The sequence below is a fragment of the Dipodomys merriami genome, unplaced genomic scaffold, assembly GCF_024711535.1.
Source record: "Dipodomys merriami isolate MVZ:Mamm:240054 unplaced genomic scaffold, mDipMer1.0.p SCAF_77, whole genome shotgun sequence".
Taxonomy (NCBI): domain Eukaryota; kingdom Metazoa; phylum Chordata; class Mammalia; order Rodentia; family Heteromyidae; genus Dipodomys; species Dipodomys merriami.
In genome coordinates, this window is record NW_027206368.1 from 1,484,785 (window position 1) to 1,617,962 (window position 133,178).

Sequence of the window (133,178 nt, forward strand, 5' to 3'; positions counted from 1 at the left end):
TTAGGCTTAGGTTTAGAGTTAGGGTTATTGTTATGGTTAGTGTTAAGTTGAGGGTAGGGGTGAGGGTGCAGATTAGGTTTAGGGTTAGGGTGAGGTTTAGATTTAGGGTTTGGGTTAGTTTGAGTGTTAAGATTAGGGTTAGGGTGAGCTTTAGGATGAGGTTTAGGATTAGGATTAGGGTTAGGTTGAGGAGTTGGGTGAGAGTTAGGGTGAGGTTTAGGGTTAGGGATAGGGTTAGGTTTATGATTAGGGTTAGAGTGAGGGTGAGTGTGAGGGTTAGGGTTAGGTTTAGGCTTAGGGTTAGGGTTTGGCTTAGGGTTAGGGTGAGGGCTAGGGTTAGGGTTAGGTTTGTGATTAGGGTTAGTGTTTCGTTTAGGGTTAGGTTTACGGTTAGGGTTAGGGTTACAGTGAAGGTTTGTGTTAGGGTTAGGTTTCGGATTAGGATTAGGCTGAGGGTGAGGTTGGTGGTGAAGAGTAGGTAAGGGTTAGGGTTAGGGTTAGGTTTAGAGTTACGGTTAGGGTTATTGTTAGTGTTATGGTAAGGGTTAAGTTTGCAGTCAGGGTGAAGCTGAGGGTGAGGGTTATGGTTAGTGTTAGGGTTAGGGTTAGGATTAGTATTAGTCTTATTTTTGGGTTTGGGTTATAGTTACAGTGAGATTGACGGTGAGGGTGAGGGTGAGGGTTAGGGTGAGGTTTATGGTGAGGATTAGGGTTAGAGTTAGGGTTAGGTTGAGGGTAAGTTTTAGGGTTAGAGTTAGGGTTAGGGGGAGGGTTAGGATGAGGGTTAAGGTTAGGTTTAGTGTTAGGGTTAGGGTGAGAGTGAGGGTTAGTTTGACGTTTAGGGATAGGGTTAGGCTTAGGGTTAGGTTTAGGGTGACGGTGAGTGTGAGGGTTAGGGTTAGGGTGAGGCTTAGGCTTAGGGTAAGGCTGAGGGTGAGTTTGGGGCTTAGGATTAGGGTTAGGGTGATGGTTAGTGTTAGGGTTAGGGTTAATGTTAAGGTTAGGGTTAGAGTTACAGTGAGCGTGAGGGTGCTGGTGAGGGTTAGGGCTTGGGTGAGGTTTAGGGTTAGGGTTAGGATGAGGGTGAGGTTTAGGTTTAGAGTTAGGTTTAGGGGAGGGTTAGGGTGAGGTTTACGGTTAACTTTAATGTTAGGGTTATGGTGAGGCTAAGGATTAGAGTTAGGGTCATTGTTAGGTTAAGGTTTATGTTTATGGTTACTGTGAGGGTGTGGGTTAAAGTTAGGGTTAGGGTGAGGTTTAGGGTTTGGGTTAGGGTTAGAGTTATGTTTAGGGTGAGCGTGAGATTTAAGGTGAGTGTCAGGGTTAGGTTGAGGGTTAGGGTTAGGGTTAGTGTTAGGTTTAGGGTTAGGGTGAGAGTTAGGGGGAGGGATAGTGTTAGGGTTAGAGTTAGGATTAGGGTTAGGGTGAGAGTGAGTGTGTGGGTTAGGGTTAGATTTAGGTTTAGGCTTAGGTTTAGGCTGAGGGTGAGTGTGTGTGTTAGGGTTATGTTTAGGGTTAGGCTTAGGGTTAGGCTGAGGGTGAGTTTGAGGGTGAGCAAGTTATGGTTAGGGTGAGGGTTAGACTTAGGGTTAGGATGAGGTTTAGAGTTAGGGTTAGGGTTAGTGTGAGGGCTAGGGTGAGGGTAAGGGTTAGTGTTAGGGTTAAGGTGTGGTTTAGGGTTATGGTTAGGGTTAGGGTTCGGGTCAGGGTGACCTTTAGTGTTAGAGTTAGGGTTAGGATGAAGCTGAGGGTGTGGGTTAGGGTTAGGGTTAATGTTAGGGTTAGGGTTAAGGTGAGGGTTAGGGTGAGGTTGAGGGTTATTGTTAGGCTTAGGATTAGGGTTAGTGTTAGGGTCAGTGTGAACGTTAGTGTTAGGGTTAGGCTTAGGCTTAGTCTTAGGCTGAGGGTGAAGTTGAGGGTGAGGGTTAGGGTTAGGGTAAGTGTTAGGGTTAGTTTTAGGGTGAGAGTTAGTGTTAATTAAGTTTAGGTTTAGGGTAAGGGTTAGGGTAAGGGTTACTGTGAGGGTGAGGGTTAGGGTATAGGTTGAGGATTACGGTCAGGCTTAGGGTTAGGGTGAGCATGAGGGTTAGGGTTAGGGTGAGGGTGAGGGTTAGAATTAGATTTAGGTTAAGGGTTACGGTTAGGTTGAGGATTATTGTTAGGGTTAGGGTTAGGGTGAGGATTAGGGTTAGGTTTAGGGTGAGGGTTATGATGAGGATTAGGGTTAGGTTTATGGTGAGGGTTATTGTTAATATTATGGTTAGTGTTAAGTTTGCTGTGAGGGTATGGCTGACAGTGAGGTTTATGTTTAGGTTTAAAGTTAGGGTTAGGGTTAGGCTTAGGCTTAGGGTTAGGCTGAGGGTGATTGTGGGGGTGAGGATTAGGGTTAGGTTTAGGTTTAGGTTTAGGGTTAGGGTTATTGTTAGTGTTATGGTTAGGGTTAAGTTTGCGGTGAGGTTGAGGCTGAGGGTGACGATTATGTTTAGGGTTTGGGTTAGAGTTAGGGTTATTGTTAGGTTTAGGGTTAGATTTACAGTGAGGTTGAAGGTGAGTGTGAGGGTTCGGGTTAGGGTTAGTGTAAGGGTGAGGGTGAGGTTTAGGGTTAGACTTAGTGTTAGGAAGGGGTTAGGGTGAGGTTTAGGGCTAGGGTTAGTGTTAGGGTAAGGGTGAGGGAGAGGGTTAGGTTGAGGTTTAAGGATAGTGTTAGGTTTAGGATTAGGGTTAGGGTGACGATGAGTGTGAGGTTTAGGGTGAGGGTTAGGCTTAGGCTTAGGGGTAGGCTGAGGGTGAGGGTGGGCATTGGGATTAGGGTTAGGGTGATGGTTAGTTTTAGGGTTAGGTTGAGGGTTAGGATGTGGGTTAGTGTTAGGATTAGGGTTAGGGTGAGGGCTAGGGTGAGGGTGAGGGTTAGGGTAAGGCTTAGGCTTAGGCTTATGGTTAGGCTGAGGGTGAGGGTGTGGTTGAGTGTTAGGGTTAGGGTGATGTTTAGGTTTATGGTTAGGGTGAGGGTTATGATGAGGTTTAGGGTTAGGTTGAGGGTTACGGTGAGGATGATGGTAAGGGTAAAGGAGAGGTTTATGCTGAGGGTGAGGTTTTCGTTAAGGTTGAGGTTTAGGGTTAGTTTTAGGGTTAGGGTAAGTGTTAGGGTTAGGGTGAGGGTGAGGGTTAGATTGAGGATAAGGGTTAGGGTTAGTGTGAGGTTTAGGATGAGGATGAGGGTTAGGATTATGGTGAGGGTGAGGTTTAGAATTACGGTTAGGTTGAGGGCTAGGGTGAGTGTGAGGGTGAGGGTTAGGTTTAGGGTTAGGGTGAGGTTTAGGTTTTGGGTTAGTGTTAGAGTTAGATTTAGGGAGAGGGTGAGGTTTAGGGTTAGAGTTAGGGATAGGGTAAGGGTTAGGGTGAGGATGATGGTAAGGGTAATGGTGAGGTTTAGGCTGAGGTTGAGGGTTAAGATAAGCGTGAGTATTAAGGTTAGGTTTAGGGTTAGGGTAAGGGTTAGGGTTAGGTTAGGGTTAGGGTTAGTGTTAGGTGCTGGTTAGATTGAGGATTAGTGTTAGGGTTAGTGAGAGGCTTAGGGTGAGGATGAGGGTTAGGGTTAGGCTGAGGGTGAGGGTGAGATTTAGGGTTAGGGTGAGGGCTAGGGTGAGGGTGAGGGTTATGGTTAGTGTTAGGGTTAGGGTGAGGTTTAGGATTAGGGTGAGGGTTAGGGTTAGTGTGAGGGTGAGTGTTAGGTTTAGGGTTAGTGCTAGGGTGTTTGTAAGTGTTATGGTGAGGGTTAGGGTTAGGGTGAGGGTTATGTTTAGGGTGAGGGTTAGGGTTAGGTTTAGTGTGAGGGTGAGGTTTAGGGTTAGATATAGGGTTAGGGGGAGGGTTAGTGTTAGGGTTAGTGTTACGGTGAGGGTGAGGGTGAGGTTTAGGTTGAGGTTTAGGGTTAGGGTTGGGGTTATGGTTAGGTTTAAGTTTAGGGTGAGGGGTAAGATGACGTTTAGGCTTAGGGGGGAGGGTTACGGTTAGGGTTAGGTTGAGGTTGAGGGTAAGTGTCATGATGAGCGTTAGGGTGAGGGTGAGGTTTAGGGTTAGAGTTAGGGTTAGGTTGAGGTTTAGATTGAGGGTTACGGTTAGAGTTAGTGTTAGGGATAGTGTTAGGGTGATCGTTAGGGGGTGGGTTAGGGTTAGGGATAGGGTTAGGATTAGGTTTAGGGTGAGTGTGATTGTGTGTGTTAGGGTTAGGTTTATGGTTAGGCTTAGGGTTAGGCTGAGGGTGATGTTGAGAGATAAGTGCTAGGGTTAAGGTGCGGGTTATGGTTAGGTTAAGTTGAGGGTTAGGATGAGGATTAGGGTTAGGATTAGGGTTAGGGAGAGGCCTAGGGTGATGGTGAAGTTTAGGGTTAGGGTTAGGTTGATGGTGAGATTTAGGTTTAGAATTAGGGTTATGGTGAGGCTGAGGGTGAGAGTAAAGGTTAGGTTTAGTGGTAGGGTTAGGGTTAAGGTGAGGTTTAGGGTGAGTGTGAGGGTTAGGATTAGGATTAGGCTTAGGTTTAGGATGAAGGTGAGGGATAGTGTAAGGGTTAGTGTTAGGGTTCGAGTTAGGGTTCGAGTTAAGTTTAGGGTTAGGGTGAGGGTTAGGGTAAGGATTACGGTGAGGGTGAGGGTTAGGGTTAGGCTTAGTGTTAGCGTGAGGTTTAGGATGAGGGTTAGGGTTAGGATTAGGGTTAGGGTGAGGGCTAGGGTGAGGGTGAGGTTTAGGTTTAGGGTTAGGGTTAGGGTTAGGGTAAGGGTGAGGTTTAGGGTTAGAGATAGGGTTAGTGTGAGGCTGATTGTGATTGTTAGAGTTAGGGTTAGTGTTTGGGTTAGGGTTAGGGTGAGGAATAGGGTGAGGGTGAGGGTTAGGTTTAGTGTTAGGATTAGGATTAGGGTAATAGTTAGGGTGAGTGTGAGGGTTAGGATGGTGAGGGTGAGGGTGAAAGTTAGGGCTAGGTTGAGACTGAGGGTTCAGGTTAGGGTGAGAGTTAGGGTTCCGGGTAAGTTTAGGGTTAGGATGAGGGTTAGGGTGAGTGTTACAGTGAGCTTGAGGGTTAGGGTTAGTTTGAGGGTTAGGGTTAGGGTTAGGTTTAGGGTTAGGGTGAGGATTAGTGTTAGGGTTAGGTTAAGGATTAGGATTAGAATTAGGGTTAGAATTAGGGTGAGGGTGAGGGCTAAGGTGAGGGTGAGTTTACTGTTAGTGTTAGGGTGAGGTTTAGGTTTAGGGTTAGGGTTAGGGTGAGGGTTTGGATGAGGTTTAGGGTTACGGTGAGGGTGAGAGTTAGGGTTTGGGTGACGGTAAGGGTAAAGATGAGGGTTAGGCTGAAGGTGAGTGTTAGGATTAGGGTTAGGGTTAGGGTTAGGTTAGGTTTAGGGTTAGGATTAGTGTTATTGTTAAGTTTATGGTTAGACTTACGGTGAGGGTGTGGGTGAGGGTCAGGTTGAAGTTTAGGGTGAGGTTTAGGGTTAGGGTTAGGGTTAGGTTGAAGTTTAGGGTGAGGTTTAGGGTTAGGGTTAGGTTGATGGTGAGGTTTAGGGTTAGATTTAGGGTTAGCGGTAGGGTTAGTTCGTGGGTTAGAGTTAGGGTTAGTGTTAGTGTTAGGGTTAAGGTTAGGGTGAAGGTTAGGTTGAGGTTAAGGGTTAGGGTTTGGGATAGGGTATGCTTAGGGTTAGCGTGAGGGTTAGTGTAAGTTTTAGGTTTATTTTTAGGCTTAGGCTTAGGGTTAGGCTGGAGGTGAGCGTGGGGCTGAGGATTAGGTTTAGTGTGATGGTTAGGGTTAGGGTTAGGGTGAGGTTTAGGGTTTGGGTTAGGGTTAGAGTTAGGTTTAGTTTGAGGGTGAGGTTTAGTGTTAGAGTTACGGTTAGGGTGAGGGTTAGGTTGAGGTTTAGGGTTAGGGTTAGTGTTAGGGTTAAGGTTAGGGTGAGAGTTAGTGGGAGCGTTAGGGTTAGGGATAGGGTTAGTATTGGGGTTAGGATGATTGTCAGTGTGTGCGTTAGGGTTAGGTTTAGGTTTAGGCTTAGGGTTAGGCTGAGGTTGAGGTTCATGGTGAGAGTTAGGGTTAGAGTTAGGGTTAGGGGGAGGGGGAGGTTTAGGTTTAGAGTTAGGGTTAGGGTGAGGCTGAGGTTGAGGGTTAGGTTTAGTGTTAGTGTTAGTGTTAGGGTTAGGGTTAAGGTGATGGTTAGGGTAAGGGTGCAAATTAGGGTTAGGTTTAGGATTTGGATTAGGATTAGACTTAGGGTGAGTGGGAGGGTTAGGGTTAGGCTTAGGCTTGGCTTAGGCTGAGGGTGAGGGTGAGCGTGAGGGTTAGGGTTAGCTTGAGGGTTAGGGTTAGGGTTAGGGTGAGGTTTGGGTTAGGGTTAAGTTTAGGGTTAGGGTGAGGGTTAGGGTGAGGGTTTCGGTGAGGGTGAGGGTTAGGGTTAGGTTGAGCGTTAGCATTAGGGTTAGGGTTAGGGTGATGGTTATTTTTAGAGTTAGTGTTAGGGTGAGGGTTAGGACGAGGGTTAGGGTTAGGATTAGAGTTAGGGTGAGGGCTTGGGTGAGGGTGAGGTTTAGGGTTAGGGTTGGGGTGAGGTTTACCGTTAGGGTTAGGGTTAGGTTTAGGGTGAGGGTGAGGGTGAGGTTTAGGGTTAGAGTTAGGGTTAGAGTGAGGCTGATTGTGATTGTTAGGGTTAGGTTTAGTGTTAGACTTACGGTTAGGGTTAGGGTTAGGGTTAGGGTGAGGGTGAGGGTTAGCATTAGGTTTAGGATTAGAATTAGGGAAAGGGTTAGGGTGTGTTTGAAGGTTAGGTATAGGTTTAGGGTTGGGGTTAGGGATAGGCTGAGGGTGAGGGTGACGGTGAGGGTTAGGGTTGGGGTGAGTTTTAGGCTTAGGGTTAGGGTGAGAGTTTGGGTTCGAGTTAAGTTTATGGTTAGGGTGAGGTTTAGGGTTAGGGTTACGGTGAGCGTGAGGGTTAGGGTTAGGTTCAGGGTTAGAGTTAGGGTTAGGGTTAGGGTTAGGGTGCTGGTTAGTGTTAGGTTTAGGGTAAGGGTTAGGAGGATAATTAGGTTTAGGATTAGAGTTAGGGTGAGGGTGTATGTTAGGATTAGGTTTAGGGTTAGGGTTAGGGTTAGAGTTAGAATTAAGTTGAGGGTGAGGGTTAGGGTTAGGTTTAGGTTGAGTTTTAGGTTTAGGGGTAGGATTAGGGTTAGGGAGAGGGTGAGGTTTATGGTTAGATTTAGGGTTAGGAGGAGGGTTAGTTCGGGCTTTACCGTTAGTGTTAGTGTTAGGGTTAAGGTTAGTGTGAGTGATAGGTTGAGGTTTAGGGGTAGGGGTAGGGGTAGGGTTAGGATTAGGGTTAGGGTGAGGGTGAGGGTGAGGGTTAGGGTTAGGGTGAGGCTTAGTCTTAGCGTTAGGCTGAGGGCGAGTGTGGGTGTTAGGATTAGGTTTAGGGAGAGGGCTAGGGAGAGAGTGAGGTTTCGTATAAGGGTTAGGCTTTGGCTTAGGGTTAGGCTGAGCGTGGGGTTGAGGGTGAGGTTTAGGGTTAGGGTGATGGTTAGGTTTACAGTTAGGGTGAGGGGAAGGTTGATGTTTAGGATTAGGGGGAAGGTTAGGGTGAGAATGATGGTAAGGGTAAAGGTGAGGTTTAGGCTGAAGGTGAGATTTAAGTTAAGGGTGACGATTAGGGTTAGGTTTAGTGTTAGGGTAAGGGTAAGGGTTAGGAGTAGGTTGAGGGTTAGATTGAGGATTAGGGTTAGGGTTAGGGTGAGGTTTAGGATTAGGGTGAGGGTTAGGGTTAGTGTGAGGGTTAGTGTCAGGTTTAAGGTTAGTGTTCGGGGTAGGGTAAATGTTAGGGTGAGGGTTGGGGTTAGGGTGAGTGTAATGGTTAAGTTGAGGGTTAGGGTTAGGGTTATTGTTAGGGTTAGGGTTAGGGTTATGGTTATGCTGAGGGTGAGGGTGAGGGTTAGGGTTAGGGTTAGGGTGAGGTTTAGTGTTAGGGTTAGGGTGAGAGTTAGATTTAGGGTGAGGATGAGGTTTAGGGATAGTGTTAGGGTTAGGGTGAGGGTTAGTGTGAGTGTTAGGGTTAGAGTAAGGGTTAGGGTGGGGTGACCATAAGGGTAAACGTGAGGGTTAGGCTGAGGATAAGGGTTATGGTCGGATGATTTTTAGGTTTAGGGGGAGGGTTTGGGTTATGGGAAGGATGTGAGTGAGGGTTAGATTGAGGATTAGTGTCATTGTTAGTGTGTGGTTTAGGGTGATGGTGAGGGTTAGGGTTAAGGTGAGGGCTAGGGTGAGGGTGAGGTTTAGGTTTAGGTTTAGGCTGAGGTTTAGGGTTAGGGTGATGGTTCTGGTTAGTGTGAGGTTTAGTGATAGGGTTAGGGTTAGTGTTAGGGTGAGGGTAAGTGTTAGGGTGAGGGTTAGGTTTAGGATGAGAGTTATGGATAGGTTGAGGGTTAGGGTTACGGTTAGGGTTATTTTTAGGCTTAGGGTTAGGTTTACGGTTACAGTAAGGGTGAGGGTAGTAGTTAGGTTTAGGGTTAGGGTGAGGTTTAGGTTTAGGGTTAGGATTAGAGCTAGGGTAAGGTTGAAGTTGAGGTTTACTTTTAGAGTTAGGGTTAGTGTTAGGGTTAAGGTTAGGATGAGGGTTAGGGTTAGGGTTAAGCTTAGGCTTAGGCTTAGGCGTAGGGCGAGTATGAGGGTGAGGGTTAGGGTTAGGGTTAGGGTGAGGGTTAGGATTAGGGTTAGGGTGAGGGTGAGGATAAGGTTTAGCATTAGGATTAGTGTTAGGGTGAGGGCTAGGCTGAGGGTTAGGGAGATGGTTAAGCTTATGGATAGGGTTAGGTTTAGGATTAGGGTTAGGGTGAGGGTGAGTGTGAGTGTTGGGGTTAGGCTTAGGGTTAGGCTTATGGTTCGGTTGAGGGTTAGGGTGTGGTTTAGGGTTAGGGTTTGGGTTAGAGTGAGGGTGAGGCTGAGGATTTATGTTATGTTTAGGGTTATGTTTAGGGTTAGGGTTAGGCTTAGGCTTAGGGTTAGGGTTAGGGTGAGGTTTAGGGTTAGATATAGGATTAGGGGGAGGGTTAGGGTAAGGGTTAGGCACAGGATTAGGGTGAGAGTGAGGGTTAGGTTGAGTTTTAGGGTTAGGGATAAGGTTAGGGTTAGTGTGAGGGTTAGTGTTCGGGTTAGTGTTAGAGTTACAGTGAGGGTGAGGTTGCGGGTCAGGTTTAGGGTTAGAGTTAGGGTGGGGTATACGGTTAGGGTTAGGGTTAAGTTGAGGGTGAAGGTGAGGTTTAGGGTTAGATTTAGGGTTAGTGATAGTTTGAGGGTTAGGTTTAGGGTTAGGGTGAGGTTTATGGTGAGGGTGAGGTTTAGGGTTAGAGTTAGGTTTATGTTGAGGGTTAGGGTTAGGGTTAGTGTTAGGGTTAGTGTTAGGGTGAGAGTTAGGGCGAGGGTTAGTTTTAGGCTTAGGATTAGGTTTAAGGGGAGGGTGAGTGTGTGTGTTAGATTTAGGATTAGGGTTAGGGTAAGGGCTAGGGTGAGGGTGAGAGTTAGGGTAAAGGTTAGGCTCAGGCTTTTAGGGTTAGGCTGAGCGTGAGGTTGAAGTGAGGGTTAGGGTTAGGGTGATGGTTAGGTTTACCGTTAGGTGAGGGTTAGGCTGAGTTTTAGGGTTAGGGGGAAGATTAGGGTGAGAATGATGGTAAGGGTAAATGTGAGGTTTAGGCTGAGGGTGAGGGTTAAGGTAAAGGTGAGGGTTAGGGTTAGGAGAAGTGTGTGGGTGAGGGTTAGATTGAAGATTTGTGTTAGGGTGCATGTGAGGTTTAGGGTGAGGATGAGGATTAGGGTTAGGGTGAGGACTAGCATGAGGGTGAGGTTTAAGTTTAGGTTTAGGTTGAGGTTTAGGGTTAGGATGATGGTAAGGGTTAGTTTGAGCGTTAGTGTTAGGGTTAGGGTTAGTGATAGGGTTAGGTTTAGTGTTAGGGTGAGGGTAAGTGTTAGGGTGAGGGTTAGGGTTAGGGTGAGGGTTATGTTTAGGTTGCGGGTTAGGGTTAGGGTTAGTGTTAGGGTTAGAGTTAGGGTAAGTGTGAGAGTGAGATTTACGGTTAGAGTTAGGGTTAGTGTTAGGGTTAGGGTTAGGGTGAGGGTTAGGGTTAGGATTAGGCTTAGGCTTAGGCTTAGGCCGAGCATGTGGGTGAGGGTTAGGGTTAGGGTTAGGGTGATTGTTAGGGTTAGGTTAAGAGTTACAGGTTGAAGATGAGGTTGAGGGTTAAGGTTAGTGTGACCTTTAGGTTGAGGTTTAGGGTTACGGTTAGGGTTAGGGGTAGGTTGAGAGTGAGGTTTAGGGTTGGGGTTAGTGTTATGGTGAGGGTGAGAGTTAGCTTGAGGTTTAGGGATAGGGATAGGTTTAGGATTAGGGTTAGGGTGAGGGTGAGTGTGAGGGTAAGGGTGAGGGTTAGGGTGAGGGTATGTGTTAGGGTGAGGGTTTGGGTTAGGGTGTGGGTTATGGTTAGGGTTAAGTTTAGGATTAGGTTTAGGGTGAGTTTGAGTATGAGGGTTAGGGTGAGGGTTAGGGTGAGGGTAAGTATTAGGGTTAGAGTGTGGGTTAGGGTGAGGGTGAGGTTTGGGGTTAGAATTAGGGTTAGGATGAGGTTGAGGTTGAGGGTAAGGTTGAGGGTTAGGTTTAGGTTTAGGGTTATGGTGAGAGTTAGGGTGAGGGTTAGGGTTAGAGTTAGGATTATGGTTAGGGTTAGGGTTAGTGTTAGGGTGATGGTGAGGTTTAGGTTTAGAATTAGAGTTAAGGTGAGGTTGAGGGTGAGTGTGAGGGTTAGGGTTAGGGGTAGGATATGGATTCGGGTTAGGGTTACGGTGAGTGTGAGGGTTAGGGTTAGGGTTAAGGTTAGCCTTAGGTTTAGGCTCAGGGAGATTGTGAGGGTGAAGCTTAGGGTTAGTTTGAGGGTTAGGATTAGGGTTAGGTTGAGGTTTATTGTTAGGTTTACTGTTAGATTTAGGGTTAGGTTGAGGGTGAGGTTTAGGGGTAGGGTTATGGTTCGGTTAAGTTTAGGGTTAGGGTGAGGGTTAGGGTAAGAGTTATGGTGAGAGTAAGGATTAGGGTTAGGTTGAGGGTTAGGGTTAGGGTTAGGGTGAGGGTGAGGGTTAGGGTTAGTTTTAGAGTTAGGGTTAGGTTGAGGGTTAGGTTGAGGTTGAGGGTTAGGCTTAGGGTTACGATTAGGATTAAGGTAAGGGTTAGGGTGAGTGACATTAGGGTTAGGGTTAGGGTTAAGCTTAGCGTTAGGCTGAGGGTGAAGGTGAGGGTGAGGGTGAGGGTTCAGGCGAGGGTTACGGTTAGGGTTAGGGTGAGAGTTAGTGTTTGGTTAAGTTTAGGGTTAGGGTGAGGGTTAGGGTTAGGGTTATGGTGAGAGTGAGGGTTAGGATTAGTGTTAGGATTAGTGTTATTGTTACTGTTAAGGTTAGAGTTATGGTGAGGGGCAGGGTGAGGGTGAGTGTGAGGGTTAGGGTTAGGGTGAAGTTTACGTTTAGGGTTAGGATTAGGGTTAGGGTGTGGGTGAGGTTTACAGTTAGATTTAGGGTTCATTGGAGGGTTAGGTCGAGGGTTAGGGTTAGGGTGAGTGTTAGGGATATGGTTAGGGTGAGGTTTAGTTTGAGGTTTAGTGTTAGGGTTAGGGTTAGGTTTAGGATTAGGGTTAGGGTGAGGGTGAGTGTGAGGGTTAGGGCAAGGCTTAGGCTTAGGGATAGGCTGAGGGTGAGGGTGGGGGTGAGGATTTGGGTCGGGTGATGGTTAGGGTTAGTGTTCGGGTGAGTGTTAGGATGAGGGTTAGGGTTAGGATTAGGGTTAGGGTGAGGGCTAGGGTGAGGGTGAGGGTTAGGGTAAGTGTTAGGCTTAGGCTTTGGGGTAGGCTGAGCGTGAGGTTGAGGGTAAGGGTTAGGGTTAGGGTAAGGGTGAGGTTTAGTGTTAGGGTTAGTGTGGGGGTGACGGTAAGGGTAAAGGTGAGGGTTAGGCAGAGCGTGAGGGTTACGGTAAGGGTGAGGGTTAATGTTATGGTGAGGGTTAGGATTAGAGTTATGTTGAGGGTGAGGGTTACATTGAGGATTAGTGTTAGGGTTAGTGTGAGGTTTAGGGTGAGGATGAGAGTTAGGGTTAGGGTGAGGGCTAGGGTGTGGGTGAGGTTTAGGGTTAGTGTTAGGGTGAGGTTTAGGGTTAAGATGATGATTAGGGTTAGTGTGAGGGTTAGTGTTAGGGTTAGGTTTAGTGTAAGGGTGAGGGTAAGTGTTAGGGTGAGGGTTAGGGTTAGGGTGAGGTTTATGTACAGGGTGAGTGTTAGGGTTAGGGTTAGGGTTATTTTTAGCGTTAGGGTTAGGATTACGGTTACTGTGAGGGTGAGGGTGAGTGTTAGGGGTAGGGTTCGGATGAGGTTTAGGGATAGGATTAGAGTTAGGGTTAGGGTCACGGTGAGGTTCAGCGTTAGAGTTAGGGTTAGGGTGAGGCTGAAGTTGAGGGTTAGGGTTAGGATTAATGTTAGGGTTAGGCTTAAGTTGAGGGTTAGTTTGAGGGTGAGGGTTAGGTTTAGGTTTAGGATTCGGATTAGGGTTAGGGTTAGGGTGAGTGTGAGTGTTAGGGTTGGGGTTAGTCTTAGGGTTAGGCTGAGGGTGAGGGTGAGGGGTAGGGTGAGGGTGAGGGTGAGGGTAAGGGTTAGAGTTATGGGGAGGGTTAGGATGAGGGTTAGGGTTAGGATTAGGGTTAGGGTGAGGGCTAGGGTGAGGGTGAGGCTTAGGGTTAGGGTTAGTGTGAGGTTTAGTGTTAGGTTAGGGTTAGGGTGAGGGTGAGGGTGAGGGTTAAGGATAGGGTTAGGATTAGGATTAGGGTAAGGGATAGAGTGAGTGTGAGGGCTAGGCTTAGGGTTAGGTTTAGGCTTAAGTTTATGCTGAGGGTTAGGGTGAGGGTGAGGGCTTGGTTGAGCGTGAGGTTTAGGGTTAGGGTTAAGCTTAGACTTAGGGTTAGGCTGAGGCTGAGGGTGAGTTTGAGGGTTATGGTTAGGGTTATGGTTGGGGTTACACTTAGGATGAGGGTTAGGATGAGGATTAGTTTTAGGGTGAGGGTTAGGTTGAGCGTGACGGTAAGGGTTAAGGTGAGGGTTAGGCTGAGGGTGAGGGTTACGGTCAGGGTGAGTCTTAGGGTTATGGTGAGTGTGAAGTTTAGTTTGAGTATTAGTGTTAGGGTTAATGTGAGGTTTAGGTTGAGGATGAGAGTTAAGGTTAGGTTGAGGGATAAGTTGAGGCTGAGGGTTAGGTTTAGGGTGAGGTTTAGGGTTAGGGTGAGACTTAGGGTTAGTGTGAGGGTTAATGTTAGGGTTAGGGTTAGGGTTAGGGTGAGGGTAATTGTTAGGGTGAGGTTTATGGTTAGGGTGAAGGTTATGTTTAGGATGAGGGTTAGGGTTAGGGTTAGGGTTATTGTTAGGGTTAGGCTTAAAGTTATGCTGAGGGTGAGGGTGAGGGTTAGGGTTAGGGTTTGGGTTAGGTTGAGAGTTAGGGTTCAGGTTAAGTTTAAGTTTAGGGTGAGGTAGGGTTAGGGTTACCTTGAGCGTGAGGGTTAGGGTTAGGTTGAGGGTTATTGTTAGGGTTAGGGTTAGAGTGAGGTTAGGGTTAGAGTTAGGGGTAGTGTTAGGATCAGGGTAGGTGTTAGGGTGAGGGTTTTGGTTAGGGTGAGGGTTATGGTTAGGTTGAGGGTTAGGATTAGGATTAGGGTTATTGTTAGGGTTAGGTTTAGTGTTACGTTTACAGTGAGGGTGTGGGTGAGGTTTAGGGTTAGGGTGATGTTTAATGTTTGGGTTCGGGTTAGAGTTAGGGTGAGGGTGAGGTTTAGAGTTAGATTTAGGGTTAGGGTGAGGGTTAGATTGAGGGTTAGGTTTAGGTTTAGGCTTAATGTTAGGCTGAGGGCGAGGTTGGGGGTGAAGGTTAGGGTTAGGGTGAGGGTTATGTTAACGGTTAGGGGGAGGGTTAAGATGAGGGTTAGGGTTAGGATTGGGGTTAGGGTGAGAGCTAGGGTGAGGTTGAGGTGTAGGGTTAGGGTTAGGGTGAGGGTTAGGGTTAGGGTGAGAGTTAGGGTTCGGGTTAAGTTTAGGGTTTGGTTGAGGGTTAGGATAAGGGTTACGGTGAGGGTGAGGGTTAGGGTTAGGTTGAGGGTTAGGGTTAGGATTAGGGTTAGGGTGAGGGTGAGGGTGAGGGTTAGGGTTAGTGTTAGGATGAGGATTAGGTTTAGGATTAGGGTTAGGGTGAGGGCTAGTGTGAGGGTGAGGTTTAGGGTTACGGTTAGGGTGAGGTTTAGGGTTAGGGTTATGATTAGGGTTAGGCTGAGGGTGAGGGTTACGGTAAGGGTGAGGTTTAGGGTTAGGGTGAGGGTTAGGTTAAGGGTTAGGGTGAGGGTGAGGGTTAGATTGAGGATTAGTGTTAGGGTTAGCGTGAGGTTTAGGGTGAGGATGAGGGTTAGGCTTAGGTTGAGGGCTAGTGTGAGGGTGAGCTTTAGGGTTAGTGTTAGGGTGAGGTTTAGGGTTAGGGTGATGATTAGGGTTAGTGTGAACGTTAGTGTTAGCGTTAAGGTTAGTGTTAGCGTGAGGGTAAATATTAGTGTGTGGGTTAGGTTTAGGGTTAGGGTTAGGTTGACCTTTATGTTTAGGGTTAGGGTTAGAGTTATGCTTAGGTTGAGGGTGAGATTTAGGGTTAGAGTTAGGGTTAGTGTTAGGGTTAGGGATACGGTGTGGGTTAGGATTAGGGTTAGGCTTAGGCTTAGGCTTTGGCTTAGGCCAAGCATGAGGGGGAGTGTTAGGGTTGGGGTTAGGGTGAGGGTTAGGGTTAGGTTTAGGGTGTTGGCTAGTGTGAGGATTCGGTTGAGGGTTTGTGTTAGGGATAGGGTTAGGTTTAGGATTTGGGTTAAGGTGAGATTGAGTGTGAGATTTGGGGTTAGGGTTAGGGTTAGGATTAGGGTTAGTGTGAAGATTAGATTTAGGATTTGGGTTAGGGTTATGTTTAGGGTTAGGGTTATTGTTAGGGTTAGGGTTAGGGTTAGGGTTACAGGGAGGTTTAGGGTTAGGGTTAGGGATAGGCTTAGGATTAGACTGAGTGTGAGGGTGGGGGTGAGGATTAGGGTTAGAGTTAGGGTTAGGGTTAGGGTTATTGTTAGTGTTATGGTTAGGGTTAAGTTTGCAGTGAGGGTGAGGCTGAGGATGAGGGTTATGGTTAGGGTTAGGGTTAGGGTTAGGGTTAGTGTTATTGTTAGGGATAGGGTTAGAGTTACGGTGAGGTTGAGATTGAGGGTGAGGTTTAGGGTTAGATTGAGATTTAGGGTTAGGGTTAAGGTTAGGGTGAGGGTGACTTTATGATTAAAGTTAGGGTTTGGGGATGGGTTTGGGTGAAGTTTAGAGTTAGGGTTAGTGTTAGGGTTAGAGTGAGGTTGAGGGATAGGTTGAGGTTTAGAGAAAGGGTTAGGTTTAGGATTAGGGTTAGGGTGAGAGTAAGTGTGAGGGTTAGTGTGAGGGTTAGGTTTAGTCTTAGGGTTAGGCTAATGGTGAGGGTGGGGTGAGGATTACCATTAGGGTGATGGTTAGGGTTATGGTTAGTGTTATTTTTAGGGTTAGGGTTAGAGTTCCGGTGAGGGTGAGGTTGTGGTTGAGTGTTAGGATTACGGTGGGGTTTATGGTGAGGGTTTGGGTTAGGTTGAGGGTGAGATTTAGCGTTACAGATAGGGTTATGGGGAGGGTTAGTGTTAGGTTTAGGGTTTGGGTGAGGGCTAGGGTGAGGGTGAGGTTTAGCTTAGGGTTAGGGTGAGGTTTAGGGTTAGGGTTAGGGTGAGGGTGAGATTTAGAGTTAGGGTTAGCGTGAGGCTGAGGTTGAGGGTTAGGGATAGGTTTAGTGTTAGAGTTAAGTTTAGGTTGAGGGTTAGGTTGAGGTTGAGGGTTAGGTTTAGGGTTACAATTAGGATTATGGTAAGGGTTAGGGTGAGTATGACAGTTAGGGTTAGGGTTAGGCTTAGGCTTAGGGTTAGGCTGAGGGTGAGGGTGAGGGTTAGTGTGAGGGTTACGATTATGGTGAGGGTTAGGGTTAGGGTTAGGGTGAGAGTTAGGGTTCGGTTAAGTTCAGGGTTAGGGTCAGGGATAGGGTTAGGGTTACGGTGAGCGTGAGGATTAGGGTTAGTTTGAGGTTTAGGGTTAGGGTTAGGGTGATGGTTAATGTTAGGATTAGGGTGAGGGTTAGGATGAGGATTAGGTTTAGAATTAGGGTTAGAGTGAGGGCTAGGTTGAGGGTCAGTGTTATGGTTAGTGTTAGATTAAGTTTTAGGGTTAGGTTGAGAGTTAGGTTGAGAATTAGGCTTACAGTGAGTGTGAGGGTTAGGGTTAGGGTGAGGGTTAGTGTTAGTGTTAGGGTTAGGGTTAGAATTAAGTTTAGGGTGAGGGTGAGTGTTAGGATTAAGGTTAGTGTTAGGGTTAGGTTTAGGGTTAGGATTAGTGTTATTGTTAGGGTTAGATTTAGAATTATGGTGATGGTGAAGCTGAGGGTGAGGGTGAGGATTAGGGTTAGGGTTAGGGTGAGGTTTAGGGTTAGATTTAGGATTAGAGTTAGGGTGAGGGTGAAGTTTAGCATTAGATTTAGGGTTAGTTAGAGGGTTAGGTTGAGGATTAGGGTTAGTGTTAGTGTTAGGGTTAAGTTTAGGGTGAGGGTTACGTTGAGGTTTAGGTTTATGTTTAGGGTTATGCTTAGGAATAGGTTTAGTGTGAGTGTGAGTGTGAGGGTTAGGGTTAATCTTAGGCTTAGGCTTAGGGTTAGGCTGAGTTTGAGGTTTTGGGTGTGGATTAGGGTTAGGGTTAATCTTAGGCTTAGGCTTAGGGTTAGGCTGAGCGTGAGGTTGAGGGTGAGGGTTAGGGTTAGTGTGATGGTTAGGTTTACTGTTAGGGTGAGGGTTAGGATGAGATTTAGAATTACGGTGAGGATGATCGTAAAGGTAAAGGTGAGTTTTAGGCTGAGGGTTATGGTAAAGATAAGTGTGAGTGTTAGTGTTAGGTTTAGGGTTAGGGTAAGAGTTAGGGTAAGTGTTAGGGTGAGCGTTAGATTGAGGATTAGGGTTAGGTTAGGTTTATTGTTAGGGTCAGGGTTAGGGTTATGGTTACAGTGAGGGTGAGGGTGAGGGTTAGGGTTAGGGTTAGGGTAAGGTTTAGTGTTAGGGTTAGGGTTAGAGTTACTGTTAGTGTGAATGTGAGTTTTAGGTGTAGAGTTAGAGTGAGGGTGCGGGTTAGGGTTAGGGTTAGGGTTAGGGTGCGGGTTCGTGTGTGGGTAACGGTAAGGGTAAAGGTGAGGGTTAGGCTGAGGATGAGGGTTACGGTAAGAGTGAGTGTTAGGGTTAGGTGGAGGGTTAGTGTTAGGGTTAGGGTGAGGGTGAGGGTTAGATTGAGGATTAGTATCAGGGTTAGTGTGAGGTTTAGGGTGAGGATGAGGGTTAGGGTTAGGGTGAGGTCTACAGTGAGGGTGAGGGTTAGGGTTAGTGTTAGGGTGAGGTTTAGGGTTAGGGTGATGGTTAGGGTTAGTGTGAGCCTTAGTGTTATTGTTAGGGTTAGTGTTAGGATGAGGGTAAGTGGTAGGTTGAGGGTGAGGGTAAGGGTGAGTGTAATGGTTAGGGTGAGGGTTAGGGTTAGGTTTAGGTTTATTGTTAGGGGTAGGGTTAGGGTTAGAGTTAGGGAATGGGTGAATTTGAGATTTAGGGTTAGACTTAGAGTTAGTGTTTGGGTTAGGGTTAGGGTGAGGTTTAGGGATACGGTTATGTTTAGGATTATTCTTAGGCTTAGGCTTAGTCCGAGCATGAGGTTGAAGGTTAGAGTTAGGGTTAGGGTGAGGGTTAGGGTTAGGGTTAGAGTGAGGTTTAGGATGAGGTTTAGTGTTAGGAGTATGGTTAGGGTGAAGGCTAGGGTGAGGGTAAGAGTGAGGGTTAGGGTTAGGGAATAGGTTAGGTTTAGGATTAGGGTTAGTGTGAGGGTGTTTGTGAGGGTTAGGGTTAGGGTTAGGGTTAGGCTTAGAGGTAGGGTGAGGGTTAGGGTGTGGGTTAGTGTTAGGGTTTGGGTTAGGGTGAGGGTGAGGCTGAGGATTAGGGTTACTTTTAAGGTTAGTGTTAGGGTTAGGTTTAGTGTTATGTTTAGGGTTATGTTTAGGCTTAGGGTTAGGGTTAGGGTGAGGTTTAGGGTTAGTTATAGGGTTAGGGGGAGGGTTAGCGTAAGGCTTAGTCATAGGGTTAGTGTTAGGGTTAGGGTGATGGTGAGGGTTAGGTTGAGGTTTAGGGTTAGGGTTAAGGTTACGGTTAGTTTGAGGGTTAGTGTTAGGGTTACAGTTAGTGTTAGGGTGAGGGTAAGTGTTAAGGTGAGTGTTTGGCTTAGGGTGAGGGTTATGGTTAAGGTGAGGGTTAGGATTAGGGTTAGGGTTATTGTTAGGTTTAGGTTTAGGGTTAGGGTTACTGTGAGGGTGAGGTTGAGGGTTAGAGTTATGGTTAGGGTGAAGTTTAGGGTTTGGGTTAGGGTTAATGTGAGGGTTAGGGTGAGGTTGTGGTTTAGTGATAGATTTAGGTTTAAGGTGAGGGTTAGGTTGAGGTTTAGGGTTAGGGTGTTAATGTTAGGGTTAGGGTGAGCGTTAAGGGGAGGGTTAGGGTTAGGGTGATGTTTAGGGTTAGTGTTAGGGTTAGGGTGTGGGTGAGGTTTAGTGATAGAATTAGGGTTAGGGTGAGGCTGAGGGTGAGAGTTAGTGTTAGTGTTAGCATTAGGGTGAGGGTTAGGTTTAGGGATAGGGTTAGGATTAGGATTAGGGTTAGGGTTACGGTGAGTGTGAGGGTAAGGGTTAGGGTTAGTTTAGGACTTAGGTTTAGGCTGAGGGTGAGGGTGAGGGTGAGGGTTAGGTTTAGGGTGAGGGTTAAGTTTAGGGTTAGGGTGAGTTTTAGTGTTAGGGTTAGGGTTAGAGTTAGGGTTAGGGTGAGCATGAGGTTCAGGGGTAGATTTAGGTTTGGGGTTAGGGTTATTTTTAGGTTTAGGGTTAGGGTTAGTATAGAGTTAGGGTTACAGTTAGGGTTAGGGTGAGCGTGAGGTTTACGGTTAGAGTTAGGTTTAGTGTTAGGTTTAGGGGTAGGGTGAGGGTTAGGGTTAGGATTAGGCTTAGGCTTAGGCTTAGGCTTAGGCCGAGCATGAGGGTGAGGGTTAGGTTTAGGATTAGGGTGAGTATTAGGATGAGGTTTAGTGTTAGGATTAGGATTAGGTTGAGGGCTAGGGTGAGGGTTATGGTGAGGGTTAGGTTTAGGCATAGGGTTCGGGTTAGGATTAGGGTTAGGGTTAGGGTTAAGGTGAGGTGTAAGGTTAGGGTTAGGGTTACATTTAGGCTTCGGGTTAGGCTGAGTGTGAGGGTGGAGGTGAGGTTAGAGTTAGTATTAGGATTAGGGTTAGAGTAATTTTTTGTGTTATGGTTAGGGTTAAATTTGCAGTGAGGGTGAGGCTGCGGGTGAGGGTTATGGTTAGAGTTATGGTTAGGTTTAGGGTTAGTGTTATTCTTAGGGTTAGGTTTAGAGTTAAGGTGAGGGTGAGGGTTAGGGTTGGGTTGAGGTTTAGGGTTAGGGTTAGTGTGAGAGATAGGGTTCGGTTAAGTTTAGGGTTAGCGAGAGGGTTAGGGTTAGGGTTAAGGTGAGCGTGAGGGTTAGGATTATGTTTAGCATTAGGGTTATTTTTAATGTTAGGGTTAGAGTTATGGTGAGGGTGAGTGTGAGGGTGAGGGTTAGGCTTAGAGTTGGGGTGAGGTTTCGGATTAGGGTTAGGATTAGGGTTAGGGTGAGAGTGAGGTTTAGGGTTAGATTTAGGGTTAGTTGGAGGATTAGGTCGAGGGTTAGGGTTAGGGTTAGTGTTCGGGATAAGGTTAGGGTGAGGGTTAGGTTGAGGTTTAGTGTTAGGGTTAGGGTTAGGTTTAGGATTAGGGTTAGGGTGAGGGTGAGGGTGAGGGTTAGGGTTAGGTTTAGGATTAGGGTTAGGTTTACTCTTAGGGTTAGGCTGAGGGTGAGGGTGGGGATGAGGAGTAGGGTTAGGGTGTTCGTTAGTGTTAGGGTTAGGGTGAGGGTTAGGGTTAGGATTAGGGTTAGGGTGAGGGCTAGGGTGAGGGTGAGGGTTAGGGTAAAGGTTAGGGTTAGGCTTAGGCTTAGCGTTAGGCTGTGCATGAGGTTGAGGGTGAGGGTTATGGTTAGGGTTAGTGTGAGGTTTAGTGTTAGGGTTAGTGTGGAGGAGATGGTAAGGGTAAAGGTGATGTTTAGGTGGAGGGTAAGGGTTACGGAAAGGGTGAGGGTTAATGTTAGAGTGAGGGTTAGGGTTAGGGTTAGGGTTAGGGTTAGGATGAGGTTTAGGTTTAGATTTAGTGTTAGGGTGAGGCAGAAGTTGAGAGTTACGGTTAAGATGAATGTTAGGTTTAGGCTTAAGGTGAGGGTTAGGTTGAGGGTGAGGGTTAGGTTTAGGGTTAGGATTAGCATTAGGGTTAGTGTTACGGTGAGTGTGAGGGTTAGGGTTAGGCTTAGGGTTAGGCTGAGGGTGAGGGTGAGGGTGAGGTTGAGAGTTAGTGTGCGGGTTAGGGTTAGGGTTATGGGGAGGATTAGGATTAGGTTTAGGGTTAGGATTAGGGTTATTGTGAGGGCTAGGGTGAGGGTGAGGTTTAGGGTTAGGGTTAGGGTGAGGTTTAGGTTTAGTGTTAGGGTTGGGGTGAGGTTGAGGTTTAGGGTTAGATTTAGGGTTAAGTTGAGGCTGAGGGTGCAGGGTAGGTTTAGGCTTAGTTTTAGGATTAGGGTAAGGGATAGGTTGAGTGTGAGGTTTAAGTTTAGGTTTAGGGTTAGGCTTAGCGTTATGCTGAGGTTGAGGGTTAGGGTGACGGTTAGCTTTAGGGTTAGGGTAAGTGCTAGGATGAGGTTTAGGGTTAAGATTAGGGTTAGGGTGAGGGCTAGTGTGAGAGTTATGGTTAGGGTTAGGTTTAGGCATAGGGTTAGGTTTAGGATTAGGGTTAGGTTGAGGGTGAGTGTGAGGGTTAGGGTTAGGGTTAGGCTTAGGGATAGGGTTAGGTTTAGGATTAGGGTTAGGGTTACAGTGACGGTGAGGGTTATGGTTAGAGTTAAGGCTAAGCTTATTGTTAGTGTTATGGTTAGGGTTAAGTTTGTGGTGAGGGTAAGGCTTAGGGTGAGGGTTATGGTTATGTTTAGGGTTAGGGTTAGGGTTAGAGTTACAGTGAGGTTAAGGGTGAGGGTGAGGTTTAGGGCTAGTGTGACCTTTAGGTTGAGGTTTAGGGTTAGGGTTAGGGGTAGGTTGAAGGTGAGGTTTAGGGTTAGAGTTAGGTTAGGGGGAATGTTAGGGTGAGGTTTAGGGTTAGGGTTAGTGTTAGGGTGAGGGTGAGGGTTAGGTTGAGGTTTAGGGATAGGGTTAGGTTTATGATTAGGTTTAGGGTGAGGGTGAGTGTGAGGTTTAGGGTGAGGGTTAGGGTGACGGTAAGTGTTAGGGTGAGGGTTTGTTTTAGGGTGCGGGTTATTATTAGGGTGAGGGTTTGGATTAGGGTTAGGGTGAGTTTTAGGATTTGAGTAAGTGTTAGAGTGAGGGTGAGGGTTAGGGTGTGGTTTAGGGTTAGAGTTAGGGTTCTGGTGAGGGTTAGGTTGAGGTTTATAGTTAGTGTTAGGGTTAGGGTTACGGTGAGAGTTAGGGGTGGGTTAGGGTTTATGGTTAGGCTTAGCGTTAGGGTTAGGGTGAGGGTGAAGTTTAGGTTTAGCATTAGGGTTAGGGTGAGGCTGAGGGTGAAGGTGAGGAATCAGGTTAGGGTTAGGATTTGGATTAGGGTTAGGGTTAGGGTGAGTGTGAGGGTTAGGGTTAGGGTTAGGTTTAGCCTTAGGTTTAGGCTGAGGGTGAGGGTGAGGTTTAGGGTTAGTTTGAGGGTTAGGGTTATAGTTAGGTGTGGTTTAGTGTTAGGGTTATTGTTAGGGTTAGGGTTATGTTGAGGATGAGGATTAGATTGAGGATTAGTGTTAGGGTTAGTGTGAGGTTTAGGGTGAGGATGAGAGTTAGGTTTAGGGTGAGGGCTAGGGTGAGGGTAAGGATTAGGGTTAGTGTTAGGGTGGGGTTTAGGGTTAAGGTGATGATTAGGGTTAGTGTGAGGGTTAGTGTTAGCATGAGGGTAAGTGTTAGGGTGAGGGTTAGGGTTAGCATTATTGTTAGCGTTAGGGTTAAGGTTACGTTTACTGTGAGGGTGAGGGTGACAGTTAGGGTTATGGTTCAGATGAGGTTTAGGGACAGGGTTAGGGTTAGGTTTAGGGTGAGGGTTAAGGTTAGGATTAGGGTGAGTTTTAGTGTTTGGGTTAGGGTTAGAGTTAGGGTTAGGGTGAGCATGAGGTTCAGGCGTAGATTTAGGGTTGGGGTTAGGGTTATTTTTAGGGTTAGAGTTAGGGTTAGTGTTAGGGTTAGGGGTAGGGTGAGGTTTAGGTTTAGCATTAGGCTTAGGCTTAGGCTTAGGCCAAGCATGAGGGTGAAGGTTAGGTATAGGGTTAGTGTGAGAGTTAGGATGAGGTTTAGGGTTAGGATTAGGGTTAGGTTGAGGGCTAGGGTGAGAGTTATGGTGAGGGTTAGGTTTAGGCATAGGGTTAGGTTTAGGATTAGGGTTAGGGTTAGGGTTGTGGTGAGGTTTAGGGTTAGGGTTAGGGTTAGGGTTACATTTAATCTTCGGGTTAATTGAGGGTGAGGGTGGGGGTGAGGTTAGAGTTACTATTAGGGTTAGGGTTAGGGTTATTTTTAGTGTTATGGTTAGGGTTAAATTTGCAGTGAGGGGGAGGCTACGGGTGAGGGTTATGGTTAGAGTTATGGTCAGGTTTAGGGTTAGTGTTATTCTTAGGGGTATGTTTAGATTTAAGGTGAGGGTGAGGGTTAGGGTTGGCGTGAGGTTTAGGGTTAGGGTTAGGGTGAGATTTAGGGTTCGGTTAAGTTTAAGGTTAGCGTGAGGATTAGGGTTAGGGTTAAGGTGAGCATGAGGGTTAGGATTATGGTTAGGATTAGTGTTATTGTTACTGTTAGGGTTAGAGTTATGGTGAGGGTGAGGGTGAGGGTTAGGCTTAGAGTTTGGGTGAGGTTTAGGGTTAGGGTTAGGATTAGGGTTAGGCTGAGAGTGAGGTTTAGAGATAGATTTAGGGTTAGTTGGAGGATTAGGTCGAGGGTTAGGGTTAGGGTTAGTGTTTGGGATAAGGTTAGGTTGAGGGTTAGGTTGAGGTTTAGTGTTAGGGTTAGGTTTAGGATTAGGGTTAGCGTGAGGGTGAGTGTGAGTGTTAGGTTTAGGCTTACGCTTAGGGTTGAGGGTGAGGGTGGGGGTAAGAATTAGGGTAGGGTGATCATTAGGGTTAGGGTTAGGGTGAGGGTTAGGGTTAGGATTAGGGTTAGGGTGATTGCTAGGGTGAGGGTGAGGGTTAGGGTAAGGGTTAGGCTTAGGGTTAGCGTTAGGCTGAGCATGAGGTTGAGTGTGAGGGTTATGGTTAGGGTTAGGGTGAGCTTTAGTGTTAGGGTTATTGTGGAGGAGATGGTAAGGGTAAAGGTGATGGTTAGGTGGAGGGTGAGGGTTACAGTAAGGGTGAGGGTTAATGTTAGGGTGAGGGTTAGGGTGAGGGTTATTGTGAGGGTGAGGGTTAGATTGAGATTTAGTGTTAGGGTTAGTGTGAGGTTTAGGGTGAGGATGAGAGTTAGGGTTAGGGTGAGGGCTAGGGTGAGGGTAAGGTTTAGGGTAAGTGTTAGGGTGAGGTTTAGGGTTAAGGTGATGATTAGGGTTAGTGTGAGTGTTAGTGTTAGGGTTAGGGTTACTGTTAGGGTGAGGGTAAATGTTAGGGTGAGGGTTAGGGTTAGGGTTAGGTTTATTGTTAGCATTAGGGTTAGGGTTAAGGTTACTGTGAGGGTGAGGGTGAGGGTTAGGGTTATGGTTCGGATGAGGTTTAGGGTTAGGGTAAAGGTTAGGGTTAGGGTGAGGGTGAGGTTTAGGGTTAGATTTAGGGTTAGGGTGAGGCAGAAGTTGAGGGTTATGGTTAGGATTAATGTTAGGGTTAGGCTTAAGTTGAGGGTTAGGTTGAGGGTGAGGGTTAAGTTTAGGGTTAGGATTAGGATTAGGGTTAGGGTTAGGGTTAGTGTGAGGGTTAGGGTTAGTGTTAGGCTTAGGGATAGGCTGAGGGTGAGGGTGAGGGTGAGCGTTAGGGTGAGTGTTATGGTTAGGGTTATGGGGAGGGTTAGAGTTAGGGTTATGTTGAGGCTGAGGGAGCGGGGTAGGGTTAGGGTTAGTTTTAGGATTAGGGTAAGGGATAGGGTGAGTGTGAGGGTTAAGTTTAGGGTTAGGGTTAGGCTTAGGGTTATGCTGAGGTTGAGGGTGAATGTGAGGGTTAGGGTTACGGTGAGGGTGAGGGTTAGGTTTAGGGTTAGGGTGAGTGCTAGGATGAGGTTTAATGTTAGGATTAGGTTTAGGGTGAGGGTTAGTCTGAGGGTTATGGTGAGTTTTAGGTTTATGCATAGGGTTAGGTTTAGGATTAGCGTTAGGTTGAGGGTGAGTGTGAGAGTTAGGGTTAGTGTTAGGCTTAGGGATAGGGTTAGGTTTAGGATTAGGGTTAGGATTAGGGTTACGGTGAGTGTTACAGTTAGGGTTAGGGCTAGGGTTATTGTTAGTGTGATGGTTAGGGTTAAGTTTGTGGTGAGGGTAAGTCTTAGGGTGAGGGTAAGAGTTATGTTTAGGGTTAGGGTTAGGGTTAGGTTTAGTGTTATTGTTAGGTTTAGGGTTAGAGTTACAGTGAGTTTGAGGGTGATGGTGAGGATTAGGGTTAGTGTGACCTGTAGGTTGAGGTGTAGGGTTAGGGTTAGGGGTATGTTGAGGGTGAGGTTTAGGGTTAGAGTTAGGTTTAGGGGGAGTATTAGGGTGAGGTTTAGGGTTAGGGTTAGTGTTAGGGTGAGGGTGAGGGTTAGGTTGAGGTTTAGGGTTAAGGTTAGATTTAGGATTATGTTTAGGGTGAAGGTGAATGTGAGGTTTAGGGTGAGGGTTAGGGTGATGGTAAGTGTTAGGGTGAGGGTTAGGGTGAGTTTTAGGATTTGAGTGTTAGAGTGAGGGTGAGGGTGAGGGTGAGGTTTAGGGTTAGAGTTAGGGTTCTGGTGAGGGTTAGGTTGAGGTTTAGGGTTAGTGTTAGGGTTAGGGTCACGGTGAGAGTTAGGGGGAGGGTTAGGTTTATGGTTAGGGTTAGCATTAGTGTTAGGGTGAGGGTGAAGTTTAGGTTTAGAATTAGGGTTAAGGTGAGGCTGAGGGTGAAGGTGAGGATTAGGGTTAGGGTTAGGATTTGGATTATGGTTAGGGTTAGGGTGAGTATGAGGGTTAGTTTTATGGTTAGGTTTAGCCTTAGGTTTAGGCTGAGGGTAAGAGTGGGAGTTAGGGTTAGTTTGACGGTTAGGGTTAGGGTGAGGTTTAGTGTTAGGGTTAGGGTTAGGGTTATGGTGAGGTTGAGGTTTAGATTGAGGATTAGTGTTAGGGTTAGTGTGAGGCTTAGGGTGCGGATGAGATTTAGGCTTATAGTAAGGGCTAGGGTGAGGGTAAGTTTTAGGGTTAGTGTTAGGGTGAGGTTTAGGGTTAAGGTGATGATTAGGGTTATTGTGAGTGTTAGTGTTAGGGTGAGGGTAAGTGTTTGGGTGAGGGTTAGGTTTAGGGTTATTGATAGCTTTAGGGTTAGGGTTACAGTTACTGTGAGGGTGAGGCTCACCCTCACGGTTAGGGTTATGGTTTGGATGAGGTTTAGGGATAGGTTAAGGGTTAGGGTTAGGGTGAGGTTTAGGTTTAGTGTTAATGTTAGGGTGAGGGTGAGGTTTAGGGTTAGAGTTAGGGTTAAGTTGCGGCTGAGAGTGCCGGGTAGGGTTAGTGTTAGTTTTAGGATTAGGGTAAGGGATAGGGTGAGTGTGAGGGTTAAGTTTAGGGTTAGGGTTAGGCTTAGGGTTATGCAGAGGTTGAGGGTGAATGTGAGGGTTAGGGTTAGGGTGAGGGTGAGGGTTAGGTTCAGGGTTAGCGTGAGTGCTAGGATGAGGTTTAGTGTTAGGATTAGGTTTAGGGTGAGGGTTAGTCTGAGGGTTATGGTGAGTTTTAGGTGTAGGTATAGGGTTCGGTTTAGGATTAGCGTTAGGTTGAGGGTGAGTGTGAGAGTTAGGGTTAGGATTAGGCTTAGGGATAGCGTTAGGTTTTGGATTAGGGTTAGGGTTAGGGTTACGGTGAGTGTTACAGTTAGGGTTAGGGCTAGGGTTATTGTTAGTGTTATGGTTAGGGTTAAGTTTGTGGTGAGGATGAGGCTTAGGGTGAGGTTAAGGTTATGTTTAGGGTTAGGGTTAGGCTTAGGTATAGTGTTATTGTTAGGTTTAGGGTTAGAGTTACAGTGAGTTTGAGGGTGATGGTGAGGGTTAGGGTTAGTGTGACCTTTAGGTTGAGGTGTAGGGTTAGGGGTAAGTTGAGGGTGAGGTTTAGGGTTAGATTTAGGGTTAGGGGGAGTGTTAGGGTGAGGTTTAGGGTTAGGGTTAGTGTTAGGGTGAGGGTGAGGGTTATGTTGAGGTTAGGGATAGGGTTAGATTTAGGATTAGGTTTAGGGTGAGGGTGAGTGTGAGGTTTAGGGTGAGGGTTAGGGTGATGGTAAGTGTTAGGGTGAGGGTTTGGTTTAGGGTGAGGGTTATGGTTAGGGTGATGTTTTGGATTAGGGTTAGGGTGAGTTTTAGGATTTGGGTAAGTGTTAGAGTGAGGGTGAGGGTGAGGGTGAGGTTTAGGGTTAGAGTTAGGGTTCTGGTGAGGGTTAGGTTGAGATTTAGGGTTAGTGTTAGGGTTAGAGTTACAGTGAGAGTTTGAGGGAGGGTAAGGGTTAGGGTTAGGGTTATGGTTAGTGTTAGCGTTAGGGTTAGGGTGAGGGTGAAGTTTAGGTTTAGAATTAGGGTTAGGGTGAGGTTGAGGGTGAAGGTGAGGATTAGGGTTAAGGTTAGGATTTGGATTATGGTTATGGTTAGGGTGGGTGTGAGGGTTAGGATTAGGGTTAGGGTTAGCCTTAGGTTTAGGTTGAGGGTGAGGGTGAGGGTGAGGGTTAGGGTAACTTTGAGGGTTAGGGTTAGGGTTAGGGTGAGGTTTAGTGTTAGGTTTAGTGTTATGGTGAGAGTGAGGATTAGATTGAGGATTATTGTTAGGGTTAGTGTGAGGTTTAGGGTGAGGATGAGATTTAGGGTTATGGTGAGGGCTAGGGTGAAGGTAAGGTTTAGGGATGGTGTTAGGGTGAGGTTTAGGGTTAAGGTGATGATTAGGGTTAGTGTGAGGGTTAGTGTTAGGGTGAGGGTAAGTGTTATAATGAGGGTAAGTGTTAGGGTAAGTTTAGGGTTAGGGTTTCGGTTACTGTGAGGGTGAGGGTTAGGGTTATGGTTCGGATGAGGTTTAGGGATAGTGTTAGTGTTAGGTTTAGGGTGAGGTTTAGGATTAGGGTTAGGGTTAGGGTTAGGGTGAGGGTGAAGTTTAGGTTTAGAATTAGGGTTAGGGTGAGGCTGAGGGTGAAGGTGAGGATTAGGGTTAGGGTTAGGATTTGGATTAGGGTTAGGTTTAGGGTGAGTGTGAGGGTTAGTTTTAGGGTTAGGTTTAGCCTTAGGTTTAGGCTGAGGGTGAGAGTGAGGGTTAGGGTTAGTTTGAGGGTTAGGGTTAGGGTGAGGTTTAGTGTTAGTGTTAGGGTTAGGGTTATGGTGAGGTTGAGGTTTAGATTGAGGATTAGTGTTAGGGTTAGTGTGAGGCTTAGGGTGAGGATGAGAGTTAGGTTTAGGGTGAGGGCTAGAGTGAGGATAAGTTTTAGGGTTAGTGTTAGGGTGAGGTTTAGGGTTAAGGTGATGATTAGGGTTAGTGTGAGGGTTAGTGTTAGGCTGAGGGTAAGTGTTAGGGTGAGGTTTTGGGTTAGGGTTATTGTTAGCATTAGGGTTGGGGTTACAGTTACTGTAAGGGTGAGTGTGAGGGTTAGGGTTATGGTTTGGATGAGGTTTAGGGATAGGTTTAGGGTTAGGTTTAGGGTGAGGTTTAGGGTTAGGGTTAGGGTTAGGGTGAGGCAGAAGTTGAGGGTTAGGGTTAGGATTAATGTTAGGGTTAGGCTTAAGGTGAGGGTTAGGTTGAGGGTGAGGGTTAGGTTTAGGGTTAGGATTAAGATTTGGGTTAGGGTTAGGGTGAGTGTGAGGGTTAGGGTTAGGGTTAGGCTTAGGCTTAGGCTGAGGGTGAGGGTTCGGGTTCGGGTTCGGGTGAGTGTTAGGGTTAGGGTTATGTGGAGACTTAGGATTAGGTTTAGCGTTTTGATTAGGGTTAGGGTGAGGGCTAGGGTGAGGGTGAGGTTTAGGGTTAGGGTTAGGGTGAGGTTTAGGTTTAGTGTTAATGTTAGGGTGAGGGTGAGGTTTAGGGTTAGAGTTAGAGTTAAGTTGAGGCTGAGGGTGCGGGGTAGGGTTAGTTTTAGTTTTAGGATTAGGGTAAGGATAGGGTGAGTGTGAGGGTTAAGTTTAGGGTTAGAGTTAGGCTTAGGTTTATGCTGAAGTTGAGGGTGAATGTGAGGGTTAGGGTTAGGGTCAGGGTGAGGGTTAGGTTTAGGGTTAGCGTGAGTGCTAGGATGAGGTTTAGGGTTAGGATTAGGGTTAGGGTGAGGGTTAGTCTGAGGGTTATGGCGAGTTTTAGGTTAAGGCCTAGGGTTAGGTTTAGGATTAGCGTAAGGTTGAGGGTGAGTGTGAGAGTTAGGGTTAGGATTAGGCTTAGGGATAGGGTTAGGTTTAGGATTAGGGTTAGGGTTAGAGTTATGGTGAGTGTTACAGTTAGGTTTAGGGCTAGGGTTATTGTTAGTGTTATGGTTATGGTTAAGTTTGTGGTGAGGATGAGCCTTAGGTTGAGGGTAAGGGTTATGTTTAAGGTTAGGGTTAGGGTTAGGTTTAGTGTTATTGTTAGGTTTATGGTTAGAGTTACAGTGAGTTTGAGGGTGACGGTGAGGGTTATGGTTAGTGTGACCTTTATGTTGAGGTGTAGGGTTAGGGTTTGGGGTAGGTTGAGGGTGAGGTTTAGTTTTAGAGTTAGGGTTAGGGGGAGTGTTAGGGTGAGGTTTAGGGTTAGGGTTAGTGTTAGGGTGAGGGTGAGGGTTAGGTTGAGGTTTAGGGATAGGGTTAGATTTAGGATTAGGGTTAGGGTGAGGGTGAGTGTGAAGTTTAGGGTGAGGGTTAGGGTGATGGTAAGTGTTAGGATGAGCGTTTGGTTTAGGGTGAGGGTTATGTTTATGGTGAGGGTTTGGATTAGGGTTAGGGTGAGTTTTAGGATTTGGGTAAGTGTTAGAGTGAGGATGAGGGTGAGGTGAGGTTTAGGGTTAGAGTTAGGGTTCTGGTGAGGGTTAGGTTGAGGTTTAGGGTTAGAGTTAGGGTTAGGGTTACAGTGAGAGTTAGAGGGAGGTTAAGGTTTAGGGTTAGGGTTATGGTTAGTGTTAGCATTAGGGTTAGGGTGAGGGTGAATTTTAGGTTTAGAATTAGGGTTAGGGTGAGGCTGAGGGTGAAGGTGAGGATTAGGGTTAGGGTTAGGATTTGGATTAGGTTTAGGGTTAGGGTGAGTGTGAGGGTTAGGGTTAAGGTTCGGGTTAGCCTTAGGTTTAGGCTGAGGGTGAGGGTGAGGGTGAAGTTTAGGGTTAATTTGAGGGTTAGGGTTAGGGTTAGGGTGAGGTTTAGTGTTAGGGTTAGGGTTAGGTTTAGGGTTATGGTGAGGGTAAGGATTAGATTGAGGATTATTGTTAGGGTTAGTGTGAGGTTTAGGGTGAGGATGAGAGTTAGGGTTAGGGTGAGGCCTAAAGTGAAGGTAAGGTTTAGGGATAGTGTTAGGGTGAGGTTTAGGGTTAAGGTGATGATTAGGGTTAGTGTGAGGGTTAGTGTAAGGGGAGGGTAAGTGTTATGATGAGGGTACCTGTTAGGGTGAGGGTTTAGGTTAGGGTTACAGTTACTGTGAGGGTGAGGTGAGGGTTAGTGTTATGGGTCGGATGAGGTTTAGGGATAGGGTTAGGGTTAGGGTTAGGGTTAGGTTTCGGGTTAGAGTTAGGGTTAGAGTGAGGCAGAAGTTGAGGGTTAGGGTTAGGATTAAGGTGAGCATTAGGTTGAGGGTGAGGGTTAGGTTTAGGGTTAGGATTAGGATTAGCGTTAGGGTTAGGGTGAGTGTGAGGGTTAGGCTTAGGGTTAGGCTGAGGGTGAGGGTGAGGGTGAGGATGAGGGTGAGGATGAGGATTAGGTGAGGTTTAGGGTTAGGGTTATGGGGAGGGTTAGGTTTAGGTTTAGGGTGAGGGCTAGTGTGTGGGTAAGGTTTACTGTTAGGGTTAGGGTGAGGTTTAGGTTTAGTGTTAGGGTTAGGGTGAGGGTGAGGTTTTGGGTTAGAGTTAGGGTTAAGTTGAGGCTGAGGGTGCAGGGTAGGGTTAGGGTTAGGTTTAGGATTAGGGTAAAGGATAGGGTGATTGTGAGGGTTAAGTTTAGGTTTAGGGATAGGCTTAGGGTTATGTTGAGGTTGAGGGTGAGGCTGAGGTTTAGGGTTAGGGTGAGGTTGAGGATTAGGTTTAGGGTTAGGGTAAGTGCTAGGATGAGTTTTAAGGTTAGGATTAGGGTTAGGGTGAGGGCCAGTGTAAGGGTTATGGTGAGGGTTAGGTTTAGGCTAGCGTTGGTTTAGAATTAGGGTTAGGTTGAGGGTGAGTGTGAGGGTTAGGGTTAGGGTTAGGCTTAGGGATAGGGTTAGGTTTAGGATTAGGTTTAGGGTTAGGGTTATGGTGAGGGTTATGGTTACAATTAGGGCTATGGTTATTGTTAGTGTTATGGTTAGGGTTAAGTTTGTGGTGAGGGAAAGGCTTAGGGTGAGTTTTATGGTTATGTTTACAGTTAGTTTTAGGGTTAGAGTTACAGTGAGTTTGAGGGTGAAGTTGAGGTTTAGAGTTAGTGTGACCTTTAGGTTGAGGTTTAGGTTTAGGGTTAGGGGTAGGTTGAGGGTGAGGTTTAGGGTTAGGGGGAGTATTAGGGTGAGGTTTAGGGTTAGGGTTAGTGTTAGGGTGAGGGTGAGGGTTAGGTTGAGGTTTAAGGTGAGGGTTAGGGTGATGGTAATTGTTAGGGTGAGGGTTTGGTTTAGGGTGAGGTTTATGGTTAGGGTGATGGTTTAGATTAGGGTTAGGCTGATTTTTACGATTTGGGTAAGTGTTAGAGTGAGGGTTAGGGTGAGGGTGAGGTTTAGGTTTAGAGTTAGGGTTCTGGTGAGGGTTAGGTTGAGGTTTAGGGTTAGTGTTAGTGTTAGTGTTACGGTGAGAGTTAGGGGGAGGGTTAGGGTTATGGTTATGGTTAGTGTTAGCGTTAGGGTTAGGGTGAGGGTGAGGTTTAGGTTTAGATTTAGGGTTAGGGTGAGGCTGAGGGTGAAGGTGAGGAATAGGTTTCGGGTTAGGATTTGGATTAGGGTTAGGGTTAGGGTGAGTGTGAGCGTTAGGGTTAGGTTTAGGGCTAGCCTTAGGTTTAGGCTGAGGGTGAGGGTGAGGGTGAGTGTTAGGGTTCGTTTGAGGGTTAGGGTTAGGTTTAGGGTGAGGTTTAGTGTTAGGGTTAGGGTTAGATTTAGCGTTAGGGTGAGGCTGAGGTTTAGGTGTAGAGTTAGGGTTAGGCTGAGGATTAGGGTGAGTGTTAGGGTTAAGGTGAGTGTGAGGGTTAGGTTTAGGGTGGGAGTTAGGGTTCGGTTAAGTTTAGGGTTAGAGTGAGGGTTAGGGTAAGTGTTACGGTGAGCGTGAGGGTTATTGTTAGGTTGAGGGTTAGGGTTAGGTTTAGGGTGAGGGTTAGTGTTAGGGTTAGTGTTAGAGTTAGGGTTAGGTTGAGTGTTAGGTTGATGTTGAGGGTTAGGCTTATGATTACGATTAGGATTAGGGTAAGGGTTAGGGTGAGTGTGACTTTTAGGGTTACGGTTAGGGTTAGTCTTAGGCTGTGGGTGAGGGTGAGGGTGAGGGTTAGGGTTAGTGTGAGGGTTATGGTTAGTGTTAGGGTTCGGTTAAGTTTAGGGTTAGAGTGAGGGTTAGGTTTAGGGTTAGGGTTAGGGTTAGGGTTAGGGTGATGTTTAGGATTAGGGTTAGAATTAGTGTTCTTATTGAGGTTAGGGTTAGGGTTATGGAGAGGGTGAGGGTGAGGGTGAAGTTGAGGGTTAGGGTTAGTGTTAGGGTGAGTTTAGGGTTAGGATTAGGGTTATGGTGAGGGTGAGGTTTAAAGTTAGATTTAGGGTTAGTTGGAGTGTTAGGTCGAGGGTTAGGGTTAGGGTTATTGTTAGGGATAAGTTTTGGGTGACGGTTAGGTTGAGGTTTAGTGTTAGGGTTAGGGTTAGGTTTAGGATTAGCTTTAGGCTGAGCGTGAGGGTGGGGGTGAGGATTAGGGTTAGGGTGATGGTTAGGGTTAGGGTTAAGGTGAGGGTTAGGATTAGGATTAGGGTTAGGGTGATTGCTAGGGTGAGGGTCAGAGTTAGGTTAAGTGTTAGGCTTAGGGATAGGTTTAGGCTGAGCGTGAGTTTGAGGGTGAGGGTTAGGGTTAGGTTGATGGTTAGGTTTACGGTTTGGGTGAGGGTTAGGATGAGGTTTAGGGTTAGGGTGAGGATGATGGTAAGAGTAAAGTTGAGGGTTAAGCTGAGCGTGACGGTTAAGATAGGGGTGAGGTTTAGGGTTAGGTATAGGGTTAGGGTGAGGGTTAGATTGGGGATTAGGGTTAGAGTTAGGGTTAGTGTGAGGTTTAGGGTGAGGATGAGTGTTAGGGTTAGGGTGAGGTTCTAGGGTTAGAATTAGGTTTAGGGTGAGGTCTAGGGTGAGGGTGAGGGTTAGAGTTAGGGTTTGGGTTAGGATGAGGTTTAGCATTAGGGTGATGGTTAGGTTTAGTGTTAGGGTTAGTGTTAGGGTTAGGGTTAGTGTTATGGTTAGGGTAAGTGTTAGGGTGATGGATAGGGTTAGGGTGAGGGTTATGGTTAGTGTGAGGGTTAGATTGGGGATTAGGCTTAGAGATAGGGTTAGTGTGAGTTTTATGATGAGGATGAGTGTTAGGTTTATGGTGAGGGTTAGGGTTAGGGTTAGGGTTAGGGTTAAGGTTAGGGTGAGGGTTAGGTTGAAGTTTAGGGTTAGGGTTATTGTTAGGGTTAGGATTAGGGTTAGGGTGAGGTGAGTGTGAGGGTTAGGGTTAGGGTTTGGCTTAGGCTTAGGGTTAGGCTGAGGGTGAAGTTGAGTGTGAGGGTTAGGGACAGGGTTAGGGTGAGGTTTAGTGTTAGGGTAAGGGTTAGAGTTAGGGTTAGGGTGATGATGAGGTTTAGGGGTAGATTTAGGGTTAGGGTGAGGGTGAGGGTTAGGGTAAGGGTTGCGGTGCGGGTGACAGTAAGGGTAAAGATGAGGGTTAAGCTGAGGGTGAGGGTTACGGTAAGGGTGAGGGTTAGGGTTAGGGTTAGGGTTTGGGTTAGGGTTAGGGTTAGGGTGAGGGTTAGATTGAGGTTTAGTGTGAGGTTTAGGGTGAGGATGAGGGTTAGGTTTAGGGTGAGGGCTAGGGTGAGGGTGAGGGTTAGGGTTAGTGTTAGGGTGAGTTTAAGGTTTAGGGTGATGGTTAGGGTTAGTGTGAGCGTTAGTGTTAGCGTTAGGGTTAGTGTTAGGGTGAGGGTATATGTTAGGGTGAGGGTTAATTTTAGGGTTAGGTTTAGGTTTAGGGTCAGAGTTAGAGTTGGGCTTAGTGTGAGTGTGACATTTAGGGTTAGATTTAGGGTTAGTGTTAGGGTTAGGGATAGGGTGACGTTTAGGGTTAGGGTTAGGCTTAGGGTTAGGATTAAGCTTAGGTGGAGCATGAGGAAGAGGGTTAGGGTTTGGGTTAGGGTGAGGGTTAGGGTTAGGTTTAGGGTGAGGGCTAGTATGAGGGTTAGGTTTAGGGTTAGGGTTAGTGATACGGTTAGGTTTAGGATTTGGGTTAGGGTGAGAGTGAGTGTGAGGGTTAGGGTTAAGGATAGGTTTAGGCTTATGGTTGGGGTGAGGATTAGGGTTAGGGTTTGGGTTAGGCTTAGGTTTAGGGTCAGTGTTAGTGTTAGTTTTAGTGTTACTGTTAGGTTTACAGGGAGGGTTAGGGTTAGGGTTAGGCTTAGGGTTAGGCTGAGGGTTAGGGTGGGGGTGAGGATTAGGGATAGGGTTACTGTTAGGGTGAGGATTATTTTTAGTGTTATGGTTAGGGTTAAGTTTGCAGTGAGGGTGAGGCTGAGAGTGAGGGTTAGGGTTAGGATTAGAGTTAGTGTTATTGTTAAGGATAGGGTTAGAGTTATGGTGAAGTTGAGGATGAGCGTGAGGGTTAGGGTTAGGTAATGTTTAGGGTAGATTTAGGGTTAGGTTTAGGGTGAGGGTGAGGTTTAGGGTTAGAGTTATGGTTTGCTGGAAAGTTAGGGTGAGGTTTAGGGTTTGGGTTATTGTTAGGGATAGGGTGAGGGTGAGGGTTTGGTTGAGGTTTAGGGATAGGGTTATGTTTAGGATTAGGATTAGGGTGAGCGTGAGTGTGAAGGTTAGCGTGAGGGTTAGGTTTAGGCTTAGCATTAGGCTGAGGGTGAGGGTGGGGGTGAGGATTAGTGTTATTGTTATTGTTAGGGTTAGGGTTAGAGTTACGGTGAGGGTAAGGGTGCGGGTGAGGGTTAGGGTAGGGTTAGGGTGGGGTTTAGTGTTAGGGTTAGGGTTAGGGTTAGGGTGAGGGCGAGGTTTAGGGTTAGATATAGGCTTAGGGTTAGTGTGAGGGTTATGGTTAGGGTTTGGTTTAGGGTGAGGTTGAGGCTGAGGATTAGGGTTAGGTTTAGGGTTAGCGTTAGGGTTAGGGTTAGGGTTAGGGTTAGGGTGAGGTTTAGGGTTAGGGTTAGGGTTACGTTTAGGCTTCGGGTTAGGCTGAATGTGAGGGTGTGGGTGAGGTTAGAGTTAGGATTAGGGTTAGAGTTAGGGTTATTGTTAGTGTTATGGTTAGGGTTAAATTTACAGTGAGGGTGAGGCTGTGGGTGAGGGTTAATGTTACGGTTATGGTTTGGTTTAGGGTTAGTGTTATTCTTAGGGTTAGGGTTAGAGTTACAGTGAGGTTGAGGGTGATGGTGAGGGTTAGGGTGAGGTTTAGGGTGAGGTTTAGGATTAGGTTTAGGGTTAGGGTTAGGGTGAGGATGAGGTTTAGGCTTAGAGTTAGGGTTTGGGTGAGGGTTAGGTTGAGTTTTAGGTTTAGTGTTAGGGTTAGGGTTATGGTGAGAATTAGGGGGAGGGCTGGTATAGGGTTAGGGTTATGGTTAGTGTTAGTGTTAGGGTTAGTGTGAGGGTGAAGTTCAGCGTTAGAATTAGGGTTAGGGTGAGGCTGAGGGTGAGGGTTAAGATTTGGATTAGGGTTAGGGTTAGGGTGAGTGTGAGGGTTAGGTTAGGGTTAGGGTTAGCCTTAGGTTTAGGCTGAGGGTGAGGGTGAGCGTGAGGGTTAGGGTTAGTTTGAGGGTTAGGGTTAAGGTTAGGATGAGGTTTAGTGTTATGGTTAGTGTTAGATTTAGGGTTAGGGTGAGGGTGAGGTTTAGGGGTAGAGTTAGGGTTAGGATGAGGGTTAGGGTGAGTGTTAGGTTTAGGGTTAGGTTTAGATTTAGCTTTAGAGTTAGAGTGAGGGTGAAGTTTAGGTTTAGAATTAGGTTTAGGTTGAGGCTGAGGGTGAAGGTGAAGATTAGGTTTAGGGTTATTATTGGGATTAGTTTTAGGGTTAGGGTGAGTGTGAGGGTTAGGTTTAGGGTTAGTGTTAGCCTTAGGTGAGGGTGAGAATGAGGGTTAGGGTTAGTTTGAGGGTTAGGGTATAGGGTTAGGGTGAGGGTTAGTGTTAGGGTTAGGTTGTGCGTTAGGTTGAGGTTGAAGGTTAGGCTTAGGTTTACTATTAGGATTAGGGTAAGTTTTAGTGTGAGTGTAATGGTTAGGGTTAGGGTTATGGTGAGGTTTAGGTTTAGGGTTATGGTTAGGGTGAGGGTGAAGTTTAGGGTTAGAGTTAGGGTTAAGTTGACGCTGAGGGTGCAGGGTAGGGTTAGGCTTAGCATTAGGATTAGGGTAAGGGATAGGGTGAGTGTGAGGTTTAGGGTGACGGTTAGGGTGATAGGGTTTTGCTGATGTTTAGGGTGAGGGTGAGGGTTAGTATTAGGGTGAGGGTGAGGGTTTGTATTAGGGTTAGGTTGAGTGCTAGGATGAGGTTACGGTTAGGATTAGTGTTAGGGTTAGGGTGAGGGCTAGTGTGAGGGTTATGATGAGGATTAGGTTTAGGCATAGGGTTAGGTTTAGGATTAGGGTTAGGTTGAGGGTGAGTGGGAGGGTTAGGGTTAGGCTTAGGCTTAGGGATAGGGTTAGGTTAAGGATCAGGGTTAGGGTTAGGGTTACTTTGAGGGTTACTGTTATGGTTAGGGCTAGGGTTATTGTTAGTGTTATGGTTAGGGTTAAGTTTGTGGTGAGGGTGAGGCTTAGGGTGAGGGTTATGGTTATGTTTAGGTTTATGGTTAGGGTTAGAGTTACAGTGAGGTTGAGGGTGAGGGTGAGGTTTAGGGTTAGTGTGACCTTTTGGTTGCGATTTATGGTTAGGTTTAGGGGGAGGTTGAGGCTGAGGTTTTGGATTAGAGTTAGGGTTAGTGGGAGTATTAGGGTGAGGTTTAGGGTTGGGATTAGTGTTAGGGTGAGGGTGAGGGTTAGGTTGAAGTTTAGGGATAGGGTTATTTTTAGGATTAGGGTTAGGGTGAGGGTGAGTGTGAGGTTTAGGGTGACGGTTAAGTTGATGATTAGTGTTAGGGTGAGGGTTTGGTTTAGGGTGAGGGTTATGGTTAGGGTGAGGGTTTGGATTAGGGTTAGGGTGAGTTTTAGGTTTTGGGTAAGTAGGTTTTGGGTTAGGTTTAGGGTTAGGGTTAGGGTGAGGGTTAGATTGGGGATTAGCGTTAGAGTTAGGGTTAGTGTGAGGTTTAGGGTGAGGATGAGTGTTAGGGTTAGGGTGAGGGTTAGCGTTAGAATTATGTTTAGGGTGAGGTCTAGGGTGATTGTGAGGGTTAGAGTTAGGGTTAGGGTTAGGATGAGTTTTAGGATTAGGGTGATGGTTAGGGTTAGTGTTAGGGTTAGGGTTAGTGTTAGGGTGAGGGTAAGTGTTAGGGTGATGGGTAGGGTTAGAGTGAGGGTTATGGTTAGTGTGAGGGGTAGATTGGTGATTAGGCTTAGAGTTAGGGTTAGTGTGAGTTTTATGGTGAGGATGAGGGTTAGGGTTATGGTGAGGGTTAGGGTTAGGGTTAGTGTTAGGGTTAAGTTTAGGGTGAGGTTTAGTGTTAGGGTGACGTTTAGGGTTAGGATTAAGGTTAGGATGAGTGTGAGTGTGAGGGTTAGGTTTAGGGTTAGGTTTAGGTTTAGGGTTAGGCTGACAATGAGGGTGAGGGTGAGGGTTAGAGTTCGGGTGAGGGTGAGGGTTAGGGTTTGGTTTAGGGTAAGGGCTAGTGTGAGGTTTAGGTTGAGGGTTAGTGTTAGGGATACGGTTAGGTTTAGGATTTGGGTTAGGGTGAGAGTGAGTGTGAGGTTTATGGTTAGGGGTTAGGGTTAGGCTTAGGTTTAGGGAGAGGATTAGGGTTAGGGTTTGGGTAACGGTTGGGTTTAGGGTCAGGGTGGGGGTGAGGATTAGGGTTAGGTTTAGGGTTAAGGTTAGGGTTATTTTTAGTGTTATGTTTAGGGTTAAGTTTGCAGTGAGGGTGAGGATGAGGGTGAGGATTATGGTTAGGGATAGGGTTAGGTTAATATTAGGGTTAGTATTAATGTTAGGGTTAGGGTTAGACTTATGGTATGGGTGAGGGTGAGGGTGAGGGTTAGGGTTAGGTTTAGGGTGAGGTTTAGAGTTAGGGTTAGGATTAGGGATAGGGATGAGGGAGACTTTTAGGGTTAAAGTTGGGTTGAGGGGGAGGGTAAGGGTGAGGATTAGAGTTAGGGCTAGTGTTAGGGTTAGTGTTAGGTTTAGGGTTAGTGTAAGATTGAGGTTTAGGGTTATGCTTAGGTTTAGGGTTATGATTAGGGTTAGGGTGAGTGTGAGGGTTAGGGTTAGGATTAGGCTAAGGCTAAGGTTTAGGCTGAGGGTGAGGGTGGGTGTGAGGATTAGGCTTAGGGTGATGGTTAGCCTTATGGTTAGGGTGAGAGTTAGGATGAAGGTTAGGGTTAGGATTAGGATTAGGGTGAGGGCTAGGGTGAGGGGAGGTTTAAAGTTAGGGTTAGGCTTAGGCATACTTTTAGGCTGATGGTGATGGTGAGGGTGAGGGTTAGGGTTATGGTGATGGATAGGGTTAGGGTTCCGGTTAGGGTGATCGTGTCAGTAAGAGTAAAGTTGAGGGTTGGGCTAAGGGTGAGGGTTACTTTAAGGGTGAGGGTTAGTGTTACGTTGAGGGTTATGATAAGGGTTAGGGTTAGGGTTAGGGTTAGATTGGGGATTAGGGTTAGGGTAATTGTGAGGCTTAGGGTGTGGATGAGGGTTAGGGTTAGAATTAGGGTTTGGGTGAGTTCTAGCGTGAGAGTAAGGGATAGGGTTAGGGTTAAGTTTATGGTGAGGTTTAGAGTGAGGGGTAAGTTTAGGTTTAGGGTGAGGGTTAGGTTTAGTATGAGGGTTATGGTTAGGGTGAGGGTGAGGGTGAGGGTAAGGGTTATGGTGAGGGTTACAGTGAGGGTTAGGGTTAGGGTTAGGATTTGGGATAGGGTTAGGTATAGGCTGAGGTTGAGGGTGAGGGAGACGGTGAGGTTTAGGGTTAGGGTTATGTTTAGGGTGAGGTCTAGGGTGAGGGTGAGGGTTAGGGTGAAGGTGAGGGTGATGGTGAGGGTATTGGTTAGGTAATGGTTAGGGTTAGGGTGAGGATTAGTTGAGGGTTAGGGTAAGGGTGAGGTTGAGATTTAGGGTGTCGGTGAGAGTTAGGGTTAGGGTGAGGGTTAGGGTGATGGTGATGTTTAGGGTTAGGTAGAAGGTTAGGGTTAGGGTTAGGTGAGGGTTAGTGTTAGGGTTAGGGTTAGGGTGAGGGTTAGGATTAGGTTTAGGGTTAGGGTGAGGTTTAGGGTGAGGGTGAGGGTTAAGTTTAGGGTTAGGTTTGTGGTGTGGGTAAGTGATAGCATGAGGGTTCGGCTGAGTGTTTGACTTAGCATTACGGTTAGGGTGAGGGTTAGGTTGAGGATTAGGATGAGTTTTAGGGTTAGGGTGAGGGTTAGCGTTAGGCTTAGCGTGAAGGCGACAGTGAGAGTGACAGGGTTAGAGTTACGGTGAGGGTTCGGTTAATGTGAGGTTTAGGGTGAGGATGAGGTTAAGTGTTAGGATGAGGGTTAGGATGAGGGTGAGGGTTAGGGTTAGGGTTTGGGTTAGGGTGTGGGTTAGGGTGATGGTTAGGGTTAGGGTTATTCTTAGGGTTAGGGTGAGGGTTAGGCTGAGGGTTAGGTTTAGGATTAGGGTGAGGTTTAGGGTCAGGATTAGGGTGAGGGTGAGGGTTAATGTTCGGGTGAGGGTTAGGGTTGTTATTAGGGTTACGGTCAGATTTAGGGTGATGGTCAGGTTTAGGGTGAGGGTTAGGGTAAGGGTTAGAGTTAGGGTTAAGTTCAGGGTTAGGGTAAGGGGTAGGGTTACGGTTAGGGTGAGTGTTAGGTTTAGTGTGAGTTTTAGGTTAGGGTTAGGGTTAGGATTAGTGTGAGGGTTAGAATTAGCTGACCGTCAGGGTGAGGGTGAGGTTTAGGGTTAGGAATAGTGATAGGATTAGTGTAAAGCTGAGGGTGAGGGTGAGGTTTAGGGTTAGGGTTAGGGTGAGGGCTTGGGTGAGGTTTAGGGTAAAGTTGAGGGTGAGAGTGATGGTAAGGGTAAAGGTGAGGGTTAGGCTGAGGGTGAGGGTTAAGATAAGGTGAGGGTTAGGGTTAGGGTGAGGGTTAGATTGAGGATTAGGTTTAGGGTTAGTGTGAGGTTTATTGTGAGGTTCAGGGTTAGGGTTTGGTTGAGGGTTAGGGTTAGAATTAGGGTTAGGTTGAGGGCCAGTGTGAGAGTGAGGTTTAGGTTAGGTTTAGGGTTAAGGTTAGGGTGAGGTTTAGGGGTACTGTGAGGGTTAGGATTAGTGTGATGGTTAGTGTTAGAGTTAGGGTTACTTTTAGGGTGAGGGTAAGTGTTAAGGTGAGGGTTTGGGTTAGGGTGAGGGTTATGTTTAGGGTGAGGGTTAGCGCTAGGGTTAGGGTTATTGTTAGGGTTAGGATTATGATTAGGGTTAGCATGAGGGTGAGTGTGTGGTTTAGGGTTAGGTTTAGGTTTAGGCTTAAAGTTAAGCTGAGGGTGAGGTTGAGGCTGAGGGTTAGGGTTAGGGTTAGTGTTAGGTTTAGGGTGAGGGTGAGGGTTAGGTTTAGGGTGAGTTTTAGGGTTAGGGCTTGGATTAGGATTAGTGTTAGTGTGAGGGTGAGTGTGAGTGTTAGGGTTAGGGTTAGGCTGAGGCTTAGGCTTAGGTTTAGGCTGAGGGTGAGGGTGGGAGTTAAGGTGAGGGTGAGGGTGAGCTTTAAGGTTAGAGTTAGGGTTAGTGTGAGAGTTAGTGTTAGGATTGGTGTTAGGGTAAGAGTTAGGGTGAGGGTTAGGGTGAGGGTTATGGTTAGGGATAGGGTTAGATTTAGGATTAGGGTTAGGGTGAGTGTGAGTGTGAGGGTTAATGTTAGGGTGAGGGTTAGGCTGAGGGTGAGGTTGAGGGTTAGGATTAGGGTGAGGGTTAGAGTTAGTTTTAGGGTGAGGGTTAGGATGAGGTATAGGGTTAGGTTGAGAGCTAGGGTGAGGGTTAAGATTAGAGTTAGGTTTAGGGTGAGGTTTAAGTTTTGGGTTAGGTTTAGGGTTTGGGTCAGGGTTACGGTTAGGGTTACGGTGAGGGTGAGGGTTAGGGTTAGGTTGAGGGTTAGGGTTAGAGTTAGGTTAGGGTGAGGTTTGTGGTTAGGGTTAGGGTGACGGTTACCGATGAGGGTTATGGTTAGGATTAGGGTTATGTTGCTTGCTAGGGTGAGGGTGAGGGTTAGGGTTAGTGTTAGGTTTGGGTTAGGGTAGGCTGAGGGTGAGAGTGGGGGTTAGGAATAGGTTTTGGGTGATGGTTAGGGTTAGGGTTAGGGTGAGAGTGAGGATGAGAGTAAGGGTTAGGATTAGGTTTAGGGTGAGGGCTAGGGTGAAGGTGAGGGTTATGGTTAGGCTTAGGCTTAGGCTTAGGTTTAGCTTGAGGGTGAGGGTGAGGGTGAGGGATAGGGTTAGGGTGATGGATAGGGTTAGGTTTAGGCTGAGTGCTAGGATGAGGGTTAGGGTTGGGGTGAGGCTTAGGGTGAGCATGACGGTAACAGTAAAGGTGAGGTTTAGGCTGAGGGTGAGTGTTCCCCTAAGGGTGAGTGTTAGGATTAGGGTGAGGGTTAGTGTAAGGGTTAGGGTGAGGGTTAGGGTGAGGGTGAGGGTTAGATTGAGGAGTAGGGTTATGGTTAGTGTGAGGTTTAGGGTGAGGATCATTGTTAGAGTTAGGGTGAGGGTTATGTTTAGAATTAGGGTTAGGGAGAGGGCTAGTGTGAGGGTTAGGATTAGGATTAGGGTTATGGTGAGGGTGTGGGTTAGGGTTAGGGTGTGGTTTAGGATTAGGGTGAGAGTTACTGTTACTGTGAGTGTTAGTGTTAGAGTTAGGGTTAGGGTAAGGGTGAGGGTAAGTGTTAGGGTGAGGGTTAGGGTTAGGGTGAATGTTATTGTTATGGTGAGGTTTAGGGTTAGGTTTAGGGTTATTGTTAGGTTTAGGGTTAAGTTTACAGTGAGGGTGAGTATGAGGGTTAGTGTTAGGGTGAGGATTAGGGTTAGGGTTAGGGTTTGAGTTAGGGTTAGGGTGAGTGTGAGGTTTAGGGTTAGAGAGGGTTAGGGTGAGGGTTAGGTTGAGGTTTAGGGTTAGGGTTAGTTTTAGGTTTAGGGTTAGGTTGAGGGTTAGTGTGAAGGGAAGGGTTAGGTTTATGTTTAGGACTAGGGTTAGGGTGAGGGTGAGTGTGTGGGTTAGGTTTAGGGTTAGGTTTAGGCTTAGGGTTAGGCTGAGGTAGAGGTTAAGTGTGAGGGTTAGGGTTAGGGTGCTGGTTAGGGTTAGGGTTAGGGTTAGAGTTAGCCTTAAGGTGAGGTTTAGTGTTAGGGTTAGAGTTTGGGTGAGGGATAGGGTTAGAGTTATGGTGAGGCTTACGGTTAGGCTTAGGATTAGGCTTAGGTTTAGGCTGAGTGGGAAGGTGGGGTTAAGGATTAGGGTAAGGGTTAGGTTTAGCGTTATTGTTAGTGTTATGTTTAGGGTAAAGTTTGTGGTGAGGGTGAGGCTGAGGGTGAGGGTTATGGTTATGGTTATAGTTAGGGTTAGGGTAAGTGTTATTGTTACGGTTAGAGTTAGAGTTACGGTGAAGTTGAGGTTGAGGGTGAGGGTAAGGTTTATGGTGAGGTTTAGGGTTAGGTTTAGTGTTAGGGTTAGGGTGAGGGTGAGGTTTAGGGTTAAAGTTAGGGTTAGCTGGAGGGTTAGGGTGAGGTTTAGGGTTAGGTTTAGCGTTGGGGTTAGGGTGAGGGTGAGGGTTAGTATGAGGTTTAGAGATATGTTTAGGGTTAGGATTAGGGTTAGGGTGAGGGTGAGTGTAAGGGTTAGGGTGAGGGTTAGGCTTAGGCTTAGTGTTATGCTGAGGGTGAGTGTGGGTGTGAGGATTAGGGTTAGGGTGATGGTTAGCATTAGGGTTACTGTTTTTGTTAGGGTCAGGGTTAGAATACCGGTGAGGGTGAGGGTGGGATTTAGGGTTAAGGTTAGGGTTAGGTTTAGGGTGAGGGTGAGGTTTAGGGTTAGATATAGGGTTAGGGGGAGGGTTAGGGTGAGTGTTAGTGTGAGGGTTAGTGTTAGGGTTAGGGTGAGAGTGAGGGTTAGTTTGAGTTTTTGGGTTAGGGTTAGGGTTAGTGTGAGGGTTAGTGTTAGGGTTAGGATTAGTGTTAGCGTCAGGGTAAGTGTTAGGGTGAGGGTTTGGGTCAGGGTGCGGGTTATGATTAGGGTAAGGGTTATGGTTAGGGTTAGGGTGAGGTTTAGGTTTTGGGTTAGGGTTAGAGTTAGGTTTAGGGTGAGGGTGAGGTTTTGGGATAGAATTAGGGTTAGGGTGAGGGTTAGGTTGAGGGTTGGTGTTAGGGTTAGGGTTAGGGTGAGGTTTAGGGTTTGGGTTAGGCTTAGAGTTAAGTTTAGGGTGAGGGTGAGGTTTTGGGTTAGAGTTAGTTTTAGGGTGAGGGTTATGTTGAGGGTTAGTGTTAGGGTTCGTGTTAGGGTTAGGTTTACAGTGAGAGTTAGGGGGAGAGTTAGCTTTAGCGTTAGGGTTAGGGTGAGGGTGAGTGTGGGTGTTAGGGTTAGGTTTAGGGTTAGGCTTAGGGTTAGGTTGAGGGTGAGGCTGAGGGTGTGGTTGAAGGATTACGATGAGGGTTATGTTTAGGGTTAAGTTTAGGGTTAGGGTGAGGGTTAGCATAAGGGCTTTGATGAGGCTGAGGGTTAGCATTAGGTTGAGGGTTAGGGTTAGGGTTAGGGTTAGGGAGAGGGTTCTAATGAGGATTAAGGTTGGGAATAGGGTTAGGGTGAGGGCTAGGGAGAGGGTGGGCATTAGGGTTATTGTTAGGTTGATGTTTAGGATTAGTTAGCGTTAGGGTGAGTGTTAGCATTACGGTGAGGGTGTGGGTTAGGGTTAAGGTGAGGGTTGGGGTTAGGACTAGGGTTAGGGTGAGGTTGAGGGCTAGGATTAGGGGTTAGGGGTAGGGTTAGGGTTAGAATTACAGTGAGGGTGAGGGTGAGATTCAGGTTTAGAGTTAAGGTTAGGGTGAGGATTAGTTTGAAGGCAGGTTCAGGGTTAGTGTTAGGGTTAGGGTTAGGGTGAGGGTTAAGTTGAGGTTTATTGTTAGGGTTAGGGTTAGAGTTAGTATTAAGGTTAGGGTCAGGGTGAGTGTGAGGTTTAGGGTTCGAGTTAGGCTTAGGCTGAGGGTGAGGATGGGGGTGAGGATTAGTGTTAGGGTGATGGTTAGGATTAGGGTTAGGTTGAGGGGTAGGATGAGGGTTAGGGTTAGGTTGAGGGTTAGGGTGAGGGTTATAGTAAGTGTAAAGGTGAGGGTTAGGCTGAAGGTGAGGGTTAAGATAAGTGTGAGGGTTAGGGTTAGGGTTAGGCTTAGGGTAAGGGTTCGGGTTAAGGTTAGGGTGAGGGTTAGATTGAGGATTAGGGTTAGGGTTAGTGTGAGGATTAGGGTGAGGATGAGGATTAGGGTGAGGGTGAGGGTGAGGGTTAGAATTAGGGTTAGGGTGAGGTCTAGGGTGAGGGTGAGGTTTAGGGTTAGGTTTAGGGTAAGGGTGAGGTTTAGGATTAGGGTAAGGGTTAGGGTTAGTGTGATGGTTAGCGATAGTGTGAGGGTTAGTGTTAGGGTGAGGGTTAGTGTTAGGGTGTGGGTTATGGTTAGGGTGAGGTTTAGGGTTAGGGTTAGAGTTATTGTTACAGTTAGGGTTAGGGTTATGTTTACGGTGAGGGTAAGGGTGAGGGTTAGGTTTGGGGTTAGGATGAGGTTTAGGTTTAGGGTTAGGGTTAGAGTTAGGGTTAGTGTGACGGTGAGGTTTAGGGTTGGAGTTAGGGTTAGTTTTAGGATTAGGTTTAGGGTGAGCATTAGTGTGAGGGTTAGGGTTAGGCTTAAGCTTAGGCTTAGGTTTAGGCTTAGGCCTAGCATGAGGGTGAGGGTTAGGGTTAGGGTTAGGGTGAGGGTTAGGGTGAGGGTAAGGCTGAGGTTTAGGTTTAGGATTAGAGTTAGGGTGAGTGCTAGTGTGAGCATACTGTGAGGGTGAGGGTTAGGTTTAGGATTAGGTGTAGGTTGAGGGTCAGTGTGAGGGTTAGTGTTAGGGTTAGGCTTAGGCTTAGGCTTAGGGTTAGTGTGAGGGTTAAGGTTAGGCTTTGGTTTTGGGGGAGGGGGAGGTTTAGTGTTAGGGTTAGGGTGAGGGTGAGGGTGAGGGTTAGGGTTAGTGTGAGTGATAGGGTTACGGTGAGGGTTATGGTTAGGGTGAGGTTTAGGGTTAGGATTAGGGTTATTGTTACCATTAGGTTTAGGGTTACGGTTACGGTGAGGGTAAGGGTGAGGGTTAGGGTTGAGGTTAGGATGAGGTTTAGGTTTAGGATTAGAGTTAAGGTGAGTGGTAGTGTGAGCGTTACTGTGAGGGTTAGGGTTAGGTTTAGGATTAGGTGTAGGTTGAGGGTCAGTGTGAGGGTTAGTGTTAGGGTTAGGCTTAGGCTTAGGCTTAGGCTTATGCCAAGCATGAGGGTGAGGATTAGGGTTAGGGTTAGGGTGAGGGTTAAGGTTAGGGTAAGGGTGAGTGTTAGGATGAGGTTTAGGGTAAGGATTAGTTTTAGGGTGAGAGCTAGGATGAGGGTAAGGGTGAAGGTTAGGTTTAGGGATAGGGTTAGGTTTAGGATTAGGGTTAGGTTGAGGGTGAGGCTGAGGATTAGGGTTAGGTTTAGGATTAGGTTTAGAGTTAGGGTTAGGCTGAGGGTGAGGTTGGGGGTGAAGATTAGGTTTAGGGTTTGGGTTAAAATCAGGGTTATTTTTAATGTTGTGTTTTGGGTTTAGTTTGTGGTGAGGGTGAGCCTGAGGTTGAGGGTTATGGTTAGGGTTAAGCTTAGTCTTAGGGTTAGGTTGAGGGTGAGGGTGGAGGTGAGGAATAGGTTTTGGGTGATAGTTAGGGTGAGTGTTAGGATAAGGCTTAGCGTTAGGATTAGGTTTAGGGAGAGGGCTAGTGTGAGGGTGAGGGTTAGGGTTAGGCTTAGGCTTAGGCTTAGGGTTAGGCTTAGGGTGAGGGTGAGGGTGAGGTTTTGGGTTAGGGTGATGGATAGCGTTAGGGTTAGGCTGAGTGTTAGGATGAGGGTTAGGGTTAGGGTGAGGGTTAGGGTGAGTGTGACGGTAAGAATAAAGGTGAGGGTTAGGCTGAGGGTGAGTGTTCCCCTAAGGGTGAGAGTTAGGATTAGGGTAAGTGTTAGGGTGAGGGTTAGGGTAAGGGTTAGGGTTAGTGTTAGGGTTAGAGTTAGGGTGAGGGTTAGGAGGAGGGTGAGGGTTAGGGTTAGGGTTAGGATTAGGATTAGGGTTAGTGTTAGGGTGAATGCTTAGGTTGGGCTTAGGGATAGGGTTAGGCTTAGCGTTAACCTGAGGGTGAGGGTTACATTTAGGATTCGAGTTAGGGTTAGCGTTTGGGTGAGAGTTAGGGTTTGTGTTAATTTCAGGGTTAGGGTGAGGGTTAGTGTTAGGGTTACAGTGAGTGTTAGGGTTAGGGTTAGGGTGAGAGTCAGGTTTAGGATTAGGGTTAGGGTTAGGGTTATTGTTAGTGTTATGGTTAAGGTTAAGTTTACGGTTAGGGTGAGGCTCACGGTGAGGGTTAGGGTTAGGGTTAGGGTGAGGTTTAGGGTTAGGGTTAGAGTTACGGTTAGGGTGAGGGTTTAATTTAGGGTTAGGTTTAGGGTGAGGGTTTGGGTTAGTGTTATTTTTAGGGTTAGGGTTAGAGTTACGGTGAGGGTGAGGGTTGGGTTTAGATTTACGGTGAGGGTTAGGGTGAGGGTGAGGTTTAGTGTTAGAGTTAGTGTTAGGGGGAGGGTTAGGGGGAGGGTTAGGTTTAGGGTTATTGTTAGGGTTAGGGTGAGGGTTAGGTTGAGGTTTAGGGTTAGTGTTAGGGTTGGATTTAGGATTAGGGTTATGGTGAGGATGAGTGTGAGGTTTAGGGTTAGGATTAGGCTTAGGCTTAGTGTTAGGCTGAGGGTGAGGGTGGGTTTGAGGATTAGGTTAAGGGTGATGGTTAGGCTTAGGTTTAGGTTTAGGGTTAGGGTTAGGGTTAGGGTTAGGATTAGGGTTAGGTTGATGTCTAGTTTGAGGGTGAAGGTTACGGTTAGGGAGAGGGTTAGGCTTATGTTTAGAGTTAGGGTTAGAGTTAGGGTTAGGGTGAGAGTGAGGTTTAGGGTTAGAGTTAACTTTTGTGTTAGGGTTAGGGTTAGTGTGAGCATTACTGTGAGGGTTAAGGTTAGGCTTAAGCTTAGGCTTAGGGTTAGGCTTAGGCCGAGCATGAGGGTGAGGGTTAGGGTTAGGGTTAGGATTAGAGTTAGGGTAAGGGTGAGTGTGTGTGTTAGGGTTAGGATTAGGGTTAGGCTTAGGTTTAGGCTGAGGGTGAGGTTGAAGGTGAGGGTTAGGGTTAGGGTTAGTGTTAGGGTTAGGTTTAGGGTTACGGTGAGGATTAGGGTTAGGGTTAGGATTAGGATTAGGGTTAGGTTTAGGGTTAGTGTGAGGGCTAGGGTTAGGTTTGGGTTAGGCTTAAGGTTAGGCTGAGGGTGAGGATGAGGGTGAGGTTTAGGGTTAGGGTGAGGCTTAGGGTTAGGGTTAGGGTGAGGTTTAGTGTTAGGGTAAGGGTTAGAGTTAGGGTTCGTGTTAGTGTTTGGGTTAGGGTGATGGGGGAGGGCTAGGGTTAGGGTTAAGTTTAGGGTTAGGTTTAGCGGTAGGGTTAGGGTGAGGGTGAAGTTTAGGGTTAGAATTAGGGTTAAGGTGAGGCTGAGGGTTCGGGTTCGGGTTAGGGTGTGGGTTAGTGTTAGGCTTAGGGTTACTGTGAGGGTGAGAGTGAGGGTGAGGGTTAGGGTTAGGGTTAGGATTAGTATTAGGGTTAGGGTTTGGGTGAGTGTGAGGGTTAGTGTTAGGGTTAGGGTTAGGGTTAGGTTTAGGGTTAGTATTAGGGTTAGGTTTAGGGTTAGGGTGAGGGTTAGGTTGAGGGTTAGGATTAGGATTAGGCTTAGGTTTAGGGTTAGTGTGAGGGTTATGGTTAGGGTTAGGGTTAGGCTTAAGTTTAGGCTGAGGGTGAGGGTGAGGGTGAGGTTTAGGGTTAGGGTGAGGCTTAGGGTTAGGGTTAGGGTGAGGTTTAGTGTTAGGGTAAGGGTTAGAGTTAGGGTTAGTGTTAGTGTTAGGGTTAGGGTGATAGTTAAGGGGAGGGCTAGGGTTAGGGTTAAGGTTAGGGTTAGGTTTAGCGGTAGGATTAGGGTGAGTGTGAAGTTTAGGTTTAGAATTAGGGTTAAGGTGAGGCTGAGGGTGAGGGTTAGGGTTAGGTTTGGGGTTAGTGTTAGGTTTAGGGTTAGGGTGAGGTTTATGGTTAGTGTGAGGGTTAGGTTTAGGGTTAGGATTAGGATTAGGGTTAGGGTTAGTGTGAGTGTGAGGGTTAGTGTTAGGGTTAGGGTTAGCCTTAGGTTTATGCTGAGGGAGTGATTGAGTATGCGGTTTAGGTTTAGAGTTATGGTTAGTGTTAGGTTTAGGGTTAGGGTGAGGGTCAGGTTTACAGTTATGCTTGGGCTTAGGCTTAGGCATAGGCTGAGCATGAGTGTGAGGGTTAGGGTTAGGGTGAGGGTTAGGGTGGGGGTGACCGTAAGGGTCAACGTGAGGGTTAGGCTGAGGTTGAAGGTTACTGTAAGGGTCAGGGTTAGGGTTAGGGTGAGGTTTCGGTTTCGGGGTAGAGTGAGGGTGAGGGTTAGATTGAGGATTAGTGTTAGGGTTATGGTGAGGTTTAGGGGGAAGATGGGGGTTAGGGATAGGGTGAGGGTGAAGGTTAGGTTTAGGTTTAGGTTTAGGGTTAGTTTGATGGTTAGCTTAGTGTGAGGGTCAGTGTTAGTGTTAGGGTTTGTGTTAGGGTGAGGGTAAGTGTTAGGGTGTGGGTTAGGGTTAGGGTGAGGGTTAAGGTGAGGGTGAGGGTGAAGGTTAGGTTTAGGGTTAGGATGAGGTTTAGGTTTAGGTTTAGGGTTAGAGTTAGGGTTATGGTGAGAGTGAGGTTTAGGTTTAGAGTTAGGGTTAGTGTTAAGGTTAGGTTTAGGGTGAGTGTCAGGTGTAAGGTTAGCCTTAGGCTAAGGCTTAGGCTTAGGCCGAGCATGACGGTGAGGGTTAGGGTTAGGGTTAGGGTGACTTTTAGGATGAGGTTTAGGGTTCGGATTAGGGTTAGGGTGAGGGCTATTGTGAGGGTTACGGTGAGGGTTATGTTTAGGGATATGGTTAGGTTTAGGATTAGGGTTAGGGTAGATTGAGTGTGAAGGTTAGGGTTAGGGTTAGGGTTAGGCTTAGGGTTAGGGTGAGTGTTCGGGTTAGGGTTTGTGTTAGGGTGAGGGTGAAGCTTAGGATTAGTGTTAGGTTTAGTGTTAGGGTTAGGTTTAGGTTTAGGGTTAGGTATACGGTGAGGGTTAGGCTTAGGGTTAGGCTGAGGATGAGGGTGGGGGTGAGAATTAGGGTTAGGTTTAGGGTTAGGGTTATTGTTAGTGTTATGGTTAGGGTTAAGATTGCGGTGAGGGTGAGGTTGAGGTTGAGGGATATGGTTAGGGTTAGGGTTAGTGTTAGGGTTAGGGTTTGTGTTATAGTTAGGGGTAGGGTTACAGTTAAGGTGAGGTGGAGGTTGAAGGTGAGGGTGAGGATTAGGCTTAGGGTGCGGTTTAGGGTGAGGTTTAAGTTTAGGGTTGGGGTTAGGGTGAGGGTGAGGTTTAGGTTTAGAGTCAGGGTTTGGGGGAGGGTTAGGATGAGGTTTAGGGTTAGGGTTAGTTTTATTGTTAGGGTGAGGGTGAGTTTTAGGTTTAGGGTTAGGGTGAGGCTTAGGGTTAGTGTCAGGGTGATGTTTAGGGTTAGAGTTAGGATTAGGGTAAGGCTGTGGGTGTGGGTTAGGTTTAGGGTTAATGTTAGGGTTATTGTTAAGTTGAGGGTTAGGGTGAGGGTGAGGGTTAGGGTTAGTGTCAGCATTATGATTAGGGTTAGGGTTATGGTGAGTGTGAGGTTTAGGGTTAGGTTTAGGCTTAGGCTGAGGGTGAGGGTTAGTGTTAGGGTGAAAGTTAATGTTAGGGTTAGGGGGAGGGTTAGGATGAGGGTTAGGGTTAGGGGGAGGTCTAGGTTGAGGGTGAGGTTTATGCTTAGGTTTAGGGTGACGTTTAGGGATAGGGTTAGGGTGAGGATGAGATTTAGGGTTAGAGTTAGGTTTAGTGTTAGGGTTAGGGTTAAGGTGAGGGATAGGGTGAGGGTGAGGGTTAGGGTTAAGTTTAGGAATAGAATTAGGGTTACAGTTAGGGAGAGTGTGAGGGTTAGTGTTAGGGTTAGGCTTAGGCTTAGGCTTCGACTGAGGCTGAGGGTGAGGGTGAGTGTTAGGCTTAGGGTGAGGGTTAGCGTTAGCGTTAGGGTGAGAGTTAGGGTTTGGGTTAAGTTTAGGGTTAGGATGAGGGGTAGGGTAAAGGTTTCAGTGAGGTTGAGTTTTAGGGTTAGGGTGAGGGTTAGGTTGAGGGTTAGGGTTAGGATTAGGGTGAGGGTGAGGGCTAGGTTGAGGATGAGGTTTAGGGTTAGGGTTAGGGTTAAGGTTAGGGTGAGGTTTAGGGTTAGGGTTAGGGTTAGGGTTATGGTGAAAGTGATTTTTATGGTTAGAGTTAGGGTAAGGGTGAGGCTGATTGTGAGGGTTTGGGTTAGGGTTATTGTTAGATTTATTATTAGGGTGAGGGTGAGGGTGAGGCTTAGGATTAGGCTGAGGGTTAGGGTTAGGGTTAGGGTGAGAGTTAGGGTTCCAGTTAAGTTTGGGTTTAGGGTGAGGGTTAGGGTTACGGTGAGAGTGACGGTTATGATTAGGTTGAGGGTTAGGGTTAGGGTTAGGGCTAGGGTTAGGGTGAGGGTTAGATTTAGGGTTAGGGTGAGGTTTAGGATGAGGATTAATGTTAGGATTAGGGTTAGGCTGAGGGCTAGGGTGAGGGTGAGGGTTAGGGTTAGGTTGAGTTTTAGAGTTAGTGTTAGGTTTATGGTTAGGGTGAGTGTGAGGTTTAGGGTTAGAGTTAAGGTTAGTGTTTGTGTTACTGTTAGGTGAGTGTTAGGGTTAGGCTTAAGCTTAGGCTTAGGCCTAGGCCTAGCATGAAAGTGAGGCTTAAAGTTAGGGTTAGGGTGAGGGTTTGGGTTAGGGTGAGGGTTAGGTTGAGGTTTAGGGTTAGGATTAGGGTTAGGGTGAGCACTAGGGTGAGGGTTAGTGTGAGGGTTAGGGTTAGGGATAGGGTTAGGTTTAGGATTAATTTAGGTTGAGGGTGAGTGTGAGGTTTAGGGTTTGGTTTAGAGTTAGGCTTAGGGATTGGGTCAGGTTAGGGTTAGGGTTTGATTTAGGGTGAGGGTGAGGGTTACGGTTAGGGTGAGGGTGTTGGTGAGGGTGAGGGTTAGGGTTAGAGTTAGAGTGAGTGTTAGGGTTAGGGTGAGGCTTATGGTTAAGGTGAGGGTTAGGGTTAGGTTTAGGCTTAAGCTTAGTCTTAGGGTAAGGCTGAGGTTTAGGGTGAGGGTGAGTGTGAGGGTTTGGGTTTGGGTTAGGTTTAGGCTTAGGGATAGGCTGAGGGAGAGGGTGAGGGTGAGGGTTAGGGTTAGGGTGGGGGTGAGGTTTAGGGTTAGAGTTTGACTTAAGGTTAGGGTTAGTGTGAGGGTTACTGTTGGATTAGTTTTAGGTTTAGGTTTAGTTTGAGTTTTAGGGTGAGGTTTAGGTTAGGGATAGGGTTCGTTTTAGGTTAGGGTTTGGGTGAGGGTGAGTGTGAGGGTTAGGGTTCGGGTTAGGGTTAGAGGTAGGCTTAGGGTTAGGCTGAGAGTGAGGGTGAGGGTTAGGGTTAGGGTGAGGGTTAGGGTTAGGTTTAGGGTGATGGTTATAATGGGGTTAGGTTTAGGATTAGGGTTAGTGTGAGGGCTATAATGAGGGTGAGGTTTAGGGTTAGGGTTAAGTTTAGGTATAGGTTGAGAGTTAGGAGTAGGGCTTGGTTTAGGGTGAGAGTTAGGGTTAGGGTTAGTGTGAGGGTTAGCACAAGGGTTACGGTTAGGATTAGGGTTAGGATGAGGGCTAGGGTGAGGGTGAGGGTTAGGTTTAGGGTTAGGGTGAGGTTTAGGGTTAGGGTTATGGTGAGGGTTAGGGTTAGGTTTAGTTTGAGGGTGAGAATTAGGTTTAGGTTCAGGGTGAGGGTTAAGGTTAGGTTTAGGGTGAGGGTTAGGATGAGGTTTAGGGTTACAAGTAGGGTTAGGATGAGGGCTAGGGTGATTGTGAGGGTTAGTGTTAGGGTTAGGGTGAGGTTTAGGGTTAATGTTAGGGTTAGGCTTAGGGTGAGGGTTAAGGTTCGGGTTTGGGTGAGGGTGAGGGTTAGGTTTGGGGTGAGGGTTAGGGTGAGGACTAAGGTCAGGGTGAGGATTAGGTTTAGGGTTAGGTTTACGGTGAGGGTTAGGTTGAGTTTTAGGTTTAGGGTTAGGGTTAGGGTTAGGATTAGGGTTAGGGTGAGGGTGAGTGTGAGGGTTAGGGTTAGGCTTAGGCTTAGGTTTAGGCTGAGGTGTGAGGGTGGGGATGAGGATTAGGTTTAGAGTGCTGGTTTAGTTTATGGTTAGGTTTAGGGTTAGGATGAGGGTTAGGGTTAGGATAAGAGTTAGAGTGAGGGCTACAATGACTGTGAGGTTTAGGGATAGGTTTAGGCTTAGGCTTAGGGTTATGCTGAGGCTGAAGGTGAGCCAAGGGTTAGGGTTAGGGTGATGGTTAGGGTTACGGTTAGGGTGAGGGTTAGGATGAGGGTTAGGGTTAGGGTGAGGGTTAGGATGAGGGTGACTATAAGAGTAAAGGTGAGGGTTCGGCTGAGGTTGAGGGTTATGGTAAGGGTGAGGGTCGGGTAAGAATTTAGGGTGAGGGTGAGGGTTAAATTGAGGATTAGTGTTAGGGTTAGTGTGAGGTTTAGGGTGAGGATGAAGGTTAGGCTTAGGGTGAGGGCTAAGGTGAAGTTGAGGTTTAGGGTTAGGGATAGGGTGAGGTTTAGGTTTAGGGTGATGGTTAGCATTATTGTGAGGGTTAGTGATAGGGTTAGTGTTAGTGTTAGGGTGAGGGTAAGTGTTAGGATAAGGTTTAGGTTTAGGGTGAGGTTTAGGATTAGGGTTAGGTTCAGGGTTAAGGTGAGGGTGAAGTTTAGGTTTAGAGTTAGATTTATGGTGAGGGTTAGGTTAAGGTTAGGGTTACTGTTAGGGTAAGGGTTAGGGTGAGGTTTAGTGTGTGGCTGAGGGTTCGTGATAGGGTTAGGATTAGGATTAGTGTTAAGGTGAGGGTGAGTGTGAGGGTTAAGGTTAGGGTTAGGATTAGAGTTAGGGTGAGTGTTAGGGTTAGGGTGAGGGTTAGGGTTAATGTTAGGATTAGGCTGAGGTTTAGTTTGAGGGTGAGGGTTAGGATTAGTGTTAGGGTTAGGTTTAGGGTTAGGGGAGGGTTAGTATGAGGGTTAGGGTTAGGATTGAGGTTAGGGGGAGGGCTAGGGTGAGGGTGAAGTTTAGGTTTAGGGTTAGGGTGAAGTTCAGGTTTAAGGATAGGATTAGGGTCAGGGTAAGTGTGAAGGTGAGATTTAGGGTTAGAGTTAGGGTTAGGGTGAGGCTGAGGGTGAGGGTTATGGTTAGGGTTAGTGTTAGGGTTAAGGTTAAGGTGAGGGTTAGGGTGAGGGTGAGGGTTAGGGTTAGGTTTAGGATTAGGTTTAAAGTTAGGGTGAGTGTGAGGGTTAGGGTTAGGTTTAGGCTTAGGCTTAGGCTGAGGCTGAGGGTGAGGGTTAGGGTTAGAGTTTTTGTGAGGGGTAGGGTTAGGGTTAGGGTGAGAGTTAGGGGGAGGAATATGGTTAGGATTAGAATTAATGATAGGGTGAGTGTGAGTGTGTAGGTTAGGGTTAGGTTTAGGGTTAGGCTTAGGGTTAGGATGAGGGTGAGTGTGTGTGTTAGGGTTAGGGTTAGGCTGAGGGTCAGGTTGATGGTGAGATAGGGTTAGGGTGAGGGTTAGGCTTAGGATTATGGAGAGGTTTAGGATGAGGTTTATGGTTAGGATTAAGGTTAGGTTGAGGGCTAGGCTGAGAGTGAGTTTGAGTTTTAGGTTTACAGTGAGGTGTAGGGTTAAGGTTAGGGTTAGGGAGAGGGTCAGGATGACGTTTAGGGTTAGCGTTAGGTTTAGGGTGAATCTGAGGGTGTGGGTTAGGTTTGGGGTTAATGTTAGGGTTAAGGTTAAGGTGAGGGTTAGGGTGAGGGTGAAGGTTAGGGTTAGGGTTAGGATTAGGTTTAGTGTTAGGGTGAGTGTGAGGGTTAGGGTTAGGGTTAGGCTTAGGCTTAGGCTGAGGCTGAGTGTGAGGGTGGGGGTGAGAGTTAGGGTTAGGTTGAGGGTGAGTGTTTGGATTAGGGTTAGTGTTAGGGTTAAGTTTAGGTTTAGGGTTAGGAATAGTGTTATTGTTAGGGTTAGGTTTAGAGTTACAGTAAGGGTGAGAGTGAGGGTTCGGGTTAGTGTTCGGGTTAGGGTTAGGGTGAGGGTTATGGATAGGGTGAATGTTAGGGTTAGGGTTAAGGTTATTGGTAGGATTAGGATTAGGTTTAAAGTTACGGTGAGGGTGAGAGTCAGGGTTAGGGTTAGGGTTAGGGTGAGGGTTAGGGTGAGGGTTAGGTTTAGGGTTAGGGTTACGCTTAGGCCGAGCATGAGGGTGAGGGTTAGTGTGAGGGTTAGGGTTAGGGGTAGGGTGAGGGTTAGGATGAGGTTCAGGGTTAGGGTTAGGTTTAGGTTTATGGTTAGGGTTAGGGTAGGTTTAGGGTTAGGGTTAGGGTTAGGGTGAGTGTTAGGGTTAGGGTTTGGGTTAGGGTGAGGGTGAGGGTGATGATTAGGGTTAGGGTTAGGGTTAGGGTAAGGTTTAGGGTAATGGTTAGGTTTAGGGTTAGGTTACAGTGAGTGTTAGGGTTAGGGTTAGTTTTAGGGTTATTGTTATTTTTATGGTTAGGGTTAAGTTTGTGGTGAGGGTGAGGCTGAGTGTGAGGTTTATGGTTAGGGTTAGTGTTAGAGGTAGTGTTAGTGTGAGGTTTAGGGTGAGGGTTAGGGCTAGGGTTAGGATTAGGAATAGGGTTAAGGTGAGGGTGAGTTTGAGGATTAGGTTTAGGGTTAGGCTTAGGATTAGAGTTAGGGTGAGGGTCAGGGTGAGGGTTCGGTTTAGGTTGTGGGTTTGGGTTAGGGTTAGAGTGAGGTTTAGGTTTAGGGTTAGGCTTAGGCTTAGAGTTAGGGTATGGACTAGCGTGAGGGTGAGGGTTAGGGTTAGGATGAGGGTTAGGGTGAGATTTATGGTTAGGGTTAATGTTAGGGTTCGGCTTAGTGTTAGGCGGAGGGCTAGGGTGAAGTTGAGTGTTAGGGTTAGGGTGTGGTAGAAGTTACAGTTAGCGTTAGGGTGAGAGTTAGTGTGAGGTTTAGGGTAAGGGTTAGTGTTATGGTTAGGGGTAGGGTGAAGGTGAATGTGAGGCTTAAGTTGTCTTAGGCTAAGGCTTAGGCTTAGGCCGAGCATAAGTGTGAGGGTCAGGGTTAGGGTGTTAGGATTAATGTGAGACTGAGGGTGAGGTTTAGGGTTAAGATTAGGGTTAGGTTGAGGGCTAGAGTGAGGGTGAGGGTTAGTGTTAGCATTAGGGTGAGGTTAGGGTTAGGGTTAGGGTTAGGATTAGGATGAAGGATAGGGTGAGGGTTAGGGTTAATTTTAGGATTAGGGTGATGTTAAGTGTTATTGTGAGTATTAGGGTTAGGTTGAGGTTTAGGGTGACGGTGAGGGTTAGGGTTAGGGTTAGGCTGAAGGTGAAGGTGAGGTTTAGGGTTAGTGTTTGGGTTAGAGTGAGGATGAGGGTTAGGGTGAGGAGTACGGTTAGGGTAAGAGTGAGGGTGAGGGTTAGGTTTAGCTTTAGGGTTGGGTTAGGGTCAGGCTGAGGATGAGTGTGAGGGTTAGGGTTAGTTTTAGGATGATGGTTAGGGTTAGTGTTAGGGTGAGGGTGAGGGTGAGGTTTAGGGTTAGGATATTTGTTAGGCTGAGGGTGAGGGTGAGAGTGAGTGCTAGGGTTGTGGTTAGGGTGAGGATTAGGGTTAGTGTGATTTTTAGGGTGAGGGTGACTGTAACGGTTAGGGTGATGATTAGGGTGAAGTAAGGGTTATGGTTAGTGTTAGTGTTAGGGTTAGGGTTAGGGTTAGGGAGAGGTTTAGGGTTATGATTAGGTTGTGGGTAAGTGTTAGAGTGAGGGTTAGGATGAAGGTTAGGGTTAGTTTTAGGGTTAGAGTCAGGGTTATGGTTATGTTGAGGGTAAGGATTAGGGTGCGGTTTAGGGTGAGGGTGATGGTTAGGGTTAGGATGAGGGTTAGGGTTAGTGTGAGGGTTAGAGTTAGGGTTAGGGTTAGGTTGAGGGTAAGGCTTAGGGTTAGGTTTAGGGTGACCTTGAGGGTTAGTGTGAGGGTTATTGTTTGGTTTAGCGTAAGGTTTATGGTGAGGTCTAATGTGAGGTTGAGGGTTTTGTTGAGGGTGACGGTGAGGGTGAGCGTTTCGGTTAGGTAAGGGTTAAGGTTAGGGTTAGGGGGAGGATTAGGGGGAGGATCAGGGATAGGATGAAGTTTAGGGTTAGAGTGATGGTTAGAGTTAGTGTGAGGTTTAGGGTGAGGGTTAGGATTAGGGTGAGGTTTAGGGTTCGGTTTGCATTAGGGTTAGGGTGAGGGATAGCGTGTTTTTGACGATTAGGTGTAGGTTTAGAGTTAGTGTTAGGGTGATGGTTAGGGTTAGGGTTAGGGTTAGGATGAGGGTTAGGGTAAGGGGTAGGGTTAGGGTTAGGGTGAATAGTAGGATTAGGGTGACGTTTAGAGTAAGGGTAAGGGTTAGGGTTAGGGTGAAGTTAAGAATTAGGGTGAGGGTGAGGGTTAGTGTTAGGTTTAGGATGATGGTGAGGGTGAGGGTTAGGGTTAGGGGAATGGTTAGCTTTTGGTTTAGTTTGAGGATTAGGGTGAGGTTTTGGGTTAGGGTGACCGTTCGGTTTAGGCTGAGTGTTAGGTTTAGGGTTAGGGTAAGGCTTAGGGTTAGTGTGATGTTTAAGGTGAGGGTGAGGCTGAGGGTGAGGGTTCGGGGTCTCGTGAGGGTTAGGGTTTGGGTGAGGGTTAGGGTTAGGGTGAGGGTTATGTTGAGGTTGAAGTTTAGGGTGAGCATGAGGGGTAGGGGTAGGGTTAGGTTAAGTTTTAGGTTTAGGGTTAGTGTTAGGTGAGTGTTACAGGGAGGGATAGGGTTAGGGTGAGAGTTAGGATTACTGTGTGGGTTAGGGTTATGGTTAGGGTGAGGGTAAGGATTAGGGTTAGGTTTAGTGTGAGGGTGAGGATTAGGGTTAGGGTTAGGGATATGGGGAGGGTGAGGGTGAGGGTTAGGGTTAGGTTTAGGGTTAAGTTTAGGGTGAGGGTTTCGGTGAGCGTTAGGTTTAGGGCAAGGGTGAGGGTAAGGTTTAAAGTGAGGGTTAGAGTGAGGGTGAGGGATAGGGTTAGGATTATTGTGAGTAATAGGGTGAGGGTTAGTGTTAGCGTGAGTGTGAGTGTTTGGATGAGCGTTTTGGTTAGTGTTAGGGTTAGTGTGAGGGTTAGGGTGAGGGTGATGGTTAGGGTTAGGGTTAGTGGTGAGGGTGAGGGTTAGGGTTACGTTTAGGATTAGGGATAGGGAGAGGATTAGTGTTATGATTTGGGTGAGGGTTAGGCTGAGGGATAGGGTTAAGGTTAGATTTAGTGTGAGGATTCGTGTTAGGGTTAGGGTTAGGGTTAAGGTGAGGGTAAGGGTTAGGGTGAGGGTGAAGTTTAGGGTTAGCATTAGCGATAGGGTGAGGGTTAGGGTGTGGGTAAGGGTTTGGGTAATGGTTAGGGTGAGGGTGAGGGTGAAGTTTTAGGGTTATGGTTTTTGTTAGGCTGAGGTTGAGGGTGAGGGTGAGTGTTAGGGTTGGGGTGAGGGTGAGGGTTAGGGTTAGTGTGATTGTTAGGGTGAGGGTGACTGTATCGGTTAGGGTGATGATTCGGGTGAAGTGAGGGTTAGGGTTAGGGATAGGGTTAGGGTGAGGGTTTGGGTTAGGGTGAGGGTTAGGTTTCACGTGAGGGTTAGTGTTAGCTTTAGGTTTAGGATGAGGGTTAGGGTTGGTGAGAGGGTTAGCGTGAGGGTGAGGGTTAGGATTAGCGTTAGGGTTAGGATGAGGGTGAGGGTTAGGGTTAGGTTAGGCTGAGGGTGAGGGTGAGGGTGAGGGTTAGAGTTGGTGTTTGTGTTAGTGCTAGTGTTAGGGTTAGGGTGAGGGTTACGCTGAGGGTTAGATTTTGGGTAAGTGTTAGAGTGAAGTTTAGAATGAGGGTGAGGTTAGGATTAGGGTGAGGGTAAGGGTTAGTGTGAGGGTTAGGGTGAGATTGAGGTTTAGTGTAAGCATAAGGGTTAGGGTGAGAGATAGGGATAGGGTTAGGTTTAGGGTTAGGGTGAGGGTGAGGTTTAGGGTGAGGCTGAGGATGAGGTTGAGGGTTAGGATTAGTGTTAGGGTGAGGGTGTGGGTGAGGGTTAGGGTTAGGATTAGTGTTAGCGTTAGGGTTAGGCTGAGGGTGAGTTTGAGGGTGAAGGTGAGGGTTAGGTTTAGGTTTAAGGTGAGAGTTAGGGTTAGTGTGAGGGTTAGGGTGAGCGGGAAGGTTAGGGTTACGGTTAGGGTGAGTGTTAGTGTGAGGGTTAGTGTTAGGGTTAGAGTTAGGTTAAGGTTAGGTTTAGGTTTAGGGTTAGGGTTAGGGTTATGTTCTGGGTAAGTGTTAGAGTGAGGGTTAAGATGAGGGTTAGGGTTATTTTGAGGGTTAGATTTAGGGTTAGGTTAGGGTGAGGGTAAGGTTTAGGGTGAGATTTAGTGTGAGGCTGAGGGCTAGGGTTAGGATGAGGTTTAGGGTTAGTGTTAGGGTTAGAGTTAGGGTTAGGGTTAGGGTAAGTTTAAGGCTTAGGGTTAGGTTTAGGGTGATGGTGAGGGTTAGTGTGAGGGTTATTGTTAGGTTTAGGGTAAGGTTTATCGTGAGGTCTAATGTGAGGTTGAGGGTTAGGGTGAGGGTGAGGTTGAGGGTGAGGGTTTCGGTTAGGTAAGGTTTAAGGTGAGAATTAGGGGGAGGGTCAGGGATAAGATGAAGTTTAGGTTTAGAGTGATGGTTAGGGTGAGAGTTAGGAGAGGTTTAGGGTTAGGGTTATGGTTAGGGTGAGGTTTAGGGTTGTGGTTTGCATTAGGGTTAGGGTGAGGTTTAGGTTTGAGGGTTGGGGTAGGGTTAGGGTTAGTGTTAGGGTGAGGGTTAGGGTTAGGGTTAGGATGAGGGTTAGGGTAAGGGGTAGCATTAGGATTAGGGTGAATGTTAGGATTAGGGTGATGGTTAGAGTAAGGGTAAGGGTTAGCGTTAGGGTGAGGTTAAGGATTAGGGTGAGGGTGAGGGTTAGTGTTAAGTTTAGGGTGATGGTGAGGGTGAGGGTTAGGGTTAGGGTAATGTTTAGCGTTAGGGTTAGTTTGAGGATTAGGGTGAGGTTTTGGGTTAGGGTGACCGTTCGGTTTAGGCTGAGTGTTAGGTTTAGGGTTAGGGTGAGGCTAAGGGTTCGTGTGATGTTTAGGGTGAGGGTGAGGCTGAGGGTGATGTTTCTGGTTCTCGTGAGGATTAGGGTTTTGGTGAGGGTTAGGGTTAGGGTGAGGGTGATGGTGAGGTTGAAGTTTTGGGTGAGCATGAGGGTTAGGTTTAGGGTTAGGGTGAGGTTTAGGTTTAGGGTTAGTGTTAGGTGAGGGTTACAGGGAGGGATAGGGTTAGGGTTAGGGTGAGAGTTAGGATTACTGTGTGGGTTAGGGTTATGGTTAGGGTGAGGGTAAGGATTAGGGTTAGGTTTAGTGTGAGGGTGAGGATTAGGGTTTGGGTTAGGGTTATGGGGAGGGTTAGGGTGAGTGTTAGGTTTAGGTTTAGGGTTAAGTTTAGGGTGAGGGTTACGGTGAGGTTTACGGTTAGGGCAAGGGTGAGGGTAAGGTTTAGAATGAGGGTTAGAGTGAGGGTGAGGGTTAGGGTTAGGGTTAGGGTGAGGGATAGGGTGAGGTTAGGGTTAGGTTTAGGGTGAGGGTTAGGGTGAGGGTAAGTGTTCGGGGGAGGTTTAGGGTGAGGATGAGTGTTAGGGTTAGGATGAGGGTTAGGGGTAGGGTGAGGGTTGGAGTTAGGGTGAGGGTTACTTTGAGGGTTTTTGTTAGTGTTAGGGTTAGGTCTAGGGTGTGGTTTAGGGTGAGTGTGAGGGTTAGTGTTAGGGTAAGTGTTACGGTTTGGGTGAGGGTTAGTGTGAGGTTTAGGGTTAGGGTTAGACTAAGTATTAGGGTGAGGGTTAGGATGAGAGTTAGGGTGAGGGTTAGGGTGAGGGTAAGAGTTCGGGTGAGGGTTAAGGTTAGGTTGAGGGTTAGTGTTAGGGTTAAGATGAGGTTTAGTGTGAGGGTGAGGATTAGGGTGAGGGTTAGGGTTAGGGTGAGGTTAGGGTGAGGGTTTTGGTTAGTGTTAGGGTTAGGGTTAGGGTGTGGGTTAGGGTGAGGGTGAGGCTTAGTGTTAGGGTAGGGGTTAGGGTTAAATGAGGGTTAGGGTTAGATTGAGGGTTAGAGTGAGGGCTAAGGTGAGGGTGAGGGTGAGGTTAGGGTTAGGGTGGGAATTGGGGTTAGGGATAGGGTTAGGGTTAGGGTAAAATTTACAGTGAGGGTTAGGGTTTGGGTTAGGGTGAATGTTAGGGTTAGGGGTAAAGTGAGGGATAGGTTTAGTGTGAGGCTTAGAGTTAGGTTTAGTGTTAGGGTTAACGTGAGGGTAAGTGTTATTGTGAGTGTTAGGGTGAGGGTGAGGTTTAAGGTAAGTGTGAGGTTTAGGGTGAGGTTTAGTGTTAGAAGTAGGTTTAGGGTTAGGTTGAGGTTTAGTGTGAGGGTTATGGTTAATGTCAGGGTTAGGGTTAGGTTGAGGGTTAGGGTTAGGATTAGGGTGAGGATTAGAATGAGGGTGAGGGTTAGGATAAGGGTGAGGCTTAGGGTGAGTGTGACGGTTAGGGTTAGGCTTAGGGATATTGTGAGGTTTAGGGTTAGGTTTAGGTTTAGGGTTAGGGAAAAGTTTACGGTGAGGGTTAGGGTTAGGTTTAGGGTTAGGGTTAGGGTGAATTTTAGGGTTAGGGGTAGGCTGAGAGATAGGTTTTTTGTGAGGTTTAGGGTCAGGATTAGAGTTAGGATTAAGGTCAGGGTAATTGTTAGGGTGAGGCTTAGGGTGAGGGTGAGGGTTAGGGTTAGCATTAGTGTTAGGGTGAGGGTTATGCTGAGGGTTAGGGTTAGGTTTAGGCTTAGGGGTTGGGTTAGGGTGATGGTGAGGGTTAGGGATAATGTTAGGGTTAGTTTGAGAATTAGGGTGAAGTTTAGGGTTAATGTTAGGGATGGGGTTAGGGTGAGGGTTAGGGTTAGGGTTAATGTGAGGGTTAGAGTAGGAGTTAGGGTTTGGTTTAGGGTGAGGTAAGTGTTAAGGTGAGGGTTAGGGTGAGGGTGATTGATAGGGTTAGTATAAGGTTTAGGGTGAGGATGAGCTTTACGATTAGCATTAGGGTTAGGGGAAGGTCTATGGTGAGGATTAGGGTTAGTGTTAAGGTGAGGGTGAGTTTGAGGGTTAGGGTGACAGTGAGAGATAGCGTTAGGGTTAGGGATAGAGTGAGGGTTAGGGTGAGGGTTAGGGTGAGGGTGAGGGTTAGGGTGTGGGTGAGGTTGAGGGTGAGGTTTTCGCTTACATAAATTTGAGGGTTAGGTTTAGGTTTAGGGTTAGGTTTAGGGTTAGGGTGAGGGTCAATATTAGGGTTGGGGATAGGATGAGTATTAGCGTGAGGGTTTGGTTAAGGTTTGGGTGAGGGTTAGGATTTGTGTGAGGGTTAGGTTAAGGGTTAGACTTAGGGTTGGGATGAAGGTAAGTGTGAGGGTGAGGTTTAGGGTGAGGGTGAGGTTTAGGGTTAGGGTTAGGGTTAAGGTGTGAGGGTGAGGGTTGGGGTTCGGGTTAGGGTGAATGTTAGGGTTAGGTTTAGGGTTAGGGTGTGGGTGAGTGTGAGTGTGAGGGTTAGGGTTAGAGTTACGGTGAGGGTTAGGGTTAGGATTATGGTTAGGGTTAGGGTTAGGTTGAGGATGAGGGTGAGGGTGAGAATGAGGATTTGGGTGAGGGTTAGGTTTAGAGTTAGGGATAGGATGAGGATTAGGGTAAGGGGTAGGGTTAGGTTTAGGGTGAGGGTTAGGGATAGTGTGAGGTTTAGGTTAAGGTTTAGGTTTAGAGTTAGGAGGAGGTTAAGGGTTAGGGTGAGAGTTAGGGTGAGGGTAAGGGTTAGGTTTAGGGTTAGGGTTGGAGTGAGGGTTAGGGTGAGTGTTATAGGGTTAAGGTTAGTGTGAGGGTTAGGGTGAGGGCTAGTGTTAGGGATAGGGTGAGGGTTAGGGTGAGTGTAAGAGTTCAGGTGAGGGTTAGGGTGAGGGTGAGAGTTAGGGTTAGGGTTAGGGTGAAGGGTAGGTTGAGGGGTAGGATTAGGGTTAGGGTTAGGGTGAGGTTTAGTCTGAGGGTTTTGTTTAGTTGTATGGTTAGTTTTAGGGTGAGGGTTAGGTTGAGGGTAAGGGTTTGGGTTAGGTTAAGTGTTAGGTTTAGGTTGAGGGTTGGGGTTAGGTTGAGGGTTATGGTGAGGGCTAGGGTGAGGGTGAGGGTTAGGGTTAGCGTTAGGGATAAGGTGATGTTTAGGGTTAGGGATAGGTTTAGGGTTAGGGTAAGGGTTAAGCTGAGGGTTAGGGTGAAGGTTAGTGTTAGGGTAGGGAGAATGTTTAGTGTTAGAGTGAGATGTAGGTTTCGTGTGAGGGGTAGAGTTAGGTTTAGCGTTTGAGATAAGGTAAGGGTAAATGTTAGGGTGAGTGTTAGGGTGAGGGTGAGGATTAGGGTGAGCATTAGGGTTAGGGTCAGAGTTAGGTTTAGCTTTAGGTTTAGGGTGAGTGTTAGGGTTAGTGTGAGAGTTAGGGTGAGGTTGAGGGTAAGGGTTAAGGTGAGGGTAGGTTGAGGTTGAGAGTTAGTTTATGGGTGAGCTTTAGGTTGAGGGTTATGGTTAGGGTTAGGGTTAGTATTAGGTTGACGGATAGGGTGAGGGATAGGGTTAATACTAGGGTTAAGGTTAGGGTTAGGGTTAGTGTTAGGGTGAGGGTTAGGGTTAGGGTTAGGGTTAGGATGAGGGTTAGGGTAAGGGGTGGGTTTAGGGTTAGGGTGAATGTTAGGATTAGAGTGACGGTTAGGGTTAGGGTAAGGGTTAGGGTTAGCGTGAGGTTAAGGATTAGGGTGAGGGTGAATGTTATTGTTAGGTTTAGGGTGATGGTGAGGGTGAGGGTTAATGTTAGGGTGAGGGTGAGGCTGAGATTGAGGGTTAGGGTTAGTGTAATGGTTAGCGTTAGGGTTAGTTTGAGGTTTAGGATGAGTTTTTGTGTTAGGGTGACCTTTAGGTTTAGGCTGAGTGTTAGGTTTAGGGTTAGGGTGAGGGTTAAGGTTAGTGTGATGTTTAGGGTGAGGGTGAGGCTGAGGGTGAGGGTGAGGGTTCATGTGAGGGTTAGGGTTTAGGTGATGGTTAGGGTTAGGGTTAGGGTGATGTTGAGGTTGAGGGTTAGGTTGAGCATGAGGGGTAGGGTTAGGCTAAGGGTGAGGTTTTATTTTAGGGTTAGTGTTAGGTGAGGGTTACAGGGAGGGATAAGTTTAGGGTTAGGGTGAGAGTTAGGATTACTGTGTGGGTTAGGATTATGGTTAGGGTGAGATTAAGGATTAGGGTTAGGTTTAGGTTGAGGGTGAGGATTAGGGTTAGGGTTATGGGGAGGGTTAGGGTGAGGTTTAGGGTTAGGTTTAGGCTTAAGTTATGGGTGAGGGTTATGGTGACCGTTAGCATTATGGCTAGGGTGAGGGTAAGGTTTAGAGTGAGGGTTAGAGTGAGGGTGAGGGTTAGGGTTAGGGTTAGGGTGAGTGATAGGGTAGGGTTAGGGTTATATTTAGGGTGAGGGTTAGGGTGAGGGTAAGTGTTCTGATGAGGTTTAGGGTGAGGATGAGTGTTAGGGTTAGGTTTAGGGGTAGGGGTAGGGTGAAGGTTAGAGTTAGTGTGAGAATTAATGTCAGGATTTTGGTTAGTGTTAGGGTTAGGTCTAGGGTGAGGTTTAGGGTGAGGGTGAGGGTTAGTGTTAGGGTAAGTGTTACGGTTTGGGTGAGGGTTAGGGTGAGGGTTAGGGTTAGCGTTAGGTTTAGGATAAGGATTACGGTGAGGGTTAGGATGAGAGATAGCGTGAGGGTTAGGGTGAGCGTAAGAATTCGGGTGAGGGTTAGTGTTAGGGTTAACGTGAGGTTAAGGATTAGGGTGAGGGTTAGAGTGAGGGTTAGGGTAAGTTTGAGGTTTAGGGTGAAGGTTAGGGACAGGGATATGGTTAGGGTTAGGTTGAGGTTTAGTGTGAGGGTTAGGGTTAATGTTAGGGTTAGGGTTAGGGTGAGGGTTAGATTTGGATTAGGGTGAGGATTAGAGTGAGGGTGAGAGTTAGGATGAGGGTTAGGCTTAGGGTGAGGGTGATGGTTAGGGTTAGGGTTAGGGATATTTTGAGGTTTAGGGTTAGGTTTAGGTTTAGGGTTAGGGAAAAGTTTACGGTGAGGGTTAGGGTGAGGGTTAGGGATAGGGTTAGGGTGAATGTTAGGGTTAGGGGTAGGCTGAGGGATATGTTTTTGAAGTTTAGGGTCAGGATTAGGGTTAGGGTTAAGGTTAGGGTAAGTGTTAGGGTGATGCTTAGGGTGAGGGTGAGGGTTAGGGTTAGCATTAGTGTTAGGGTGAGTGTTATGGTGAGTGCAAGGGTTAGGACTAGGGTGAGGGTAAAGTTTAGAATGAGGGTTAGAGTAAGAGTGAGTGTTAGGGTTAGGGTTAGGGTGAGGGATAGTGTGAAGGTTAGGGTTAAGGTGAGGGTGAGGGTTAGGTTGCGGGTTTTGGTTAGTGTTAGGACTAGTGTGAGGGTTAGGGTGAGGATGATGGTTAAGGTTAGGGTTAGTGTTAGGGTGAGGTCTAGGGTGAGGGTGAGGGTTAGGGTTAGGGTAAGGGTTAGGGATAAGGAGAGGATTAGTGTTATGATTTGGGTGAGGGTTAGGGTTAGGGTGAGGGTGAGGTTTAGGTTTAGGGTTTTTGTTAGGCTGAGGGTGAGGGTGAGGGTGAGTGTTAGGGTTGGGGTTAGGGTGAGGGTTATTGTTAGTGTGATTGTTAGGGTGAGGGTGACTGTAACGGTTAGGGTGATGATTAGGGTAAAGTGAGGATTAGGGTTAGGGATAGGGTTAGTTTGAGGGTTTGGGTTAGGGTGAGGGTTAGGTTTCATGTGAGGGTTAGGGTTAGGTTTAGGATGAGGCTTAGGGTTGGTGAGAGGGTGGGGGTGAGGGTGAGGGTTAGGGTGAGCGTTAGGTTTAGGATGAGGGTGAGGAATAGTGTTAGTTTAGGCTGAGGGTGAGGGTGAGGGTGAGGTTTAGGGTTGGTGTTAGTGTTAGTGTTAGGGTGAGGGTTAGCGTGAGCGTTAGGTTTTGGGTAAGTGTTAGAGTGAGGGTTAGAATGAGGGTGAGGTTAGGGTTAGGGTGAGGGTAAGGGTTAGTGTGAGGGTTAGGGTGAGGGTGAGGGTTAGGGTTAGCATTAGGATTAGGGTGAGCGATAGGGATAGGGTTAGGGTTAGGGTGAGGGTGAAGGTGAGGGTTAGGGTGAGGCTGAGGGTGAGGTTGAGGGTTAGGTTTAGGGTTAGGGTGAGGGTGAGGGTGTGGGTGAGGGTTAGGGTTAGGATTAGTGTTAGCTTTAGGGTTAGGCTGAGGGTGAGCTTGAGGGTGAAGGTGAGGGTTAGGTTTAGGTTTAAGGTGAGGGTTAGGGTTAGTGTGAGGGTTAGGGTGATGGGGAGGTTTAGGGTTAGAGTTAGACTGAGTGTTAGTGTGAGGGTTAGGGTTAGTGTTAGGGTTAGGTTTAGGGTTAGGGTTAGGGTTAGGGTTAGGGTTAAGGTTAGGGTTAGGGCTAGGTTGTGGGTAAGTGTTAGAGTTAGGGTTAGGATGAGGGTAGGGTTAGTTTGAGGGTTAGATTTAGGGTGAGGTTTAGGGTGAGGGTAAGGATTAGGGTGAGGTTTAATGTGAGGGTGAGGGTTATGGTTAGGATGAGGGTTAGGGTTAGTGTGAGGATTAGAGTTAGGGTTAGGGTTAGGGTAAGGTTAAGGCTTAGGGTTAGGTTTAGGGTGACGGTGAGTGTTATTGTTGGGTTTATGGTTAGGTTTATGGTGAGGTCTAATGTGATGTTGAGGGTTAGGGTGAGTTTGAGAGTTTCAGTTAGCTAAGGGTTAAGATTAGGGTTAGGGTGAGGATTAGGGTGATTGTCAGGGATAGGATGAAGTTTAGGGTTAGAGTGATGGTTAGGGTTCATGTGAGGTTTAGGGTTAGGGTTAGGGTGAGGTTTAGGGTTCGGGTTTGCATTAGGGTTAGGATGAGGGTTAGGGTGTTTTTCAGGGTTAGGGTAGGGGTAGGGTTAGTGTTAGGGTGAGGGTTAGGGTTAGGGTTAGGGTTAGGATGAGTGTTAGGGTAAGTGGTAGGGATAGGTTTAGGGTGAATGGTAGGATTAGGGTGACGGTTAGGTAAGGGTAAGTGTTAGGGTTAGGGTGAGGTTAAGGATTAGGGTGAGGGTGAGGGTTAGTGTTATGTTTAGTGTGATGGTGAGGGTGAGGGTTAGGCTTAGTTTGAGGGATAGGATGAGGGTTTTGTTTAGTGTTAGGGTTAGCGTGCGGTTTAGGGTTAGTGTGAGGGTTAGGGTGAGGGTGAGGATGAGGGTAAGGGTTAGGGTGAGGGTGATGGCGAGGGTTAAAGTTCGGGTTAGGGCTAGTGTGAGGGTTACGGTGAGGGTTAGGGTTAATGTTATGATTAGTGTGAAGGTTAGGTTTATGGTGAGGGCGAGGATGAGGTTGAGGGATAGGGTGAGGATCAGGGAGAGTGTGAGGGTTTCGGTTATGTAAGGGTTAGGGTTAGGGTTAGAGTGAAGATTAGGGTGAGGTTTAGGGTTAGGATGAAGGTTAGGTTTAGGGTGAGCATTAGAGTTAGGGTTATGTATAGGGTGAGGCTTAGGGTGAGGGTGAGGTTTAGGGTTAGGTTGAGGTTTAAGTTTAGTGTGAGGGTTAGGATTAGAGTTAGGGTGAGGGTAAGGTTTAGGGTGAGGTTTAGGGTGAGGGTGATTGTTACGGGTAGCTTTAGCTTTAGGGTGAGGGTGAGGTTTCGGTTTTGCATTAGGTTTAGTTTGAGGGTTATGGTGAGGTTTAGGGTTAAGTTTAGGGTAAGGGTGAGTGTTAGGGTTAGGGTTATGATGAGTGTAACTGTTAGGGTGAGGTTTAGGGTTAGGTTTAGGTTTAGGGTTAGGGTGAGGGTTAGGGTTATGGTTAAGGTTATGGTGAGGGTTAAGGTGAGGGTTTGGGTTAGGGTGAGGGTGAGGGTGAGGGTTAGGGTTAGCCTTAGGTTGAGTGTGAGGGTTGGATTTAATGTGAGGTATAGGTGAGGGTGCAGTTAAGGGTTAATGTGAGGTTGAGGGTGAAGATTAGGTTTGGCGTTAGGGGTAGATGTAGGGTTAGTGTGAGGTTTAGGGTTAGTATTAGGGTTAGGGTTAGGATTAGGCTGAGGGTGAGGGTGAGGTTGAGGGTGCAGGTGAGATTTAGGGTTAGGGTTAGGGTTAGAGTTATGGTTAGGTTGAGCGCTAGGATGATGGTGAGGGTTAGGTTTAGCGTTAAGTTTAGGGTGAGGGTTGAGTGTTAGGGTTAGGGTTAATGTGAGGGTGAGGGTTAAGGTTAGGTTGAGGTTTAGGGTTAGGGTGATGTTTAGGGTGAGGGTGAAGGTGAGAGTGAGGGTTCGGGTGAGGGTTAGGGTGAGGGTTATTGTTAGGTTTAAGGATAGGGTGAGCGTAAGGGTAACGATGACAGTTACGGTGAGGGTGAGGGTTAGGGTTACGTTTAGGGTTAGGGTGAGGGTTAGGGTGAGGGTTAGGGTTAGGTTAGGGTGAGAGTTAGGGTGAGGGTTAGGGTAAAGGTTAGGGTTAGGTTTAGGGTTTGGGTTAGGGTTAGGCTTAGGGTGAGGGGAAGGTGTAGGGTGCGGGTTAGAGAGAGGGTAATGGATAGGGTTATGGTGAGGGTAAGGGTTAGGCTGAGGCTTAGGTTGAGAGTGAGCATTTGTGTTAGAAACAGGGTTGAGTTGATGGTGAGGGTTAGCGTTAGGCTGAGGGGTAGTTTTAGGGTTAGGGTGAGGGTTAGGGTTAGGTTTAGGGTTAGGGTTAGTTTTAGGTTTATGGTTAGGATTAGGGTTATGCTGAGGTGAGGTTTAGGGTTAGGTTTAGGGTCAGTTTGAGGGTTAGGTAGAGGGTTAGGGTTAGGGTTAGTTTTAGGTTTAAGGTTAGGGTGAGTGTTAGGTTGAGGTTTAGGGTTAGTGTTAGAGTTAGGGTTAGGATTAGGGTTAGGGTGAGGGGGAGGGTGAGGGTTAGGGTGAGGGTTAGGCTTAGGCTCAGGCTTAGGGTTAGGCTGAGTGTGAGGGTGGGGTTAAGGATTAGAATTAAGGTGATGGTTAGTTTTAGGGTTACAGTGAGGGTTAGGATGAGGGTTATGGTTAGGATTAGGGTTAGGGTGAGGGCTAGGGTGAGGGTGTGGGTTAGGGTACGTTTTAGGCTTAGGCTTAGGTTTAGGCTGAGCCTTTGGTTGAGGATAAGGGTTAGGGTGAGGTTTAGTGTTAGAGTTAGGGTTAGAGTTAGGGTTAGGTTGAGGGTGAGGTTTAGGGGTAGAGTTAGGGTTAGGGTGAGGGTTAGGGTTAAGGTGAGGGTCAGGGTGGGTGTGATGGTAAGCGTAAAGTTGAGGGTTCGGCTGAGGGTGAGGGTTATGGTAAGTGTGAGAGTTAGGGTTAGGGTGAGGTTTAGGGTTAGGGTTAGAGTGAGAGTGAGGGTTAGATTGAGGATAAGTGTTAGGGTTAGTGTGAGGTTTAGGGTGAGGATGAGGGTTAGGGTTAGGCTGAGGGCTAAGGTGAGGTTGAGGTTTAGGGTTAGTGTTAGGGTGAAGTTTAGGGTTAGGGTGATGGTTAGAGTTAGTGTGAGGGTTACTGTTAGGGTTAGGGTTAGTGTTAGGGTGAGGGTTAGGTTTAGGGTGAGGGTTATGTTTAGGGTGAGGGTTAGGGTTAGGGTTAGGTTTATTGTTAGTGTTAGGGTTAGGGATAGGGTTACGGTGAGGGTGAGGGTGAGGTTTCGGGTTAGGGTTAGGATTAGGATTAGGTTTAGTGTTATGGTGAGTGTGTAAGGACGAGGGTTAGTTTTAGGGTGAGATTTAAGGTTAAGGTTAGGGTTCCGTTTAGCATGAGGGTTAGGGTTAGGGTGAGGGTTAGGGTTATGGTTAGGGTTAGGGTGAGGTTAAGTTTAGGGCTAGTGTGAGGGTTCGTGTTGGGGTTAGGGTTAGTGTTAGGGTGAGGATATGTGTTAGGGTCAGGTATTGGGTTAGGGTGAGGTTTATGGTTTGGTTGAGGGTTAAGATTAGGGTTAAGGTAATTGATAGGGTTAGGTTTAGGGTTAAGGTTACGGTGAGGGTGAGGGTGAGGGTTACGGTTATGGTTAGGGTGAGGTTTAGGGTTTGCATTAGGGTTAGAGTTACGTTTTGGGTGGGGATGAGTTTTAGGGTTAGAGTTAGGGTTAGGGTGAGGGTTAGGTTGAGGGTTAGGGTTAGGGTTTGTGTTAGGGTTAGGGTTAGGGTGAGGGTTAGGTTTAGGGTTAGGGTGAGGGTGAGTGTTAGCATTAGGGTTAGGGTTAGGGTTAGGTTTAGGGTTAGGATTAGTGTTATTGTTAGGATTAGGGTTAGAGTTATGGTGAGGGTGAGGTTGAGGGTGAGGGTTAGGTCCAGGGTTGGGGTAAGGGTGAGGTATAGGGTTAGGTTTAGGGTTAGTTGGAGGGTTAGGTCAGGGTTAGGGTTAGGGTTAGTTTTAGGGTTAAGGTTAGGGTGAGGGTTAGGTGGAGGTTTAGGGTTAGTGTTAGAGTTAGTGTTAGGATAAGGTTTAGGGTGAGGGTGAGTGTGAGTGTTAGGTTTAGTGTTAGGCTTAGGCTTAGGGTTAGGCTGAGGGTGAGGGTGGGTGTGAGGCTTAGAGTTAGGGTGATGTTTAGGTTTAGGGTTTGGGTGAGTGTTAGGATGAGGGTTATGGTTAGGATTAGTGTTAGGGTGAGGGCTAGGGTGAGGGTGTGGGTTAGGGTAAGTGTTAGGCTTAGGCTTAGGGTTAGGCTGAGCGTTTGGTTGAGGATAAGTGTTAGGGTTAGAGTTAGGGTGAGGTTTAGTGTTAGTGTTAGGGTTAGAGTTAGGATTAGAGTGAGGGTGTGGTTTAGGGTTTAGGGGTAGGGGTAGGGTGAAGGTTAGGGTTAGGGTCAGGTTTAGGGTGGGGGTAACGGTAAGGGTAAATTTGAGGGTTAGACTGAGGGTGAGGGTTATGTTAAGGGTGAAGGTTAGGGTTAGGGTGAGGGTTAGGGTTAGGTTTAGAGTGAGGGTGAGGGTTAGATTGAGGGTAAGTGTTAGGGTGAGTTTGAGGTTCAGTGTGAGGATGAGGGTTAGGATTAGGGTGAGGGCTAAGTTGAGGTTGAGGTTTAGGGTTAGTGATAGGGTGAGGTTTAGGGTTAGGGTGATGGTTAGGGTTAGTGTGAGGGTTAGTGTTAGGGTTAGGGTTAGTGTTAGGGTGAGGGTATTAGGGTGAACTTAGGGTTATGGTGTGGGTTATGGTTAGGGTGAGGGTTAGGGTTAGGATTAGGTTTATTGTTAGCGTAAGGGTTAGTGTTACGGTTATGGTGAGAGTGAGGGTGAGGGTTAGGGTTAGGGTTAGGATTAGGATTAGGATTAGTGTTAGGGTGAGTGTAAGTGTTAGGATGAGGGTTAGGGTTAGGGTGAGGATTATGGTTAGGGTTAGGGTTAAGTTGAGCATGAAGTTTAGGCTTAGGTTGAGGGTTCGTGTTAGGGTTCTGGTTAGGGTGAGGTTAGGGTTAGGGCTATTTTAAGGGTTAGTGGTGGGGTTAGGGTAAGTGTTATGTTGAGGTTTAGGGTTAGGGTGAGGATTATGGTTAGGGTGAGGTTTAGGGTTATTGTTAGTGTTAGGGTTAGGGTTAGATTTAGTGTTAGGGTGAGGGTGAGGGTGAGATTTAGGGTTAGAGTTAGGGTTAGGGTTAGGGTTAGGGTCCGGGCTAGGCTTAGGCTTAGGCTTAGGCCGAGCATGAGGGTGAGGGTTATGGTTCAGCTTAAGGTGAGGGTTAGGGTTATGATTAGTGTCAGGTTTAGGATGAGGTTTAGGGTTAGGGTGAGATTTAGGATGAGGGTTAGTGTGAGGCTGAGGGTTAGGGTTAGGGTAAGGGTTAGGTTTAGGGTTATGGGGAGGGTTAGGATGAGGGTTAGGATTAGGATTACGGTTAGGGTGAGGGCTAGGGTGAAGGTCAGGTTTAGGGTTAGGGTGAGGTTTAGGGTTAAGATTAGGGTTAGGGTTAGGGTGAGTGTGAAGTTTAGACTTAGGGTTTGGCTGAGGGTGAGGGTGAGTCCCTGTGTCTCTTACTCTAATTAAGCAGCAAAAAGCCACCAGTGGATATGTGGCTCAAGTCGTAGAGTACCAGACATGAACACAAAGACTAAAGGACAGTACCCAAGCTTGAAAACCCAGTACTTCCACCACACACAACCATTAAAAAAAAACAACATCGACAAATAGGAGAAGGGAGTTATTATATTCTCCGCTTATGACATGGCAGCTAAGATACAACAAGTCTATGTGATCTCTCCAAGTCACAAGTAGTGTAGTTGGAAATATGACCACCTGATTGGAAATCTGTATCTTTGCTGGTCTGTTCAGTTTGCACTGGACTTTGAGGATTAGGGTTAGGGTGAGGGTTAGGTTTAGGGTTATGGGGAGTGTTAGGATGATTGTTAGAGTTAGGATTAGGGTTAGGGTGAGAGCTAGGGTGAGGGTGAGGTTTAGGGTTAGGGTTAGGGTTAGGTTGAGGGTGAGTTTTAGGGTTAGAGTTAAGCTTAATGTGAGCCTGACGGTGAGGGTGAGGGTTAGGGTTAGGATTAGGATTAGGGTAAGGGTTAGTGTGACTGTTAGGGTTAGGGTTAGGGTTATGGTTTGGATTAGGCTTAGGGTTACACTGAGGGTGAGGGTGAGGTTGAGGGTGAGGGTAAGGGTTAGCGTGAGAGTTAGGGTAAGGGTTAGTGGGAGGGTTAGGATGAGGGTTAGGGTTAGGATTAGGTTTAGGGTGAGGGCTAGGGTGAGGGTGAGGTTTAGGGTTAGGGTTAGGGTGAGGGTGAGGATTAGGGTTAGAATTAGGGTGAGAGTTAGGATTCGGGTTAAGTTTATGTTTAGGGTGAGGGTTAGGGTAAGGGTTACGGTGAGGGTGAGGTTTAGGGTTAGGTTGAGGCTTAGGGTTAGGATTAGTGTTAGGGAGAGGGTGAGGGTGAGGGTTAGGTTAGTGTTAGGGTGAGGGTTAGGATGAGGGTTAGGATTAGGATTAGAGTGAGGGCTAGGCTGAGGGTGAGGTTTAGGGTTAGGGTTAGGGTCAGGTTTTGGGTTAGGGTTAGGGTTAGGGTGAGGGTGAGGTTTAGGTTTCGATTTAGGGTAAGGGTGAGGCTGAGGTTGAGGTTTAGGATTAGAGTTAGGGTTAGGGTGAGGGTTAAGGTGAGGGTGAGGGTTAGGCTTAGGTTTAGGATTAGGATTAGGGTAATGGTTATGGTGAGTGTGAGGTTTAGCGTTAGGGTTAGGCTTAGGCTTAGGGTTAGGCTGAGGGAGAGTGTGAGGGTGAGGGTTAGCTTTAGGTTGAGGGTTAGGTTTAAGGTTAGCTTGAGAGTTAGGGCTCAGGTTAAGTTTAGGCTTAGGGTGATGGTTAAGGTTAGGTTGAGTGTTAGGGTTAGGGTTAGGGTTAGGATTAGGTTTAGGGTGAGGGTGAGGGTTAGGATGAGGTTTAGGTTTAGGTTTAGGGTGAAGGCTAGGGTGAGGGTTAGGGTTAGGATAGGGTTAGGTTTAGGATTTGGGTTAGGGTGAGGGTGAGTGTGAGGGTTAGGGTTGGGTTAGGCTTAGGGTTTGGGTGAGGGTTAGGGTTAGGGTTTTGGTTAGGGTGAGGGTGAGACTGAGGATTAGGGTTAGGTTTATGTTTTGGTTTAGGGTTATGGTTTGTGTTAGGGTTAAGGTTAGGTTTAGGGTTTCGGTGAGGGTTGGGGTTACGTTTAGGTTTAGGGTTAAGTTATGGTTAGGGTGAGGGAGATGGTGGGGGTGAGGATTAGGGTTAGGGTTAGGGTTAGGGTTAGGGTCATTGTTAGTGTTATGGTTAGAGTTAAGTTTTCAGTGAGCGTGAGGCTGAGGGTGAGGGTTTTGGTTAGGGTTAGGGTTAGGGTTACTGTTATTGTTAGGGTTTGGGTTAGATTTACAATGAGGTTGAGAGTGAGAGTGAATGTTAGTGTTAGGGTGAGGTTTAGGATTAGGGTTAGGGTTAGGGTTACGGTGAGGGTTAGGTTTAGGGTTAGAGTTAGGGTTTGGGGGAGGGTTAGGGTGATGTTAGGGTTAGGGTTAGGGTTAGGGTAGCGTGAGTGTGAGGATTAGTTTGAGGGGTAGGCTAAGACTTAGGGTTAGGCTGAGCATCTGCGTGGGTGTGAGGATTAGGGTTAGGGTGATGGTTAGGGTTAGGGTTAGTGTTATTGTTAGTGTTAGTGTTAGAGTTATGGTGAGGGTGAGGGTGAGAGTGAGGGTTAGGTTTACGGTTAGGGTAGGGTTTAGGGTTAGGGATAAGGTAAGGTTTAGGATGGGGTTTAGGGTTAGGGTTAAGGTTAGGGTGAGGGTGAGGTTTAGGGTTAGATATAAGGTTAGGTGGAGGGGTAGGGTGAGGGTTAGGTATAGGGTTATTGTTAGGGTGAGGGTGAGGCTGAGAGTTAGGTTTAGGGTTAGGGTTAGGGTTAGGTTTAGAGTTACTGTGTGGGTGATGGAGCCAGTGAGTGTGAGGGTTAGGGTTAGGTTTAGGGTTAGGCTTAGCATTAGGCTTAGGGTTAGGCTGAAGTTGAGGGTGAGGATGAGTGTTAGGGTTAGGTTGAGGGTTAGGGTTAGGGTTATGAGGAGGGTTAGGATGAGGGTTAGGGTTAGGATTAGGGTTAGGGTGAGGGCTAGGGTGAGTGTGATGTTTAGGGTTAGGGTTAGCGTGACGTTTAGTGTTAGGGTTAGGGTTTGGGTTAGGGTTAGAGTTACTGTGAGTGTGAGGGTGCGGGTGAGTTTGAGGGTGAGGGTGAGGGTGAGGGTTATGGTTAGGGTGAGGTTTAGGGTTAGTGTTAGGGTGAGAGGTAGGGTTCAGTTTAAGTTTAGGGTTAGGATGTGGTTTAGGGTTAGGGATAAGTTTAGGTTTAGGATTAGGGTTAGGGTGTGGGTGAGTGTGAGGTTTAGGGTTAGGGTTAGACTTAGAGTTAGGGTGCGGTTAGGGTTAAGGTTTGGATTAGGGTGAGGGTGAGGCTGAGAATTATGTTTAGGTTTAGGGTTAGATTTAGGGCTAGGTTTAGGGTTAGGGTTTGTGTTAAGTTTAGGGTTAGGTTTAGGCTTAGATTTAGGGTGAGGGTTAAGGTTAGAGTTAGGCTTAGGATTAGGCTGAGGGTGAAGGTGGGGGTGAGGATTAGTGTTAGGGTTAGGGTTATTGTTAGTGTTATGGTTAGGGTTAAGTTTGCGGTGCGGGTGAGGCTGTGGGTGAGGGTTAGATTTAGGGTTAGGGTTAGTGTTATTGTTAGGGTTAGGTTTAGAGTTACCGTGAGGTTGAGGGTGAGGGTGAAGTTTAGGGTTAGGGTGAGGTTTAGGTTGAGCTTTAGGGTTAGGCTTAGAGTTAGGCTGAGGTTGAGGGTGTGGGTTCAGGTTAGGGTTAGGGTGATGGTTCGGGTTAGGGTTAGTGTTAAGGTTAGAGTTCCAGTGAGGTTGAGGGTGCTGGTGAGGGTTAGGGTTAGGGTTAGGGTGGGGTTCAGGATTAAGTTTAGGGTTAGTGTTAGGGTGAGGTTTAAGTTTAGAATTAGTGTTAGGGTGAGGTCTAGTGTGAGAGTGAGGGTTGGGTTAGGTTAGGGTGAGTTTTAGGATTAGGGCGAGGGTTACGATTAGTGTGAGGGTTAGGGTTAGTGTTAGGGTGAGGGTAAGTGTTAGGGTGAGTGTATGGGTTAGGGTGAGGGCTATGGTTAGGGTGAGGTTTAGGATTAGGGTTATTGTCAGGGTTAGGTTTAGGGTTAAGGTTACGGTGAGAGTGAGGGTGAGGGTTAGGGTTAGTGTTAGGGTGAGGTTTAGGGTTTGGGTTAGGGTGAGTGTTAGGGTTAGGATGAGGGTGAGGTTTAGGGTTAGAGTTAAGGTTAGGGTGATGGTTAGGTTGAGAGTTGGGATTAGTGTTAGGGTTGGGGTTAGGATGAGAGTTAATGGGTGTGTTAGGGTTAGGGTTAGGGTTAGGGATAGGATTAGGTTTAGGGTGAGGGTGATTGTGTGTATTAGGGTTAGGTTTAGGGTTAGGCTTAGGGTTAGGCTGAGGGTGAGGATGAGGGTGAGGGTTAGGTTTAGGGGTAGGGTTAGGATGAGGGTTATGGTTAGTTTTCGGGTTAGGGTAAGGGCTAGGGTGAGGGTGATGTTAAGGGTTAGCGTTAGGGTGAAGTTTAGGGTTAGGGTTAGGGTTAGGTTTAGGGTTAGTGTTAGGTTTAGGGTTAGGGTTAGGGTGAGGGTTAGGCTGAGGCTGAGTGTATGATTAGGGTTAGGATTAGGATTAGGGTTATGGTTTGAGTGAGTGTGAGTGTGAGGGTTAGGGTTATGGTTAGGGTTAGGCTGAGGGTTGGGGTGAGGGTGAGGGTTAGGGTTAGGGTGAGGGTTAGGGTGAGGATTAGGCTTAGGCTTAGGTAGGCTGAGCATGAGGGTGAGGGTTAGGGTTCGGATTAGGATGAGGGTTAGGTTTATGCTTAGTTTCAGGTTTAGGATGAGGTTCAGGGTTAGGGTTAGGGTTAGGGTGAGGGTTAGGGTGAGGGTTAGGGTGAGGGTTAGGGTTAGGGATAGGGTTAGGTTTAGGATTAGGGTTAGGGTGAGGGTGAGTGTGAGGCTTATGGTTAGGTTTAGGTTTAGTCTGAGAGTTATGGTGAGGGATAGGGTTAGGGTTTGGTTTAGGGTGCAGGTGAGGTTGAGCATTAGGGTTAGGTTATGGGTTAAATTTAGGGTTAGGTTTAGGGATAGGGGTAGTGTTAAGGTTAGGGTTAGGGTTAGGGTTAGGCTGAGGGTGACTGTGTGAGTGAGGATTAGAGTTAGGGTTAGGGTTAGGCTTAGGGTTAGGGTTAATGTTAGTGTTATGGTTATGGTTAAGTTTGCGGTGAGGGTGAGGCTGAGGGTGAGGGTTAGGGTTAGGGTTAGTGTGAGGGTGAGTTTTAGGGTTATGGGTAGGGTTAGGATGAGGGTTAGGGTTAGGATTAGGGTCAGGGTGAGGGCTAGGGTGAGGGCGAGGTTTAGGGTTAGGGTTAGGGTGAGGTTTAGTGTTAGGTTTAGGGTTAGGGTGAGGGTGAGGTTTAAGGTTAGAGTTAGGTTTAAGGTGCGGGTGAGGGTGAGGGTTAGGTTTAGGGTTAGGATTACGGTGAGGATTAGGCTTAGGGTTAGGGTTAGGGTTATGATTTGTGTTAGGGTGAAGGCTAGGGTGAGGGAGAGGTTTCGGGTAAGGGTTTGGCTTAGGCTTAGGTTTAAGCTGAGCGTGAGGTTGAGCGTGAGGTTTAGGGTTAGTGTTAGTGTGAGGTTTAGTGTTAGGGTTAGATTTAGAGTTAGGATTAGGGTGAGGGTGAGGTTTAGGGGTAGAGTTAGTGTTTCGTTGAGGTTTAGGCATAGGATAAGGGTTAGGGTGGTGGTGACAGTAAGGGTAAGTTGAGGGTTAGGCTGAGGGTGAGGGTTACAGTAAGGGTGAGGTTTAGGGTTAGGTTGAGGGTTAGGGTTAGGGTTAGGTTGAGGGTGAGGGTTAGATTGAGGATTAGTGTTAGGGTTAGTGTGAGGTTTACTGTGAGGATGAGTGTTAGGTTTAGGGTTATGGCTAGGGTTAGGTTGAGGTTTAGGGTTAGTGTTAGGGTGAGGTTTAGGGTTTTGGTGATGTTTATGGTTATTGTGAGGTTTAGTGTTCGGGTTACGGTTAGTGTTAATGTGAGAGTAAGTGTTAGGGTGAGGGTTAGGTTTAGGGTGAGTGTAATGGTTAGGGTGAGGGTTAGGGTTAAGGTTACTGTGAGGGTGAGGGTTAGGGTTAGGGTTAGGTTTAATATTAGGGTTAGTGTTAGGGTGAGGGTAAGTGTTAGGATGAGGGTTAGGGTTAGGGTGAAGATTATGGTTAGGGTTAGGTTAAGTTGAGCATGAGGATTAGGCTTAGGTTGAGGGTTCGGGTTCGGGTTCTGGTTAGGGTGAGGTTAGGGTTAGTGTTATTGTGAGGGTGAGTGTTAGGGTTAGGGTTAGTGGTAGGGTGAGGGAAAGTGTTAGGGTGAGGTTTAGGGTTCGGGTGATGATTATGGTTAGGGTTAGGGTTAGGGTTATTGTTAGGGTTAGGGTTAGGGTTAGATTTAGTGTTAGGTTGACGGTGAGGGTGAGATTTAGGGTTAGAATTAGGGTAGGTTTTAGGGTTAGGGTTAGTGTGAGGGTTAGGGTTAGGCTTAGGCTTAGGCTTAGGCCGAGCATGAGGGTGAGGGTTAGGGTTCGGGTTAGGTTTCGGGTTAGGGTTTTGATTAGTGACAGGTTTAGGATGAGGTTTAGGGTTAGGGTTAGGGTTATGGTGAGGGTTAGGGTAAGGGTTAGGGTGATGGTTAGTGTTAGGGATAGGGTTAGGTTTAGGATTAGTATTAGGGTGAGGGTGAGTGTGATGCTTATGATTAGGTTTAGGTTTAGGCTGAGAGTTAGGGTGAGGGTTAGGGTTAGGGTTTGGTTTAGGGTGCAGTTGAGGTTGAGGATTAGGGTTAGGTTAAGGGTTAAATTTAGCGTTAGGTTTAGGGATAGGGGTAGTGTTAAGGTTAGGGTTAGGGTTACGGTTAGGCTGAGGGTGACTGTGGGGGTGAGGATTAGAGTTAGGGTTAGGCTTAAGGTTAGGGTTATTTTTAGTGTTATGGTTAGGGTGAAGTTTGCAGTGAGGGTGAGGCTGAGGGTAAGGGTTAGGGTTAGGGTTAGAGTGAGGGTGAGGTTTAGGGTTAGAGTTAGGGTTAGAGTTAGGGTGAGGTTTCGGGTTAGGGTTAGAGTTGTGGTTATGGTGAGGGTGAGGTTTAGGGTTAGAGTTAGGATTACGGTGAGGCTGAGGGTGAGTGTTAGGGATAGGGTTAGTGTTAGGTTTAGGGTTAGGGTTAAGGTGAGGGTTAGGGTGAGGGTGAGGGTTAGGGTTAAATTTAGGATTAGGATTAGCGTTAGGGTTAGGGTGAGTGTGAGTGTTAGGTTTAGGGTTAGTATTAGGGTTAGGCTTAGGGTTTGGCTGAGGGTGAGGGTGAGTCCCTGTGTCTCTTACTCCAATTAAGCAGCAAAAAGCCACCAGTGTATCTGTGGCTCAAGTGGTAGAGTACCAGACATGAACACAAAGACTAAAGGACAGTACCCAAGCTTGAAAACCCAGTACTTCCACCACACACAACCATTAAAACAACAACAACGTCAACAAATAGGAGAAGGGAGTTATTATATTCTCCGCTTATGACATGGCAGCTAAGATACAACAAGTCTATATGATCTCTCCAAATCACAAGTAGTGTAGTTGGAAATATGACCACCTGATTGGAAATCTGTATCTTTGCTGGTCTGTTCAGTTTGCACTGGACTTTGAGGATTAGGGTTAGGGTGAGGGTTAGGGTTAGGGTTATGGGAAGGGTTAGGATGATTGTTAGAGTTAGGATTAGGGTTAGGGTGAGGGCTAGGGTGAGGGTGAGGTTTAGGGTTAGGGTTAGGGTTAGGGTGAGGGTCAGTTTTAGGGTTAGAGTTAGGCTTAATGTGAGGCTGAGGGTGAGGGTGAGGGTTAGGGTTAGGATTAAGTTTAAGATAAGGGTTAGGGTGAGTGTGAGTGTTAGGGTTATGGTTAGGATTAGGCTTAGGGTTACACTGAGGGTAAGGGTGAGGGTGAGGGTAAGGGTTAGGATTAGGGTTAGGGTGAGAGTGAGTGTGTGTGTTAGGGTTTGATTTAGAGTTAGGCTTAGGGTGAGGTTGAGGGTGATGGTTAGGGTTAGGGTGAGGGTTAGGGTAAGGGTTAGGGGGAGGGTTAGGATGAGGGTTAGTGTTAGGATTAGGGTTATGGTGAGGGCTAGGGTGAGGGTGAGGTTTAGGGTTAGGGTGAGTGTTAGGGTTAGGGTTATGGTTAGGGTGAGATTTAGAATTCGGGTTAAGTTTAGGTTTAGGGTGTGTGTTAGGTAAGGGTTACGGTGAGAGTGAGGGTGAGGGCTATGTATAGGTTGAGGCTTAAGGTTATTATTAGGGTTAGGGTGAGGGTGAGGATTAGGGTTAGTTTTAGGGTGAGGGTTAGGATGAGGGTTAGGATTAGGGTTAGGGTGAGGGCTACGATGAGCGTGAAGTTTAGGTTTAGGGTTAGGGTGAGGTTTACAGTTAGGGTTAGGGTTAGAATGAGGGTGAGGTTTAAGCTTAGAGTTAGGTAAGGGTGAGGCTGAGGTTGAGGGTTAGGGTTAGGGTTAGTGTTAATGTAAGGGTTAGGGTGAGGGTTAAGGTGAGGGTGAGGGGTCGGCTTAGGTTTAGGGTTAGGCTTAGGCTTATGATTAGGCTGAGGGAGAGGGTGAGTGTGAGGATTAGCTTTTGGTTGAGGGTTAGGGTTAGGGTTAGCTTAAGATTTAGGGTTCAGGTAAAGTTTAGGGTTAGGGTGAGGTTAGCGTTAGGGTTAGGGTGAGGATTAGGATTAGGGTTAGGGTGAGGGTTAGGATGAGGATTAGGGTTACAATTAGGGTTAGGTTGAGGGCTAGGGTGAGGGTGAGGATTAGGGTTAGTGTTAGGGTAAGGTTTAAGTTTAGGGTTAGGTTTAGGATGAGGGTTAGGATGAGGGTTAGGGTTATGGTGAGGTTGAGGATTAGTGTAAGGGTGAGGGTTAGGGTGAGGTTTAGGGTTAGAGTGAGGTTGAGTATTAGCGTTAGGATTAGGGTTAGGGTGAGGGTGAGTGTTAGCATTAGGGTTAGGGTTAGGGTTAGGTTTAGGGTTAGGATTAGTGTTATTGTTAGGGTTAGGGTTAGAGTTATGGTGAGCATGAGGGTGAGGGTGAGGGTGAGGGTTAGGCTTAGGGTTAGGGTGAGTTTTAGGTTTAGGGTTAGGATTAGGGTTACGGTGAGGGTGAGGTTTATGGTTAGGTTTAGTGTTAGTTGGAGGGTTCGGTCAAATGTTCGGGTGAGGGTTAGTTTTATGGTTAAGGTTAGGGTGAGGTTTAGGTGGAGGTTTAGGTTTTGTGTTAGATTAATGGTTAGGATTAGGGTTAGGGTGAGGGTGAGTGTGAGGGTTAGGGTTAGGCTTAGGTTTAGGATTAGGGTTAGGCTGAGGGTGAGGGTGGGGGTGAGGATTAGGGCTAGGGTGATGGTTAGGGTTAGGGTTAGGGTGAGGGTTAGGATGAGGGTTATGATTAGGATTAGGGTTAGGGTGAGGGCTAGGATGAGGGTGTGGGTTAGGGTAAGTTTTAGGCATAGACATAGGGTTAGGCTGAGCGTTTGGGTGAGGTTAAGGGTTAGGATTAGGGTTAGGGTGAGGTTTTGTGTTAGGGGTAGGTTTAGAGTTAGGGTTAGGGTGTTGGTGAGGTTTAGGGTTAGAGTTAGGGTTAGGTTGAGTGTTATGGTGGGGGTGATGGTAAGGTTAAGGTGAGGGTTAGGCTGAAGTTGAGGTTTATGGTAAGGTTTAGTGTTAGGGTTAGGGTGAGGGTTAGGTTTAGGGTTAGAGTGAGGTTGAGGGTTAGAGTGAGGATAAGTGTTAGGGTTAGTGTGAGGTTTAGGGTGAGAATGACGGTCAGTGTTAGGGTGAGGGCTAAGGTGAGGGTTACGTTTAGGGTTAGTTTTAGGTTGAAGTTTAGGGTTACGGTTAGTGTTAGGGTTAGGGTGAGGGTGAGGTTTAGCGTTAGAGTTAGTGTTATGGTGAGGCTGAGGGTGAGGGTTAGGGTTAGTGTTAGTGTTAGGTTTAGGGTTAGGGTTAAGGTGAGGGTTAGGCTGAGGGTGAGGTTTAGGGTTAGGATTAGGATTAGGATTAGGGTTAGGGTTATGGTGAGTGTGAGGGTTAGGGTTATGGTTAGGGTTTGGCTTAGGGTTAGGTTGAGGTTTAGGGTGAGAATGAGGGTTAGGGTTCGGTGATGGTAAGTGTTAGGGTTTTGGGGAGGGTTAGGATTTGTTTTAGGTTTAGGATTAGGTTTAGGGTGAGGGCTAGGGTGAGGGTCAGGTTTAGGGTTAGGGTTAGGGTGAGGTTTAGGGTTAGGGTTAGGTTTAGGGATAGGGTGAGGGTGCGGTTTAGGGTTAGAGTTAGGGTTAAGGTGAGGCTGATGGTGAGGGTTAGGGTTAAGGTTAGGATTAGGATTAGGATAAGGTTTAGGGTGATTGTGAGTGTTAGGGTTAGGGTTCGGGTTTGGGTTAGGGTTACACTGAGGGTGAGGGTGAGGGTTAGGGTTAGGGTTAGTCTGAGGGTTAGTTTAAGGGATAGGGGCAGGGTTAGGATGAGGGTTAGGGTTAGGATTAGGGTTAGGGTGAGGGCTAGAGTGAGCGTGAGCTTTAGGGTTAGGGTTAGGGTGAAAGTTTGCGTTATGGTTAGGGGAGATTAGGATTCGGGTTAAGTTTAGGGTTAGGGTGAGGGTTAGGGAAGGGTTACTGTGAGGTTGATGGTTAGGGTTAGGTTGAGGTTTAGGGTTAAAATTAGGGTTAGGGTGAGGTTGAGGGTTAGGGTTAGATTGAGGGTTACGGTTAGGATTTGTTTTAGGGTGAGGTCTAGGGTGAGGGTGAGGGTTAGGGTTAGGGTTTAGCTTAGGCTTAGGGTTAAGCTGAGCGTGATGGTGAGTGTGAGGTTTAGGGTTAGGGTTAGTGTGAGGTTTAGTGTTAGGGTTAGGGTTAGAATTAGCGTTAGGGTGAGGGTGAGGTTTAGGAGTAGAGTTAATGTTAGGCTGAGTGTTAGGCTTAGGGTGAGGGTTGGGGTGGGGGTGACACTAAGGTTAAGGTGAGGTTTAGACTGAGGGTGAGGGTTACGGTAAGGGTGAGGGTTAGGGTTAGGTTGAGGGTTAGGGTTAGGGTTAGAGTTAGGGTTAGCTTGAGGGTGAGGTGTAGATTGAGGATTAGTGTTAGGGTTAGTGTGAGGTTTACCATGAGGATGAGTGTTAAGATTAGGGTTAGAGCTAAGGTTAGGTTGAGGTTTAGGGTTAGTGTTAGGGTGAGGTATAGGGTTAGGGTGATGGTTAGGGTTAGTGTGAGGCTTAGTGTTTGGGTTACGGTTAGTTTTAAGGTGAGGGTAAGTGTTAGGGTGAGGGTTAGGTTTAGCGTGTGGGTAATGGTTAGGGAGAGGGTTAGGGTTAAGGTTAGGGTTTTTGTTAGGGTTAGGGTTAGGGTTACGGTTACTGTGACGGTGAAGCTTAAGTTTAGGGTTAGGATTAGGATTAGGGTTCGTGTTAAGGTGAGGGTAAGTGTTAGGGTGAGGCTTAGGGTTATGCTGAGGGTAATAGTTAGGGTGAGGGTCAGGGTTAGGGTGAGGGTTACGTTGAGCGTGAGGTTAGGGTTAGGTTGAGCGTGAGGGTAGGGTTAGGTTGAGGGTTAAGTTTAGGGTTAGGTTTATGGTGAGTTTAGGGTTAGGGTAAGTGTGAGGGTTAGTTTTACGGTTGGGGTTAGTGATAGGGTGAGGGTTAGTGTTAGGGTTAGGGTTAGGGTTAGAGTTAGTGTTAGGGTCAGGGTGAGCTTTAGGGTTAGAGTTAGGGTTAGTGTTAGGGTGAGGGTTAGGTTGAGGGTTAGGGTTAGGCTTAGGTTTAGGCTTAGGCCGAGCATGAGGGTGAGGGTTAGGTTCGGGTTAGGGTTCGGGTTACGGTTATGGTTACTGTCAGGTTTAGGATGAGGTTTAGGGTTAGGGTTAAGGTTAGGGTAAGGGCTAGGTTGAGGGTTAGGGTGAGGTTTAGGGTGAGGGATAGGGTTAGGTTTAGGATTAGGGTTAGGGTGAGTGTGAGTGTGAGGCTTAGGGTTAGGGTTAGGGTTAGGCTTAGAGTTAGGTTGAGGGTTAGGGTTACGGTTTGTATTAGGGTGCAGTTGAGGCTGATGTTTAGGGTTAGGTTTAGGGTTAGATTTAGGGTTAGGTTTAGGGTTACAGTTAGTGTGAGTGTTATGTTGAGGGTTAGGCTTAGGGTTAGGTTTAGGCTTAGGGTTAGGCTGAGGGTGACTGGGGGTGAGGATTAGAGTTAGGTTTAGGGTTAGGCTTAGGGTTAGGGTTATTGTTAGTGTTATGGTTAGGGTTTCGTTTGCAGTGAGGGTGAGGCTGAGGTTAAGTGTGAGGGTTAGGATTAAGTTTAGTGTTATTGTTAGGGTTAGGGCTAGAGTTACCATAACTTTGAGGGTGAGGTTCAAGATTAGGGTTAGGGTGAGTTTTAGGGTTAGGGATAGGGTTAGGATGAGGGTGAGGTTTAGGGTTAGGGTTAGGGTTAGGGTTAGGGTGAGGTTTCGGGTTAGGGTTAGGGTTGGGGTAATGGTGAGGGTGAGCTTTAGGGTTAGAGTTAGGGTTAGGATGAGGCTGAGGGTGAGGTTTAGGGTTAGGGTTAGTGTTAGGTTTAGTGTTAGGGTTAGGGTGAGGGTTAGGGTTAGGGTGAGGGTTAAGGATAAGTTTAGGATTAGGGTTAGGTTTAGGGTGCTTGTGAGGTTTAGGGTTAGGGTTAGGATTAGGTTTAGGCTTAGGGTTTGGCTGAGTGTGAGTGTGAGTGTTAGGGTTAAGGTTAGGATGAGGGTTAGGGTTAGGGATATGGGGAGGTTTAGGATGAGGGTTAGGGTTAGGATTAGGGTTAGGGTGAGGGATAGGGTGAGGGTGAGGTTTAGGGTTAGGGTTAGAGTTGGGGTTATGTTGTGGGTGAGGATTAGGGTTAGAGTTAGGGTTAGATTGAGGCTGAGGGTGAGGGTTAGGGTTAGGGTTAATGTTAGGTTTAGGGTTAGGGTTAGGGTGAGGGTTAGGGTGAGGTGAGGGTTCAGGTTAAGGTTAGGATTAGGGTTAGGGTTAGGGTGAGTGTGAGGTTTAGGGTTCGGGTTAGGATAAGGTTTAGGCTTAGGGTTAGGCTGAGTCATAGGTTGAGTGTGAGTGTTAGGGTTAGGGTGAGGGTTAAGGTAAGGATTAGGGGAAGGGTTAGGATGAGGGTTAGGTTTAGGATTAGGGTTACGGTGAGGGCTAGGATGAGGGTGAGGTTTAGGGTTAGGGTTAAGGTGATTGTTAGGATTAGGGTTATGTTGAGAATTCTGATTCGGTTTAATTTCATGTTTAGGGTGATGGTTAAGGTAAGGGGTACGCTGAGGTTTAGGGTTAGGTTGAGGGTTAGGGTTAGGATTTGTGTTAGGTTGAGGGTTAGGGTTAGTTTTAGGGTGAGGTTTAGTATGAGGGTAAGGATTAGGGTTACGGTGAGGGCTAGGCTGAGGGTGAGGTTTAGGGTTAGTGTTAGGGTGAGGTTTACGGTTAGGGTTAGGGTTAGGTTTAGGGTGAGTGTGAGGTTCAGGGTTAGAGTTAGGGTAAGGGTGAGGCTGAGGTTGAGGGTTAGGGTTAGGTTTAGTTTTAGAGTTAGGGTTAGAGTGAGGTTAAGGTTGAGCGTGAGGGTTAGGCTTAGGGTTAGGATTAGGATTAGGGTAATGGTTAGGGTGAGTGTGAGGTTTAGGGTTAGGGTTAGGCTTAGGCTTATGTTTAGGGTAAGGGAGAGGGTGAAGGTGAGGGTTAGCTTTAGGTTGAGCGTTAGGGTTAGGGTTAGCTTGAGTGTTAGGGTTCAGGTTAAATTTAGGTTTAGTGTTAGGGTTAGGTTTAGGGTTATGGTGAGCGTGAGGGTTAGGGTTAGGTTGAGGGTTAGGGTTAGAGTTAAGATGAGGGTTAGGATTACGGTTAGGGTGAGGGTTAGCATGAGGATTAGGGTTACAATTATGGTTAGGTTGATGGTTAGGTTGAGGGTGAGGATTAGGGTTAGTGTTAGGGTGAGTGTAAGTGTTAGGATGAGGGTTAGATTTAGGGTGATATTTAGGATCAGGGTTAGGGTTACGGTGAGGGTGAAGGTTAGGGTTAGGATGAGGGTTAGGGTTAGGATTAGGGTTAGGTTGAGGGTGAATGTTAGCATTAAGGTTAGGGTTAGGGTTAGGTTTAGGGTTAGGATTAGTATTATTTTTAGGGTTAGGGTTAGAGTTATGGTGAGGGTGAGGGTGAGGATTAGGTTTAGGGTTAGGGTGAGTTTTAGGTTTAGGGTTAGGATTAGAGTTAGGGTGTGGGTGAGGTTTAGGTTTAGGTTTAGGGCTAATTGGAGGGTTAGGTTGAGGATTCGGTTTAGGGTTAGTTTTAGGGTTAAGGTTAGGGTGAGGGTTAGGTTGAGGTTTAGGGTTAATGTTAGAGTTAGGGTTAGGATTAGGGTTAGGGTGAGGGTGAGTGTGAGGGATAGGCTTAGGCTTAGGCTTAGTGTTAGGCTAAGGGTGAGGGCGGGGGTGATTGTTAGGGTTATGGTAATCGTTAGGGTTAGGGTTAGGATGAGGGTTAGGATAAGGGTTAGGTTTAGGATTAGGGTTAGGTGAGGGCTAGGGTGAGGTTTTGGGTTAGGGTAAGTGTTAGGCTTAGACTTAGGGTTAGGGGGAGTGTTTGGTTGAGGATAAGGGTTAGGGATAGGTTTAGGGTGAGGTTTAGTGTTAGGGTTAGGGTTAGAGTTAGGGTTAGGGTGAGGGTGAGGTTTAGGGGTAGAGTTAGGGGTAGGGTTAGGGTTAGGTTTAGGGTCAGGGTGGGGGTGACAGTAAGGGTAAATTTGAGGGTTAGGCTGAGGGTGAGTTGTATAGTAAGGGTGAGGGTTAGGGTTAGGGTGAGGGTTAGGGTTAGGTTTACAGTGAGAGTGAGGGTTAGATTCAGGATAAGTTTTATGGTTACTGTGAGGTTTAGGGTGAGGATGATGGTTAGGGTTAGGGTGAGGGCTAAGGTGAGGGTGAGGTTTAGGGTTAGTGTTAGGGTGAGGTTTAGTGTTAGGGTGATGGTTAGGGTTAGTGTGAGGGTTAGTGTTAGGGTTAGGTTTAGTGTTAGGGTGAAGGTGTTAGGGTGAGCTTAGGGTTATGGTGAGGGTTATGGTTAGGGTGAGGTTTAGGGTTAGGGTTAGGTTTATTGTTAGCGTTAGGGTTAGGGTTACTGTTACGGTGAGGTTGAGGGTGAGGGTTAGGGTTAGGGTTAGGATTAGGATAGGGTTAGTGTTAGGGTGAGTGTAAGTGTTAGGATGAGCGTTAGGTTAAGTTCAGGGTTAGGGTCAAGGTTAGGGTGAGGGTTAGGATTACGGTTAGGTTGAGGATTAGGATGAGGTTTAGGTTTTATGAGTAGGGTTAGCTTGAGGGCTAGTTTGAGGGTGAGGATTAGGGTTAGTGTTAGGGTAACGTTTAAGGTTAGGGTTAGGTTTATGGTGAGGGCTAGGATGAGGGTAAGGGTTACGGTGAAGTTGATGGTTTGGGTTAGGTTGAGGGTTAGGATTAGGGTTAGGGTGAGGGTGAGTGTTAGCATTAAGGTTAGGGTTAGGGTTAGGTTTAGGGTTAGGATTAGTGTTATTGTTAGGGTTCGGGTCAGAGTTATTGTTAGGGTGAGGGTGAGGGTTAGGTTTAGGGTTAGGATGAGGTTTAGTTTTTGGGTTAGGATTAGGGTTAGGGTGAGGGTGAGGTTTAGGGTTAGTTGGACGGTTAGGTCGAGGGTTAGGTTTAGGGTCAGTTTTAGGGTTAAGGTTGGGGTGAGGGTTAGGATGAGGTTTAGGGTTAGTGTTAGAGTTAGGGTTAGGATTAGGGTTAGGGTAAGGGTGAATGTGAGGTTTAGGGTTAGGCTTAGGCTTAGCTTAGGGTTAGGCTGAGGGTGAGGATGGGGGTGAGGATTAGAGTTACGGTGATGGTTAGTGTTAGGGTTAGTGTGAGTGTTAGGATGAGGGTTAGGGTTTGGATTAGGGTTAGGATAAGGGCCAGGGTGAGGGTGTGGTTTAGGGTAAGTGTTAGGCTTACGCTTAGGGTTAGGCTGAGCCTTTGGTTGAGGATAAGGGTTTAGGGTTAGGGTTAGGGTGAGGTTTAGTTTTAGGGTTAGGGTTAGAGTTAGGGTTAGGGTGAGGGTGAGGTTTAGGGGTAGAGTTAGGGTTAGGGTGAGGGTTAGGGTTAGGGTGAGTGTTAGGGTGGGTGTGACGGTAAGGGTAAAGTTGAGGGTTAGGCTGAGGATGAGGGTTATGATAAGGGTGATGGTTAGGGTTATGTTTAGGATGAGGGTTAGGGTGAGGTTTAGGTTTAGGGTGAGGGTTAGGGTGAGGTTTAGGTTTAGGGTGAGGGTTAGGGAGAAGGTGACAGTAAGGGTAAAGTTGAGGTTTAGGGTTAGGGTGAGGGTTAGTGTGAGCATTAGGGTTAGGGTTAGGGTGAGTGTGAGGCTTAGATTGAGGATTCATGTTAGGGTTAGTGTGAGGTTTAGGGTGAGGATGAGTGTTAGGTTTAGGTTGAGGGCTAAGGTCAGGGTGAGGGTGTTCCGGTGAGCTTAGAGTTATGGTGAGGGTTATGTTTAGGGTGAGGGTTAGGGTTAGGTTTAGGGTTATTGTTAGCGTTAGGGTTAGGGTTACGGTTACGGTGAGGGTCAGGGTGAGGGTTAGGGTTAGGGTTAGGATTAGGATTAGTGTTAGTGTTAGGGTGAGTGTAAGTGTTAGTATGAGGGTTAGGGTTAGGGTGAGGTTTATGGTTAGGGTTAGGGTTAGGTTGTGCGTGAGGTTTAGGTTTAGGTTGAGGGTTAGGGTTAGGGTTAGGGTTAGGGTGAGGTTAGGGTTAGGGTTAGTGTGAGGGTTAGGGTTGGAGTTAGGGTTAGTGTTAGGGTGAGGATAAGTGTTAAGTCAGGGTTTGGCTTAGGGTGAGGTTTATGGTTAGGTTGAGGGTTAAGATTAGGGTTAGGGTTATTGATAGTGGTAGGTTTAGGGTTAAGGTTATGGTGAGTGTGAGTGTGAGGGTTACGGTTAAGGTTAGCGTGAGGTTTAGGATTTGCATTAGAGTTAAAGTTAGGTTTTGGGTGGTGGTGCGGTTTAGGGTTAGAGTTAGGGTTAGGGTGAGGGTTAGGTTGAGGGTTAGGGTTATGGTTTGTGTTAGGGTTAGGGTTAGGTTGAGAGTTAATGGGCGTTTTAGGTTTAGGGTTAGGGTTAGTATTAGGGTTAGGGTGAGGGTGAGTGTTAGCATTAGGGTTATGGTTAGGGTTGGTTTTAGAGTTAGGATTACTGTTATTGTTAGGGTTAGGGTTAGAGTTATGGTGAGGGTGAGGGTGAGGGTGAGGGTTAGGTTTAGGGTTAGGGTGAGGGTGAGGTTTAGGGTTAGGTTTAGGTTTAGTTGGAGGGTTAGGTCGAGGGTTAGGGTTAGGGTTAGCTTTAGTGTTAAGATTAGGGTGAGGGTTAGGTTGAGGTTTAGGGTTAGTGTTAGAGTTAGGGTTAGGATTTGGGTTAGGGTGAGGGTGAGTGTGAGGGTTAGGGTTAGGCTTAGGCTTAGCCTTAGGGTTAGGCTGAGGGTGAAGGTGGGGGTGAGGATTAGAGTTAGGGTGATGGTTAGGGTTAGGGTTAGGGTGAGGGTTAGGATGAGGGTTAGTTTTAGGATTAGGGTTAGGTTGAGGGCTAGGGTGAGGGTGTGGTTTAGGGTAAGTGTTAGTCTTAGGCTTAGGGTTAGGCTGAGCGTTTGGTTGAGGATAAGGTTTAGGTTTAGGGTGAGGTTTAGTGTTAGGGTTAGGGTTAGATTTAGGTTTCGAGTGAGGGTGAGGTTTAGGGGTAGAGTTAGGTTTAGGGTGAGGGTTAGGGTGGGGGTTACGGTAAGGGTAAAGTTGAGGGTTAGATTGAGGGTGAGGTATGGAAAGGGTGAGGGTTAGGGTTAGGGTGAGGGTTAGGGTTAGGTTTAGAGTGAGAGTGAGGGTTATATTGAGGATAAGTGTTAGGGTTAGTGTGAGGTTTAGGGTGAGGATGAGGGTTAGGGTTAGGGTGAGGGCTAAGGTGAGGGTCAGGTTTAGGGTTAGTGTTAGGGTGAGGTTTAGTGTTAGGGTGATGGTTAGGGTTAGTGTGAGGGTTAGTGGCAGGGATAGGGTTAGTTTTAGGGTGAGGGTGTTAGGGTGAGCTTAGGGTTATGGTGAAGGTTATGGTTAGGGTGAGGGTTAGGGTCCTGCTTAGGGTTATTGTTAGCATTAGGGTTAGGGTTATAGTTAGGGTGAGCATGAGGGTGAGGGTTAGGATTGGGGATAGGATTAGGATTAGGGTTAGTGTTAGGGTGAGGGTAAGTGTTAGTATGAGGGTTAGGGGTAGGGTGAGGATTATGGTTAGGGTTAGGGTTAAGTTGAGCGTGAGGATTAGGCTTAGGTTGAGATTTCCGTTTAGGGTTGTGGTTAGGGTGAGTTTAGGGTTAGGGTTTTTGTGAGGGTTAGTGTTCCGATTAGGGTTAGTGGTAGGGTGAGGGCAAGTTTTAGGGTGAGTTTTAGGGTTAGAGTTATGATTATGGTTAGGGTGAGGATTATGGTTAGGGTGAGGGTTAGGGTTATTGTTAGGGTTATGGTAGGTTTAGATTTAGGGTTAGGGTGAGTGTGAGGGTGAGATTTAGGGTTAGAGTTAGGGTTAGTGTTAGGGTTAGGGTTAGGGTGAGGGTTAGGGTTAGGCTTAGGCTGAGGTTAAGGCTTAGGCCGAGCATGAGGGTTCGGGTTAGGGTGAGGGTTAGGGTGATGTTTAGGGTTATGATTACTGTCAGGTTTACGATGAGGTTTTGGGTTAGCGTTAAGGTTAGGGTGAGTGTTAGGATGAGTGTTAGGTTGAGGGTTAGGGTTAGGAATAGGGTTAGGTTTAGGATTAGGGTTAGGGTGAGGTTGAGTGTGAGGCTTAGAGTTAGGTTTAGGTTTAGCCTGAGAGTTAGGGTGAGGGTTAGGGTTAGAGTTTGGTTTAGGGTGCAGTTGAGGTTGAGAATTAGGGTTAGGTTAAGGGTTAAATTTAGCGTTAGGTTTAGGGATAGGGTTAGTGTTAAGGTGAGAGATAGGGTTATGGTTAGGCTGAGGGTGACTGTGTGAGTGAGGATTAGAGTTAGGGTTAGGGTTAGGCTTAGGGTTAGGGTTAATGTTAGTGTTATGGTTAGGGTTAAGTTTGAGGTGAGGGTGAGGCTGAGGTTGAGGTTTAGTTTTAAGGTTAGGGTGAGGGTGAGGCTTAGGTTTAGAGTTAGGGTTAGGGTTAGGATTATTTTGAGGATTAGGGATTGATTTGCGGTGAGGTTGAGGGTGAGGGTGAAGGTTAGGGTTATGGTGAGTTTTAGGGTTATGTTTAGGGTTAGGGTGAGGGTGAGGTTTAGGGTTAGAGTTAGGGTTAGGGTGAGGAATCGGGTTAGTTTTAGGGTTGAGGTTATGGTGAGGTTGAGGTTTACGGTTAGAGTTATGCTTAAGGTGAGGCTGAGGGTGAGGGTGAGAGTTAGGGTTAGGATTAGGATTAGGGTAAGGGTTAAGGTGAGTGTGAGGGTTAGGGTTAGAGTTAGTATTAGGCTTAGGGTTACACTGAGGGCGAGGGTGAGTGTGAGGGTAAGGGTTAGGATTAGGATTATCGTGAGGGCTAGGGTTAGGTTGAGGTTTAATGTTAGGGTTAGGGTGAGAGTAAGGGCTAGGTTTAGAGTGAGAGTAGCGTTCGGGTTAAGTTTAGCGTTAGGTTGAGGGTTAGGGTTATGGTTACAGTGAGGTTGAGGGTTAGGGTTAGGTTGAGGTTTAGTGTTAAGATTAGGCTTAGGGTGAGGGTCAGGGTTAGGGTTAGGGTAAGGGTTAAGGTGAGGGTGAGGTTTAGGGTTAGCTTGAGTGTTAGGGTTAGGATTTGTGTTAGGGTGAGGACTAGGGTGAGGGTGAGGGTTAGGTTAAGGTTTTGGCTTAGGCTTAGTGTTAAACTGAGCATGAGGGTGAGGGTTAGAATTAGGGTGAGATTTAGGGTTAGGGTTATGGGGAAGGTCAGGATGAGGGTTAGGGTTAGGATTAGGTTTAGGGTGAGGGCTAGGGTGAGGGTGATGTTTAGGGTGAGATTTAAGGTTAGGGTTAGGTTTAGGGTTCGGGTGAGGGTGAGGTTTAGGGTTAGATTTAGGGTTAAGTTGAGGCTGAGGTTTAGCATTAGGGTTAGGGTTAGGATTAGGATTAGGGTAAGGGTTAGGGTGATTGTGAGGGTTAGGGTTTGGGTGTGTTTTTGGCTTATTGTTACACTGAGGGTGAGGGTGAGGGTGAGGGTTAGGTTTAGGATTAAGGTTAGAGTGAGGGTGAGTGTGTGTGTTAGGGTTAGGTTTAGGGTTAGGCTTAGGTTTAGGCTGACGGTCAGGTTTAGATTGAGGTTTAGGGTTAGTGTGAGTGTTAGGTTAAGGGTTAGGGGGAGGGTTAGGATGAGGGTTAGGGTTAGGATTAGGATTAGGGTGAGGGCTAGGGTGAGGGTGAGTTTTAATGTTAGGGTTAAAGTCAGAGTTAGGGTTAGGGTAAGAGTAAGATTCTGGTTAAGTTTACGGTTAGGGTGAGGGTTAGGGTAAGGGTTACGGTGAGGTTGAGGGTTAGGATTAGGTTCAGGTTTAGGGTTAAGATTAGGGTTAGGGTGAGGGTGAGTGTTCTGCTTAGGGTAAGGTTTACAGTGAGGGTGAGGGTGAGGGTTAGGGTTAGTGTTAGTGTTAGGTTTAGTGTTAGGGCTAGGGTTAGAGTTAGGATTAGGGTGAGGGTGAGGTTTATGTGTAGAGTTAGTGTTAAGGTGAGGGTTAGGCTTAGGGTGAGGGTTAGGTTGGGGGTGACAGTAAGGGTAAGGTGAGGATTAGGCTGAAGGTGAGGGTTACGATATGTGTAAGGTTTAGAGTTAGGGCGAGGGTTAGGTTTAGGGTTAGGGTGAGGGTGAGGGTTAGATTGAGGATTAGTGTTCGGGTTAGTGTGAGGTTTACTGTGAGGATGAGTATTAGGGTTAGGGCTAGGGTTGGGTTGAGGTTTAGGATTAGTGTTAGGGTGAGGTATAGGGTTAGGGTGATAGTTAGGGTTAGTGTGAGGCTTAGTGTTCGGGTTATGGTTAGTGTTAATGTGAGGGTAAGTGTTAGGGTGAGGGTTAGGTTTAGGGTGAGGGTAATGGTTACGGTTAGGGTTAGGGTTAGGGTTAGGGTTTTTGTTAGGGTTAGGGTTAGGATTATGGTTACTGTGAGGGTGAGGGTTAGGGTTAGGTTTAGGGTTAAGGTTAGTGTTAGGGTGAGGGCAAGTTTTAGGGTGAGGGTCAGGGTTAGGTTTAGGGTTACGTTGAGCGTGAGGTTTAGGGTTATGTTGAGGGTTAGTGTTAGGGTTAGGGTTAGGGTGAGGCTAGGGTTAGGGTTATTGTGAGGGTTAGTTTTAGGGTTCAGGTTTGTGTTAGGGTGAGGGTAAGTGTTAGGGTGAGGTTTAGGGTTAGGGTGAGGATTATGTCTAGGGTGAGGGTTAGGGTTATTGTTAGGGTTAGGGTTAGGATTAGAGTTAGGGTTAGGGTGAGGGTGGGGTTTAGGGTTAGAGTTAGGGTTAGTTTTAGGGTTATTGTTAGTGTGAGGGTTAGGGTTATGGTTAGGCTTAGGCTTAGGCTTAGGCCGAGCATGAGGGTGAGGTTTAGGGTTCGGGTTAGTGTGAGGATTAGGGTTATGGTTAGTTTCAGGTATACGATGAGGTTTAGCGTTAGGTTGAGGGCTAGGGTGAGAGTTAAGTTGAGGGTAGGATTAGGGATAGAGTTAGGTTTAGGATTAGGGTTAGGGTGAGGTTGAGTGTGAGGCTTAGTTTTAGGGTTAGCCTTAGGCTTAGAGTTAAGGTGAGGGTTAGGGTTACGGTTTGGGTTAGGGTGCAGGTGAGGCTGAGGATTAGGGTTAGGTTTAGGGTTAGATTTAGGGTTAGGTATAGCGTTAGGATTAGTGTTAGGGTTATTGTTAGGGTTAAGGTGAGGTTTAGGGTTAGGGTTAGGCTTAGGGTTAGGGTTAGGCTGAGCAGGAGGTTGAGGGTGAGGGTTAGCGTTAGGGTGATGGTTAGGTTTTAGGTTAGGGTGATGGTTAGGATGAGGTTTAGGGTTAGGGTGAGGGTTAGGCTGAGGATGATGGTAAGGGTAAAGGTGAGGTTTAGGCTGAGGGTGAGGGTTAAGATAAGTTTGAGGATTAGAGTTACGTTTAGGGCTAGGTTAATGTTTAGGTTTAGGGTTAGGGTGAGGGTTAAATTGACGATTAGTTTTAGGTGAGTGTGAGGTTTAGGGTGAGGATGTGGGTTAGGGTTAGGATGAGGGTAAGGTTTAGAATTAGGGTTAGGGTGAGGGCTAGGGTGAGGGTGAGGGTTGGGGTTAGGGTTAGGGTGAGGTTTAGGATTAGGGTGAGGGTTATGGTTAGTGTGAGGGTTAGTGTTAGGGTTAGGGTTAGTGTTAGGGTGAGGGTAAGTGTTAGCGTGAGGTTTTGGGTTAGGGTGAGCGTAATGGTTAGGGTGAGGTTTAGGGTTATTGTTAGGGTTAGTGTTAGAGTTATGGTTAGGGTGATGGTGAGATTTAGGTTTAGATTTAGGGTTAGGGTTAGGGTTAGGGTTTGGGAGAGTTAGGGTTAGGGTTAGGCTTAGGCTTACGCTTAGGCTTAGGCGGAGCATGAGGGTGAGGATTAGGTTTCGGGTTAAGCTTAGGGTTAAGGTTAGGGTTAGGGCTAGGGTTAGGGTGAGGGCTAGGGTGAGGGTTTGTGTTAGGGTTAGAGTTAGGGTTACTGTGAGGGTTAGGGTTAGGGTTAGGCTTAAGGTTAGGCTGAGGGTTAGGCTGAGGTTGAGGGTGCTGGTTAGGATTAGGGTTAGGTATAGGGTTAGGCTTATGGTTAGGGTTATTGTAAGTGTTATGGTTATGGTTATTGTTGCCCTGAGGGTGAGGCTGAGGGTGAGGGTTAGGGTAAGTGTTAGGGTTAGTGTTATTGTTAGGGTTAGGGTTAGAGTTACGGTGAGGTTGAGGGTGAGAGTGAAGGTTAGGGTAAGGGTAAGGTTTAGGGTTAGGGTCATTGTTAGGGAGAGGTTGAGGTTTAGTGTTAGAGATAGGGTTAGGGTGAGGGTTAGGCTGAGGTTGAGGGTGGGGCTTAGGATTAGGGTTAGGTATAGGGTTAGGTTTAGGGTTACAGTTATTGTAAGTGTTATGATTATGGTTAAGATTGCCGGGAGGGTGAGGCTGAGGGTTAGGGTTAGGGTAAGTGTTAGGGCTAGTGTTATTGTTACGGTTAGGGTTAGAGTTACGGTGAGGTTGAGGGTGAGAGTGAAGGTTAGGGTAAGGGTGAGGTTTAGGGTTAGGGTTATTGTTAGGGAGAGGTTGAGGTTTAGGGTTAGAGTTAGGGTTAGGAGGAGGGTTAGTGTGAAGTTTAGGGTTAGGCTTAGGGTTAGGCTGAGGGTGAGGGTGTGGGTGAGAATTAAGGTTAGGATGATAGTTCACGTTAGGGTTAAGGTGAGGGTGAGATTTAGGCTTAGAGTTAGGGTTTGTGTTAGCGTTAGGGTGAGGGTTAGGGTTAGGGTTAGGCTTAGGCTTAAGCTTAGGCTGAGAATGAGGGTTAGGTTTAGGGTTCGGGTTACGGTGAGGGTTAGGGTTGTGTTTAGTGTCAGGTTTTGGATGAGGTTTAGGGTTAGGGTTAGGGTGAGTTTGAGGGCTAGGGTGAGGGTGAGGGTTAGGGTTAGGATTAGGATTAGGCTTAGAGTTAGGGTGATGATTAGGGTTAGAGTTTGGGTTAGGGTGCAGGTGAGGCTGAGGATTAGGGTTAGGTTTAGGATTAGATTTAGGGTTAGGTTTAGAGTTAGTGTTAGTGTTAGTGTTAGTATTAGGTTAGGGTTAGGCTGAGGGTGAGGTTTAGGGCTAGGGTTAGGGTGAGGGTTAGGGTTAGGGTTAGGGTGAGATTTAGGATTCGGGTTAATTTTATGTTTAGGGTGAGGGTTAGGGTAAGGGTTACAGTGAGGGTGAGGGTTAGCATTAAGGATAGGGTTAGTTTGAGGATTAGGGTTAGGGTGACGGTGAGTGTGAGGGTTAAGGTTAAAGATATTGTTAGGCTGAGAGTTATGGTGAGGGTTAGGGTTAGGGTAAAGGTGAGGCTGAGTATTAGGTTTAGATGTAGGGTTAGGTTGAGGGTTAAGGTTAGTGTTTAGGTTAGGGTTAGGGTTACAGTGAGGGTTATGGTTAGGGTTAGGCTTAGGCTTTGGGTTAGGCTGAGGGTCAGAGTGGGGTGAGGATTAGAGTTAGGGTTAGGGTTAGGCTTAGGGTTAGGTTTATTGTTAGTGTTATGGTTAGGGATTAGTTTGTGGTGAGGCTGAGGCTGAGGGTGAGGGTTAGGGTTATGGTTATGGTTATGGTTAGTGTTATTGTTAGGGTTAGGTTTAGAGTTATGGGGAGGTTGAGGGCGAGGGTGAGTGTTAGGGTTTGGGTGAGGTTTAGGGTTAGGGTTAAGGTTAGGGTGAGGGTGAGGTTGAGGTTTAGGGTTAGAGTTATGCTTAGGGGAGGGTTAGGGTGAAGTTTAGTGTTAGGGTTAGCGTTAAGGTTAGGGTGTGGGTGAGGGTTAGGTTGAGGTTTATGGATAGGGTTAGGTTTAGGACTAGGGTTAGGGTGAGGGTGAGGGTGAGGGTTAGGGTGAGGCTTAGGCTTAGGCTTAGGGTTAGGCTGAGGGTGAGGATGGGGGTGAGGATTAGGGTTATGGTGACAGTTAGAGTTAGGATTAGGGTGAGGGTTCGGATGAGGTTTAGGGTTAGGATTATGGTTAGGCTGAGTGCTAGGGTGAGTGGGAGGGTTAGGGGAAGGTTTAGGCTTAGGCTTAGGGTTAGGCTGAACGTGAGGTTGAGGGTGAAAGTTAGGGATAGTGTGATGGTTAGGTTTACGGTTAAGGTGACGGTTAGGATGAGGTTTAGGATTAGGGTGAGGGTTAGTCTGAGGATGATGGTAAGGGTAAAGGTGAGGTTTAAGCTGAGGGTGAGGCTTAAGATAAGTGTGAGCGTTAGGGTTAGGTTTAGGGCTAGGGTAAGGGTTAGGGTTAGGGTTAGGATGAGGGTTAAATTGAGGATTAGGTTTAGGGTGAGTGTGAGGTTTAGGGTGAGGATGAGGGTTAGGCTTAGGGTGAGGGTAAGGTTTAGAATTAGGGTTAAGGAGAGGGCTAGGGTGAGGGTGAGGGTTGGGGTTAGTGTTAGGGTGAGGTTTAGGATTATGGTGAGGGTTAGGGTTAGTGTGAGGGTTAGTGTTAGGGTTAGGGTTAGTGTTAGGGGGAGGGTAAGTGTTAGGTTGAGTGTTAGGGTTAGGGTGAGCATTATGGTTAGTGTGAGGTTTAGGGTTATTTTTAGGGTTAGGGTTAGGGTTATACTTAGGGTTAGGGTGAGGGTGAGATTTAGGTTTAGAGTTAGGTTTAGGGTTATGTTTAGGGTTAGGGAGGGTTAGGGTTAGGGTTAGGCTTAGGCTTACACTTAGACTTAGGTGGAGCCTGAGGGTGAGGATTAGGTTTAGGGTTAGGCTTAGGGTTTGGGTTAGGGTTAGGGTCAGGGTTAGGATGAGGTTTAGGATTAGGATTATGGTTAGGGTGATGGCTAGGGTGAGGGTTAGGGTGAGGGTTAGGGTTAGGGATAGGGTTAGGTTTAGGATTAGGGTTAGGGTGTGAGTGAGTGTGAGGATTAGGTTTAGGTTTAGGGTAAGACTGAGAGTTAGCCTGACTGTTAACATTAGGGTTTGGGTTAGGGTGAGTGTGAGTCTGAGGATTAGGTTTGGGTTTAGGGTTACATTTAGGGCTAGGTTTAGGGTTAGGGTTTGTTTTAGGGTTAGGGTTAGGGTTACGGAGAGGGTTAGGGTTAGGGTTAGGCTTAGGCTTAGGGTTAGGCTGAGGGTGAGCGTGGGGGTTAGGATTAGGGTTAGGGATAGGGTTAGGCTTAGGGTTAGTGTTATTGTTAGTGTTTGGTTATGGTTTAGTTTGCCGTGAGGGTGAGGCTGAGGGTGACGGTTAGGGTTAGGGTTAGGGCTAGTGTTATTTTTAGGGTTAGGGTTAGAGTTACGGTGAGTTTGAGGGTGAGGGTGAAGTTTATGGTTAGGTTGAGGTTTAGGGTTAGGGTTATTGTTAGGCAGAGGGTGAGGTTTAGTGTTAGAGTTAGGGTTAGGGGGAGGGTTAGGGTGAGGTTTAGGGTTAAGCTTAGGTTTAGGCTGAGGGTGAGGGTGTTGGTGAGGATTAGGGTTAGGGTGATGGTTCGGGTTAGGGTTATAGTGAGGGTTACATTGAGCGTGAGTGTTAGGTTTAGGTTGAGGGTTAGGTTTAGTATTAGACTGAGGTTATGGTTAGTGTTAGTATGAGGGTTAGTGTTAGGGTTAGGGTTAGTGGTAGCGTGAGGGTAAGTTTTAGGGTGAGGTTTAGCTTTAGGGTGAGGATTATGGTTAGGGTGAGGGTTAGGGTTATTGTTAGGGTTAGCGTTAGAGTTAGGGTTAGGTTGAGGGTGAGATTTAGGGTTAGGGTTAGGGTTAGTGTTAGGGTTAGGATGAGGGTTAGGGTTAGGCTTACGCTTAGGCTTAGGCTGAGCATGAGGGTGAGGGTTAGGTTTTGGGTTAAGATGAGGGTTACGGATATGGTTAGTGTCAGGTTTAGGATGAGGATTAGGGTTAGGGTTAGGGTGAGGGCTAGGGTGAGGGATAGGGTGAATGTTAGGGTTAGGGATAGGGTTAGGTTTAGGATTAGGGTTAGGGTGAGGGTAAGTGTGAGGCTTAGGGTTAGGGTTAGGATTACGCTTAGAGTTAGGGTGAGGGTTAGGGTTAGAGTTTGGGTTAGGGTGCAGGTGAGGCTGAGGATTAGGGTTAGGTTTAGGGTTAGATTTAGGGTTAGGTTTTGGTTTAGGGTTAGTGTTAGGGTTAGGGTTTGGTTTAGGTTAGGCTGAGGGTGACTGTGGAGGTGAGGATTAGAATTAGGGTTAGGGTTAGGCTTAGGATTAGGGTTATTGTTAGTGTTAGGGTTAGGGATAAGTGTGTTGTGAGGGTTAGGGTTAGGGTTAGGTTTAGGGTTAGTATTATTGTTAGGTTTAGGGCTAGATTTACGGTGAGGTTGAGGGTGAGGATGAAGGTTAGGGTTAGGGTGAGTTTTAGGGTTAGAGTTAGGGTTAGGGTGAGGGTGAGCATTAAGGTTAGAGTTAGGGTTAGGGTGAGGGTTAGTGTGAGGATTTGGGTTAGGGTTAGGGTGAGGGTGAGGCTTAGGTTGAGGTTAAGAATAGTGTTAAGTTTAGGATTAGAGTTAGGGTGAGTGTGAGTGTGAGGGTTCGGGTGAGGGTTAGGCTTAGGCTTAGTGTTAGGCTGAGGTTGAGGGTTAGGGTGAGGGTGAGGGTTAGGGTGAGGGTTAGGGTTAGGGTGAGGTTTAGGGTTAGGGTTAGGGTTAGGATGAGTTAGTTTTAGGGTTAGGGTTATGATGAGGGTGAGGTTTAGAGTGAGGGTGAGGGCTAGGTTTTGGGTTAGGGTGAGGTGTAGGTTTAGTGTGAGGGTTATGGTTAGGGTTAGATTTAGGGTGAAGTTTAGGGTAATGTTTAGGGTGAGGGTTATGGTGAGAGTGAGGGTTAGGGTTAGGGGTTGGGTTAGGCTTACAGTTAGGGTCAGGCTGAGGGTTAGGTTTAGGGTTAGGGTGAGGGTGAGTGTGAGCGTTAGGGTTAGGATTAGGGTGAGAGATAGGTTTAGGGTGAGGGTTAGGTGTAGGGTGAGGGTGAGGGTGTGGGTGAGGTTGAGGGTTAGGGTTAGTAATAGAGTTAGGGTTAGGGTTAGGCTGAATGTGAGGGTGAGAGTGAGGGTGAGGGTTACTGTTAGGTTGAGGGTTAGGGTTAGTCTGAGGGTTTGTTTGAGTGTGAAATTTTGGCTTAGGGTTAGGATAAGATTGAGAGCTAGGGTGATGTTGAGGGTTAGGGTTAGCATTAGGTTTAGGGTGAGTGTTAGGGTTAGGGTTAGGGTGAGGGTTAGTGTGAGTGGTATCGCTAGGTTTAGGGTGAGAGCTAGGTTTAGTGTGAGGGTTAGGGTTAGGGTTAGAGTTAGGGTGAGGGTAATTGTTAGGGTGAGGTTTAGGGTGAGAGTGAGGGTTAGGGTTATCGTGAGTGTTAAGGTGAGGGTGAGGGTAAGGGTGAGGGTGAGGGTGAGGTTAATGTGAGCGTGAGTGTTAGGGTTAGGGTTAGGGTTATCGTTAGGATGAGGGTGAGGGTGTGGTTTAGGGTTAGGAATAGGATTAGGGTTGGGGTTAGACAGGTTGAGCTTGAACCTGAGGGTTAGGGTTAGGGTGAGGGTTAGGGTTAGCGTTAGGGTTAGGGTGAGGATTTGGGTTAGCTTTAGTGTGAGGGGTAGGTTTAGGTTAAGGGTGACGGTTAGGGTTAGTGTGAGGATTAGGTTGAAGGTGAGGGTTAGGGTGAGGGTGAGGATTACTATGAGGGTTAAGATTAGGTGTAGGGTGAGGGTTAAGGTTAGGGTGATATTTAGGGTGAGGGTGAGGGTTGGGTGAGGGTTCGGGTTCGGGTGAGTGTTCGGGTTAAGTTGTGGGTGAGGGTTAGGTTTAGGGTGAGGGTTGGGTGCCAGTGAGGATTAGGGTGAGGTTGAGGGTTAGGGTTTGGTTTAAGGTGAGGGTTAGAGTGAGGGTTAGGGTTAGGGTGAGGGTTAAGGTGAGTTGTAGGGTTAGGGTTATAGTGAGGGTTAGGGTTATTGTGAGGGTTAGGGTTAGATTTAGGGTTAGGGTTAGTGTGAGGATAACGGTTAGGGTGAGGGTGACGGTTAAGGTTAGCATTAGATTTAGGGTGAGGTTACGGTTAGGGTGAGTGTGAGGGTTAGGATTAGGGATATGGTGAGGGTTAGGTTTAGGCTAACGTTTAGAGTTTGGGTTAGGGTTAAGGTGAGGATGAGGCTGAGGGTTAGGATTAGGTTTAGGCTTAGGGTGAGGGTGATGGTGAGGCTTAGGTTTAGGATTAGAGTTAGGTTTAGGGTTATGCTTAGGTTGAGTTTGAGGGTAAGGTTGAGTTTTAGAGTGAGGGTGAGGGTGAGGGTTAGGGTGAGGTTTAGTGTTAGTGTGAAGATTAGGGTGAGGTTGAGGTTTAGGGTGAGGGTGAGGGTTCGCGTGAGGGTGAAGGTAAGGGTGTGTGTGAGGGTTAGGGTTAGGGTGACGGTTAGGGTGACGGTGAGGGTTAGTGTAAGTGTTAGGTTTAGGGTTATGTTTAGCATTCCAGTGAGGGTTAGGGTTAGGTTTATTGTTAGGGTGAGGGTGAGGGTTAGGGTTAGGATGAGGGTTACGTTTAGGTTAGGGTGAGTGTTAGAGTGAGGGTTAGGGGTAGAGTTATGGTGAGAGTAAGGATTAGGGTGAGGGTGAGGGTGAGAGTGAGGGTTAGGGTTAGCGTTCGCCTGAGGGCTAGGGTTGGGTGAGGGTGAGGGTTAGGGTGAGGGTTAGGTTTAGGGTTAGGGTTAGGTTAAGTGTGAGGGTTAGGGTTAGGTTTAGCGTTAGATTTAGGTTGAGGGTAAGGGTTAGGGTGAGGTTTAGGTTGAGGGTGAGGTGTAGGGTTAGCCTTAGTGTTAGGGCGAGGGTTAAGGTGAAAGTTAGGGTTTGGGTTAGGGTGAGGGTTAGTGTTAGGGTTAGGGTGAGGTTTAGGGATAGGGTGAGGGTTAGGGTTAGGGTTATGGTGAGGGTTAGGTTTAGGATTAGGGTGAGGGTGAGGGTTAGGGTTAGGGTGAGGGTGAGGGTTAGGTTGAGGGTTAGGGTGAGGGTGAGTGTTAGGCTTAGCATAAGGTATATGGTGAGTGTGAGTGTAAGAGGTGAGGGTGATGGTAAGAGTTAGCTTTAAGGTTATTCCGAGGGTGAGGGTGAGGCTGAGGATTAGGGTTAGGGTGAGGGTTAGGTTTACTGTGAGGGTTATGGTTAGGGTTAGCGTTAGGGGGAGGGTGAGGGTAAGGTTTGGCATGAGTGTTAGGGTGGGTGTGAGGTTTAGGGTTAGGGTTAGGGTTAGGTTGAGGTTTATGGTTAGCGTTAGGGTTAGGGTGTGTGTTAGGTTTAGGGATAGGGTTAGGATGAGGGTTAGGTTTAGGGTTAGGTGAGGGTTAGGTTTACTGTGAGGGTTATGGTTAGGGTTAGCGTTAGGGGGAGGGTGAGGGTAAGGTTTGGCATGAGTGTTAGGGTGGGTGTGAGGTTTAGGGTTAGGGTTAGGGTTAGGCTTACGGTTAGGGTGAGGCTGAGGGTTAGGTTTAGGCTGAAGGATAGGGTGACAGTGAGTGTTAGCGTGAGGGTGGGGGTTAGGTTTAGGTTTAGGGTGAGGGTTAGGTTTAGGATGAGTGTTAGGTTGAGGGCTAGGTTTAGGGTTATGGTGAGGGTTAGGGTTAGTTTGAGGGTTAGGGTTAGAATTAGGCTTAGGTTGAGGTTGAGGGTAAGGGTCAGGTTAGGGTTAGGGTGAGGGTTAAGGTTAGGTTTACGGTGAGGGGTGATGGTTAGGATGAGGGTTACGGTTAATATTATGGTTAGGTGGAGGGCTTGCATGAGGGCGAGGGTTAGGGTGTGGGTGAGTGTGAGGGTGAGGGTTTAGGAAGTAAGGGTTAGGTAGTTTGGTTAGGGTTAAGGATAGGGTGAGGTTTAGGGTGAAGTTGAGGGTTAGGGTGAAGGTGAGGGATAGGGTGAAGGTTAGGATTAGGGTTAGGGTGAGGGTGAGGTTTAGGGTGAGGGTTAGGGTGAAAGTGAGGATTAGTGTGAGGTTGAGGGTTAGGGATAGGGTTAGGGTGAGGGTTAGGGTTAGGGTGAGTTGTGGGTTTAGGGTTAGGGTTAGGGTTAGGGTTATTGTGAGGGTTAGGGTTAGAATTAGGGTTAGGGTTAGTGTGAGGGTAATGGTTAGGGTGAGGGTTAGGATGAGGGTGAGGGTTAGGGTTAGTATTAGGTTTAGGGTGAGGGTTAGGGTTATAGTTAGGGTTAGGTTAGGGTGAGGTTGAGGGTTAGGGTGAGGGTGAGGATTAGGGTTAGGATGAGTGTTAGGGTGAGGCTGAGGGTTAGGGTTAGAATTAGGGTTAAGGTGAGGTCTAGGGTTAGGGTGAGGGTTAGGGTTACGGTGAGGGTGAGGTTTAGGGTTAGGGTTACTGTTAGTGTGAGGGTTAGGGTTAGGTCTAGGATGAGGGATAGGTTTAGGGTTAGGGTGAGGGTAAGGATTAGGGTGAGGGTTAGGGTGAGGTTGAGGGTCTGGGTCAGGGTTAGTGTTAGGGTTAGGTTTAGGGTGAGGTTAAAGTGAGGGTTAGGATTAGGGTGAGGGTGAGGGTTAGGTTTGGGGTAAGGGCTTGTGTGAGGGCGACGGTTAAGGTGAGGGTGAGGGTGAGGTTGAGGGTTATGGTCAGGATTAGGGTTAGGGTGAGGGCTTTCATGAGTTCGAGGATTAGGGTGAGGGTGAGGCTGAGGGTTTTGGTAGGTAAGTGTTAGGGTTAGGGATAGGGTGAGGATTAGCGTGAAGTTGAGGATTAGGGTGAGGGTGAGGGTTAGGATGAGGGTGAAGGTTAGGGTGAGGGTGATGGTTAGGGTGAGGGTTATGGTGAGGGCTAGCTTGAGGGTTAGGGTTAGGGTTACGGTGAAGATTACGGTGAGGTTTAGGTTGAGGTTGATGGTTAGGGTTAGTGTGAGCATAAGGATTAGTGTGAGGGTTAGGGTTAGGATTAGGTTTAGGGTGAGTTCTAGGGTGAGGGTTAGGGTTAGGTTTAGGGTTAGTGTGAGGGTTAGAGTGAGGGCTAGGTGTAGGGTTAGGGTAAGTGTAAGGGTTAGGTTGTGGGTTAGGGTGAGCGTGAGGATTATGGTGAGTGTGAGTGTTGTGGTGAGTGTTAGTGTGAGGGTTAGGGTCAGGGTTAGGGTAATGTATTAGGTGAGGCTGACGGTTAGGGTTAGGGTTAGGGTGAGCGTTAATGTGAGGGTGAGGGTTATGGGTAGGATTAGGGTTAGGGTGAGGGCTTGCGTGTGGGCGAGGGTTAGGGTGAGGGTGAGGGTGAGGGTTTCGTTAGGTAAGTGTTAGGGTTAGGGATAGGGTGAGGATTAGGGTCATGTTGAGGGTTAGGGTGAGGGTGAGGGTTAGGGTGAGGGTTAGGAATAGGGTTAGGGTGATTGTTAAGTTTGGGGTGATGTTTAGGTTGAGGGTGAGGGTTGGGTGAGGGTGAGGGTGAAAGTTAGCTGGTGGGTGAGGGTTAGGTTTAGGGTGAGCGTTAGGGTGATAGTGAGTGTTAGGGCGAGGGTGGGGGTTAGGTTTAGGGTTAGGGTGAGGGTTAGTGTTAGTTTGAGTGTTAGGGTGAGCGGTAGGTTTAGGGTTATGGTGTGTGTTAGGGTTAGTGTGATGGTTAGGGTTAGAGTTAGGGTTAGGGTTAGTGTGAGGATAAGGGTTAGGGTGATGGTTAGGGTGAAGGTGAGGGTTAGGGTTAGCGTTAGGTTTAGGGTGAGGGTGAGGGTTAAGGTTAGGGTTAGGGTTAGGGTGAGCTTGAGGGTTACGATTAGGGTTAGGGTGAGGCTTAGGGTTAGGCTAAGTTTTAGGGTTAGGTTTAGGGTTTATGTGAGCATGAGGCTGAGTTTTAGGGTTAGGGTTAGGGTTAGGGTGAGGGTGATGGTGAGGCTTAGGTTTAGGATTAGGGTTAGTTTTAGGGTTAGGCTTAGTGTGAGGGTGAGGGTAAGGGTGAGTTATAGGGTGAGGTTCAGGGCGAGGGTTAGGGTTAGGGTGAGGTTTAGGTTTAGTGTGAAGTTTAGGGTGCGTTTGAAATTTAGGGTGAGGGTTCAGGTTCGGGTGAAGGTGAAGGTGAGGGTGTGGGTGAGGGTTAGGGTTAGTTTGAGGGTAATGGTTAGGGTGAGAGTTAGGATGAGGGTGAGCGTTAGGGTTAGTGTTAGATTTAGGGTGAGGGTTAGGGTTAAGGTTAGGGTTAGGGTTAGGGTGAGTATGAGGGTTAGGATTAGGGATAGGATGAGGGTTAGGTTTAGGCTAAGGTTTAACGTTCGGGTTAGGGTTAAGGTGAGGGTGAGGCTGAGGGTTAAGTTTAGGTTTAGGGTTATGGTGAGGGTAATGGTGAGGCTTAGTTTTAGGATTAGGGTTAGGTTTAGGGTTAAGCTTGGGGTGAATTTGAGGGTAAGGGTGAGTTTTAGGGTGAAGGTGAGGGTGAGGTTTAAGGTGAGGTTTAGTGTTAGTGTGAAGTTTAGGGTGAGGTTGAGGTTTAGGGTGTGGGTGAGGGTTCGGGTGAGGGTGAAGTTAAGGGTGTGTGTGAGGGTTAGGGTTAGGGTGACGGATAGGATGAGGTGGGGGTTAGTTTAAGTGTTAGGTTTAGGGTTAGGTTTAGCGTTCCAGTGAGGGTTAGGGTTAGTGTTAGCGCTAGGGTGAGGGTTAGGGTTAGGGTTAGGGTGAGGATTAGGTTGAGGGTTAGGGTGAGGGTGAGTGTTAGGTTTAGCATTAGGGATATAGTGAGTGTGAGTGTAAGAGGTGAGGGTGAGGGTAAGTCTTAGCGTTAAGGTTAGTCTGAGGGTGAGGGTGAGGCTGAGGTTTAGGTTTAGGGTGACGGTTAGGGTGAGGGTTAGTGTGAGGTGTATGTTTAGGGTCACGGTGAGCATTAGGGTTAGGGTCAGGTTTAGGGTTAGGGTAAGGTTAGGGTGTGTGTTTGGTTTAGGGTTAGGGTTAGGATGAGGGTGAGGGTTAGGTTTAGTGTGAGGGTTATGGTTAGGGTTAGCTTTAGGGTGAGGGTGAGGGTAAATTTTAGGGTGAGTGTTAGTGTGAGAGTGAGGGTTAGGGTTTGGGTTAGGGTTAGGCTTACGTTAAGGTGAGGCTGAGGGTTAGGTTTAGGCTGAAGGATAGGGTGACAGTGAGTGTTAGCGTGAGGGTGGGGGTTAGGTTTAGGGTTATTGTGAGAGTTAGGGTTAGGGTGAGTGTTAGGGTGAGGGGAAGCGTTAGGGTTATTTTGAGGGTTAGGGTTAGTGTGAGGGTTAGGATTAGAATTAGGCTTAGGTTGAGGTTGAGGTTAAGGGTCAGGTTAGGTTGAGGGTGAGGGTTAGGGTTAGGGTTAGGTTTAGAGTGAGGGGTGAGGGTGAGAATGAGGTTTACAGTTAGTATTACGGTTAGGAGGATGGCTTGCTTTAGGGCAAGGGTTATGGTGTGGGTGAGGGTGAGGATGAGGCTTTAGGTAGGTAAGGGTTAGGTAGTTTGCTTAGGGTTAGGGACAGGGTGAGGATTAGGAAGAAGGTGAGGGTTAGGGTGTGGGTGAGGGTTAGGGTGAGGTTTAGGATTAGGGTTAGTGTGAGGGTTAAGGTTATGGTGATGTTTAGGGTGAGGGGGAGGGTTGGGTGAGTGTGAAGGTGAGGGTGAGGGTATGGGTTAGGGTGTTGGTGAGGGTTAGGTTTAGGGTGAGGGTTAGGGTGACAGTGAGGATTAATGTGAGGTTGAGGGTTAGGGTTAGTGTTAGAGTGAGGGTTAGGTTTAGGGTGAGGGTTAGGGTGAGGTGTAGGGTTAGGGTTATGGTGAGGGTTAGGGTTATTGTGAGGGTTAGTGTTAGAGTTAGGGTTAGGGTTAGTGTGAGAGTAATGCTTAGGGTGAGGGTTAGGATGAGGGTGAGGGTTAGGGTTAGTGTTAGGTTTAGGGTGAGGGTGAGGGTTACATTTAGGTTTAGGGTTAGGGTGAGTGTGAGGGTTAGGATTAGGGTTAGGGTGAGTGTTAGGGTTAGGCTAAGGGTTAGGGTTAGGGTTAAGGTGAGGGTGAGGCTGAGGATTAGGATTAGGTTTAAGGTTAGGGTGAGGGTAATGGTGAGGCTTAGGTTTAGGATTAGGGTTAGGTTTAGGGTTAAGCTTAGGGTGAGGGTGAGGGTAAGGGTGAGTTTTAGGGTGAGGGTGAGGGTTAGGGTGAGGTTTAGTGTTAGTGTGAAGTTTAGGGTGTCGTTGAGTTTTAGGGTGAGGGTGAGTGTTCAGTTGAGTGTGAAGGTAAGGGTGTGTGTGAGGGTTAGAGTTAGGGTGACGGTTAGGGTGACGGTGAAGTTTAGTGTAAGTGTTAGGTTTAGCATTACTTTTAGCATTCCCGTGAGGGTTAGGGTTAGGGTTAGCGTTAGGGTGAGGTTTAGGTTTAGTGTTAGGGTGAGGGTTACTTTTCGGGTTAGGGTGAGAATTAGAGAGAGGTTTAGGGTTAGGGTTAGGGTGAGAGTAAGGGTTAGGGTGAGGGTAAGGGTGAGATTGAGGGTTAGGGTTAGCGTTCGGGTGAGGGCTAGGGTTGGGTGAGGGTTAGGGTTAGGGTGAGGGTTAGGGTTAGTGTGAGGATTAGGTTGAAGGTGAGAGTTAGGGTGAGGGTGAGGGTTAGGATGAGGTTTAGGCTTAGTGTTAGGGTGAGGGTTAAGGTTAGGGTGATGTTTAGGGTGAGGGTTCGGTTTGGGTGAGGGTGAGGGTTCGGGTGAGGGTTCTAGTTAAGGTGTGGTTGAGGGTTAGGTTTAGGGTGAGGGTTGGGTGCCAGTGAGGATTAGTGTGAGGTTGATGGTTAGGGTGAGGGTTAGGGTTAGGGTGAGGGTTAGGGTGAGGGGTAGGGTTAGAGCTATGGTGAGGGGTAGGGTTATTTTGAGGATTAGGGTTAGAGTTAGGGCTAGGTTTAGTGTGAGGATAATGGTTACGGTGAGGGTGAGGGTTAAGGTTAGCATTAGGTTTAGGGTGAGGGTAAGGGTTACAGTGAAGGTTAGGGTTAGTTGAATGTGAGGGTTAGGATTAGGGATAGGATGAGAGTTAGGTTTAAGCTAAGGTTTAGAGTTTGGGTTAGGGTTAAGGTGATAGTTGTCTGATGGTTAGAATTAGGTTTAGGGTTAGGGTGAGGATGATGGGGAGGCTTAGGTTTAGGATTAGGGATAGGTTTAGAGTGAGTGTTAGGGTAAGGGTGAGTTTTAGGGTGAGGGCGAGGTTTAGTGTTAGTGTGAAGTTTAGGGTGAGGTTGAGGTTTAGGGTGAGGGTGAGGGTTCAAGTGAGAGTGAAGGTAAGTATGTGTGTGAGGGTTAGGGTTAGGGTGACGGTTAGGATGACGGTGAGGGTTAGTGTAAGTGTTAGTTTTAGGGTTAGGTTTAGCGTTCCAGTGAGGGTTAGGGTTAGGGTTAGCGCTAGTGTGAGGGTTAGGGTGAGGTTTAAGTTTAGGGTTAGGGTGAGAGTTAGAGTGAGGGTTAGGGTGAGGGTTAGGGTGAGAGTAAGGATTAGGGTGAGGGTGAGGGTGGGAGTGAGGGTTAGGGTTAGGTGAGGGTGAGGGTTAGGGTGAGGGTTAGGGTTAGGGTTAGGGTTAGGGTAAGTGTGAGAATTAGGGTTAGGTTTAGCGTTAGATTTAGGGTGAGGGTAAGTGTTAGGGTGAGGTTTAGGTTGAGGGTGAGGTTTAGGGTTAGCATTAGTGTTAGGGTGAGGGTTAAGGTGTTTGTGTTAGGGTGAGGTTGACGGTGAGGTTTAATGTTAGGGTTAGGGTGATTTTTAGGGATAGGGTGAGGGTTAGGGTTAGGGTTAGGTTGTGGGTTAGGTTTAGGGTTAGGGTGAGGGTGAGGGTTAGGGTTATGGTGAGGGTGAGGGTTAGGTTGAGGGTTAGGGTGAGGGTGAGTGTTCGGTTTAACATTAGGGATATGGTGAGTGTGAATATAAGAGGTGAGGTTGAGGGTAAGAGTTAGCGTTAAGGTTAGTCTGAGGGTGAGGGTGAGGCTGTGGTTTAGGGTTAGGATGAGGGTTAGGGTGAGGGTTAGTGTGAGGTGTATGTTAAGGGTCAGGGTGAGGGTTATGGTTAGGGTGAGGTTTAGGGTTAGGGTTAGGGTTAGGATGTGTGTTAGGTTTAGGTTTAGTGTTAGGATGAAGTTGAGGTTTAGGGTTAGGTGAGGGTTAGGTTTACTGTGAGGCTTATGGTTAGGGTTTGCTTTAGGGTGAGGGTGAGGGTAAGGTTTAGGTTGAGGGTTTGGGTGAGCATGAGGGTTAGGCTTAGGGTTAGGGTTAGGCTTACGGTTAGGGTGAGGCTGAGGGTTAGGTTTAGGGTGAAGGATAGGGTGACAGTGAATGTTAGGTTGAGGGTGGGTGTTAGGTTTAGGGTTAGGGTGAGAGGGTTAGGGTGAGTGTTAGGGTGAGGGGTAGGGTTAGGGTTATGTTGAGGGTTAGGGTTAGTGTGAGGGTTAGGGTTAGAATTAGGCTTAGGTTGAGGTTGAGGTTAAGGGTCAGGTTAGGGTGAGGGTGAGGGTTAGGGTTAGGTTTAGAGTGAGGGGTGAGGGTGAGGGTGAGGGTTATGTTTTGTATTACGGCTAGGAGGAGGGCTTGCGTGAGGGCGAGGGTGAGGGTGTGGGTGAGGGTGAGCGTGAGGGTTTATGTAGGTAAGGGTTAGGTAGTTTGTTTAGGGTTAGGGATAGAGTGAGGGTAAGGGTGAGGGTGTCGGTTTGGTAAGGGTTAGGGTTAGGATGAGGGTTAGAGTTAGGGTGATGTTTAGGGTGAGGGTTAAGTTGTGGGTGAGGGTTAGGGTTAGGGAGACTGTTAGGGTGATAGTGAGGGTTACGCTGAGGGTGAGGGTTACGGTTAGTGTTATGTTGATGGTTAGGTTTAGGGTTAGGGTTAGGGTGAGGGTTAGAGTGAGAGGTAGGGTTAGGTTTAGTGTGAGGGTTAGGGTTTGGTTTACTGTGAGGGTTAGGGTCAGGGTTAGTGTTAGGGTTCGAAGTAAGTTTAAGGTTAGTGTTTGGGTTCGAGTTAGGGTTAGTGTGAGAGTTAGGGTCAGGGTTAGGGGTAGGGTTAGGTTGAGGATAATAATTAGTGTGAGGGTTATGGTGAGGGTGAGGGTTAGAGTTAGGGTGAGGGTAAGTGTTAGGATTAGGGGTTGGGTGAGGGCTAGCGTGAGGGTGAGGGTAAGCGTTAGCGTTAATGTTAGGGTTAGGGTGAGGCTTAGGGTCAGGGTTAGTGTTAGGGTTCGGGGTAAGTTTAAGGTTAGAGTTCGTGTTCGAGTTAGGGTTAGTGTGAGAGTTAGGGTCAGGGTTAGGGGTAGGGTTAGGTTGAGGATAATAGTTAGTGTGAGGGTTATGGTGAGGGTGAGGGTTAGAGTTAGGGTGAGGGTAAGTGTTAGGATTAGGGGTTGAGTGAGGGCTAGCGTGAGGGTGAGGGTAAGCGTTAGCGTTAATGTTAGGGTTAGGGTGAGGCTTAGGTTTAGGGTTAGGGTGAGGGATAGGTTTATTGTGAGGTTTATGGGTAGAGTTAGGGTTAGGGTTTGGGTGAGGGTAAGGGTTAGAGTGAGGGTGAGTGTTAGGATTAGGGGTAGTGTGAGGGCCAGGGTCAGGGTGAGGGTTAGGGTTAGGGTTAGGGTGAGGGGTAGGGTTAGGGTTAGGGTGAGGGGTAGGGTTAGGGTTAGGGTGAGGGTTAGGTTTAGGGTTAGGGTGAGGGTTAGGGTTAGGTTAGGATGAGGGTTAGAATGAGGGGTAGGGATAGTGTTAGGGTGAGGTTTAGGGTTAGTGTGAGGGTTAGGGTAAGATTTAGGGTTATGGTGATGATTAGGGTGAGTGTTAAGGTTAGGGTTACGGTTATGGTGAGCATTAGGTTGAGGATTAGGGTTAGGCTTAGGGTTTGGATGAGGGTTAGGGTGAGGCTAAGGCTTAGGCTGAGTGTTAGGGTGAGGCTAAGGGTTAGAGTGAGGTTTATGGTGAGGGTATGTTTAGGGTGAGGGTGAGGGCTAGGTTTAGTGTGATGGTTAGGGTTAGGGTTAGTGTTAGTGTTATGGTGAGGGTAAGGGTTAGGGTGAGAGTGAGGATTAGAATTAGCCTTAGGGTGAGTGTGAGGATAAGGGTGAGTGTTAGGTTTAGGGTTGGGTTTAGGATGGGGGTGAGTGTTAGGTTGAGGGTTAGGGTTAGGGTGAGTGTTAGGGTGTGAGTGAGTGTTAGCGTTATCTTGAGTGTTAGGGTGAGGGTTAGCATGAGGGTTAGTGTTAGGGTTAGGTTTCAGGTTATGTTTAGGGTGCAGGTAAGCTGGAGGGTAAGGGTTAGGGTGAAGTTTAGGGTTAGGATGAGGTTTAGGGTGAGGGTGAGGGTTAGGATTAGGGTTAGGTTGAGGGTTAGTGTTTGGGTAAGAGTTAGTGTTAGGGTGACAATGAGGGTGAGGTTGAGGGTTAGGGTTAGGATTAGGGTTAGGGTTAAGGTTAGCTTGGGGGATAGTGTTAGGTTTATGGTTAGGGTGAGTGTGAGGGTGAGGCTTAGGGTGAGCATGAGACTGAGGGTAAGGTTTAAGTTTAGGGTTAGGGATAGGTTTAGGGTGAGTGTGTGGTTTAGGGTTAGGGTGAGGGTTAGGGTTAGGGTGAGCAAGAATGTTAGGATTAGGGGTAGGGTGAGGGCTAGGTTTAGGGTTACTGTTAGGGTTAGGGTGAGGTTTAGGGTGAGGTGTAGGATTAGGGTTAAGGTGAGTGTTAGTTTTAGCATGATGGTTAGGGTTAGGGTTAGGGCTAGGTTGAGGGTAAGGTTTAGTGTGAGGTTTAGGCTCAGAGTGACGGATAGGTTTTGGGTTAGGGTTAGGGTGAGGGTGAGGGTTAGGGTTAGGGTGAGGGTGAGTGTGAGTGTGAGGTTTAGTGTTAGGTTTAGGTTGAGGGTTAGGGTTCGGGTTAGTGTTAGGATTAGGTTTAGGGTTAGGCTGAGGGTGAGTGTGAGGTTGAGGGTGAGGGTTATAGTGAGGGTAAGTGTTAAGATGAGGGTTAGTTTAAGGGTTAGGGTTAGGCTGAGGGTGAGGGTTCGGGTTCGGATTAGTGTTAGGGTTAGGGTTAGGCTGAGGATGAAGGTGAGGGTGACAGTTAGCATTAGGTTTAGGGTTAGGGTGCGGGTTAGGGTGAGGGTGAGGGTTAGGGTGAGCGTGAGGGTGAGGGTGAGGGTTTCGGTTAGGTAAGGTTAGGGTTAGGCTGAGGGTTAGGGTAAGGGTTAGGGTTAGGGTGATGAGGGCTAGGGTTAGTGTGAGGGTTAAGGTGTGGGTGAGGGTTACGGGTAGGGTGAGTGTTAGGGTAACGGTGAATGTTACGGTGACGGTGAAGGTTAGGGTTAGGTTTAGGGAGAGGGTTAGGATTAGGGTTAGGGTTAGGGTGAGGGGTAGGATTAGGGTTAGGTTTAGATTGAAGTTTAGGGTTAGGGTTAGGGTGAGGGTAAGGTTTAGTGTGAGGGTTAGGGTGAGGGTGAGTGTTATGATTAGTGTTAGGGTGAGGGTGAGGTTTACGGTTAGTGTTAGTGTTAGGGGTTTGGTTAGGCTGAGGGTGAAGGTGAGGGTGAGGATTAGCATTAGGGTGAGGGTTAGGGTTATGGTTAGGGTGAGGGTGAGGGTTATGTTTAGTGTTAGGATTAGAGTTAGGTTTAGGTTTAGGTTGAGGGTGATGGTGAGGGTGAGGGTTAGGGTTAGGGTTAGGGTTAGGGTGAAGGTTAGGTTGAGGCCACGTTTGAGGGTGAAGTTTAGGGTGAGGGTGAGGGCTAGGGTTAGGGTTATTGTTAGCTTGAGGGTTAGCTTGAGGTTTAGGGTTAGGTTTAGGGGATGGGTTATGGTGAGGGTTATTGTTAGGTTGAGGATTAGGGTGCGGTTGTGGATTAGGGTTAGGGTTAGGTTTAGGGTTAGGTTGAGGGTGAGTGTTAGGATTAGGGTTAGGGTGAAGGCTAGGGTGATGTTTAGGGTTACGGTTAGGATAAGTGTGAGGGGTAGTTTTAGGGTTAGGTTGAGGGTTAGGTTTAGTGTGAGCATTAGGGTTAGGTTTAGGGTGAGGGTGAAGGTTAGGGTTAGGGTTAGGGTTAGGTTTAGGATGAGGGTGAGGGTTAGTGTTAGGGTTAGGGTGATGGTTAAGGTGAGGGTTAGGGTGAGGTTTAGGGTTAAGGTTAGGGTTACGGTGAGGGTTAGGCTGAAGCTAAGGTTTAGGGTGATTGTAAGGGTTATAATGAGGGTTAGGGTGAGAATGAGTTTTAGGGTTATCATGAGTGTTAGTGTGAGGGTTAGGGTGAGGGCTAGGGTTAGGGCTAGGGTGAGGTTGAGGTTAGGGTAGGGTGAGGGTGAGGGTGAGGTTGAATGTGAGGGTTAGGTTTAGGGATAGCCTGAGAGTGAGGTTGACGGTTAGGATTAGGGTTAGGTTGATATTTAGGGTGAGGGTGAGTGATAGGTTGAGGGTGAGTGTTAGGGTGACAGTGAGGGCTACGGTGTGGGTGAGCGTTAGGGTTAGGCTGAGGGTGATAGTTAGGGTTAGGGTTAGGGTTTCGGTTAGGGTGAGGGTAGGGTTAGAATTAGGGTGAGGGTTAGGGTTTGTGTGAGGGTTAGCGGTAGGCATAATGATAGGGTGAGGGTTAAGTTGAGTGTTAGTTTTAGGGTGAGGGTTAGGGTGAGGGTTAAGGTTAGGGTTACTGTGAGGGTTAGGGTCAGCGTTAGTGTTAGGGTTAGGGGTAGGTTTAAGGTTACATTGAGGGTTCTGGTTAGCGATAGGTTTAGTGTGAGAGTTACGGTCAGGGTTAGGGTTAGGGTTAGGGTGAGGATAAGAGTTAGGGTGAGGGATAGGGTGAGGGTGAGTGTTAGGGTTAGGGTGAGGGTAAGTGTTAGGATTAGGGCTTGGGTGAGGGCTAGCGTGAGGATGAGGGTAAGGGTTAGGGTTAAGGTGAGGGTTACGGTGAGGGGTAGGTTTAGGGTTATGGTGAGGGTTAGGTTTAGTGTGAGGTTTAGGGTAAGGGTTAGGGGTAGGGTTAGGGTGAGGGTAAGGGTAGAGTGAGGTGATTGTTAGGATTAGGGGTAGTGTGAGGGCCAGGGTGAGGGTGAGGGTTAGGGTTAGGGTGAGGCATAGGGTTAAGGTTAGGGTGAGGGTTAGGGTTAGGGTTAGGGTGAGGGTTAGGGTTAGGTTTAGGATGAGGGTTAGAATGAGGCGTAGCGATAGGGTTAGGGTGAGGTTTAGGGTTAGTGTGAGTGTTAGGGTTAGATTTAGGGTTAGAGTGATGGTTAGTGTGAGGGTTAAAGTTAGGGTTACGGTTAGGGTGAGCATTAGGTTGAGGATGAGGTTTTGGTTTAGTGTTAGGATGAGGGTTAGGGTGTGGGTTAGGGTGAGGTAAGGGTTGGGGTGAGGTTTACAGTGAGGGTAGGTTTAGCGTGAGGGTGAGGTTTAGGTTTATTGTGATGGTTAGGGTTAGGGTTAATGTTAGTGTTATGGTGAGGGTTAGGGTGAGAGTGAGGATTAGGGTTAGCCTTAGGGTGAGTGTGAGGGTAAGGGTGAGGGTTAGGGTTAGGGTTAGGTTTAGGATTAGGATGAGTGTTAGGGTGAGGGTTAGGGTTAGGGTGAGGGTTAGGGTTAAGGTTAGGGTGAGTGTTAGGGTGAGAGTGAGTGTTAGCGTTATCGTAAGGGTTATGGTGAGGGTTAGCGTGAGGGTTAGGGTTAGGGTTAGGTTTCGGGTTAGGGTTAGGGTGAGGTTTAGGGTTAGGATGAGGTTTAGGGAGAGGCTTAGGGTTAGTGTTAGGGTGAGGATTAGGGTGAGGGGTAGGGTTAGGGTGAGGGTGAAGGTTAGGTATAGTGTGAGGGTTAGGGTTAGGGTTAGGGTGAGGGTAAGGTTTAGGGTGAGGGTTAGGGTGAGAGTGAGGGTTAGGGTTAGCCTCAGGGTTAGTGTGAGGGTTAGCATGAGGGTTAGGATTACGGTTAAGGTTAGGTTTAGGATGAGGTTGAGGGTTAGGGTTAGGGTTAGGGTTAGGGTGAGGGTTAGGGTTAGGGTTAGGGTGAGGATGAGGGTTAGGATTAGGGTTAGGGTTAGGGTGAGGGCTAGCGTGAGGGTAATTGTTAGGGTCAGGGTTAGGGTGAGGGTAAGGGTGAGGGTTAGGGTTAGGATTAGCGTTAGGGTGAGATTTAGGGTTAGGGTTAGGGTTAGAGTGAGGGTTAGGGTTGCGATTATTTTAGGGTTAGGGCTAGGTTCAGGGTGAGGGTTAGTGTTAGGGTTAGGGTGAGGTTTAGGGTTAGGGTGAGGGTGAGGGGTAGTGTTAGGGTTCGGGTTCGGTTAGGATGAGGGTTAGGTTTAGGGTGAGGGTTTGGGTTAGGTTTAGGGTGAGGGTGAGGTATAGGATTAGGGTTAGGTTTAGGGTAATTTTTAGGGTTAGAGTTATGGTTACGGTTACTGCTATGATGATGGTGAGAGTGAGGGTGAGGTTTAGGGTTAGGGTTAGGGTGAGTTTTAGGGTTAGGGTTATTCTTAAGGTTATGTTTAGGGTTAGGATTAGGAAGAGGCATAGGGTGATGGGTAGGGGTAGAGTTAGGGTGAGGTTTACGGTTAGTGTGAGGGTTAGGGGTAGGTTTCGATTTACGTTAGTATTAGTGTTAGGGTGAGGGTTAAGTTTAGGCATAGGGTTAGGTTGTGTGTGAGGGTGATGGTTAGCATTAGGATTAGGGTTAGGGTTAGGTGGAGGGTGAGGGTGAGTGTGAGGGTTAGATTTAGGGTGAGTGTGAGGTTTAGGGATAGGGTGAGTGTTAGGGTGAGGGTGAGGGTTTGGGTTAGGGATAGGGTTACGATGAGGGAGAGGGTTAGGGTTAGGGTTAGGGTTAGGGTTATTGTTAGGGTTATGGTTTTGGTTATGGTGAGGGTGAGGGTGATGGTTAGGCTAAGGCATAGGGAGAGGTTTAGGGTTAGGTTTAGGGTTAGGGTGAGGGTGAGGTTTAAGGTTAGAGATAGTGTTAGGGTGAGGGTTAGGGTTAGGGTTAGTGTTAGTGTTAGAGTTAGGGTGAGGGTTACGGTGAGGTATAGGGTTAGGGTAAAGTTTAAGGTTAGGATTAGGACTAGGGTGACGGTGAGTTTGAGGGTTAGGGTTAGGGTTAGGCTTAGTGTTAGGCTGAGGTTGAGGGTGAGTGTGAGGGTTAGGTTTAGGGTGAGGGTGAGGTTTAGGTTTAGGTTTACAGTGAGAGTGAGGGTTAGGGTTAGGGTTAGGGTTGCGGTGAGGGTGAGCGTTAGGGTTTGGGTTAGGTTTCGGGTTAGGGTTAGGGTTATTGTTAGTGTTAGGTTTAGAGTTACGGTTACGGGGAAGTTGAGAGTGAGGTTTAGGGTTAGGGTTAGGGTGAGATTTAGGGTTAGGGTTAGGGTGAGATTTAGGTTTAGGGTTAGGGTGAGATTTAGGGTTAGGGTTAGGGTAAGGATTAGGGTTAGGGTTACAGTGAGGGTGAGGTTTAGGTTTAGGGTTAGGGTGAGGTTTAGGGTTAAGGTTATGGTTAGGATTAGGATGAGGCTTAGGGTGAGGGGTAGGGTTAGGGTTCTGTTGACGGTTAGGGTTATGGTTAGGGTTAGGGTTACAGTTAGTGTGAAGTTGAATGTTAGGATTAGGGTTAGGGTGAGGCCTAGGGTGAGGGTGAGGGTTAGGGTTAGGATTAGGGTTAGGGTGAGTGGTATGGTGAGGGGTATTGTTAGGGTTTGGGTGAGGGTAAATTTTAGTGTGAGGGTTAGGGTTAGGTTGATTGTAAGGTTAAGGTGTGGTTTAGGGTGACAGTGAGGGTGAGGCTTAGGTTTAGGGTTAGGTTTAGGGTTAGGGTGAGGATGAGGGTTAGGGTTATGATTAGGGTTAGGGTTAGGCTGAGGGTGAGGGTGAGGGTAAGAGTTAGGGTGAGGGTTAGTGTGAGGGTAAGGGTTAGGGTGAAGCTGAGGTTTAGCATTAGGTATAGGGTGAGGGTTAGAATTAGGGTTAGGGTGAGGGTGAGGGTGACGGTTAGTATTAAGGTTAGGGAAACTGTTAGGCTGAGTGTGAGTGTGAGGGTTATGGTTATGGTGAGGGTTAGGGTTAGTGTGAGGGTGAGGGTGAGGGTTACGGTTAGGATTAGTGTTACGTTCAGTGTTTAGCTGAGGGTGAGGGTGAGGATGAGGGCTAGGGTTAGGGTGAGGATTAGGCTTAAGGTTACGGTGAGGGTTAGTGTTAGGGTGATGTTTATTGTGAGGGTGAGGGTTAGGGTGAGAGTTAGGGTGAGCGTGAGGTTTAGGGTTAATGTTAGGTTGAGGGTTAGGTTTAGGGTTAGGATGAGGGTTACGAAGAGGGCTAGGTTTAGGGCTAGGGTGAGGGTTAGGCTTTGTGTGAGTGTTAGGGTTAGGTTTAGAGTTAGGGTGATGGTTAAGTGGATGGTTAAGTTGAGGGTTAGGGTGAGGGTTAGCATGAGTGTTAGTGATAGGCTTAGGATTAGGGTGAGGGTGAGGGCAAGGCTAAGGCTTAGGGTGAGGGTTAGGGTGAGGCTAAGGTTTAGGGTGAGGGTTAGGCTGAGGGGTAGGGTTAGGGTTACGGTGAGGGTTAGGTTTAGTGTGATTGTTAGGGTTAGGGTTAGGGTGAGCGTAAGAAAAAGGGTGTGGGTTAGGGTGATAGTGAGGGTTAGGGTTAGCCTTAGTCTTAGAGTGAGGTTTATGGTGAGAGTTAGGGTTAGGGTTAGGGTTACGGTTAGGGTTAGGCTGAGGGTGAGAGTGAGGATGATGGTGAGTGTGAGGGTTAGGGTTTGGGTTAGGCTTAGGCTTAGGATTAGGCCTAGGGTGTGGGTGAGGGTGAGGCTTAGATTTAGGGTGAGTGTTAGGTTTAGGGTTAGGGTGATTGTTAGGGTAAGGATTAGGGTTAGGATTAGGGTTAGGGTGAAGCCTAGGGTGAGGGTGAGTGTTAGGGTTAGGGTTAGGGTGAGGGTTTGGGTTAGCGTTAGGATTACGGTTATTGTTTTGGTTAGGTTTAGGGTTAGTGTTAGGGTTAGGGATATGGTGAGAGTTAAGGTGAGGGTTAGGGTTAGGATTAGTTTTAGGCTGAGGTTGATGTTGAGGGTGAGGGTTAGGGTTAAGGTGAGGTTGAGGTTTAGGGTTAGGTTTACAGTGATGGTGAGGGTTAGGGTTTGGATTAGGGTTAGTGTGAGGGTGTGGGTTAGGATTAGGGTTATTGTTAGGGTTATGGTTAGGGTTACCTTTACGGTGAGGGTGAGGCTCAGGGTGAGGTTTAGGGTTAGGGTTACAGTGAGGTTGAGGGTTAGAGTTAGGGTTAGGGTTTCGTTGCGAGTGAGGGTTAGGGTTTGTGTTAGAGTTAGGGTTAGAGTTAATGTTATTCTTAGGGTTAGGGTTAGAGTTAAGGTTACGGTTAGGTTGACGGTGAGGGTTAGGGTTAGGGTTAGGGTTAGGGTGAAGGCTAGGGTGAGGGTGAGGGTCAGGGTTAGGGTTAGTGTTAGGTTTAGGGTTATTGTTAGGGTTAGGGTTAAAGTTATGGTTACGGTGAAGGTGAGAGTGAGGGTTAGGGTTAGGTTTAGGGTTAGGGTTACGGTTAGGATTAGTTTTAGGGTGAGTGTGAGTGTGGGGGTTAGGGTTAGGGTTATGCTTAGGCTTAGGGTTAGGCTGAGGGTTTGGTGAAGGTGAGGGTTAGGGTTAGGGTGAGGGTTAGGGTTACGATTAGGGTTAGGGTGAGGGCTAGGGTGAGGGTGAGGTTTAGGGTTAAGTATAGTGTTAAGGTTATGGTGAGGGTTACGGTTAGGATGAGTGTTAGGGTTAGAGTTAGATTTAGGGTGAGGGTGAGGGTTAGGATTAGGTTAAGGGTTATGGTTATTGTTAGGGTTATTGATATGGTTACGGTCACGTTGAGGTCGTGGATGAGTGTGAGGGTTAGTGTTAGCTTTAGGGTGAGGTTTAGGGTTAGTGTTATTGTTAAGGTTATGGGTAGGTTTAGGATGAGGCTTAGGGTGAGGGGTAGGTTTAGGTTAGGGTGAGGGTTAGGGTTATTGTGAGGGTTAAGGTTACATTTAGGGTTAGGGTGAGGATTAGGTCCAGGGTTAATGTTAGGGTGAGGGTGAGGTATAAGTTGAGGTTTAGGGTTAGGGTTAGGGATAGGGTGATGTTTAGGGTGAGGTAAGAGTTAGGGCGAGGATTAGGGTTAGGGTGAGTTTTAGAGTGAGGTTGACGGTTAGGGTTAGGGTTAACATTAGGGTAAGGTTAAGCGTTAGGATGAGGGTGAGTGTGAGGGGTATTTTTAGGGTTAGGGTAAGTGTAAGTTTTATTGTGAGGGTTAGGGTTCGGGTTAGGTTATGGGTAAGGGTTAAGGTGAGGTTTAGGGTGACAGTGAGGGTGAGGCTTAGGGTTGGGGTTAGGTTTAGTGTGAGGGTGAGGATGAGGGTTAGGTTTAGGATTAGGTTTAGGGTTAAGCTGAGGGTGAGGGTGAGGTTTTGGGTGAGGGTAAGGGTTAGGGTGAGGAGTAGTGTGAGGGTGATGGTTAGGCTGAGGGTGAGGGGTGAGGGTGAGGGTTAGGATCAGGGTTAGGGTTAGGGTTAGGGTTAAGCTAAGGGTGAGGTTGAGGGTGAGTATGAGGTTTAGGGTTAGGGTTGGGGTTTGGGTTAAGGTTAGGCTGAGGGTTAGGATGACGGATAGGGTTAGGGTTAGGGTGAGGATAAGCAATTAGGGTGAGGTTTAGGGTGAGAGTGAGGGTTAGGGTTATCATGAGCGTTAGGGTGAGTTTTAGGGTGAGGGTTAGGTTTTGGGTTAGGGTGATTGTGAGTGTTAGGGTGATTGTGAGTGTTAGGGTGAGGGTTAGGATGAGGGTGAGGGTGAGGGTGAGGGTGAGGGTGAGGCTTAGGTTTAGGGTTTGGTTTAGGGTGACGGTGTGGTTAAGGGTTAGGGTTAGGATTAGGGTTAGGTTTATGGTGAGGGTGAGGGTAAGGGTTAGGGTGAGGGTTAGTGTTAGTGTGAGTATTAGGCTGAGGGTGAGGTGTGAGGGTGAGTGTTAGGGTTAGGATTAGGTTTAGGGATACTGTTAGACTGAAGGTGAGGGTGAGGTTTAGGGTGATAGTGAAGGTTAGGTTTAGCCTTAATCTTAGTGTGAGGTTTATCGGGAGAGTTAGGGTTAGGGTTAGGGTCACGATTAGGCTGAGGGTGAGGGTTAGGATTAGGTTTAGGGATACTGTTAGGCTGAAGGTGAGGGTGAGGGTTAGGGTTAGTGTGAGGGTTCGCATTAGGGTTAGGGTGAGGGTGAGAACGAGGATTACGGTGAGGGTTAAGTTTAGGGTTATTGTTAAGCTGAGGGTGAGTGTGAGGATGAGGACTAGGGTTAGGTTTAGGGTTAGGCTTAAAGTGAGGATGAGGGTTAGTTTTAGGGTGATGATTTGGGTGAGGGTAAGGGTTAGGGTAAGGGTTATTGTGCGGGTGAGGTTATTGTTTAGGGTTAGGGTTAGGTTGAGGGTTAGGTTTCGGCTTTGTATGAGGGTTAGGATGAGGGCTAGGGTTAGGGTTAAGGTTAGGGTGAGGGTTAGGCTTAGTGTGAGGTTTAGGGTTAGGTTTATGGTTAGGATCATTGTTAGGGTGAGGGTGAGGGTGAGGGTTAGGGTGAGGGTTAGTGATAGTGTTAGAGTTAGGGTGAGGGTGAGGGCAAGGCTAAGGCTTAGGGTGAGGGTTAGGGTGAGGCTTAGGGTTACGGGGAAGGTTAGGGTGAGGGGTAGGGTGAGGGTTTGTGTCAGGGTTAGGGTTTCTGTGAGGGAGAGTGTTAGGGTTAGGGTTAGGGTTAGAGTTTGGGTTATTGTTAGGGTTAGGGTTAGGGTTACAGTGAGGGTGAGGGTGAGGTTGAGTTTTAGGCTAAGAGTTAGGAAGAGGTTTAAGGTTAGTGTTAGAGTTAGGATGAGGGTGTGATTTAGTTTTAGAGATAGGTTTAGGGTGAGGGTTAAGGTGAGGGTTACGGTTAAGGCTAGTGTTAGGGTTAGGGTTAAGGTGACGGTTAGGGTGACGGTTAGGGTTAGGGTTAGTGTTAGGATTAGGGCTAGCGTGAGGGTGAGTTTGAGGGTTAGGTTTAGGGTTAAGTTTAGGCTTAGTGGTAAGCTGAGGTTGATGTTGAAAGTGAGGGTTAAGGGTAGTGTGAGGGTGAGGTTTAGGCTTAGGGTTACAGTGACTGTGAGGGTTAGGTTTAGGGTGAGGGTGAGGGTTAGGATTAGGGTTATGTTTAAGGTTATTTTCGGGTTAGGGTTAGGGTTACCTTTAAGGCGAGGGCGAGGCTGAGGATGAGGTTGAGGGTTAGGGTTAAGGTTATGGTTAGGGTTAAGGTGAGTTTTAGGTTTAGGGTTACAGTGAGGGTTTCTGTTAGGGTTAGGGATAGGGTTATTGTTAGGGTTAAGGTTAGAGTTACGGTTACAGTGAGGTTGAAGTTGTGGATTAGGGATAGGGATAGGGTGAGGTTTAGGTTTAGGGTTAGGGTTAGGGTGAGGTTTAGGGTTATTGTTAGGGTTAGGGTGAGGTTTTGTGTTAGGGTTACAGTGAGGGTTAGGTTTAGGGTTAGGGTTAGGTTGAGGGTGAAGGTTAGGTTTAGGGTTAGGGTTATGGTTATTGTTAGGTGTAGGTTTAGAGTTACGGTAATGGTGAGGGTGAGGGTGAGGTTTAGGGTGAGGTTTTGGGTGAGGTTTAGGGTGAGGTAAGAGTTAGGGTGAGGGTTAGGGTTAGGGTGAGGTTTAGGGTGAGGTTGAGGGTTGTGGTTAGAGTTAACATAAGGGTGAGGGTAAGTGTTGGGGTGAGGGTTAAGGTAAGGGAGAGGTTTAAGTTTAGGGTTAGTGTTAGGGTGAGGGTTAGGGTTAGGGTTAGGTTGAGGATTGGGGGAAGGTTAGGGTTAAGTTCAGGGTTAGGGTTAGGGCTAGGGTTAGTGTTAAGGTTAGTGTGAGGGTGAGTGTTAGGATTAGGGTTAGGGTGAAGTGTAAGTTGAGGGTGAGGTTGAGAGTTAGGGTTAGGGTTAGGGTTATTGTTAGGATTATGGTTAGAGTTAGAGTTACAGTGAGGTTGAGGGTGAGGGTTAGGGTTAGGGTTAGGTTTATGATTAGGTTGAGGGGTAGTGTTAGGGTTAGGGTGAGGGTAAGTTTTAGTGTGAGGGTTATGGTTAGGGTTAGGGTTAGGTTGAGGGTAAGGATTAGGGTGAGGGTTCGGGTCAGAGTGAGGGTGAGGCTTAGGGTTAAGGTTAGGTTTAGGGTGAGGGTGAGGTTGATGGTTAGGGTTAGGATTAGGGTTAGGGTTACACTGAGGGTGAGGGTGAGGATTAGGGTGAGGGTAAGGGTTAGGTTGAGGGTAGGGTTAGGGTTATTGTTAGGGTTAGGGTTAGGGTTATTGTTAGAGTTAGACTTAGAGTTACAGTTATAGGGAGGTTGAGGGTGAGGTTTAGGGTTAGTTTAAGAGTGAGGTTTAGGGTTAGGCTTAGGGTTAGGGTTAGGTTTAGGATTAGGGTTACAGTGAGGGTTAGGTTTAGGGTTATGGTTAGGCTGATGGTGAGGGTGAGGGTTAGGATTAGGGTTAGGTTTAGGGTTATTATTAGGGTTAGGATTAGGGTTACCTTTATGGTAACGGTGAGGCTGAGGGTGAGGTTAGGATTAATGTTATGTTGAGGTTTAGGTTTTGGTTCAGGGCTAGGGTTAGAGTGAGGGTTTGGGTTAGGGTTAGGGTTAATGTGAGGCTGAGGGTTAGCGTTAGGGTTAGGGTTATTTTTAAGGTTAGGGTTAGAGTTACGGTTACTGTGATGGTGAGGGTGAGGGTTAGGGTTAGGGTTACGATGAGGTTTAGAGTGAGGTAAGAGTTAGGGTGAGGTTTAGGTTGAGGTTGAGGTTTAGGGTTAGGGTTAACGTTAGGGTGAGGTTAAAGGTTAGGGTGAGGGTTAGGGTAAGGGTGAGGTTTAAGTTTAGGGTTAGTGTTAGGGTGAGGGTTTGGGTTAAGGTTAGTGTGAGGGTGAGTGTTAGGATTAGGGTAAGGCTGAGGGTGAGGGTGAGGTTGAGGGTTAGGGTAACGGTGAGGGTTAGGCTTAGGGTGATGTTTAGGGTGAGGGTGAGGGTTAAGGTAAGGTTTAGGGTTAGGGTTAGTGGTAGGGTGAGGTTTATGGTGAGGTAAGAGTTAGGGTGAGGGTTAGGTTTAGGGTTAGGGTGAGGTTTAGGGTGAGGTTGAGGGTTAGGGTTAACATTAGGGTGAGGTTAAGGGTTAGGGTGAGGGTTAGGGTGAGGGTGAGGGTTTAGATTACTGTTAAAGTTAGGGTAAGGGTTAGCGTTAGGGTTAGGTTGAGGTTTAGGGGGAAGTTTAGGTTTAGGTTTAGGGTTGGAGTTAGGGTTAAGATTAGTGTGAGGGTGAGTGTTAGGATTAGGGTTAGGGTGAGGGGTAGGTTGAGGGTGAGGGTTAGGTTTAGGTTTAGGGTTAGGGTGAGGGGTTTGTTGATGGGTAGGGTTAGGGTTAGGGTTAGGGTAAGTTTTAGTGTGAGGGTTAGGGTTAGGGTTAGGGTTATGTTGAGGATAAGGGTTAGGTTGAGGGTTAGGGTGAGAGTGAGGGTGAGGCTTAGGGTTAGGGTTAGGTTCCAGGAGAGGGTGAGGATGAGGGTTAGGGTTAGGATTAGGGTTTAGGTTACGCTGAGGGTGAGGGTGAGTGTTAGTTTGCGACTAAGCGTTAAGGTGAGCGTTAGTGTGAGGGAGAGGGTTAGGCTGAGGTTGATGGTTGAGTTTGAGGTTTAGGATTAGTGTTACGGTTAGCGTTAGGCTGAGGCTAGGGTGAGGGTGAGGTTGAGGTTTAGGCTTAGGGTGAGGGTTAGGGTTAAGGTTAGGATCAGTGTTAGTATGTGGGGTAGGGTAAGGTGTAGGGTGAGGGTAAGGGTGAGGATAAGCATTAGGGTTGGGTTTATGGTGAGAGTGAGGGTTAGGGTTATCATGAGTGTTAGGGTGAGTGTTAGGGTGAGGGTTAGGGTTAGGGTTAGAGTTAGGGTGAGTGTGAGTGTTAGGGTTAGGGTTAAGATTAGGTTGAGGGTTAGGGTTAGGGATAGAGGTAGCGTGAGGTTTAGTGTGAGGGTGAGGGTTAGTCTGAGGGTGATGGTTGAGGGTGAGGTTTAGGATTAAGGTTAAGGTTAGGGTTAGGCTGAGGCTGAGGGTTAGGGAGAGGGTGAGGGTAAGGGTAAGTGTGAGGGTGAGGCTTACTGTTAGGGTTAATTTTAGGGTGAGGGTGAGTGTGAGGGTAAGGGTGAAGGTGAGGGTGAGGATTAGGATTAGGGTGAGTGTTAGGGTTAGGGTTAGGGTGAGAGTTTGGGTTACGTTTAGTTTTAGGATGAGGGTTAGGCTGAGGGTTAAGGCTAGGGTTAGGGTGAGGGATAGTGTTAGTGTGAGGGTTATGGATAAGGTTAAGGATAGTGTGAGTATAAGGTTTAGGGTGAGGGTTAGGGTGAGGGTGAGGTTTAGGTTTAGGATTAGGGTGAGGGCTATGGTGAGGCTGAGGGTTAGATTTAGGGTTAGGGTGAGGTTTAGGGTTAGGGTTAGGGTTAGGGTTAGGTTGATGGTTAGGTTTAGTTTGAGGGTTAGGGTTAGGGTGAGGTTAAGGCTAAGGGTGAGGGTTAGGGTGAGAGTGAGGGTTAGGGTTACTCTTAGGTTTAGTGTGAGTTTTCGGGTGAGGGTTAGGGTTAGGTAAACGGTGAGTGTTAGGATTAGGGGTAGGGTGAGCTCTAGGGTGAGGGTGAGGGTTAGGGTTAGGTTTAGGGTGAGGGTTAGGTTCAGGGGTATTTTAAGGGTTAGAGTGAGGGTTAGGTTTAGTGTGAATGTTAGGGTTAGAGTTGGGTTTATGGTGAGGGTAAGCGTTAGGGTGAGGTTTAGGGTGAGAGTGAGGGTTAGGTTAGACTCAGGGTAAGTGTGAGGGTTAGGGTGAGGGTTAGGGTTAGGTTTAGGGTTAAGTTTAGTGTGAAGGTGAGGGTTAGGTTTAGGGTTAGGGTGAGGTTTAGGGTTAGGGTGAGGTTTGGGGTTAGTGTGAGGGTTAGGTTTTTGGCTAGGGTTATGGTTAGGGTTAGGTTTAGGTTGAAGGTAAGCATTAGCGTGAGGTTTAAGGTGCGGTTTATGGTTAGGGTTAGGGTTACGGTGTGTGAGGATCTGGGTTAAGGTTAGGGTGAGGGTTAGGGACAGAGTGAGGTTTAGGAATAAGTTTAGGATTAGGGTGATGGTGAGGGTGACATTTAGGGTTACGGTTAGGTTTAGAGACAAGGTGAGGGTGAGGGTTAGCATTAGCATTAGTTTTAGGGTAAGGGTTAGGTTGAGGGTGAGGGTAAGGGTGAGGGTGAGGGTTAGGTTTAGGGTGAGTGTTCGTGTTAGGGTTCGGGTGAGGGTTTGGGTTAGGTTTAGGGTTCGGATGAGGGTTAGGCTGTGGGGTAGGGTTAGGTTTCGTGTGAGGGTTATGGTTAGGGTGAGGGTTAGGGATAGGGTTAACGTTAGGGTGAGGTTAAGGTTTAGGGTGAGGGTTAGGGTGAGGGTGAGCGTTACGGTTATGGTTAGTGTGAGGCTAGAGTGAGGATGAGGGGTAGGTTTAGATTTAGGGTGAGGTTTAGGTTAGGGTTAGGGTTAAGGATAGGGTAAGGGTGAGGTGTAGCGCTAGGGTTAATGTGAGGGTTAGGTTTAGTTTGAGGGTTAGGGTTAGGGTGAGGGTTGGGGTGAGTTTACGGCTTAGGGTGAGGTTTAGGGTGAGAGTGAGGGTTAGGGTTAGGGTTAGGTTGAGGGTGAGGGTTAGGCTGAAGGTGAGGGGTGAGGGTGAGGGTTAGGATTAGGGTTACTGTTAGGGTAAGGCTGAGGGTGAGGGTGAGGGTTAGCATTAGTGTTAGGGTTAGGGTTAGGTTTGGGGTTAGGGTGAAGCTGAGGACTAGGGTTAGGGTGAGGGTTAGGCTAAAGGTTAGGGTGATGGTTAAGGTGAGGGTGATGTTTAGGGTGAGCAAGAGGGTTAGGGTGAGGGTTAGGAAGCGGGTGAGGTTTAGGGTTAGGGTTAGGTTGAGTATTAGGTTTAGGGATAGGATGAGGGTTAGGATGAGGGCTAGGCTTAGGGTTAGGGTGAGAGTTAGGCTTAGTGTGAGGGTTAGGGTTAGGTTTAGGGTTAGGGTGATGGTTAGGTTGAGGGTTAGGGTGAGGGTTAGTGATAGGGTTAGGGTGAGGGTGAGGGTTTGGGTAAGGCAAAGGCTTAGGGTGAGGGTTAGGGTAAGGCTAAGTGTTAGGGTGAGGTGTAGGGTTAGGGTTAGGGTGATGGTTAGGTTTAGTGTGAGGGTTAGGGTGAGGTTTAGGGATAGGGTTAGGATTAGGGTTAGGTTTAGGGTTGGAGTGAGAGTAAGGTTTAGGGTCAGGGTTAGGTTGAGGGTGAGGGTTAGTGTTAAATTACGGTTAGGGTTAGGTTGAGGGTGATGGTGAGGCTGAGGGTGAGGGTGAGGGTTCAGTTGGGTTTGTGTTAGGGTTAGGGTGAGGGTGATGGTGAGGTTTAGGGTTAGGGTTAGGGTTAAGGTTACGGTGAGGATGAGGTGAGGGTGAGGGTTAGGGTTAGGGTTAGGGTTAGGTTTACGTTTAGGGTTAGGATTAGGGTTAGGGTGAGGGTGAGGGAGAGGGTTAGGGTGAGGGGTAGGGTGAGGTTTATGGGTAGGGTTAGGGTGAGCATTATGGTTAGTGTGAGTGTTAGGGTTAGGGTTAGGGTTAGGTTGAGGGTTAGGGTTACTGTGGAGGTTAGGGCTAGGGTGAGGGTTAGGGTAAGGCATAGGAATAGGTTGAGGGTGAGAGTGAGGGTTAGCATTAGGATTAGGGTTAGGGTGAGGGTGAGGGTGAGGGTAAGGTTGACGGAGAGTGTGAGGGTTAGGGTTAGGGTTAGGCTTAGGTTTAGGGTGAGGGTGAGTGTTCGGGTTAGGGTTAGGTTTAGGGTTAGGCTTATGGTTAGACTGAGGGTGAGGGTGAAGGTGAGGGTTACATTTAGGGTGAGTGTTAGGTTTAGGGTTAGGGTGAGGGTTAGGGTTAGGATTAGGGTTAGGTTTACGGTTCGGGTTAGGGTTATGGTTAGGGTGAGTGTGAGGGTTTGGGTGAGGGTTAGGGTGAGGATTAGGGATAGGGTTAGGTTTAGTGATAGGTTTAGGATTAGGGTTATGGTGAAGGTGAGAATTAGGGTTATGGTTATATTAAGAGCCAGGGTGAGGGTGAGTGTTAGGGTTAGGATTAGGTTTAGGGTAAGGGTTAGGTTGAAGGTGAGGGTGAGGATGAGTGTTAGGGTTAGGGTTAGGCTTAGGTTTAGGGTGAGTGTTAGTGTTAGGGTTAGGGCGAGAGTTTGGGTTAGGTTTAGGATTAGGATGAGGGTTAGGCTGAGCAGTAGGGTTAGGGTTATGGTGAGGGTTAGGGTTACTGTTGGGGTTAGTGTTAGTTTTAAGATTAGGGGGAGGGTAAGGTTCAGAGTGAGGGTTAGGGTGAGGGTGAGGGTTAGGGTTAGGGTTAGTGTGAGGGCTAGGGTGAGACTGAGGATTAGGTTTAGGGTTAGGTTGAGGTTTAGGGTTAGGGTCAGGGATAGGTTGAGAGTTAATTTTAGCCTTAAGGTGCGTGTGAGGGTAAAGGTTGGGGTTAGGGTTAGGGTTAGGTTTAGGATGAGGGTGAGTGTTAGGGTTAGGGTGAGGGTTAGTGTTAGTGTGAGGGTTAGGGTTAGGTTTAGGTTTAGGGTTAGGGTGAGGGTAAGGGTTAGGGTGAATGTTAGGGTTATCAGGAGTATTAGGGTGAGGGTTTGGGTGAGGGTTAGGATTAGGGTTAGGTTGAGGGTGAGGGTTAGGCTGAGTGTGAGGGGTGAGGGTGAGTTTTAGGATTAGGGTTACAGTTAGGGATAGGCTGAGGGTGTGGATGAGTGTGAGGGTGAGTGTTAGCATTAGATTTAGGGTGGAGTTTAGGGTTAGGGTTATTGTGTGGGTGAGTGTGAAGGTTAGGATTAGGGTTAGGGATACTGTTAGGCTGAGGGTGAGGGTGAGGGTTTGGGTTAGGGTGAGGGTGAGGGTGAGGGTGAGGGTTTGGGTGAGGGTTAGCGTTTGGGTGATATTTAGGGTGAGGGTGAGGGTTAGGGTGATGGTTAGGGTGCAGGTGAGGGTTAAGATGAGAACTAGGGTTAGGGTTAGGCTGAGGGTTACGTTTAGTCTGAGGGTTAGGGTTAAGTTTAGGGTTAGGGTGATGGTTAGGGTGAGGGTTATGGTGAGGGTTAGTGATAGGGTTAGGCTGAGGGTGAGGGTTGGAGCAAGGCTAAGGCTTAGGGTGAGGGTTAGGGTAAGGCTAAGGGATAGTGTGAGGGTGAGGGTGAGTGTTAGGGTTAGGGTTAGGGTGAGGTTTGGGGTTAGGGTTAGGGTTAGGGTTAGGAAGAGTGTTAGCATGAGGGGTAGGGTTAGGTTTAGGGTGATGATTAGGTTTAGTATGAGGGTTAGTGTTAGGGTTAAATTTAGGGTTAGGACGAAATTTAGGTTGAGGATTAGGGTTTGGGTTAGGGTTAGGTTGAGGGTGAGGTTTAGGATTAGGGTAAGGGGTAGCATGGAGTTTAGGGTTAGGGTGAGTGTTATGTTTGGGGTAGGGTTAGGTAGAGGTTGAGGGTGAGGGTTAGGGTTAGGGTTAGTGTGAGATTTCGGGTAAGGGTTAGGGTTAGTGTTAGGTTTAGGTTTAAGGTTAGGTTGAGGGATAGGGTTAGGGTGATGGTTAAGGTTAGGGTTAGGGTGAGGGTGAGGGTTAGGATTAGGGTTAGGTTTAGGGTTATTGTTATGGTAACGGTTAAGTTTATGGTTATGATTAGGGTGAGAGTGAGGGTGAGGTTTAGGGTTAGGGTTAGAGTGAAGGTTAGGATTAAGGTTAGGGTCAGGGTTACAATGAGGGGTAGGGTGAGGCGTATGGTTAGGGTTAGGGTTCGGGTTACGTTTAGTGTGAGGGTTATGGTTAGTGTTAGGGTTACGCTTAGGTTGAGGGTTAGGGTTCGGGTGGATGTTAGGGTTAGGGTGAGGGTTAGGGTTAGGCATAGGGTTTGGTTGAGGGTGAGGGTGAGGGTTAGCTTTATCATTAGGGTTAGGGTTAGGCTGAGGGTAAGGGTGAGTTTGAGGGTGAGTATAAGGGTTAGGGTTTGAGTTAGGGTTAGGCTTCGGTTTAGGGTTAGGGTTAGGGTGAGGGGTAGTGTTAGAGTTAGGGTAAGGGTTTGGTTTAGTTTGAGGGTTAGATGTAGGGTGAGGGTTGGGGTGAGTTTAAGGCTTTAGGTGCGGTTTAGGGTGAGAGTGAGGGTTAGGGTTAGCCTTAGGGTGAGTGTGAGGGTAAGGGTGCGGCTTTGGGTTAGGGTTAGATTTAGGATAAGTGTGAGTGTTAGGGTGAGGTTTAGGGTTAGGGTGAGCGTTAGGGTTATTGTCAGGGTTTAGGTTAGGTTTAGGGTTAGGGTTAGGGTGAGGGTAAGGGATAGGGTGAGTGTTAGTATGAGAGTGAGTCAGGGTTATCGTGAGTGTTAGGGTGAGTGTTAACATGAGGGTTAAGGTTGGGGTTAGGTTCAGGGTGAGGATTAGGTTCAGGGTGCGGCGTGAGTGTGACGGTGAGGGTGAGGCTTAGCATTAGGGTAAGGGTGAGGTTTATGTTTAGGGTTAGTGTGAGGGTGAGTGTGAGGGTTAGGATTAAGGTTAGGGATACTGTTAGGCTGAGTGTGAGGGTGAGGGTGAGTGTTAGTGTTAGGGTTAGGGTGAGGGTGAGGGTTAGGGTTAGGGTTAGGGTTAAGGTGAGGGTAAGGGTGAGAATTACAGTTAGGATTAGGGTTGCGTTTAGTGTAAAGCTGAGGGTCAGGGTTTGGGTGAGCGCTAGGGTTAGGGTGAGGGTTAGGCTTAAGGTTAGGGTGGGGGTTAGGGTTAGGGTTAGGTTTCGTTTTAGGATGAGGGTGTGGGTTAGGGTTAGTGTTCCGGTGAGGGATAAGCTTCGCATTAGGGTTAGGGTGAGGTTTAGGGTTAGTGTTAGGTTTGGCTTTAGGATGAGGGTGAGGATTAGGTTCAGGGTTAGGGTGAGGGTTAGGATTAGTGTGAGGGTTAGGGTTAGGGTTAGGGTTAGGGTGAGGGTAAGGTTTAGGTTGAAGGTTAGAGTGAGAATGAGGGTTGGGGTTATCGTGCGTGTTAGGGTGAGGGTTAGAGTGAGTGTTAGGGTAGGGTTACGGTGAGGTTTAGCGGGAGGGTAAGGATTAGGGTGTGGGTTAGGGTTAGTGTGATGTTCAGGGTGAGGGTTAGGTTGAGGGTTAGTGTAAGCATTAGGTTTAGGGTGACGGTAAGAATAAGAGTGAGGGATAGGTTGATATTGAGGGTTAGGTTTAGGCTTAGTCTTAGTGTGAGGTTTATATGGAGCCTTAGGTTTATCGTTAGCGTTAGGCTGAGGGTGAGTGTGAGGGTTAGGGTTAGGGTTAGACTTAGGATCAGGCGCAGGGTGAGGGTGAGGGTTAGGGTTAGGGTTTTCGTGAGGTTTAGGGTTAGGGTTAGGGGTAGGGTTCGGTGAGGGTTTGGGTAAGGGTTAGGTTTATGGTTATTGTTAGGGTTAGGGTTAGATTTACGGTAATGGTGAGGGTGAGCGTGAGGGTTAGGGTTAGGTTTAGGGTGAGGTTGAGGCTGAGGTAAGAGTTAGGGTGAGGGTTAGGATTAGGGTGAGGTTTAGGGTGAGGTTGAGATTTAGGGTTAGAGTTAAGGTTAGGGTGAGGTTTAGTGTTAGGGTGTGGGTTAGGGTAACGGAGAGGTTTAAATTTAGGGTTAGTGTTAGGATGAGGTTTAGGTTTAGGGTTAGGTTGAAGGTTAGGGGGAAGGTTAGGGTTAGGTTTAGGGTTAGGGTTAGGGCTAGGGTTAGGGTTAAGGTTAGTGTGAGGGTGAGTGTTAGGATTAGGGTTAGGATGACGGGTAGGGTGAGATTTAGGGTTAGGCTTAGGGTTAGGGTTATTGTTAAGGTTAGGGTCAGAGTTAGGGTTAAAGTGAGGTTGAGGGTGAGGGTTAGGGTTAGGGTTAGGGTGAGGTTTAGGGTTATGGTTAGGATTAGGGTTAGGTTGAGGGTAGGGTGAGGGGTAGGTTTAGGGTTAGGGTGAGGGTAAGTTTTAGTGTGAAGGTTAGGGTTAGGGTTAGGTTGAGGGTAAGGGTTAGGGTGAGGGTTAGTGTCAGAGTGAGGGTGAGGATTAGGGTTAAGGTTAGGTTTATTGTGAGGTTAAGGTTGAGGGTTAGGGTAGGATTAGGGTTCGGGTTACAATGAGAGTGAGGGTGAGGGTTAGGGTGAGCGTAAGGGTTATTGTGAGGGTTAGTGTGAGGATGAGGAGTGAGGGTGAGGTTTAGGATTAGGGTTAGGGTTAGAGTTAGGCTGAGGGTGAAGGTGAGGGTGAGGTTGAGGTTTAGGGTTAGCGTTAGGGTTAGGGTGAGGGTTAAGGTTAAGGTTAGGATGAGGGTTAGGATTATGGGTAGGGTTAGGGTTAGGGTGAGTGTTAGGGTGAGGATAAGCATTAGGGTGAGGTTTAGGGTGAGAATGAGGGTTAGGGTTATCATGAGCGTTAGGGTGAATTTTAGTGTGAATGTTAGGTTTTGGGTTAGGGTGATTGTGAGTGTTAGGGTTAGGGTGAGGGTTAGGGTGAGGGTGAGGATGAGGGTGAGTGTGAGGGCGAGGCTTTGGGTTAGGATTAGGTTTAGGGTGAGGTTGAGGTTGAAGGTTAGGGCTAGGACTAGGGTTAGGGTTACACTGAGGATGAGGGTGAGGGTTAGGGTGAGGGTAAGGGTTAGGGTGAGGGTTACAGTGATGGTGAGGGTTAGGCTGATTGTGAGGGGTGAGTTTGAGGGTGAGTGTGAGGGTTAGGATTAGGTTTAGGGATACTTTTAGGCTGAGGGTGAGGGTGAGGTTTAGGGTTAGGGTTAGGGTGAGTGTAAGAGTAATAGTGGGGGTTAGGGTGATAGTGAGAGTTAGGTTTAGCCTTAATCTTAGTGTGAGGTTTATGGTGAGAATGAGGGTTAAGGTTACGGCTAGGCTGAGGCTGAGAGTGAGTATGAGGTTTAGGGTTAGGTTTAGGGATAGGGTTAGGGTGAGGGTTAGGGTGAGGGTGAGGGTGAGGGTTAGCATTAGGCTTAGGGTGAGGTTTAGGGTTAGGGTTAGGGTGAGGGTGAGTGTGAGGGTTAGGATTAGGTTTAGGGATACTCTTAAGCTGAGGGTGAGGGTGAGGGTTAGGGTTAGGTTGAGGGTTAGCATTAGGGTTAGGTTGAGGGTGAGGGTGTGTATTATGGTTAGGATTAAGGTTAGGTTTAGTGTTAAGCTGAGGGTGAGGGTGAGGATGAGGGCTAATGTTAGGGTGAGGGTTAGGCTTAAGGTTAGGTTGAGGGTTAGTGTTAGGGTGATGTTTAGGGTGAGCGGGATTGTTAGGGTGGGGGTTAGGCTGCGGGTGTGGTTTAGGGTTAGGGTTAAGTTGAGGGTTAGGTTTAGGCTTCGGATGAAGGTTAGGATGAGGTGTAGGGTTAGGGTTAGGATGAGGGCTAGGGTTAGGGTTAGGGTGAGGGTTAGGCTTAGTGTGAGGGTTAGGGTTAGGCTTAGTGTGAGGGTTAGGGTTAGGGTGAGGGTTAGTGGTAGTGTTAGAGTTAGGGTGAGGGTGAGGTCAAGCCTAAGGCTTAGGGTGAGGGTTAGGGTGAGGCTAAGGGTTATGGGGAGGGTTTGGGTGAGGGGAAGTATTAGGGTCAGGGTGAGGTTTAGGTTTAGTGTGAGGGTTAGGGTAAGGGTTAGGGTGAGGGTAAGAGTAAGAGTGAGGGTTAGGGTGATAGTGACGGTTAGGTTTAGCCTTAGTCTTAGTGTGAGGTTTATGGTGAGCGTTAGGGTTAGGGTTAGGTTTAGGGTTAGGGTTAGGCTGAGGGTGAGTGTGAGGTTTAGGGTTAGGGTTAGGCTTAGGATTAGGCGGATGGTGAGGGTGAGGGTGAGGATTAGATTTAGGGTTAGTGTTAGGTTTAGGGTTAGGGTGAGGGTTAGGGTGAGGATTAGGGTGAGTATTAGGGTTAGGGTGAAGGCTAGGGTGAGGGTGATGGAGAGGGTTAGGGTTAGGGTTAGGGTTAGAATTAGGGCTATTGTTAGGGTTAGGGTTAGGGTTACAGTGAGGGTGAGAGTGAGGTTGATTGTTAGGCTAAGGCTTAGGGAAAGGTTTATGGTTAGGTTTAGGGTTAGGGTGAGGGTGAGGTTTAGGTTTGGAGATAGGTTTAGGGTGAGGATTATGGTGAGGGTTACTGTTAAGGCTAGTGTTAGGGTGAGGGTTAGGGTGAAGGTTAGGGTTAGGGTTAGTGTTAGGATTAGGGCTAGCTTGAGTGTGAGTTTGAAGGTTAGGGTCAGGGTTAGCGTTAGGCTTAGTGCTAGGCTGAGGTTGATGTTGAAAGTGATGCTTAAGGTTAGGGTGAGGGTGATGTTTAGGCTTAGGGTACAGTGACAGTGAGGGTTAGGGTTAGGGTTAGGGTGAGGGTGAGGGCTAGGGTTAGGGTGAGGATTAGGTTAAAGGTTGGGGTGAGGGATTAGTTGAGGGTGATGTTTAGGGTGAGGGTTAGGGTGAGGTTTAGGGTGCGGGTGAGGTTTAGGGTTAGGGTTAGTTTGAGGGTTACGTTTAGGGATAGGATGAGGGCTAGGGTTAGGGTTAGGGTGAGGGTTAGGCTGAGTGTGAGGATTAGGGTTAGGTTTAGGGTTAGGGTGATGGTTAGGGTGAGGGTTAGTGATAGGGTTAGGGTTAGGGTGAGGGTTAGGGCAAGGCGAAGGCTTAGGGTGAAGGTTAGTGTAAGGCTAATGGTTAAGGTGAGGGGTAGGGTTAGGGTTAAGGTGAGGGCTAAGTTTAGTGTGAGGTTTAGGGTGAGGGTTAGGGTTATTGTTAGTATGAGGGTTAGGTTTAGGGTTGGAGTGAGAGTAAGGGTCAGGGTCAGGTTTAGGTTGAGGGAGAGGGTTAGGGTTAAATTAGGGTTAGGGTGAGGTTGAGGGTGATGGTGAGGATGAAGGTGAGGGTGAGGGTTCGGTTAAGGTTTCGGGTCAGGGTTAGGGTGAGGGTGATGGTGAGGTTTAGGGTTAGGCTTAGGGTTATGGTGAAGGTGAGGTGAGGGTGAGGGTTAGGGTTAGGGTGAGGTTTAGGGTTAGAGTTAGGGTTAGATTTAGGGTGAGGGTGAGGGTTAGGGTTAGAATGAGGGGTAGCGTGAGGGGTAGGTGTAGGGGTAGGGTGAGGGTTACGGTTAGTGTGAGGGTTAGGGTTAGGGTGAGGGTTACGGTTTAGAATTAGGGTTACAGTTAGGGTTAGGCTGAGGGTGAGGGTGAGGGTTCACATTAGTTTTAGGGTGAGGTTTAGGGTTAGGGTTAGGGTGAGGGTGATTGTTAGGGTTAGGATTAGGGTTAGTGATACTGTTAGGCTGAGGGTGAGGGTGAGGGTTAGGGTTAGGGTGAGGGTTAATGTGCAGGTGAGGTTTATGATGAGAA